Source organism: Nicotiana tabacum, chromosome 2 (assembly GCF_000715075.1).
Source record: "Nicotiana tabacum cultivar K326 chromosome 2, ASM71507v2, whole genome shotgun sequence".
NCBI classification, from domain to species: Eukaryota; Viridiplantae; Streptophyta; class Magnoliopsida; order Solanales; family Solanaceae; genus Nicotiana; species Nicotiana tabacum.
Window position 1 is genome coordinate 93,041,912 of NC_134081.1, and position 144,179 is coordinate 93,186,090.

Sequence of the window (144,179 nt, forward strand, 5' to 3'; positions counted from 1 at the left end):
TGCCCCCGTTGTTTATCCTTATGTATAGGGGTGTTCAAAATCGAACCGAAACCGAAATCGAAAACCAAACCGAAGCTTAATGGCTTATTGGTATCGGGTTAACGGTATAACGGACGGGGAACAGATTGATATTTTTTTATTAACGACTTATCGGTTTGGGGGCGGATTATTCAATTTTCTTAACGGATAAGCCGTTAACCCATTAAGAAAAAAATGATATTATGGGTTTTCATAATTTGTCAAACTTTATTGTGGAACTTGATGCGATCCATTCGGATTGAAATTTTTTTATTAACGGCTTATCAGTTTGGGGGCAGATTATTCAATTTTCTAAACGGATAATCCGTTAACCCACTAAGAATATATATATTTATATATCCTAATGATATAGCTTCTGTCAAGTGTCAAGTATCAATTCCCAATTTCCCATTAACAAGTGTTGGTATTGGTAGACAAAATACATGCCTTTTGTTTTCTATTTTTCCCGGTTAGTGCCTTAGTGGTCATCTCTCACCATTGTATTAAATATAGAGAAAAAGATGTATAGTACAATTTACTCTATTAGAAATTTAGAATTTAGAAACCCTAAAATCTGGACTTCCAATTTCTCTAGTTGTTGCCTCTCACTCTCTCCTCTCATTCTCTTCTCAAGGGTCTTTCCTCCATAGCTCTATAGCTCTAATCTCATAACTAGATCTCAGACTCTCAGTTATGGCCATAGCCAGAGCAACAGATCAAGTGTCAAGTATCAATTCCCAATTTCCCATTAACTAGTGTTGGTATTGATAGCCAAAATACATGCCTTTTGTTTTCTATTTTTTCCGGTTAGTGCCTTAGTGGTCATCACTCACCATTGTATTAAATATAGAGTAAAAGATGTATAGTACAATTTACTCGATTAGAAATTTAGAATTTAAAAACCCTAAAATCTAGACTTTCCAATTTCTCCAGCCGATGCCTCTCGCTCTATCCTCCTATTCTCTTCTCAAGGGTCTTTCCTCCATAACTCTATAGCTCTAATCTCATAACTAGATCTTAGACTCTCAGTTATGGCCATTGTCAGAGCAGCAGACAATAAGTTTCTTTCTTCTCATTTTTGAATTTTTACTTGATGGTCGAATCTTTAGTTCTGCTATTGATAAAATAGACCAAATCTATATAAAAATTTGGAAAAATGTCAAAATTATTCTGGGGATTAAAAGAGGAATTTCGTGGCAGAAGAATGTCATTTTTCTCATCATACTTTGTCAGAAAATTAATTTACTTTCTAATTCGATTTCGATTCAGTTCTAATATATCTGGTAAGAATTCGAACACTAGCAAGCTAGCTTGCTACCTCTTTTCTGTTGCTATTTGTTTTTCGAACACTAGTTTATTTTTATTTGAATTTTCTTAAGCTTAAGTGAGGATCAACCTAAACCAACTTATAAAGTAAAAAACAGAATTTAGTTAGTTCTGTAATTATTTTATACTGTTAATTAAGGTAATAATGCATCTCATTAATTCGGTAGATGAATCAGTAACAATTCCAGTCAAGTTACTAAACATCTAATTGCATAATTATTTTTCTAAAAGTCAAAGAATATCATATGCATCTCCAGGGAAATATGTAAACATACATAAAAGATATGTAAATAGACCGATAAACTGCCCGATAAACCGCCCGATAATAGCTAAACCGATACCAATCTGCCCGATATCTTATCGGGTGGCTAGCAAATTAATACATTTAAAAACCGATAATCGATAAGCCGAACCGTTAGGCGTAAATAACCGCCTGATCCGTCCGATAAGCAGCCCTACTTATGTGTTGTGCTGTTATCCTTTTGGAGTTTCTCCTAGTTAAATTTCCAGTCTCTTATTATATTTGCTATATTTTTTTGCCTTAAATTATTATATACCAGTAGGGCCCTGGCCTGGCCTCGTCACTACTCTACCGATGTTAGGCTTGGCACTTAGTGGGTACCGTTGTGGTGCACTCATGTTACTCTTCTTGTACATATTTTGTGTGCAGATCCAGATACCTCCTACCAGCCCCGCTATTAGTTGCATACTTCTTGTTGCTTCGGAGATTTTAAGGTATATCTGTCAGTGTCCACAGAACTCGGAGTCCCCCACCCTCCACTTCCAACCAAGAGGTTGTGAGTTCGAGTCACCCTAAGAACAAGATGGGAAGTTCTTGGAGAGAGGGAGCCGAGAGTCTATCGGAAATAGTCTCTCTACCCATGGTAAGGATAAGGTTTGTGTGCACACTACCCTCCCCAAACTCTACTATTGAGGTTATACTAAGTTGTCAAACTCTACTATTGAGATTATACTAAGTTGTTGTTCTAGTTACTGATGTATATACATAGACAAATTGTTAGAGCTCGTGACTAACGGGTTTTGAGTTAGACTAACTCTCGGGGAGGAGAATTGGATCGTAACACTTGTTGGCTTCAACACTTTTCAAGAAGAGACGAAATTTATTTATAATATTAAAATAAAAGTATCCTATAGGCTTCGATCTCATGTCCTTTCTAATAAAATAGAAACACTGAACCAACAAGCCAAAGCCTAACTTTCATGCTAAGTGGTGTCATTCTTTTTGAATTTATATGATATTTAATTTTTGCGATAAACTTTACACCACATGCCTCCACCCTTGTAATCAATAGACAATAGGTTGACATAATTGCCAACTTTTATATTTAAAAATTGTTATAAAATAAAGATAGTAAAGTAAAGACACGTATAGAGAGAAGCTGATATATTATACAAACTTCAAACTTATGTCCATAATGAACTGAATTCTCCTCTATTTATAGAAGAAAGGAAGTTGTTGTGTAAGCTGCTACTGCAAGCTGCTTGTAAGTTGTTGTGTAAGCTGCTTGTAAGTTATTGTGTAAGCTGCTACTTTAAGTTGTTATGCCAGATATAGATAATCTTCTACCATGAGTAATATTTATCCATAACGGAGTACCGAAAGGATAAGCTTCTTCAGGAGGTTTATTTCCAATGGAGTACTAAATAGATAAACATATTTACGGCGGAGCCTCATATGGATAAGCTTTTTCAGGAAGCTTATTTACAACGGAGTACTAATTGAACATCCATAATATAATATATTTATAACACTCCTCCTTGGATATTCATTAAAAGATAATGTGCCTCATTAAAACCTTACTAGGAAAAAACTCAGTGGGAAAAAAATCCTAGTGAAGGAAAAAGAGTACACATATTTAGTAATACGTATTATTAGCTGCCTCATTAAAAACCTTATAAGGAAAACCCTATGGGAAAAAACCTTAGTAAGAAAAAAAGAGTACATCGCGTATTTTACTCCCCCTGATGAAAACCTTGTTTCAAATATTTAAGTCTCCGCATTCCAATCTTGTATACCATCTTCTCAAAAGTTGAAGTTGGTAAAGATTTAGTGAATAAATCTACCGGATTGCCACTTGAACGGATTTGTTGCACATCAATGTCGCCATTTTTCTGAAGATCGTGTGTGTAGAATAATTTTGGTGAAATGTGCTTCGTTCTATCTCCTTTTATAAATCCTCCCTTCAATTGGGCTATGCATGCATCATTGTCTTCGTATAAAACTGTGGGTCTTTTCTCACATTCCAAACCACATTTTTCTCGAATAAAATGAATTATTGATCTCAACCATACGCATTCCCTACTTGCTTCATGAATAGCTATTATTTCAGCATGATTTGAAAAAGTAGCAACAACAGATTGCTTTGTGGAGCGCCATGATATGATAGTACCTCCACATGTAAAAATATACCCGGTTTGAGATCTAGCTTTATGGGGATCAGATAAATAACCTGCATCTGCATAACCAACAAGATTTGCACTATCTTTGTTAGCATAAAACAAACCCATATCAAGAGTTCCCTTTAAATATCGCAATATATGCTTAATCTCGTTCCAATGTCTTCGTGTAGGAGAAGAACTATATCTTGCTAGTAAATTAACAGAAAATGCTATGTCAGGCCTTGTAGCATTAGCAAGATACATGAGTTCGCCAATTGCACTAAGATAGGGTACTTTGGTACCAAGGAGTTTCTCATCCTCTTCTGGAGGTCGGAACAAATCTTTATTCACTTCAAGTGATCGAACAACCATTGGTGTAATCCATGGGTGCGCTTTGTCCATGTAAAAGCGTTTAAAGACCCTTTTTATATAGGCAGATTGATGGATAAAGATCCCGTCTACTAAATGTTCAATTTGCAGACTAAGACAAAGTTTTGTCTTTCCAAGATCTTTCATCTCAAATTATTTCTTAAGATATTCAATTGCCTTTTGGATCTCTTCTGAAGTTCCAACAAGATTTATGTCATCAACATAAATAGCAAGTATAACAAATTCTAAAGCCATTTTCTTTATAAAAATACATGGACAAATAACATCATTTATGTAACCCTCTTTCAGCAAATATTCACTGAGGCGACTATACCACATGCGCCCAGATTGCTTTAAACCGTACAAAGATCTTTGTAATCTGATTGAGTACATTTCCCGAGATTTTGAATATGCTTCAGTCATTTTAAATCCTTCAGGGATTTTCATGTAAATCTCATTATCAAGTGACCAGTACAGATAGGTTGTAACCACATCCATTAGATGTATTTCAAGCCTTTCACGTAAGGCTAAACTGATGAGATATCGAAATGTTATGGCATCCATAACGGGTGAATATATTTCTTCATAATCGACTCCAGGTCGTTGTGAGAATACTTGTGCAACAAGGCGAGCCTTATATCTTTCAACTTCATTTTTATCATTCCTTTTTCGCACAAAAATCTATTTATGACCAACTGGCTTTATACCAGCAGGTGTTTAGACTACTGGTCCAAAGACCTCTCTTTTAGCAAGTGACTTCAATTCCGATTGAATTGGCTCTTGCCATTTTGGCCAATCAGATCTTTGTCGACATTCTTCGACAGATCGGGGTTCAAGATTCTCACTATCTTGCATAATGTTAAGTGCAACATTATATGCAAAAATATTATCCACCACTATTTCAGATCGATTTAAATTAATCTCATCACCAGTAGAACTTATTAAAAGTTCCTCACTCACTTGAGTCTCGGGTTCATTGATTTCTTCAGGAATCTCAGAACTAATCAGATCTTGGGTCTCTTCAGGAGATCCCTTCATAATATCATTTTGATCATTTGTCGATTTTCTTTTTCTAGGATTTTGATCCTTAGAACCCAAAGGTCTACCACGCTTCAGGCGTGTTTTAGGTTCACTTGCTCTCATGCTAGTAGATGGTCCTGCTGGGACATCAATTCGGATAGGCACATTCTCTGTAGGGATATGCGACTTAGTTATCCTTTTTAAATCAGTAAATGCATCTAGCATTTGATTTGCTATATTCTGTAAATGGATGATCTTCTGGACTTCCTGATTACATATAGGGGTGCGTGGATCAAAGTGAGATAATGATGAAACTTTTCACACAATTTCTCTTTTGATTTTCTTTTTCTCTCCCCCTAATTGTGGGAAATTTATTTCATCAAATCGACAATCTACAAATCAAGCAGTAAATAAATCTCCCGTCAATGGTTCAAGATAGCGAATAATAGAGGGTGATTCAAACCCAATATATATTCCTAACCTTCTTTGGGGGCCCATCTTACTGCGTTGTGGTGGTGCTACTGGCACATATACAGCACATCCAAAAATTCGTAGATGGGCAATATTTGGTTCATGACCAAAAACTTATTGTGACAGAGAATATTTATTATAATGTGTTGGTCTGAGATGGATAAGTGATGCTGCGTGCAAGATAGCATGGCCCCAAACAGTAGTGGGAAATTTTATTTTCATAAGTAGTGGTCTTGCTCTCAATTGCAGTCGTTTAATAAATGACCCTGCAAGGCCATTTTGAGTATGAATATAAGCTACAAGATGTTCAACTTTTATCCCAACTGATAGATAGTAATCATCAAAAGCTTGAGATGAGAATTCTCCAGCATTATCAAGGCGAATAGCCTTTATAGGATAATCTGGGAATTGTGCCCTTAATCGAATTATTTGGGCTAATAACTTTGCAAACGCCGGGTTGCGAGATGATAGTAGGCACACATGAGACCATCTTGAAGTTGCATCTATTAGGACCATAAAATATCTAAAAAGCCCACTTGGTGGGTGAATAGGTCCACATATATTCCCATGTATACGTTCTAAAAAGGTAGGGGACTCAATGCCAACCTTCATTGGTGATGGTCTAGTGATCATTTTGCCTTGATAACAAGCATCACAAGAAAATTCATTATTTGTAAGAATCTTTAGGTTCTTTAATGGATGCCCACTCGAATTTTTAGTAATTCGTCTCATCATTATTGATCCAGGATGGCCCAAACGGCCATGCCAAAGCACAAAAGTATTTGAATCAGTAAACTTCTGGTTTACGATAGAGTGTGCTTCAACTGTACTAATCTTTGAATAGTATAAGCCAGAAGATAAAGTTGGTAACTTTTCTACAATGCATTTCTGGCCAGAAATATTCTTTGTAATGCAAAGATATTCCACATTCATTTCATCTATTGTCTCAACATGATACCCATTTCGACGGATATCTATAAAACTCAACAAGTTTCTTCAGGACTTGGAGGAGAACAATGCATTGTTGATAATAAGTTTTGTTCCCTTAGACAGAAATACAGTAGCTCTTCCGGAGCCTTCAATCAAACTTATATTACCAGAAATTGTTGAAATATTTGCTTTTTCCCTATGCAAATAAGAAAAGTATTTCTGATCTTTGAATATGGCATAAGTTGTTCCACTATCAATTACACAAATATCTTCGTGATTGGTCTTTGATCCAAACATAATTTGAGGATTATCCATATTCTTCAAAATGACATAAACAAAATACATATGATAGTAAACATCATTTTCAAAGCATAACTTTTATTTATGTACAACAATTACATAACCATACTATCTACTAGAAACAACAAAAATTAAAATATTTACATTTTTATAGATTCACTACCGATCACATGACTTGTTTCTCCTTCCGGGAGTGCAAAATAATCAGCTACATCCAAATGCATGAAGTCTAAATTATCTTCAGAAATAAAATTTGCTTCAGCATTTTTCTCTGTCTTCTTCAGGGAGGCTTGATACAGCTCAACCAGGTGCTTTGGCGTACGACATGTACGTGACCAGTGCCCTTTTCCTCCACATCTATAGCATGTATTTTCTGGCTTTGCTGCTTGCACCGCTTTATGCTTTTGTTCCTTCCTTTTTCACTGCTGGTGGTGAGGAGGTTTCTTTGGTGCATTGTTATTACCACGATTAGAGTTTCCTCCCCTACTACGGCCATGACTATGACTGGGGCCACGTCCTCTTCCATGTTTAGCTTGGTGAAAGATTGTCTCATTCACTTCAGGGAATGGACAAGAACCAGTAGGTTGGCTTTCATGGTTTTTCATTAATAGCTCATTATGTTTCTCGGCTACAAGAAGATGTGAGATAAGTTCAGAATATTTTTTAAATCCCATCTCTCGATATTGCTGCTGCAGGAGCATATTCGAGGCATGAAAAGTGGTGAAAGTTTTCTCCAACATATCATGATCAGTAATATTGTCACCACATAGTTTCAATTGGGAAATAATTCTGAACATAGCAGAATTATAATCACTGATAGATTTAAAATCTTGTAACCTTAGATGAGTCCAATCATAACATGCCTGTGGAAGAATGACCATCTTCATGTGGTCATATCTATCTTTCAAATTATTCCACAGTATGACTGGATCTTTAACAGTAAAATATTCCATTTTCAGTCCCTCATCAAGGTGATGGTGTAGGAATATCATTGCTTTGACACGGTCTTGGTTTGATGCCTGATTTTTATCATTGATGGTGTCTGCCAGACCCATCGCATCAAGATGAATTTAGGCATCAAGCACCCAAGACATGTAATTTTTGCCCGATATATCCAGGGCTACAAACTCAAGTTTAGAAAGATTTGACATTATTTATAAAAAGAAAGTTCGTACCTCTGATACTTTCAAAGTATTTTCTCGAGATGGCAGAGTCTCATGCTAATAACGTGTTATAAAATAAAGACAGTAAAGTAAAGACAAGTATAGAGAAACTGATATATTATTCAAACTTCAAACTTATGTCCATAATGAAATGAATTCTCCTCTATTTATAGAAGAAAGGAAGCTGTTGTGTAAGCTGTTACTGCAAGCTGCTGTGTAAGCTGCTACTACAAGATGATGTGTAAGCTGCTACTGTAAGCTGTTGTGTAAGCTGTTGTATAAGCTGCTTGTAAGTTGTTGTGTAAGCTGCTACTTTAAGTTGTTGTGCCAGATATAGATAATCTTCTACCATGGGTAATATTTATCCATAACGGAGTACCGAAAGGATAAGCTTTTTCAGGAGGCTTATTTCTAATGGAGTACTAAATAGATAAGCTTTTTCAGGAAGCTTATTTACAACGGAGTACTAAATCAACATCCATAATATAATATATTTATAACAAAAATATCATTATAACACAATATTCGTAGCACATCATCCACCTTACATGTCTACCATATGTCATCCATCTTATACCCAATTAACGGCGGAAATAATTTATAAAATGATTTCCTAGAAACATGTTTTTAAGATTATGCTACACCAATCTGAAGTTTAAGTTTTAATTTGACCAAATTTTATATTCAATAATTAAGGAAAAAATCAATGTGTTACAAAAGTCTAGATCGTGAAAGATAAACTGCAGGGAATACGCATTGATTGAGCAAGCTGATGGATTATAATAATGTGAATGAGGACTTTTCTCATTATAGGTTAAGTAAAGAAATGATTGATTGCAATTCAGTCGTGGGGTATGTTTTTCGCCCATTAATATCTAATTTAAAAGTCATATGTGAATGCCGGTGCAATATACTAATATCATTTTCACCTACACATTAATTTAAATCTAAAAGTTCTTTCTCTTCTCTACAATTCAATAATCAGAAGTTTTTCTGGAGATTCTTTTATTTATATTTCTCTTTGTCTTAAAACCTTTACTATAGGAATATGAGGGAAGATCAATAAGTGAAACATTTTAATCTTCTGTTTTTTTTTCATCATTAGTGGCGGATGTATATAGTTGGCAGGAGCACTACTATTCTTTAGTGAAACTATATATGTAGTTGAAATTTTTTGAATGTATATTGTATATTATGTTTATTCTAAGTGGACTTATTACTATGTAATAGTGTAATACTAGTATTTCGCACTTATTAATTTAAAATTCTTGGTTCGTTTTAGTTAACTAGTCTTAAAAGTAACGCGCACCCATCTCGATGAGTATAAACTTCTAAAAATTATATGAGAAATATATTTGGGTTATAAAATAAAAGTTAAAGATAAAATACAAGTTTTCGAAAATAATATTATTGATCCTATTTAACTAACTTAATAAAGGTAAAAACTTTGTCATAGTAGTTTTCATTCATCTCGCTCAGTCCATTCAACTTGAAATTCATTTCAGTTTTATGATACATTAACGTTATAAATAAACTAATTCTTTTGTGTATTATAAAAATTTAATAGCTTTGTTTTATCTATACTATTATTTTTATAAATAAATTATTCGTAGATTAAAATCATCTAATTTTGGATAGTCGGATTTGAACAAATTAATTAATAATGCCATCGCTTAAAATGAATAGCCAATTCACAAAGCTCACTGATGCTGATAGACTTGAGTAAGTACTATATTAACAAATTAACTACTTTCTAATACCATCTAATGCAACTATTGCTAAAATCATCCATTGGATTTATGTCGTATTTTTTATGTAACAATTGTGAATATATTTACACGGAAAAGAACTATATTGATGAAAATTCTATATATACATAAAGATGCTTACACGATAAGTAGAGAAAAGAACCTACTCATCAATAATCACAAAGTGCATATATACTTGGGATTTTAACACATCTAAGACCAATTACCCAAGAGTTCAAATCAAATTCTAAATCTAATTATATTTCAAGATGGTAAAAAAGATTTAAAAAATATTTGAATAAACAATCTCAATTCTTGGAATTAATCTTATATTTTTTTTATATGCTCATGCTATACATAATTTCAATTCATGACAGAGTAAGGACCAAACAATGAGTAGTTTATAGCACAAATACAATAGTTTAATAAATTAATTATAATCACAAGACGAAATAAACGATTAAAATAGTACATGAATCTTCACATAAAAAGCTCTAAAAGAATGAATGAATGAATGAATATCAAAGTTACTTTGGTGTAACTAAGGCTTTCGTATCTCTTGCAGTAGTTTGGTCTAATTGTTCTCTTTTGGTACATCATTAAAGTGATAGACATCTCTTTGACAGAGTAAACTATTTTCAGCAAAGCAACAAATAGTCATATATAAGTTCATATACTCCCACAATTACATGGAAAATTAGAATAAACCAACCCAACACATGCAAAAAAAGAAAAAAAAAATAGAACAAGAACTAAATGAATTTCACTATCTGAAAATAAATCTCGCTTTGCTAGGGTTGGCTTCGTTTGTGCGGTGCTATATTCCAAGTAGGTTTTATGGTAATGGAATTTCATATTTCATAAGAAAATCTAAAGTTACTTCAATTATAAATAATTTTTAGTTGATTGTAAAGTCCTAAATATTAAGAAAAATAACATGGAATGTATTATAATTTTGTTTTATTAATTCAAGTAAGTAAATAATTTATATAAGGTATTATAGTTATGTTATTAATTAATTGATTTAATATCCTAATATTTATACTTTTTTTCTAGTTCAAAAAAGAGAATACTTACTAAGTAAGATTTTAGTTGATTTCGAAATACTAAATGTATTTCACGACTCGAAATTCTCACCTTCGGGACCGAGATAGTGTCACGATCCAAAATTCATTAAAGGTCGTGATGGCGCCGGACACCGCTGTCATGCAAGCCAACAATAAATACTTCTTGTTTTAATATTTTAAAAATCATATTTTTTCCTTCCATTAAATAGTAGAAGATGGAATTTACAGAGTAAATGATAATATTTTTAACAATTTCAATACAGCACAACTCATAATTACCCCAAAATCTGGTGTCACAAGTACATGAGCATCAACTAGGAATGTAAAATAAAATACAGCATCTGTCCAGAATACAAATTTGGACAGGAGAAATATAAATACTTTGAAGGAGACTCTGTCAGCTGCGGGTCGTAATGTAGAATGCAGCTCACGTAAGTCCCTGCATGCATACACGCCTATGCTCTCACAAGGCCACTAGTCACATACGTACCTACACAAAAATGTGCAGCAAGTGTAGCATGAGTACGTAATCAACGTGTACCCAGTAAGTATCTAGCCTAACTCTGGAGGAGTAGTGGCGAGGTGTTGACATAGACACTCACTAGTGGTCCAATAACATCAGGTACAGTAAAGAGATAAGTAAATATGAGGCAGAGTAAATAAATGAGGTAAACAAGTAATAAATCACGTGGTACAAATCCCCTCTCTTTACGAGGAACTCAAGATCTTCATTAGAAATTTCCCCCTTAACCAGAACATATATATACATATATAGTGGATCTCATCAGATAGATTATCATAACCCAAATTATATATAGTGGATCTCATCAGATAGATCGTCATAACTCAAATCGGGAAAACTCACCGATTTACTGGCTTTTTTCCAAATATTACGCACGAATCCATGAGGATATGATATAGGAAATGCCGAGGCGTACTGCCCTATCCAACATAAGAATTTAAATTGTGCACTGTCGAGGGTCGAACGGCCCGAACCATATATATATCTATTAAACTGTCGAGGCGAACTACCCGCTCTCATGAGAGTGTGGTACATAAATTCTGCCGAGGCGGACGGCCCGATCCCATAAGAGTGAAATACAAATTCCTGCTGAGGCGAACGACCCGATCTCATAAGAATGAGAAGCTTTGACGGGTCCTTGACCCCACACGAATAAACGTATGAGTTGTAATTCCTTTAATAAAAACCTTTCAATGAAGTATATATATCACGAAAACATGTTGTAAGAGGAGTAGAATTATTGGGTGACTAATTATGAACTCGTGAAGTTTCTACAATAACAAGTCTAGTCTCAAGAAGTAATGTAAAACAGAGGAATTTAATAGGCGAGAGACTGCTCAAATAATACAGCTATAGCATGATGTGAACCTAAGCCTACTTGGACAATAACATGAATGTAGCTATATACGGGCTCTCGTCACCTCGCGCGTACGTAGCCCCCACAACAAGTAGCACACATCAACATACAACACCTAGGGGTAATTTCCCCCTTACAGAGTTAGGCAGGAGACTTACCTCGCTCTGAAATTCCATAACCGGCTCCAAAGCCCTCTAACACCTCAAACCGATGCCCGTCGCTCCAAAATTAGTCAAATAATATGCAAACCAATAAAAATATACTCTAATACTCACAACAAATCAATTTAGACAAATTTCCAACTCCGCTCGAAAAGCCGATAAAGCAACCCTCGGGCCCACGTGCCCGGATTCGGAAAATTTTCGAAGACAAACACTACCCATAGCACTACGAATTCAAATATATAATTTATTCTCAATTTCATGCCCAAATTCGTGATCAAAATCCAAGAATACCAATTTCTAGGTTTTTCTTCAAAACCCCAAATTTCTACTAATTTTCATGTTTAAATGCATATATAAATCATGTATTTAACTCAAAATATGTGGGAATTACTTACCTCATGAAGGATGACAAAATGACACTTCAAAATCGCACCCAAGACCGGCTCCAACGAGAGAAAAGAGGTGAAATGAGCCAAAACCCAATTTGGCTAACTTATACATTCTGCCCAGGCGACTTTCGCACGTACGAAGCCAAAGGCCGCTTCTGCAGCACCAAGACCGCTTCTGCGGAAAGCACTGGAGGCCGCCCCTTCACACCTGCGGAGAATGTCCCGCTCCTGAGACATCACAGGTGCACAAATGCACCTCGCTCTTGTGCTCCACTCCGCTTCTGCACTCCAAAAGGCCGCATCTGTGCCATCGCAGGTGCGGAAGAAGTCTCGCACCTGCGGGAACTGCCGAGCTCGCCCAAAACCGCCTCTTCGACCCTTCTGGCTGCTTCTGCGGCTCCGCACCTGCGGCCAAAACCTCGCTGGTGCGGTTACACCAGACACCAGTTGCCTTAACATTTTTCTTAGTCCAAAAATCGATCCGTTAAGCATCCGAAACTCACCCGAGGCCCCTGGGGCCCCGACGAATCCCACAAACCAGTCCAATAACATAACACGGACCTGCTCAAGGCCTCAAATCACATCGAAATCATGAATCGCACCTCAATTCAAGCTTAATGAACTTTAGAATTTTAAACTTCTATATTCGATGCCGAAACCTAACAAATCACGTCCGATCGACCTCAAATTTTGCACACAAGTCACATTCGACATTATGGACCTACTCCAACTTTCGAAATCGAAATCCGACCCCACAAAAGGTCCACTCCCGGTCTAACTTCTTAAAATTATCCAAATTTCCAACTTTTGCCCAAATGACCCCAAAATGACCTTTGGACCTCCAAATCCACTTCCGGACGCGCTCCTAAGACCGGAATTATCATACGGAGCTATTCCCACACTCAGAATCCCAAACAAACATCGATAGCATTGAAATGCACTTCAACTCAAATTTATGAAATTCTTCCAAAATGTCAACTTCTAGAATAGGCGCTGAAACGCTCTCGGGTCATCCAAAACTCGCTCCGGACATACGCCCAAGTCCAAAATCATCATACAAACCTGTTGGAACCTTCAAATTCCGATTCCGGGGTCGTCTACTCAAAAATCACACTTTAGTCAATTTCTCGAACTTAAGGCTTCCGAAATTAGAATTTTCTTTCCAAATCAACTCCAAACTTCCCGAAATTAAATTTCGACCACGCGTACAAGTCATAACACCTGAAGTGAAGCTGCTCAGGGTCTCAAACCGTTGAATAACTCTCTAGAGTTCAAAACGACCGGTCGGGTCGTTACAGATGGCGCCTAACATTTCACTTGCTACCCAAGTCAATGTTAGAATAATTTTAACCATTTTTAATAATTCATCTTAATTAAATAGTAAAGAAACCAACAACCGGAATAATATCTGAATTTGAATGAACAAACCAAAATAATAACGGAGTCTAATAAATACCATCCCAGAACTGGAGTCACAAGCGCATGAGCTTCTAGAATAATACAAACACGGGTCTGAATAAAATAAAGTTGTCTGAAAGAAAGCACACAGCTAAGATAAAGTAGGAGGGGACTTCAGAGCTGCGAATGTCGTGCAGCTATGCCTCAAGTCCCCTCTGATAGCTGAATCCGAGCAAATCTATAGTACACCGCAGGGACCAACTCCGGTATATGCACAAGAAGTGCAGAGTGTAGTATGAGTTCAACCGACCCTATGTACTCTATAAGTGCCGAGCCTAACCTCGACGAAGTAGTGACGAGGCTAAGGCGGGTCGCTTATAATAATAATAATAGTAATAATAATAATAATAATAATAATAATAATAATAATAATAATAATAATAATAATAATAATAATAATAATAATAATAACATGAATAGAAGTAAGACAGGTAAATCATATCAATACTTGAAGTCAATTCAGCAGTCATAACCAATTATTTCTTTTATCATTCTGTTGCGGCGTGCAACTCGTTCCTCCAATATAATCCTTCAATTAATTTTCGTTGCGGCGTGCAACCCGCTCCAACAATATAAACTTAAAATATAATCCGTTACAGCGTGCAACTCAATCCAACAATATAATCTTTCAAATGAATTCAGTTGCGGCGTGCAACCCGTTCCCCCAAAAAATATCAATTATCAATTCTTATAATTGAAACTACTCCAATAAATTCAACACTTAATACGTAAATGAGTGGCAACAAAGTATACAAAAATTATGATTTATTTAGGAAACAAGTAATAACAAGTAGCAATTAATTATGGAAATCAAGGAGAAATAGGCAATTTGATATTTAATATGATAAATGTCAAGTAGCAATTAAGACACATAAGTCAAATAAGCATGTAACAATTATAGCATGAATTCAAGACATAATATTGGGTAAGAAATATGAGAGAAATAATTTTTATAATAATTAATTCATGATTAAAAATAATTTATGATTCTCAGATAAATATGCAAATAACCAATTTGACGACGTATAGGCACTCGTCACCTCGTCGTTACACATGAAATTCATGTAACAAATAATTCAAGGGTTCTATTCCTTCAAGTCAAGGTTAACCACGACACTTACCTTGTTTTGCAATTTCAAGTGATCTCTCGACCACAACTTTTCTTTTCGAATTAGTCTCTAAACCAATCAAACCTATCAAATTATTGGCCAACAATTCAGTTGGAGCTTTAAAAATTATTCAAAATTCGAAAGAGACTTAATTTAAGTCATTTTCAGAAAAGTCAACCAAAAGTTAATGTGGGGCCCACTTTTCGAAACCCGACGAAAATATTACGGAATCCGAACACCCGTTCTGATACGAGTTCAACTGTCACACCCCTTTTCTACCCGCAAAATGATAATGTGTGTTATAGATGGTAGGTTAAAGAGTTTCTCCAATTAAAGTGACAAACTTGAGTAGGAATTATTTTATTTACAGAGTCGCCACTTGGAATTGAGTTTTTGGTTGTTCCAAGTCACCTTTTATTTGAATCCCTAGTTAAAGGAATGTTTGACTCTAATATTATTGGTCTTCAAAAAACAAAGTTTGGATAAGGATTTCTGTTGACCGGGGAGAAGGTGTAAGGCATTCCCGAGTCCCGTGGTTCTAGCACGGTCGCTTTATTGACTTAAATTAATTTTAGATAAACTGTGATTTATAGGTTTCCATATTTTATCTATCCGCTTTTAATTATTAAAATATGAAATTATCTTTGAAATGAATCACTTGTGTGAATCCGTTTTGTTTATTGTGCCAAAATCATGTCTCGCGTACGTGTACACAATTAATAACATTTTATTATACTAAGATTGTTTTGCCCAAAGTTGCGCTAACGCATACTTCAATTTTAATATTTGGAAATCATAACTATGTCACGCGAACGTGCACATAATCACGATAATTTGATTAATTAATACGCACCTAAAGCATACTAACGGTGTTCATGAATTAATTCTTTCTAAGTTTGAGATTAATGTGATGCCAAATTTATGGACAAGATATTATTGGGGATTAAATAGGCTAGCTAACATGATCTATTACTTGGCCCAAATTTCTTATGGTTCAAGACCCACATTATAGCCCATGACATTCTTTTACCAATTAAGCAATTAATATTCATAAGATTAAAGTCAACAGAACATTAAATAGTATACCATATAAAGCGATGAAAACTTACTAACACAAACATTCAAGCAACACAAATTGAGAAGGTTTGATGAAAGCTAATAAAGCATGGTAATTCGAGCGAAACAGTAGAAGAGAGAAAAGAATGAAACTTTAAAATCTTTCATTATTAAGAAAATCCAAGTGAGTTAATAGAGCCATGTTCTATCCCAAACGTATTAAATTAAATACTTCCGATTTACTCTAAGCAAATACAACAAGTTAATCACCATTAGAGCAAATTAAAGCATCTTCATGCTAAAATAAATAAATAATAAATCAGAACACCAAAACCATTCATTTAAACATTGGCAAGAGCATAATATGAACATAGAAGAAAGTGAAAACAAAGAAAAGAACCTCTATTGATGAAGTGCAAGAAAACAGAATCTTCCGAGTAACCGAAACTTCCACCGGAAAATTGAACCAACCTAGAAGCTTCGCCGGATCTTCGATGGAGTTTGGCTGCTCGACTGGTTTTGCCAGAAAATATGGCAAAACAGAAGGAAACGAGCGAGAAAGAAGGATCCTATGGAGGAGGCGGCTATGGAGTTGTCAGAATCGTGAGGGTCGCTAGGTCACTTATTTTTTTTTTGGGGGGGGGGGGAGGGGGGTGTATCGGCTGCTGAAGGTGAAGGAGATGGGGTAGGCCGTTCTTTTCCCTTCTCTTTTGGGTGTGTTTTCAATTGAGTTTTGGTATAGTGTTTGAAGCTTCAGTGACAGGTTTTCGTGGTAGAACACAACTAGTTTTTGGGTAGTAAAATGGTTCTATCTTGAAGCCAAGTAAGGGAGTTCAAGTTTTGTCAAAAATCATGAAGAAGAAGAAAGCTTGCTGTCTTTTTTGTCTAATATTTTGCCCGTCCCTCCCTCTTTTTTTTTTTTGGTGTCTCTCTTGCTGGAATTAATAGAGGGAAGAAGATGGTCTTTTTTGGTCATCTTTTTCCCCCTCCACGTGAAGAAAGAAAATGGGGATATGTGGGGGGTTGTGTGTGGGGGACAAGCATGGGGGACAAAGCATGTGGGACAAGTATGGGGGACAAGCATGGGGGACAAGTATGGGGGACAAACATGGGGGACAAAGGAAAGTTGAGTGGGGACACGCCTGGGAAGATGGGAGCGGGAAATATTCAAGCACGGTAAAAAATTAGGTGCTCACAGCATGCCCCTCTTTGCTTGGAAATATTAAAAGTTTTCAGGCAAAGATAAAGTGAGCCGTGTGACTAAGTTTTGACCATATCGTTATTCAAAAGAGGAAAAAAAAAATAAAAGAAAAAGGTGCAACCGAGACCTGGTTTTGGACAGCCTACATATCCCGGGTTATAAGGGAATCAGGTCGCGTGTAGTTCAAAAAGAATGATGGGGTGATGAGTTCGAAAGTCGAGCTAGGTTCCGTCGAGGCTCCGGTCCGTGGCCCTGTTATTACATCAAAATCTAAAGGAAATAAACAAGCCTATCAGCTATAAGTTATAAGATTCCTATTTATAAGTCTTCTGAGCCTTGATCTTAAGTCTTGACTGGTTGTTCATGCAGACTCTGATCTGAACCTTGATGCTTGCTAGCTGTAGGTGCTAGTTCATTCTTCTACGGCTTCTTTTGAGCAAAACGGGAAATGGGAAGCTCGTAACTTCAGTCATGTTTTGAGCAGTCCATATCATTTCCATTTGCTTCTGCATTTGGATTCACTTTTTTTCCTTTTCCTTTCTTTATTTTGGATTCAGACTTCTTCTTTTGTTCATCTCGAACCTTGTGCCTCGAGGTAAAACCTGCTCAAACATCACAACAAACAAACGAACAAAATTTTTCTGCCCCAGTTTTTACTAGAAAATATTTCGTTAGTTATTGTAACAAAATTCTAAACTACTTCTTTATTGAAAGCAAAATATAAAAAAAATAAAAAACAGTAATGGTGTACCCTGAAAAGGTCATGATAATTTTTTTTTATTGTCCCAAAAGAATGTCTCAACTAAGGATTTGTGTACCTTATATTAGAAAAATGTGGTCAGAGAATGGGATATCCTATATTGGCAATGATATCAGGGAGTGGTGTATCCTGCATTTAAAATCAAATCAACTAGGGAGTGGTGTACCCTATGTTGGAGAACACAGCTAGGGATTGGTGTACCCTATACTGATAAGGAGATCAGGGATTAGTGTATCCTCTGCTGGTAAGGAAATATAATCAGGGGATTGGTGTACCCTGTATTACTGAGAAGAAAATGTAAACAGAGGTTGGCACCCTGTATTACTAAAAAGGAAATGTAACTAGGGGTTGACGCCTTGTATTACTGAAAAAGAAATGTAACTAGGGGTTGGCGCCTTGTATTGCTGAAAAGGAAAATGTAACAAGAGGTTGGCGCCTTGTATTACTGAAAAAGAAATGTAACTAAGGTTGGCGCTTTATATTACTGAAAAGGAAATGTAACCAGGGGTTGACGCCCTGTATTACTGAGAAAGAAATGTAACCAGGGGTTTGTGCCCTATATTACTGGAAAAGAAATGTAACCAGGGGCTAGCGCCCTGTATTACTAAAAAGGAAAATGTAACCAGGGGTTGGCGCCCTGTATTACTAAAAAGGAAATGTAACCAAAGGTTTGCGCCCTGTGTTACTGAAAAGGAAATGTAACTAGGGGTTGGTGCCCTATATTACTCAAAAGATAATTTAACCACGGGTTGGCACCCTGTATTACTAAAAAAAAATGCTGAATCCCCGGGGAGAAAAGGGTCTACCTGGGTTAAACTACGAAAAGCAAACCTGGGCAAAGAGTACTTCTACTCGGAATATGAGCTGTATCCCCCTAGGCGAAAAGTTTCTACCCGGGTTAAACTACGTAAAACAACATGAGCGAAGAGTACTTCTACCCGGAACTATGAGTTGGATCCCCCTAGGCAAAAAAGGTTCTACATGGGTTAAGCTACGTAAAACAGCCTGGGCGAAAATTACTTCTACCCGAAACTATGAGCTGGATCCCCCTAGGTGAAAATGTTCTACCTGGGTCAAGCTACGAAAGACAGCCTGGGCAAAATGTACTTCTACCCGGAAATATTAGCTGGATCCCCCCAGGCGAAAAGGTTCTACCTGGGTTAAGCTACGTAAAACAACCTGAGCGAAGAGTACTTCTACCCGGAACTATGAGCTGGATCCCCCTAGGTGAAAATGTTCTACCTGGGTTAAGCTACATAAAATAGCCTGGGCAAAGAGTACTTCTACCCGGAACTATGAGTTGGATCCCCCTTGGCGAAAAGGTTCTACCTGGGTTAAGCTATGATTAAAAACCTGAGTGAAGAGTACTTCTACCCGCAAATATGAGCTGGATCCCCCTAGGCGAAATGGTTCTACCTGGGTTAAGCTATGTAAAACAACCTGAGCGAAGAGTACTTCTACCCGGAACTATGAGCTGGATCCCCCTTGGCAAAAAGATCTACCTGGGTTAAGCTATGATTAAAAACCTGAGCGAAGAGTACTTCTACCCGCAAATATGAGCTGGATCCCCCTAGGCGAAATGGTTCTACCTGGGTTAAGCTATGTATAAAAACCTGAGCGAAGAGTACTTCTACCCGGAACTATGAGCTGCATCCCCTAGGCGAAAAAAGGTTCTACCTGGGTTAAGCTACGAAAAATAGCATGGGCGAAGAGTAATTCTACCCGGAACTTTGAGCTGGATCCCCCAAGGCGAAAAGATCTACCTGGGTTAAGCTACGTAAAACAACCTGAGCGAAAAGTACTTCTACCCGGAACTATGAGCTGGATCCTCCTAGGCAAAAAAGTTCTTCATGGGTTAAGCTACGAAAATAAGAGGTATGGACAGTAGTGATGCATGCTGAAGATTTTAAGGAGCTTACATTTGGTGACATTAGTCCTTTGAGAACCTCCATTCTGCACTGCTTTGTTCCTGCTTCAAACAAAGAAAATTTGTGAATTTTTAAAGTGGTGATCGGTTTGTGGCCTTGATGCACTGATTCTATCAGAGTGGTACCGAGATGCTCAGATACTCTGTATCGTTTTCTAGAGACTTTGTCTTTATGACGTCTCCCCTGGCTGTTTCGTACCCAGATGTCCACGGTACCGTTAACCCTTGTATCTAAGGCAAAGCAATTTTTCTTTACAATCAAACTTAGTTGTCTTGCACTCAGAACCAATTTGTGTCTGTAGTGCTTATCAACTTTTTTCATAAAGTAAGTCTTGCTTAGGCGACCTTTTCAGTTTCTTTGAGACACTTTGTCCGCCTTATCAAAAGAGATCACAGATGGATTCCTGCATTCGTCAATGCCGTATATGCTCCAAATTGTGCTCGGTATTACGGGAAAACTGTAGACAGTTTTGCAGCCATTTTTGCTTTGCTTTTGATGCAAGATTGGACCGAAAGGGAATCTAAGAAAAATTATGGAAAAGAATAGAAGAGCAATTTGGAAGTGAAAAAGGAATTGTGTCTAAATAATAGGTGTCCCTTTCGGGGAGAGAAATAAGGAGACTTATCTGGAGATATGTGTCGATGTCAATGAATCATGACATGCATTTTGGACTGGACGCCTGATCTGTCTGAGCTGTCTAATTCTCAAAATACATCGCAAATGTTCATCTTGAAACAGTCTTGGTTGTGCTCATGCCGGAGCATCGAAGACCCTCATTCGGCTAGTAGTGGCCTTTGCGGGTTTTCGCTAACTGACCTCTCTCATTTCTCTAATCACTGTTGCCTTATGGTGCCCATCTGGTTTTCACCAATAAGACTCTTGCATTTCTCTGCTCACTGTCGCCTTACAGTGCTCATACGTGTTTTTACCGATAAGACTCTCTCATTTCTTCTTTTCCTTTTTTTTCTTTTTTATTTATTTATTTATTTTATTTTTTTGCGGAAGGTTGTCCAATGCCCCTGGCATGGGGAATTCAAGTATTCTCAAAGATCGATAAGAAATTCTTAACAGGAAAAGGCGAAAAGAACCTTGAACTGAATTACAACTTTTGGAACTGTTTCTATGGGAAAACCGTAAGATAAAAACAAACTTCTGCCCAGTTTTGGAGTATTGGGAATATGGATTTTTGTTGCGATGGGACCGAACCCAGGGTAAGGCTGCCTACGTATCCTTTCGGAATTAGGTCGGACGTAGTTCAATGACTCAATTTTTTTTTATTGTTTGACTTCTTCTTTTTTTTTTTGAGTACATAGGTTCCAAAAAATGGAAAACAAGGAAGAAAAATACAGCTTAAAAGGGGTAACAAACAGGTGAAACTTGCTTGGAATAGCGAGCAATGGTAGCCTTCGTCATCTCGATCTAAGAAAATCATGCGTGAAAGTTCCACAGTAGATATATATCAGACATAATATCTTTTGACTGCATCTGCATTAATAGTCATGTCTGGTACCCGTCCTTCTTCATCTACCAAGTGCAAGGCCCCTTTTGGTAACACTTTCTTGATGATGTAGGGTCCTTTCCAGTTTGGGGCGAACTTTCCTTTAGCTTCTACTTGGCGTGGAAGAACGCGTTTCAGAACGATTTGGCCTACCTCGAAATGCCTTGGACGCACTTTCTTGTTGTAAGCGCGTGCCATTCTTTGTTGGTATAACTGGCCAAAGCACACTGCTGCTAGCCGTTTTTCATCAATCAGCATTAGTTGTTCTAATCGGGTCTTTACCCATTCTGTATCTTCAATCTTTGACTCCATAATGATCCGAAGAGAGGTAATTTCGACTTCAGCCGGTATTACAGTGTCCGTCCCATATACCAACAGATAAGGAGTTGCACCAACAGATGTAATGACCCAACCGGTCATTTTAACTTTTAGAACCCCGTTCCCTAAAATAAAACTTTTCGTAGGTGCTTGTAATGATTTATGACTTGCGGGGATGGTTGGTTCGGGATTTGGAAGTGTTTGAGGTGAAACCGGAACACTTGGTTCCTTAAGTTGGCCTTAAAGTGCTAAATTTGACTTCGGTCAACATTTTGAGAAAACGACCCCAGAATAGAATTTTGATGATTCCAATAACTCCGTATGGTGATTTTGGACTTAGGAGCGTGATCAGAATTTTATTTGGAAGTCCGGAGTGAAATTAGGCTTGAAATGGCTAAAATAGTAATTTAAAGTTTAAAAGTTTGACCGGGGAGTTGACTTTTTGATACCGGAGTCGGAATCCAGTTTTGAAAATTTTCAGAGCTCCATTATGTAATTTATGACTTGTGTGTAAATTTTGAGGTCAATCGGAGTTGATTTGATGGGTTCCGACATCGAATGTAGAAGTTGAAAATTCTAAGTTTCATTAAGCTTGAATTGGAGCATGATTCGTGATTTTAGCGTTGTTTGATGTGATTTGAGGTTTCAAATAAGTTTGTATGATGTTTTAGGACTTGTTGGTGTTTTGGATTGAGGTCACGAGGGCCTCGGGTGAGTTTCGGATGGTTAACGGATCAAAAGTATGACTTAGCTGCTGCAAAAGCTGCTGCAATTTTTCTGCTGGAAATGCTGTCAAAATCGGGCTGCCTGTCAAAATCGAGCTGCCCGACAAAAATCGAACCCTTGTCAAAATCGAGCTCCCGAGATCGAGCTCCCAAGAACGAGCTCCCGAGATCGAGCTCCCAAGAACGAGCTCCCGAGATCGAGCTCCCAAGAACGTGCTCCCGATATCGAGCTCCCGAGATCGAGCTCCCGAGATCGAGCTCCCGAGATCGAACTCCCGAGAACGAGCTCTCGAGGTCGAGATCCCGAGATCGAGCTCCCGAGATCGAGTTCCCGAGATCGAGCTCCAGAGATCGAGCTCCCGAGATCGAGCTCCCAAGAACGAGCTCCCGAGATCGAGCTCCCAAGATCGAGCTTCCAAGATCGAACTGGACAGATCGAGCTTCCAAGATCGAACTGGACAGATCGAGCTCCCAAGATCGAACTGGGCAGATTTGTAAGTTATAAAAAAAAATAGAGGCATTCAACCCATTTGCCATTTTTGACAAACTTGAGCTTGAACAGAGGCGACTTTTGACAGATTTTCAAGGAAAGACATTTGGGATAAGTGATTCTAACTCGGATTTGATCAATATACACGAACATATTATTGTTTTCACAATTTAATTAGTGTTTTGATATTGAAATTTGGAAAAAGTTTAGAAATCTCATAGAAACAAAATTTTGAGATTTCGATATCGATTCGGAGTTGGATTTGAGTGAAACTGGTATGGTTAGATTCGTAATTGAATGGGTTGTTAGATTTCATAACTTTTGCTGGATTCCGCGATGTGGGCTCCGCGGGCGAATATTTTTAATTAATTTCGGATCTTTTCTTTTAAATGTAGTATTTTCTTATAGAATTGATTCCTATAATATTTAGTGATTGTATCAAATTATTTTGGCTAGATTCGAGAAAGACGGAGTTGGATAATCGTGGAAAAGGCCTTATAGTGGATTAAATTGGAGCAAGACGAGGTAAGTCTCTTGTCTAATCTTGTGAGGGAAAATTACCTCATAAGTGATTAAGATTAAATAATTGTTGCTAATTGTGGGGGGCTACGTACGCACAAGGTGACGAGAGTCCATGCGTAGCTACTATTAATGCTAAAGTCCGAGTAGTTTAGGACTCAAAGCATGTATAACTTGTGTAAATTATATTCTTTGATTAATTAATATTAATTGATATATATGAATATGTTGTGAATTGTTTGATAAAGATATTAAAGGATGGAAATCTCATAGGCTTGATTTCTATTTAAATCAATTAATTGTCAAAAGAAATTATTCTCCTCCCAAATTTATCTTATAATAAACATACTGTCCTTCCGGAGGCACATAAGAAAATGTCCTCCTTTCTTGTGGAGCGGACCGAATGCCTCGGCAGGATAGATGCATCTATGGATCGCGCCGCACGTCCCTCGGCAGTGTACACGACACTCTGGATCGGGCCGTACGTCCTCGGCAGAAATCGTGTTTAATAGTAATAATAATTACACGATACTTGGACAGTTCATTACAGCTTGTAAAGTTATTTGATAAATTGGAAATTTTCTTGAAATTTAACGAATTATTATACTTGCTTGTTTATGGGATTAATTGTTACTCCTGTAAATGAGATTAAAATTAATAAATGGGAATTTTTTTGAATTGAAGGAATTTAATTAATATATTGAAAATTGTTACATTTGAAGAATTTGATTATCTCTGCTGATTAAACAAATTATTATAAATTCTGTAAATCATGCTGATTTAAATATTCTAGATATATTCCAGTTATTATTATTGACCCATAGTGAGTGTCAAAGTCGGCCATCTCGTCTCTACCACTTCGAGATTAGGCTTGATACTTACTGGGTACACGTTGTTTACGTACTCATACTACACTTGCTGCACTTTTTATGCAGGATCTGAGACAGGTGCTAGTGGAGGACCTATCATCACATACCCACGTCATCCCGAGGCATAGTGGTGATCTGCCTTTCTGAGCCGTTCTGCAGCTACCAGAGTTTCTTCTTATATTTATATTCTGTCTATTTCATTTCAGATAGTATTTGGAGTTTTGTATAATCTACTAGATGCTCATGCACTTGTGACACCGGGTCTTGGCACACACACATTGGTAGAAGTTAGTATTTTATTATTTTCTTGAAATAAAAGTTTAACCAATATACGTATGACTTATTAGTTGGCTTGCCTAGCTGTAGTGTTGGGCGCCATCACGACCTATAGGTGAAATTGGGTCGCGACAACAGATGTGCGAGCAGTCGTGCGGTATCCCAAAAGAGCAAAATGCAACTTTTCATGCCATTGTCTCGAACCTTGGATCATTTTCCTAAGAATCTTCTTGATGTTCTTGTTCGCTGCCTCAACAGCTCCATTGGCTTTTGGCCGGTAAGGGGTAGAATGGCGATGCATAATTTTAAATCGCTCGCATACCTCCTTCATCAAATGACTATTGAGATTGGCTGCATTGTCAGTGATAATGGTATTTGGGATACCAAAGCGGCAGATGATGTTGGAATGAACAAAGTTTACCACTGCTTTCTTGGTGACTGCTTTGAAAGTGACGGCCTCCATCCACTTGGTAAAGTAATCAATTGCAACCAAAATGAATTTATGCCCATTTGAAGCCTTTGGCTCAATTGGCCCAATAACATCCATTCCCCAAGCAATGAAAGGCCAAGGAGAGGACATGGGATGCAACTCCGAAGGTGGCGAGTGAATCAGGTCACCATGAATCTGGCATTAGTGACACTTGCGAACAAAACTGAAGCTATCTCGCTCCATTGTAAGCCAATAATATCCTGCCCGCAGAATCTTCTTCGCCAAAACATATCATTCATGTGCGGTCCGCATACCCCCGAATGCACTTCACTCATGATCCGCTCAGCTTTTGTGGCATTTACGCATCTCAACAAGCGTGCCAGAGCTGTCACACCCCTTTTCTACCCGCAAAATGATAATGTGTGTTATGGATGGTGGGTTAAAGAGTTTCTCCAATTAAAGTGACAAACTTGAGTAGGAATTATTTTATTTACAGAGTCGCCACTTGGAATTGAGTTTTTGGGTGTTCCAAGTCACCTTTTATTTGAATCCCTAGTCAAAAGAATGTTTGACTCTATTATTATTGGTCTGCAAAAAACAAAGTCTGGATAAGGATTTCTGTTGACCGGGGAGAAGGCGTAAGGCATTCCCGAGTCCCGTGGTTCTAGCACGGTCGCTTTATTGACTTAAACTTGGCTTAAATTAATTTTGGATAAACTGTGATTTATAGGTTTCAATATTTTATCTATCCGCTTTTAATTATTAAAATATGAAATTATCTTTGAAACGAATCACTTGTGTAAATCCGTTTTGTTTATTGTGCCAAAATCATGTCTCGCGTACGTGTACACAATTAATAACATTTTATTATACTAAGATTGTTTTGCCCAAAGTTGCGCTAGCGCATACTTCAATTTTAATATTTGGAAATCATAACTATGTCACGCGAACGTGTACATAATCACGATAATTTGATTAATTAATACGCGCCTAAAGCATACTAGCGGTGTTCATGAATTAATTCTTTCTAAGTTTGAGATTAACGTGATGCCAAATTTATGGACAAGATATTATTGGGGATTAAATAGGCTAGCTAACATGATCTATTACTTGGCCCAAATTTCTTATGGTTCAAGTCCCACATTATAGCCCATGACATTCTTTTACCAATTAAGCAATTAATATTCATAAGATTAAAGTTAACAGAACATTAAATAGTATACCATATAAAGCGATGAAAACTTACTAACACAAACATTCAAGCAACACAAATTGAGAAGGTTTGATGAAAGCTAATAAAGCATGGTAATTCGAGCGAAACAGTAGAAGAAAGAAAAGAATGAAACTTTAAAATCTTTTATTATTAAGAAAATCCAAGTGAGTTAATAGAGCCATGTTCTATCCCAAACGTATTAAATTAAATACTTTCGATTTACTCTAAGCAAATACAACAAGTTAATCACCATTAGAGCAAATTAAAGCATCTTCATGCTAAAATAAATAAATAATAAATCAGAAAACCAAAACCATTCATTTAAACATTGGCAAGAGCATAATATGGACATAGAAGAAAGTGAAAACAAAGAAAAGAACCTCTATTGACGAAGTGCAAGAAAACAGAATCTTTCGAGTAACCGAAACTTCTGTCGGAAAATTGAACCAACCTAGAAGCTTCGCCGGATCTTCGACGGAGTTTGGCTGCTCGGCTGGTTTTGCCGAAAAATATGGCAAAACAGAAGAAAATGAGCGAGAAAGAAGGATCCTATGGAGGAGGCATCTATGGAGTTGTCAGAATCGTGAGGGTCGCTGGGTCACTTATTTTTTTTGGGGGGGGGGGGAGGGGGGTATATCGGCTGCTGAAGGTGAAGGAGATGGGGTAGGCCGTTCTTTTCCCTTCTCTTTTGGGTGTGTTTTCAATTGAGTTTTGGTATAGTGTTTGAAGCTTCAGTGACAGGTTTTCGTGGTAGAACACAACTGGTTTTTGGGTAGTAAAATGGTTCTGTCTTGAAGCCAAGTGAGGGAGTTCAAGTTTTGTCAAAAATAAGAAAGAAGAAGAAAGCTCCACGTGAAGAAAGAAAATGGGGATATGTGGGGGGTTATGTGTGGGGGACAAGCATGGGGGACAAAGCATGTGGGACAAGCATGGGGGACATAGCATGGAGGACAAAGCATGGGGGACAAATATGGGGACAAGCATGAGGGACAAAGGAAAGTTGAGTGGGGACACGCCTGGGAAGATGGGAGCAAAACATATTCAAGCACGGTAAAAGATTAGGTGCTCACAGCATGCCCCTCTTTGCTTGAAAATATTAAAAGTTTTCAGGCAAAGATAAAGTGAGCCGTGTGACTAAGTTTTGACCATATCGTTATTCAAAAGAGGAAGAAAAAAAAATAAAAGAAAAAGGTGCAACCGAGTCCTGGTTTTGGACAGCCTACATATCCCGGATTATAAGGGAATCAGGTCGCGTGTAGTTCAAGAAGAATGATGGGGTGATGAGTTCGAAAGTCGAGCTAGGTTCCGTCGAGGCTCCGGTCCGTGGCCCTGTTATTACATCAAAATCTAAAGGAACTAAACAAGCCTATCAGCTATAAGTTATAAGATTCCTATTTATAAGTCTTCTGAACCTTGATCTTGAATCTTGACTGGTTGTTCATGCAGACTCTGATCTAAACCTTGATGCTTGCTATCTGTAGGTGCTAGTTCATTCTTCTACAGCTTCTTCTGAGCAAAACGGGAAATGGGAAGCTCGTAACTTCAGTCATGTTTTGAGCAATCCATATCATTTCCATTTGCTTCTGCATTTGGATTCACTTTTTTTTTCTTTTCTTTTCTTTTCTTTATTTTGGATTCAGACTTCTTCTTTTGTTCATCTAGAACCTTGTGCCTCGAGGTAAAACCTGCTCAGACATCACAACAAACAAACGAACAAAATTTTTCTGCCCTAGTTTTCACAAGGAAAAATTTCGTGAGTTATTGTAACAAAATTCTAAACTACTTCTTTATTGAAAGCAAAATAAAAAAAAAACAGTAATGGTGTACCCTGTAAAGGTCATGATGATTTTTTTTAATTTTTTTTTATTGTCCCAAAAGAATGTCTCAACTAAGGATTTGTGTACCTTATGTTGGGAAAATATGGTCAGAGAATGGGATACCCTATATTGGCAATGATATCAGGGAGTGGTGTATCCTGCATTTAAAATCAAATCAACTAGGGAGTGTTGTACCCTATGTTGGAGAACACAGCTAGGGATTGGTGTACCTTATACTGATAAGGAGATTAGGGATTGGTGTACCTTATGATGGTAAGGAAATATAATCAGGGGATTGGTGTACCCTGTATTACTGAGAAGAAAATGTAAACAGAGGTTGGCAACCTGTATTACTGAAAAGGAAACGTAACTAGGGGTTGGCGCCTTGTATTACTGAAAAAAAATGTAACTAGGGGTTGGCGCCTTGTATTGCTGAAAAGGAAAATGTAACAAAAGGTTGGTGCCTTGTATTACTGAAAAAGAAATGTAACTAGGGGTTGGCGCCTTATATTACTGAAAAGGAAATGTAACTAGGGGTTGGCGCCCTGTATTACTGAGAAAGAAATGTAACCAGGGGTTAGTGCCCTATATTACTGGAAAAGAAATATAACCAGCGGTTGGCGCCCTGTATTACTGAAAAGGAAAATGTAACCAGGGGTTGGCGCCCTGTATTACTGAAAAGGAAATGTAACCAGGGGGTTGCGCCCTGTGTTACTGAAAAGGAAATGTAACCAGGGGTTGGCGCCCTGTATTACTCAAAAGGAAATTTAACCAGGGGTTGGCACCCTGTATTACTAAAAAAATGCTGAATCCCCGGGGCGAAAAGGGTCTACCTGGGTTAAACTACGAAAAGCAAACCTGGGCGAAGAGTACTTCTACTCGGAATATGAGCTGTATCCCCCTAGGCAAAAAGTTTCTACCCGGGTTAAACGACGTAAAACAATATGAGCGAAGAGTACTTCTACCCGAAACTATGATTTGGATCCCCCAAGGCGAAAAAGGTTCTACCTGGGTTAAGCTACGTAAAACAGCCTGGGCGAAGAGTACTTCTACCCAGAACTATGAGCTGGATCCCCCTAGGTGAAAATGTTCTGCCTGGGTCAAGCCACGAAAGACAGCCTGGGCGAAAAGTACTTCTACCCGAAAATATTAGCTGGATCCCCCCAGGCGAAAAGATCTACCTGGGTTAAGCTACGTAAAACAACCTGAGTGAAGAGTACTTCTACCCGCAAATATGAGCTGGATCCCCCTAGGTGAAAATGTTCTACCTAGGTTAAGCTACGAAAAATAACCTGGGCGAAGAGTACTTCTACCCGGAACTATGAGCTGGATCCCCCTTGGCGAAAAGGTTCTACCTGGGTTAAGCTATGATTAAAAACCTGAGCGAAGAGTACTTCTACCCGCAAATATGAGCTGGATCCCCCTAGGCGAAATGGTTCTACCTGGGTTAAGCTATGTAAAACAACCTGAGCGAAGAGTACTTCTACCCGGAACTATGAGCTGGATCCCCCTTGGCGAAAAGATCTACCTGGGTTAAGCTATGATTAAAAACCTGAGCGAAGAGTACTTCTACCCGCAAATATGAGCTGGATCCCCCTAGGCGAAATGGTTCTACCTGGGTTAAGCTATGTATAAAAACCTGAGCGAAGAGTACTTCTACCCGGAACTATGAGCTGCATCCCCCAAGGCGAAAAAGGTTCTACCTGGGTTAAGCTACGAAAAATAGCATGGGCGAAGAGTAATTCTACTCGGAACTTTGAGTTGGATCCCCCAAGGCAAAAAGATCTACCTGGGTTAAGCTACGTAAAACAACCTGAGCGAAAAGTACTTCTACCCGGAACTATGAGTTGGATCCTCCTAGGCGAAAAAGGTTCTACATGGGTTAAGCTACAAAAATAAGAGGTATGGACAGTAGTGATACATGCTGAAGATTTTAAGGAGCTTACATTTGGTGACATTCGTCCTTTGAGAACCGCCATTCTGCACTGCTTTGTTCCTGCTTCAAACAAAGAAAATTTGTGAATTTTTAAAGTGATGGTCGGTTTGTGGCCTTGATGCACTGATTCTATCAGAGTGGTACCGAGATGCTCGGATACTTTGTATCGTTTTCTAGAGACTTTATCTTTATGAGGTCTCCCCTGGCTGTTTCATACCCGGATGTCCACGGTACCGTTAACCCTTGTATCTAAGGCAAAGCAATTTTTCTTTAAAATCAAACTTAGTTGTCTTGCACTCAGAACCAATTTGTGTCTGTACTGCTTATCAACTTTTTCCATGAAGCAAGTCTTGCTTAGGCGACCTTTTCAATTTTTTTGAGACGCTTTGTCCGCCTTATCAAAAGAGATCACAGATGGATTCCTGCCTTCGTCAATGTCGTATATGCTCCAAATTATGCTCGGTATTACGGGAAAATTGTAGACAGTTTTGCAGCCATTTTTGCTTTGCTTTTGATGCAAGATTGGACCGAAAGGGAATCTAAGAAAAATTATGGAAAAGAATAGAAGAGCAATTTGGAAGTGAAAAAGGAATTGTGTCTAAATAAAAGGTGTCCCTTTCGGGGAGAGAAATAAGGAGACTTATCTGGAGATATGTGTCGACTTCAATGAATCATGACATGCATTTTGGACTGGACGCCTGATCTGTCTGAGCTGTCTAATTCTCAAAATACATCGCAAATGTTCATCTTGAAACTGTCTTGGTTGTGCTCATGCCGGAGCATCGAAGACCCTCATTCGGCTAGTAGCGCCCTTTGTGGGTTTTCGCTAATTGACCTCTCTCATTTCTCTAATCACTGTTGCCTTATGGTGCCCATCTGGTTTTCACCAATAAGACTCTTGCATTTCTCTGCTCACTGTCGCCTTATAGTGCTCATACGTGTTTTCACCGATAAGACTCTCTCATTTCTTCTTTTCTTTTCTTTTTCTTATTTATTTATTTATTTATTTTTGCGGAAGGTTGGCCAATGCCCCTGGCATGGGGAATTCAAGTATTCTCAAAGATCGATCAGAAATTATTAACAGGAAAAGGCGAAAAGAACCTTGAACTGAATTACAACTTTTGGAACTGTTTCTATGGGAAAACCGTAAGATAAAAACAAACTTGGGAATATGGATTTTTGTTGCGATGGGACCGAACGCAGGGTAAGGCTGCCTACGTATCCTTTCGGAATCAGGTCGGACGTAGTTTAATGACTCAAAAAAATAAATATTGTTTGACTTCTTCTTCTTTTTTTTTCTTTTTTTTTGAGTACACAGGTTCCAAAAAAAGGAAAACAAGGAAGAAAAATACAGCTTAAAAGGGGTAACAAATGGGTGAAACTTGCATGGAATAGCGAGCAATGGTAGCCTTCGTCATCTCGATCTAAGAAAATCATGCGTCAAAGTTCCACAGTAGATATATATCAGACATAATATCTTTTGACTGCATCTGCATTAATAGTCATGTCTGGTACCCGTCCTTCTTCATCTACCAAGTGCAAGGCCCCTTTTGGTAACACTTTCTTGATGATGTAGGGTCCTTTCCAGTTTGGGGCGAACTTTCCTTTAGCTTCTACTTGGCGTGGAAGAACGCGTTTCAGAACGATTTGGCCTACCTCGAAATGCCTTGGACGCACTTTCTTGTTGTAAGCGCGTGCCATTCTTTGTTGGTATAACTGGCCAAAGCACACTGCTGCTAGCCATTTTTCATCAATCAGCATTAGTTGTTCTAATCGGGCCTTTACCCATTCTGTATCTTCAATCTCCGACTCCAAAATGATCCGAAGAGAGGGAATTTTGACTTCAACCGGTATTACAGCGTCCGTCCCATATACCAACAGATAAGGAGTTGCACCAACAGATGTGCGAGCAGTCGTGCGGTATCCCAAAAGAGCAAAAGGCAACTTTTCATGCCATTGTCTCGAACCTTGGATCATTTTCCTAAGAATCTTCTTGATGTTCTTGTTCGCTGCCTCAACGGATCCATTGGCTTTTGGCCGGTAAGGGATAGAATGGCGATGCATAATTTTAAATCGCTCGCATACCTCCTTCATCAAATGACTATTGAGATTGGCTGCATTGTCAGTGATAATGGTATTTGGGATACCAAAGCGGCAGATGATGTTGGAATGAACAAAGTCTACCACTGCTTTCTTGGTGAGTGCTTTGAAAGTGACGGCCTCCACCCACTTGGTGAAGTAATCAATTGCAACCAAAATGAATCTATGCCCATTTGAAGCCTTTGGCTCAATTGGCCCAATAACATCCATTCCCCAAGCAATGAAAGGCCAAGGAAAGGACATGGGATGCAACTCCGAAGGTGGCGAGTGAATCAGGTCACCATGAATCTGGCATTGGTGACACTTGCGAACAAAACTGAAGCAATTTCGCTCCATTGTAAGCCAATAATACCCCGCCCGCAGAATCTTCTTCGCCAAAACATATCCATTCATGTGCGGTCCGCATACCCCCGAATACACTTCACTCATGATCCGCTCAGCTTCTGTGGCATCTACGCATCTCAACAAGTTCAAATCTGGGGTCCTTTTGTACAAAATTTCCCCATTCAGGAAGAAACCGCTGGCGAGCCTCCTTATAGTTCTTTTTTGATCTCCCTTGGCGTGCTCTAGGTATTCTCTCATTTTCAGGAATTGTTTTATGTCATGATACCATAGTTCACCATCTGGTTCTATCTCAATTGTATTGCAGTAATCGTGTTGATTCCGAACTTGGATTTCTAGTGGATCGATATGGGTGTTTCCCGGATAAGGGAGCATCGAGGCTAAAGTAGCCAAAGTGTCGGCTAGCTCGTTGTGAAACCTGGGAATGTACCTTAACTCGATGGATTTGAATCTTTTGCTCAAATCTTGTACACATTGTCTGTATGGAATAAGCTTGATGTCTCGAGTCTCACATTCACATTGGGCTTGCCGGATAAGCAAGTCAGAATCTCCCATAACCAATAGTTCATGCACATCCATATCGAGGGCCATTTTCAAACCCATGATACAGGCTTCGTATTCTGCCGTATTATTGGTACAGAAGAACCGAAGCCGGGCTATTGCAAGGTAATACTGTCCAATAGGTGAGATGAGGATTGCCCCGATCCCAACTCCTTTGATATTGACAGCTCCATCAAAATACATTTTCCATAGAGGGTTGTCGTCTGGAACTACTTCCTCTATTGAGTTGACCTCTTCATCTGGGAAGTATGTGGTAAGTGGCTTGTACTCATCATCAACTGGATTCTCTGCCAAATGATCGGCCAAAGCCTGTGCTTTCATCGCAGTGCGAGTGACATAGACGATGTCGAACTCTGTGAGCAGGATTTGCCATTTTGCGAGCCTGCCGGTGGGCATTGGCTTTTGGAAAATATACTTCAGAGGATCCATTCTGGATATGAGGTAAGTAGTATAGGTCAAAAGATAAGGTCTCAACTTCTGAGCGACCCAAGTCAAAGCACAACATGTCCTTTCTAAAAGGGTGTACTTAACCTCATAATTGGTTAACTTCTTGCTCAAATAATATATTGCTTGTTCCTTTTTGCCTGTCGCATCATGTTACCCCAGAACGCATGCAAAGGAATTATCCATCACCGATAGATATAAAAACAAAGGCCTACCAGGTTCAGTGGGACCAGTATAGGGGGTTTTGATAGATAATCTTTGGTCCTGTCAAAAGTATTTTAGCAACCGTCTGTCCACTTGATTGCAGCATCCTTTTTCAGTAACTTAAAGATGGGCTCGCACGTGGTTGTGAGCTGAGCAATGAACCTACTGATATAGTTCAACCTTCCGAGCAAACTCATGACCTCCTTTTTGTTCTTCGGGGGTGGCAGATCTCGAATGGACTTTATCTTAGATGGATCCAATTCGATGCCTCTCCGACTGACTATAAAACCGAGGAGTTTCCCAGATGGAACCCCAAATGCACATATGGATGGATTGAGCTTAAGGTCATACCTTCGAAGCCGTTCGAAGAACTTTTTCAAATCATTCACGTGGTCAGCCTGTGTCTTTGATTTTATGATGACATCGTCGACATATACTTCAATCTCTTTGTGCATCATGTCGTGAAAAATGGTGGCCATGGACCTCATGTAAGTTGCCCCTGCATTCTTTAAACCGAATGGCATGACCCTGTAACAATAGGTACCCCACGGAGTGGTGAAAGCGGTCTTTTCTGCATCACCCTCATCCATTAGAATCTGGTGGTACCCATCATAGCAATCCACGAACGACTGTATCTCATGCTTTGCACAATTATCTACAAGAATATGGATGTTCGGCAAAGGAAAATTATCCTTAGGACTTGCTTTGTTCAGGTCTTTGTAGTCAACACAGACTCTAGTTTTTCCATCTTTCTTTGGCACGGGCACAACATTTGCCACCCATGTGGTGTATCGTACGGCTCTGACAACATTGGCGCTCAATTGCTTCATTATTTCCTCTTTGATTTTATCACTCATGTCCGTTTTAAATTTTCGATGCTTCTGTTGGACTGGTGGAAAATCAGGATACGTGGGAAGCTTATGAACCACTAAATTGACGCTTAAACTAGGCATATCATCATAAGACCAGGCAAATACATCTCTATACTCAAATAAAAGTTGAATCAAGACATCTCTGGTTTTTTGTTTGGTGTGAATGCTTATCTTTGTTTCTCTAACTTCTTCATGACCTCCGATATTAATTGGCTCAGTTTCATTGAGGTTGGGCCTAGGCTTGTTTTCAAATTGTTCCAACTCTCTTTTTATTTCATCAAAAACCTTATCTTTATCATATTTGACCTCTTGATGCATTATTTCGAAATTAGATAGTTTTTGAGATCTGGGTGTGAATTCCGCATGTATGTCATGTTATTAAAGTCGGCATTAACAAAACAAGACTCCTTCCTTGTGGGGAGAGGAGTTGCTTCCCAGTTATTGAGCATGGTTTCTAGGCCAATTAGTTGCATATCGGTACGACTAGTGCCTTCACCAGCCTGGAACATATTCACTTCAGAAAATATCTGGCTGAGGCCATGGCAAATTTCATCAATGTTTGCATGCGCCGAGGAATTTTGACCATGTTTGAATCGTGGATCGACAAAAGTGTAGAAAACGTGAGGGATAGGTTGCTGCAAGACCCAACCGTGTTTTTTTGCGGTGCTTGGCTTTGTCTTCATCTGCTTGTGTTGGCCTGAATCCTAAACCAAAAGTACCCCTGTTACTGAACGGAGAAATGGGTTCTGAAATTCCTTGCAATGATGCCCCCAAACCTTTTCCTGGCTCATAACCTTGTCTCATCATAAGTGCAGCCACCATTACAGATGTGGCGGAGAGACGCGAATGTAGAATGGGTTTTCCTTCCTCAACATGGTCCACAACAACCACTTCGAAAGCCTGATAGACAATAGACTCACATCCTTTCTTGGCCTCAATACATGGGATTAACGGGTCTTTATAAATGGATGACTCGTCTTCTCCATGAACAATAATTTCTTGCATGTCGTGCTCGAATTTGAGCATCTGATGCAAGGTGGATGGCACAGCTCGGGCCGTATAGATCCATGGCCTTCCAAGAAGAAAGTTATAAGAAGTTTCCATGTCCACTACCTGGAAGACAATTTCAAAATCAACAGGCCCAATCGTCATGGTAAGGTTGATCTCCCCAATGGTATCTCTCGCTGAGCCGTCAAAATCCTGAATGCGAACATTGCTGGGTCGGATCCTGTCTGTATTGATCTTCATACTTTGCAAGGTAGAGAGGGGGCATACATCTACACTTGAGCCTCCATCAACCATGACTCGCTTCACATAATTCCCCTCACATTTGATAATCAAGTGCAAAGCCCTATTGTGACCGGATCCCTCCTCAGGAAGTTCATCATCAGTAAAGGAAATTTTGTTCACCTCAAAAAATCTATTGGCCATCTTCTCTAACTGATTCACGGTGGTATTCTCTGAGACATGTGCCTCATTCAGGATTTTGATTAGTACACGGGCATGCTCTCCTGAGTGTATGAGCAGAGATAACAGAGAGATTTGGGCAGGAGTCTTTCTCAGCTGGTCAATGATTGAGTAATCCTGAACTTTCATCTTTTTCAAAAACTCCTCTGCCTCTTCTTCAGTGACCGGTTTCTTTATTGGCATTTGACCTTCTCTGATTTGCTTAGCCTTCCTCAACTCTTATGGAGAGTAACACCTCCCTGATCGAGTCAAACCTCCAGTTTCCCCCACTTCTTCTATGATTTCCTTGCCTTTGTAGGTTACTACAGTTTTGTTGTAGTTCCAAGGGATGGTTTTCGTATTTGTTACACGGGGTTGTGTGGCAGGCTTGATTATGATCGGTTCTATTATACCCGTCGTATCGCCCTGATTCTGCTTTGTGATGGGGTGACCTCCAAGGACGTATAACTTTGGGTTTGGAACATTGGAGCGAACTTCCAACCTCGAGATTTTTGGAACATATAAAGTTGCCCTCTCTAAGCTCTGGGAGCCTTTCACAATCAACGGTGCATCTAGGCTTGGACTTACTTCCAGTTTGGTTCCCTCTTGAATCATTACCACTGTCATTTCTGCTCGACCAACCGTCTTGTATTCATGATCTCAGCCAATCATTCCTACAAAATGAACATCTTTGTGTACTGGCAATGGGTTATTGGTCACATTATGAGGGTCCTCGCCATTCTTGACTACAATCAATTTTTCAACAATGAGTCTTTCTATGGCTCTTTTCAGGGTCCAACAGTCATCAGTGCTATACCCCGGAGCACCTGAATGATATTCACATCTAGTATTTGCTTAAAATCAGTGTGAATTGGGATGCATATGGTGGGGAGTGATGGGTCCAATCACGCCTATCTGCTTCAACTTCTGGAATATACTAGAGTATGATTCAGCCAATGGAGTAAATTTTTCCACCGGCCTCTGCTCTCGACCATAATCCTGCCTAGGACGAGCATTGTAGGGTGCCCGAAAATTTTGCTGCTGAGGTCGGGGGAATCTTGGAGCTGGTGCCCGTACCTGTTGATTGGGAGGACGAGCATATGATTGAGCATTAAACACTGTATATTGTGGCGGTCCCACAGAGTACTGAGGAATTGGCATGGGATAGTAATGTTGAGGGTAGCTGGATTGCCCCTGCAGAACTTGCACATAAGGGTGCGATGCCCCTCTTTGAACTTCCCTGGATCCCGAAGTCATCTTGGACCCTTCATCTCTCTTCTTTCTATTTGCCAAACTTCCCGACCCATTTTGGATAGCTTGGGTGGTGGCTTTGAGAGCAGCTTGACTTACAATTCTGCCAGTCTTGAGGACATTTTCGACCATTTCTCCTATTTTGATCGCTTTCGCAAAAGGCCTACCCATTGCTGACATCATGTTCTGAAAGTAATCAGGCTCTTGGGCCTCCAGAAAAATAGTGATCAACTCGTGGTTATCCATGGGTGGCTTAACTCTAGTTGCTTGCTCCCTCCACTTGATTGCATACTCCCTAAAGCTTTTAGCCGGCTTTTTCTTCATATTGGACAGGGAATTGCGATCCGGCGCAATATCTATGTTGTATTGAAATTGTTTGACGAAGGCTTGGGCCATGTCATCCCAGACATGCCAGTGAGAGATATCCTGGTCAATGAACCATTCGGAGGCTACCCCTACAAGACTTTCCCCAAAATAGGCCATCAGTAATTCTTCTTTTCCACCTGGACCCCTCAGCTAGTTGCAGTACCTTTTCAAATGGGCGATAGGGTCGCCGTGTCCATCATACTTCTCGAATTTTGGGGTCTTGAACCCTGGTGGCAAATGGATGTGAGGGAACATGCATAGATCACTGAACGAAACACTTTTGTGACCCCTAGTCCCTGTATGTTCTTTATGTTCTGTTCAAGACTTTTCATTTTCCTGGCCATCTCATCCGGCTCAACCGTCTTGGCAAGCTTTTCATTTTCCACTGGTGACTCGTACTGAGGAGTCTGATTATATGGAGCCGAGACCCCGAAATCCATATTTGGAGAGTAGTATTGGCCATAATAAGCATGAGATGGTGGCTCGTTGATTGGCCTCGTCACAGGAGGTGGAGGCGGGATTGTGTATGCCGGTGCGCCAGACACGACTAGAGGAGTGTTCCTGACCGGTGCGACTGGAGGTCGCACATTAGAGGTACCCTGAGCAACGTGGAGGCTGTAGTTTGGCACATACCCATGTGGTAGGATGTGGTCGCTCGTTGTATGGAGCAATGGTTGAGTAGCCAGGGGTACGGTGGAAGTTCCCTCTGAGGGACCACAGGGTGGAGGCTGACCAGACACCCAAGCTTGATATACATCAGACAATTGCTGTCTCAATTTTCTTATTTCCTCCGACTCTTGTTCAACTGATTGACCCTGGGGGTCGTTAGTGATCAGCTCGATCTCATCATCGTTGGCCATTACTACTGCTCCCTTAGATCTAGTGAAGTAATGGTGGGTTGCCAGTTTCACCACAAACCAACCACCTTAAGCTTACTACGTAAGAGACAGCAAACATGTCAGGGTTAAGCATTTTATAGATATGAATCACACATAATGAGCCATGCTCCTATCATTGTCACTATTTCTAGCATGCTTTTGGAGGCTTCATGTTTCATTCCGGCTTATGAGGTTGCTTCTTATTGACGCTCTTATTTTCTTCTCATTTTTTTTTATTTTTTATTTTTTTACTCACGCCTCATTTTGATTCTCATCTTAGAACCATTGAAAAATATTTTGATCGAACCTTTTGTGGGTTGCTTACGTATCATGTCACCGCATGAATCAGATCATTACGTAGTTCAGGGGGAAATAATAACAATTTTGATTTTTTTTTTTCAAATTGACTCTAAAGACATAAATATGACTGAAAATGCGACAAATCTAAAATTAAAAATACGACAAATGCAAAATGAAACTAAAAACTAATTGACTGCACTAAAACTTTAATCTTCAATGGCATTCTTTCTTAAACTGATATCATCAATGGTCTGCATCCCTTGGCCTCCACTCTCCTCCCAACATCTCGTACAAATTCTGAAACACTCCCGGCAATTGTGGAACGAGGGCACGTGCCTGTTGACCAACTTTCTCATTGTTTAGATGACGATGATCGTCATGAATATATGTTGCTTTCTCTGCCAATTGAAGTACTTGCTCTCTAGCTTGCCCCATATTCACGTGACAATTCTGCAACCATATCTGGGTAGTGTTGAGGGCGTTACCCATCTCAGTCTCGCGTCCCTCATATTCTTTAATACGGCGGTTTAGCACAGCTCTCTCAATCATCCACTGACGCCGCTCTACCTCAAAATCTGCATGTTGATGACCTCCCTTATGCCTTTTTATTTCTTCCAATTGTGCAAGAAACTGACCCTTTGAGTATATCCAATGGGCCCTTTCTCTTTCAAAATGCTCTCTCTGCTGATCAAACTCCAATTGTTGTTGGTGCGTATCCTCTTCAATGATACTCAAGTCTTCTTGCAGCTTATGCATTTCAACATTGTTATTTGCCTCAACTCTTCTAACTAAACCAATAGTGCTTGCCAATTCTTCTTCTAAGCGGGCCGCCTCATTTTTAGCATGCTTTAGATCTTTATCCATGCCCCGTAAGGCTGATTGATAATCTTTCTCAATATTTAAATGAATCTGAGCGACTCCGGCTTGCAGTTGGGTTTGTTGTTTAGATATGGTCATCCGAGAATGCTCTAATTCCTCTTTTAACCTTTCTATAGCTCTTTGATCATTTCTCCTCTTGTTGGATCCTTCAGGCCTATCTCTAAGCGACGAAGGGTCATGAAACCAGGTAATATATTCAGGGATCACCTCTCCATGATCTCGGTCTTCTACCATATCATTCAACTCCGAGACTTTACTTGCATACCAAATTTTCATAATTTCTTCTTCGTCATGAGGTTGATCTTTACCAAAATCATAACAGAACTTGCTCATATCTCGTGATGGTGGCACCTCCTGTAGTCGTGCAAATTGGCGCATTACCCGAAGTGGAGCATAAGACTGAACGCCATCCAATCCTATGAGTACCAAATAAGAATGGTATGCAAACTCACAAATGACCTCTTTAGAGGAGAACCAATCGTAGTTCCAAGTAATCCGTTTGGCAGACAGAGTAAGAAGTAGTTCTTTCCAGGTGCCAATCCCCTCTGATAAGTCACATTCGTCAATTCTTTTCTGGTGATCATAAGTATGATTGGGCCATAGCTCACTAAAATTAGTGATCGTAGGATGACGATAGGATTGCTCCAAAAACCATATCTGTAACAAAATGTTGCAACCATCAAAGTTTCGCGCGCCCATTTTGCATCTAGTTAAAGCACGAAAAATGCAAGAAAGAATCATAGGGACTAAAGTATAATCACCCCCTTCTGAGGTCAGAGCCTCAACTATACCTGCCAAGCGGATGTCAATGCGTCCCTCTCTTTCCGGGAGAACTACATTCCCCAAAAAAGTGACCATAAATTCAAACCTTCTATGTACCTTCCATGTTTCCTTATCTTCCTTTGATTTCAATTTTCTCACATTCCTTTCGAAATTGCATTCTAGGCCATACAACTGAAACAAAAAGCCCAACTTAACCCATTTGCCTCCTAGGCCTTCATATTGCCCCCTAGACCTTCAAAAGCTTCAGAAACCTACCCTCGTTCACATTTTTTGGTACTATGGGCCTTTGGCGGTGAAGATTGAGGCTCCACCCCTGGAAATGGGCGATTTCCTCCAAGGTCGGAGTCATTTCACAGTCGGTAAAACGGAACACATTCTTTTCAGGATCCCAGTGCGGAATCAAAGCTTCAATCACATCCCTCCTGGGTTTTATCGTAATCATGTGAACCAAATGTCCCAAGTATTTCTTTATCTCGTTTCGCTCATATTCCTTAAAGTCTCTCCACCAATCCCACAACAACTGTGGTATCTGATCGACAATGAGAAAATCTGGTATCCCTTCTGATCTGGGACTCTTTTCAGACTTACCTCTTTCCCCACTTATGGTATACCTGTCTACCCAGACACGGGGTTAGGCTTTGATCAAATATATTATTGACACACAAAAATTTTGATTTCTCGGGTTTTGACTCTATAAAAGAATATAAATAAATAAATAAAAGCTAAACTGTGGAACTATAAAAAAAAAATTGGATTTAGTATTTTTTTTTATTTTCTAAGGAAAGAATTGTAAATAGGGAATTAAGGAAAAGGAAAATATTTTTGAATTTTTTTTTTTTTTGAAAATTGGGGCCGGAACCGACGAGGTTTGCCTACATATCTCACATCCGATGAGAATCAGACCCGCGTAGTTCGGTAAAATCGACTATGTTCTTTTTTTTTAATGAAAATTAATCTTTAAAAACCATACGCACTAAACCACATCATTTTTTTTTCTCTTCGTTCAACTGATATATGCTAAAGCCAGTCGACATGCAAGCCTCCCAAATAATGCAACAAGTAGCACGTAACACGACATAATGCTCTCAACAAAGTCTGTCCTAAAACAGAACTCGACCTCTGTGTCGAGCGCTGCTAAGTCAAATGCACATGATGCAAATAAAGCGTAGCCTACTAGGGATATTCATTGCTTGTGGCTTGTTCTTCTAAGTTTGTAAATCCTAAAGGAGATGGTATCTAGACCTGGCTTACCCGGGCGGACAACCCGAGCCGAGGAGCGTCAAGCGTCACCAGTAGTAGAATAGCACTGGCTAGCTAACGGCTCTCCCGCCTAAACACGTGTGATTAAATCCTTCACCAGAAGTTGGTAGGCTAACTGGCTTTATCTCAAGACAGAAATTTTGTGATGCTGGTAGGCAAACACAACATAACTAATTATCAGAAGACTTAGAGGGATGCGAGAGAAGATACAATTTATATGTACAGTTCAACAATATCAAAACGGTAAAACTCGACAAGTAACACATTAGGCCCAAATAAATCACAATATATACAAAAATTAATAAAGCCAAATAAAGTCAATGTACAAGCTCGAAATCTTGAAGTCCCCAGCAGAGTCGCCAGAGCTGTCACACCCCTTTTCTACCCGCAAAATGATAATGTGTGTTATGGATAGTGGGTTAAAGAGTTTCTCCAATTAAACTGACAAACTTGAGTAGGGATTATTTTATTTATAGAGTCGCCACTTGGAATTGAGTTTTTGGGTGTTCCAAGTTACCTTTTATTTGAATCCCTAATCAAAGGAATGTTTGACTCTATTATTATTGGTCTGCAAAAAACAAAGTCTGGATAAGGATTTCTGTTGACTGGGGAGAAGGTGTAAGGCATTTTCGAGTCCCGTGGTTCTAGCACGGTCGCTTTATTGAATTAAACTTGGCTTAAATTAATTTTGGATAAACTGTGATTTATAGGGTTCCATGTTTTATCTTTCCGCTTTTAATTATTAAAATATGGAATTATATTTGAAACGAATCACTTGTGTGAATCCGTTTTGTTTATTGTGCCAAAATCATGTCTCGCGTACGTGTACACAATTAATAACATTTTATTATACTAAGATTGTTTTGCCCAAAGTTGCGCTAACGCATACTTCAATTTTAATATTTGAAAATCATAACTATGTCACGCGAATGTGTACATAATCACGATAATTTGATTAATTAATACGCGCCTAAAGCATACTAGCGGTGTTCATGAATTAATTCTTTCTAAGTTTGAGATTAACGTGATGCCAAATTTATGGACAAGATATTATTGGGGATTAAATAGGCTAGCTAACATGATCTATTACTTGGCCCAAATTTCTTATGGTTCAAGACCCACATTATAGCCCATGACATTCTTTTACCAATTAAGCAATTAATATTCATAAGATTAAAGTCAACAGAACATTAAATAGTATACCATATAAAGCGATGAAAACTTACTAACACAAACATTCAAGCAACACAAATTGAGAAGGTTTGATGAAAGCTAATAAAGCATGGTAATTCGAGCGAAACAGTAGAAGAGAGAAAAGAATGAAACTTTAAAATCTTTCATTATTAAGAAAATCCAAGTGAATTAATATAGCCATGTTCTATCCCAAACGTATTAAATTAAATACTTCCGATTTACTCTAAACAAATACAACAAGTTAATCACCATTAGAGCAAATTAAAGCATCTTCATGCTAAAATAAATAAATAATAAATCAGAAAACCAAAACCATTCATTTAAACATTGGCAAGAGCATAATATGAACATAGAAGAGAGTGAAAAAAAAGAAAAGAACCTCTATTGACGAAGTGCAAGAAAACAGAATCTTCCGAGTAACCGAAACTTTCGCCGAAAAATTGAACCAACCTAGAAGCTTCGCCGGATCTTCGACAGAGTTTGGCTGCTCGACTAGTTTTGCCGGAAAATATGGCAAAACAGAAGGAAACGAGCGAGAAAGAAGGATCCTATGGAGGAGGAGGCTATGGAGTTGTCAGAATCGTAAGGGTCGCTGGGTCACTTATTTTTTTTGGGGGGGGGGTGTATCGGCTGCTGAAGGTGAAGGAGATGGGGTAGGCCGTTCTTTTCCCTTCTCTTTTGGGTGTGTTTTCAATTGAGTTTTGGTATAGTGTTTGAAGCTTCAGTGACGGGTTTTCATGGTAGAACACAACTGGTTTTTGGGTAGTAAAATGGTTCTGTCTTGAAGCCAAGTGAGGGAGTTCAAGTTTTGTCAAAAAATCAGGAAGAAGAAGAAAGCTTGCTGTCTTTTTTGTCTAATATTTTGCCTGTCCCTCCCTCTTGTTTTTTTTTTTTTGGTGTCTCTCTTGCTGGAATTAATAGAGGGAAGAAGATGGTCTTTTTTGGTCATCTTTTTCCCCTCCACATGAAGAAAGAAAATAGGGATGTGTGGGGGGTTGTGTGTGGGGGACAAGCATGGGGGACAAAGCATGTGGGACAAGCATGGGGGACATAGCATGGGGGACAAAGCATGGGGGACAAGCATGGAGGACAAAGAAAAGTTGAGTGGGGACATGCCTGGGAAGATGGGAGCGGTAAATATTCAAGCACGGTAAAAAATTAGGTGCTCACATCAACCATACTAAAATTATCGAATTCCAGCATCGGATTGTCTCTCAAATCCTATATTTTTGTTTTTGGAAAGTTTTACAAATTTTTTAATTTCTTCCATCTAAATCCAAAATAAATGATGAATATAAACATGAATTTATTAAATATAATCACTTTTGGATATAGAACACTTACCCGGGTCGAAGTCGTGAAAAACCCCTTTGAAATCGCCCAAATCCAAGACTCAAAACTCAAAAGTGAGCAAACATGGCTAACACCCGATTTTATGTATTCTGTCCAGCATTTTCGCATCTGCGGACATAAGTTCAGCATCTGCGAACTCGCATTTGCAAGACAAAGCTCGCATTTGCGGAACAGGGAAGCAAAGCAGAGGACCTCATCTGCGGACCTTCACGTCGCAGAAGCGACTGCGCAGATGCGCGAAGGGAACCACAGAAACGTGAAAGATCGCATATGCGATCATGGCACAATAGAAGCGGGCATCACACCTGCGTCCCAAGCTTCGCAAAAGCAAAGCTTCTTCCCTGCCCTCAAAGTCGTAGAAGCGACACTGCCTCCGCAGAAGCGATCACGCACCTGCGGCCAAAATTGCGCAGGTGCGACACACCAGAACCAGACCTGTGTTCTTGCACAAAAATGGTCTGAAACTCGTCAAAAACTCACCCGAGCCTCTCGGGACCTCGTACGAATATTCCAACAAGTCCCGTAATAAAATACGGACTTACTCGAGGCCTCAAATCACGTCAAATAACGTCGAACTTACAATTCACACCTCGATTCAGACTTATGAGTTCCAAACTTTTCACTATACAAAACCCGTGCCGAAACATATTAAGCGAATCCGGAATGATTTCAAATTTGGCGTACAAGTCATAAATGACATAATGGAGCTATTCCAACTCTCGAAATCTCAATCGGAGTCCGATATCGATAAAGTCAAATTCACAGTCAACCTTTGGAATCTTTAAGCTTTCAAACTTGTAATTTTCAATAAATGGCGATAACTCAAGTTAGGGACTTCCAAATTAAATTTCGGGCATACGTCCAAGTCCCGAATTATAATACGAACCTAGTGAAACTATCAAAATACTGATCCGGATCCGTTTTCTAAAAATATTGACCAAAGTCAACTTAAGTGAGTTTAAAAGCACTATTTCCCATTTTTATTCATTTTTCACATAAAAACTTTTTGAAAAAATTTATGGATTGTGCACGCAAGTCGAGAAATACTGAAAGGTGCTATTCGAGATCTCAGAACACATAAATAAATGTTTAAAATTACAGATGACATATTGGGTCATAACAATGTAGGAAATTAGTTTAAATTAGAATTTATCTAATATAAAATATATTTTTAAGGTAAAAAAGGCGAACGGCATATCGTTAAGGAACTTCGTGCTTTTAATATAACATAGATATACATCCATGCGTAGTTTGTTCTTTGGCCAATATCTTCTTGTGACTAGCACATAATGTTTACATTAGATCAATGAATGCAAAATAATATTTTCACAAATTTTGGGTGTGAAAATAGACCTACAAAAAAGGGGCAAAGAATATCATAGCCACTTTTAAATCTTCTATTTAAAATATAGTCATAATTTATAATGTATTTAAAGATTAGCTAAGTCACCCAAACTTCAGGACTAAGTAACCTGAATTTTTGAGCTGTTAATTTGAAATTCAGGACTAAGTGTCCTAAATTTCTGAACAACTAATTTAAAATTCAGGACATAAGATTCGAATTTTTGGATACAATTTTTGAACTTTAGGACACGATGTTCTGAAGTTTGAGCGAATTGGCTAATCTTTAAATGTATTGTAAACTTGGATATATTTTAAACAACATACTTAAAAGTGACTACCTAGTGTCATTTCCACACAAAAAAAGTGACGTGTTTGTTTTTCTTAAGATTACGACGTCTGAATCTAAATAACAATTTGTGTATTAAGATTAAAACATCTCAATCTGAATACACATTTGAATACTAAGATATTGTATGATAAGTTATGCGTCTTTTATTTTGATGATTTGACAAACTTCATGAGAGAACCATATAAGGAACCTAACACAATTAGTTCCCTTGTATTCAAAGTAACTAGTCAGATGTCTGGTTCAATTCTCAATAAAATCAGATAAGGGAACAGCAGAGGGAACAGATATGGATCAGTTCCCCTGGTCGTCGTACAGTCAACTCTATAGCTGTAAAAGTTGTTGCACTGTATTGTCTGGCAGCAGTACAGCAGCACAACTGTAACTTGATAAGGCCAAACTAAAGGACACTTTATTGCATCATCCTTGATGACATCACACACATATATTATCAACATGAGGCAAGGGATTTCATCTCTCCAACACTTGAAAATCAAAAGATAATATTTTCTCAAGTGCTAGCCACCACATCTCTCAAGAACAAAGCTACTGCAACCTCAAGGACCAGATCCAAAGATTGAAAATATCTTAAGTCCTTAGGTTTGTTGAGTCTTTGTTATTTTGTTCTTTATTTATAATTCCTATTTAACTTAGTTAGAAACACTATATAGGAAACCTTTGTAAATCATTAAACTTTGTGTTTGTGTCTTGGCTAGAGTTAGTCGAGTTGTAAAACCTTTGTGATAGAGTTATTACAAAGTGGCTTGTAATAGAGTTGTTACAAGTTAGTAAGGGATTAGGAGGTTAATTCCTAGGTTACAATAGATTGTAATATGAAGATTACTCAGTAGTGAAGTTGAAATCCTACAAGGGTAGGTCGTGGCTTTTAATCCTGTGAGCTGGGAGTTTTCCACATAAAACTGCATTGTGTTCTTTATTTACTGTCGATTTACTGTGGGAACAGATAGAGAACCTGGTTCCCTATACTGTTTGGTTTTATAGTCTGTTGCTTATCGTGGGAACTAATAGAGAACCTGGTTCTCTATACAGTTTGGTGGACTCTTAGTTTATATCAATTAGTATCAGAGTAGGTTCTTTCTAAAAGGTTAACACCTATAAAGGATCTACATGGATGCTCCACCAAACTTCAAGGAAGGACAATCAACGTATAGATCACCAAGATTCAACGGCTAATACTATGGTTGGTGAAAAACAACAATGCATGACTTCATCATGGTTGAGGAATCAGAGTTGTGAGATGTAATCTGTGATGGACCTTTTGTTCCCATGAAAACTGTAGGCGAGGGAACAGTTACAGTCCCAAAAATAAGAAATGGGTACAACGATGCTGATAGAAAGGCTATTGAAAAGAATTTTAGGGCAAAGAAGATTCTTATTTGTGGCATATGAATACAACCGCATCTCAGCTTGTCAGTCTACTAAGGAGATCTGGGAAGCTATTCAAACTGCCCATGAGGGAACTACTCAGTTTAAGCAGTCCAAAATTGATATGCTTACCACTGAGTATGAGATTTTCAAGATGAAGGAGGATGAGAGTATTCAAGATATGCACACACGTTTTGCCTCCATTATCAATGAGCTTCATTCCCTTAGAGAAGTCATCCCAAGAAACAAGCTGGTCCAAAAATACTCAGTGTTTTACCATGTTCCTGGGAAAGTAAAGTGAATGCTATTACTGAAGCCAAGGATCTGCAGAAGCTGACCATTGATGAACTCATTGGAAATCTCAAAACCTATGAGATGAAGAGAAAGAAAGATCTTGAAAGAAGAGAGCTCAAGAAGGAGAAGAACCTGGTTCTCAAAGATGCCCACACTGACTCAAGTAGTGATGAATTTGACATGACATATCTCACTCGAAGATTTCAAAAGATGATTGGTAAAAATGGCGGGATCCCAAAGAAAGGAAGTTCCAGCAGGAACTCTAAAGGAAATGATTGTTGTCATAAGTATGGAAAGCCTGGACACTTTATTAAAGACTGTCCTCTTCATAAGAAGGATCATTATATAACTAACACTGAAAAGGCGGCTAAGAGGAACCAGGTCCCTGACAGAAAGATCAATAGAAGAGATGCTGATGACAACATGGTAAAGCAAGCCCTGGCTTACTGGGGAGATTCCTCTAGTGAATCTGAAGGTGAAGATGACCAAGGAGATTCGTCTATGATGGTTGTTGACAATGGATCTTCAGAATATGAGCCAATCTTTGCACTCATGGCCAAATCTGATGATGATGAGGAAAAGGAGGAAGATGAAGTAAGTTTTCTGGATGTTCAAAGAAATTTGAAAACTTACTCTAAGAAAAAATTGATGTCCTTAGCAAATGTATTAATTGATGCCTATCATAGCCTCATTAATGAGAAAAATACTTTAATTGAAGAAATTGGTGACATAAAACAAGAGAGAGATGATATGGTAGTTTTTATTGTAGACTTAAAGGAACAAGTGGAAGAAGTAACTAAAGAAAATACCTTGATGAAAAACCAAATGAAAGAATGGATGGACACCCCTAAGGGTAAAGAAGTGGCTAGTGAGGCTCAACTTGAGCTTGAGAGTGAGCTTAAGAAAGTTAAAGCAAGTCTTGTTGTTGAGCTTGAAAAGAATAGACAACTACATAAGGATCTAAAAAGGGTTAAAAATGATCTTGATAAGTCACTTAAATGGACCCGGTCCTCTGATGTAATAACGTCTATGTACAAGAGTAATGGTGGAAACAGAAAAGGAATCGGGTTCCAAAAGGCTAAAACCTCCTATAATCCCTACAACAAGTATGTAATTGTAGTTGATAATAGGTTGTGCACTCACTGTGGTCAAATTGGTCATTACAAGGACTCTTGTAAAGTTAAAATTCAGTCTCTACACAAAAACAAAGTTTTTGTTGAAAAGAAGCATATTGTTGAGGAACCTGGTCCTCTGAGAGGAAAATATATGTTGCCTGCATGGGCGAAAAGAAGTTTGATCCGCCCATTCTACCATTATAAGGGACCCAAGCTGGCTTGGGTTCTTAAGTCTAATAAGTGATTTCGTGTACAGGCTGGAGTGAGAGGTAGCAGTCAAATAATGGTACATGGATAGCGGCTGCTCTAAGCATACGACTGGAAGAATGAATGATTTCCTCTCATTCTAGGCCTTCCAAGGTGGGAGTGTGTTCTTTGGAAACGGCAAGAAGGGCTATATTCTTGGTGTTGGCAAAATTGGCAAAACACTCTCCCATACAATTGAAAATGTGTACCATGTGAATGGCTTGAACTATATCTTGTTGAGTGTGTCTCAAATCTATGATAAGGAAAATGAAGTGAAGTTCTTGTCCAAATCTTGCATTGTCACCAATCTCAAAACTGGTGAAGTGGTGTTGATAGCCAAAAAGTTCAAGAACATCTATGTTGAAGACCTTGATTCACTAAATGGTGGTGATCTAACATGCCAAAGTGTCATAGATGATGATGCTGAGTTATAGCGCAGACGACTGGGCATGCGAGTTTTTATTTACTGAACAAGTTGGTTATGGAGGACCTGGTTCATGGGCTGGAGCAGTCAACACTGGCTGCTACTTGATTAACAAGTGCATGATCAAGTCCATTCTCGAAAAGTCTCTCTATGAACTACTAAATGGGAGAAAATGACTTACCCGAGAGCCTTTGGATGCAAAATATTTTGTTCTCAATAATAGTGGTAAAAGGTCACATAACAAAGAAGATGAAGATGGAGAATTTACGAATGCTCCTGGTGAAGCTATAGATATTGCAAATGGAAAGACTGATTTGATAAGTCAAGTCAAGCGGAACAATAAAAGAGATGCAGCAGAATATCCAAAAGGCACAAAGGAACCTGGTCTCTCTATCACCTCGATTGAAGTTGAACATAGGGTTGTTGATGCTTCATTAGGTACTCCTAATGCAGAACAAAGGAGTAGAAGTCATAATTTTGTTGATGTCGATGATGTTTAAAATATGGAGGAACCTAGTCCTTCAAATTCTGAAGTTCAAGTATCCAACTGGAAGAAAAAGAGTTCATATCCCTTCAAAATGTAATCACACCCTTAGACTCTGGTATTCAACCTAGATCTAAGGCAAGGAACATATTTTCCCTCTCAATCTTCTTGTCTCAAATCGAGCCTAAGAATATCAAAGAAGCATTGAAAAATGCTAACTGAATAGCTGATATGCAAGAAGAACTCCATCGGTTGGAGAGGAACACAGTATGGCACCTGGTCTCTAGGCCTTCAGACAGAACATTGATTGGAACCTGGCCCAAAAGAATCTTACTTGAAGGCTACCAGAGGAATTTTGAGTATCCTAAGGGAACGCAGGACCTGGTCCTCATCTATTTTTTAGGAGATAATTTTGACTCGGTTGGATATGCTGATGCTGATTATGCTGGATATCTGATGGATAGAAAGAGCACATCTGGAATGGCACATTTTCTAGGGTCATGCTTGATCTCATGGAGTACAAAGAAACAAACTTTGTGGCTCTTTCTACTGCTAAAGCTGACTTGAACCTAGTATATCACAGGAAGACAAAGCACATTGATGTGTGACATCACTTTTTGAGGGATAAAGTTGAAAAAAGTTATGATCTGTACGAAGTTCTGGAAGACGAAGGATCGGGTAGCAGACATCTTCACCAAGGCACTGAGCAGGGAACATTTTGAAAGAAATCGTCTGGAGTTGGGGTTGATCAAGCTCAACTAAGGACCTGGTCCCTCGATGATTGGCTATGTTAAGAACGAAAGGTACAATGCTAAAAAGTGTTTTTCGGTGACATCTAACTCAAATCTATACTGTTACAGGTATACACATATGGCAGTTTCAGGACAAAACAAGCAAGAGTGACATTGCACTTCTAGAAGTCTTTGCTCAGATTTTCAAAAACCATCAAGGAACTCGGTTCCTGCGACTCAGGTTAGTAGTCTCTCCAATACATATATGCCTTTTTAAACTGTTGAAGTGTCATGTCATTACTATATTCCCGCCTCTCTCCTAATTTTTGAAGTCCAAAATGTTAAACCTTTTTTGAACAGACCCGTTGCCCCAAAAATCCACTTCTTTCTCTTACACCTAACCAAAACCGATTATTTTCTTCAAAACCAAAATCAACATTGTCTCAAAAAGAATCCTTCTCTCCAAATATGCCAAAAGTGAACCCAACTCTTTCACCTTCCAAAATCCTACCTCCATCTGAATCAAAATCCCAAGAAGTCTTTGGTAGATTTTGATGGGAGTTTAACTGAAATGGAACATGGTAGATCTAATATTCTAGAGCGTGAGGCTGAAATTGTTGTTGGGTTTATAGAAGTCTTGAAGGATGGAAGAATTGGTGAATGTGCTGAAAAGGGAGGAATTGAATGAGGACTTGATCCCTCAAGTCCTTCTCAGGATGTTAATTCTAATGATGATCTTTTCCTTTTTGAGTTATGTGTTTAAACGAACTTCTGATCTAGTAAAAAGGATTGATGAAAAGTAGGCTGACTGATAATGAAGTGGCGTGACCTGCTGATATGGTGACTTTAGATGAGAGAATAAAGCCGAAAAATCTTCACGTGTGAGAAAGGATTCAAAAAGGATCAAAATGGAGAAAAGAAAGTCAGCTGAGAAAGATGCAACAGATGATGAGGGTGAACAGATTGAGAAGAAGAAGAAGAAGAGGGAGATATGGCCACTCAGGAAAAAGAAAGGGTAGTGTGAATGAGGAACCTGGTTCCTTACAGAAGCAAAATGTTGAGTTATCGGGTTTGGAGAGGTAGAAGACTCTGAAGTCTCAAATAGTGCTGTTAGGCAGAGTGTTGACTCTGATATTGCTGAAAAATGGAGGAACTTATTGACGTTGTTGAGTTCCAAAAATAAAATCACCTTTTGTTCCTCCAAGTCCCAACGTTTATGAAGAATAAGTGAAAACTCGAACTGAGTTTGTTCTTGATAAGGAGAAGCTTGGGGAGATTCTTGGTGATCAGATTGATGGTTCAGCCTGCTCAGATAGGTAGAGAACCAGGTCCCCGTGAACCCTTGACAGAATAGAATGCTCAATTGAAGGGTGGGAATGAAAGATTGAGGAAACGGGTGGAGGACTTGAGAGAGCAGATGATCATTGATCAAAGGATTGTGAATGAACGAATGGACAGGCTCATCAAGGCCTTAGCCCCTTACTTTTCTTCCTGCCCAGTTATCCATGTCTTTCACTCCTTCCAAATTCCCTCGAATTACTATCTTCTTTTGATCCCTATATTTGATGACATTGGTACTTAGTTGTTTAAATTGTTATATTCTGTATTGTTGAAACTACTATGCTTTTGTTATAATTACTCTACTATGGGCAATCACTCTATTTTGTGCAATGACATTCCCTTGTTGTTCTTGTTATTGTTTATGCTGTGTTGCCCAAGTGGCATGAGTTAATGTTGTTGAACTTCTTTTTGGTTGTGCTTCTTCTGTTATTCTTTTCAATGATGCCAAAAGTAGGAAGTTACATAAGTATCAACAGGTGGAGGAACATAATCGAATTGATATGTTGTGTTGTGCATGAAAGATAGCTTTGCTTCATAATAGGAATATTGCTGATAACATGTTGATTATAGGTCTGATCTGTAAGGGAACATGTGAGGAATCTAGTTCTCAAGGGGAACATCAATTTTGGGTTTGTCATCATCAAAAAGGGGGAAATTCCTCTAAGTTACGATGTTTCATGTTCTGATGATTTGCCAAATGTTCTCAAAGAACCAGGTACGGACCATATGTGATCAGTACATGTAAAGAATCTGATTTTCAGGGAGAATATCAATTATGTGTTTGTCATCATCAAAAAGGGGAAAATTGATAAGTTATGCTATTTTATATTTTGATGATTTGCCAAACAGTCTCGAGGAACCGGTTGTGATCAGTTCCTTTGGTTTAGTTCTCAAGGGTTATATGGCTGATTCGTAGGGGGAACAATATGGAGATCTGGTTCTCATGGAGAATATCAATTTTAAGTTTGTCATCATCAAAAAGGGGAAAATTGATAAGTTATACGTCTTTTGTTTTGATGATTTGACAAACTTCATGAGAGAACCAGATAAGGAACCTAATACAATTAGTTCTCTTGCGTTCAGAGTAACCAGTCAGATGTCTGGTTCAATTCTCAATGAAATCAGATAAGGGAACAGTAGAGGGAACAACTATGGATCAGTTCTCCTGGTCGTCATACAGTCAACTCTACAGATATAAAAGCTGTTGCACTGTATTGTCTGGCAGCAACACAGCTATAGCTTGCTAAGGCCAAACTAAAGGACACTTTATTGCATCATCCTTGATGACATCACACACATATATTATCAACATGAGGTAAGGAATTTCATCTCTCCAACACTTGAAAATCAAAAGATAATATTCTCTCAAGTGCTAGCCACCACATCTCTCAAGAACAAAGCTACTGCAACCTCAAGGACCAGATCCAAAGATTGAAGATATCTTAAGTCCTTAGGTTTATTGAGTCTTTGTTATTTTGTTCTTCATTTGTAATTCCTACTTAGCTTAGTTAGAAGCACTGTGTAGAAAACCTTTATAAATCATAAACCTTTGTGTTTGTGTCTTGGCTAGAGTTAGTCGAGTTGTAAAACCTTTGTGATAGAGTTATTACAAAGTGGCTTGTAATAGAGTTATTACAAGTTAGTGAGGTATTAAGAGGTTAATTCCTAGGTTACAATAGGTTGTAATCTGAAGATTACTCAGTAGTGAAATTGAAATCCTACAAGGGTAAGTTATGATTTTTAATCCCGTGAGCTGATAGTTTTCCACGTAAAACTGCATTGTATTCTTTATTTACTGTCGATTTACTGTGGGAACGGATAGATAACCCGGTTCCCTATACTGATTGGTTTTACAGTATGTTCCTTATCGTGGGAACTGATAGCGAACCTGGTTCTCTATACAGTTTGGTGGACTCTTAGTTTCTATCATTGTATTAAGATCTGAATACTAAATAGTTAAGAGTTTCGTTTTCTCTACATCTGAATGTGTAAAACTTGTCTTTATTTTTTTTTAAAACAAGTATAAATTCAAATCAAATAGTACTAATTAATCTAATACTATATTAATAAAATATCTTTTTAAAATTATATAGTAGTTAGTGGTGATGATTGCTAGCAGTGGTAGTTATGGGTATTGACTGGGCAGTGGCTGGTGGTGGTGTTGATTGATAGTGGTGATTATGGGTAGTAGATGGTGGATGACAATAGTAGTTAACAGTGATGGTTGCTGGTGGTGGTGACTGATAATATGTGTGTGATATATAGTGGTGGTTGATAGCGGTGATTGATAATTGTTGCGGTAATGGTGATTGGTGGTGATTGTTGCAAATGATGGCTAGTTGTAGTGACATCTGATATTCGAGCTTGGCAGCGGTGGTGGTTGTCGCCGAGGATGGTGATAATGGGTGGTGGGTAGTGGGTCGCGGTAGGCTATAATGGTAAGGGACAACGATAGCGGTGGTAATGGTGATTAGTGGTGAAAGTGTAGGAGTACTAGTAAAATATCATTTTTACATAAGTTTTTGAATGTACAACATCTTAATGATATTAAGACTATGTTATAGATCTTAATCATTAAGAACAATTCAGACACATTAAGTGATTGTAAAACTAAAAAACAAACTTAATGATTAAGATCTGAATGATTAAGATTCAAATCCAAAAAACAAACGCACCTAATAACTGAGATATGAATGATTAATAGAGACTGTTTGGACATAAGAAAAATTTTACTTTTTTCGAATTTTTTTTTACTTTTTTCCGAAATCAGTGTTTGGTCATAAATTTTCAAATTTTCACTTGAAGATGAATTTTGAAAATTTACGAAAATTTGAAAAATTCCAAAAAGCTGTTTTTCAAAATTTTCATTCAGGTCATTCAAACTTCAAAAACAACCCAAAATTATATTCATGTCCAAACACAACTCTAATTTTCAAATATTATTTTCACTTGAATTTTTTTTTCACTTTTTTCCGGAATTTTACAATTCTTATGTCCAAACGCCCACTAAAATTTAGACCTCCATTAAGTGCAAACAAATGAAACCTTACTCAACCTAGAAGATTTTTTCAACTAGGATGACTTTTTAATTGTTCGGTGAAAAGTTGAGCGACTATTATACGACAAAAACAGTAATAGTGACTTTATAGTAATAGACAAGTACTTGGATAATCACCTATGAAATTTAGCCTACAAATAAACTTGGTTAATCTTTTCCTATTTCAATTTGATATTCTTGTTGACGCTGAGGTACGAATCGTGAGCGAGCTTTAAACACCGTGACTCGAATTACACAAAAATAGAAGAAAAGGAATTTTTGAATTTTGCCAAATATTTTGGTTGAAAGCAATATATTTTGGTGAGTAGGGAGCTAGTGAATTAAACTTAGATCTAGAACAGTAATTAAAGAATAAATAAAGTGATGATGGGATCAGAGGCAAAGCCCACCAAGTTTGAATAAATTAGAGATTGAACTTATCTGATTAGTCTAAGATTAAAGTAATACTAATACCAAAATAAGGTTAAGCATCTTCTGAAGTGTTAGTACTCCATATATGTAAATCTGGTACTACTCTAAAGTGGATAGTACACTTAGTAGTACTCAATGCTCCAGGATATCAAGTTTGCAATAGTTTATTATGAAATGAGACGTGAATAATATTAGCAGTACAAGAACTGTACTACTAGTACAATGATGTACCAAAAAAAACTTGGGACTTTGATAAAATGGACAAGATTTTACTACTTGCAGTACAATCAATGTACTTGCTACTATTGTTGTAATAAAATGTACGTTTGTGACATGGTTGAACTAATCTATAAAAGTAGTCAAATTTGTTACACTGGATATACCAAGAGAAAATCGAAGAAGAAGCAGAAGATGACACTTTGTTGGTGACTTTGGTCTCGAAAGAGTATTGGTTAGTATTATTGGTCTCGTATACACCCACTTACGCCCAAAATATAGCTTTTTCACTGTGTGTGTGTATTTTTATTTTTTTTATTTTTATATTTACATAAACAAAACTGTTTTTTGCAAAAATGTGGTTCGACTCTTTTCTTTAACTCTTGTATATACAACAACAACCACTTAGTATACAGTGAAAACATAATGCACCGGGTCGTCTTGTTGTTTATTGTGTGATCTATGGCATCAACCACTAATTTTCTCATGGCCACCATTTTTACATATCTTTTTCTATGTACCATAACCCACAATTTTTATATTTTTTTCAATATACCTTAAACCAAAATTTAATAAATTATCCTTATGTAAAGTGTCTATAAGACTGTCCTTTTTTCTTTACCGCAGCTCCGTTTCTTATTCGAAAATGTTAAGATCAGTCAACTTCATGATTTCATGTGTTTTCTCCTTTCCGCTGATTACATTTTGTATTACATTCCCTCTGTGCTAAATTGATCAAATAGGTTATTTTGACGGACAACATTATAAAATTAGATTAACAAATTATGCGCAATGTATTTATGAAAACCCAAGTTTTTCAAAACGGCAAACTTGCAGTCTTGTATACGATGAAACTGTAGGACTTAAAAACTTTTATTTACTGATAGTGCAATCAAATATTTACACCCCATTGCAATTTAACCTAGTGCATAAGGTTGCAGCTTGTGTTATTGTTTAGGTTAGTATAGTTACCTGCAACTAATGTAAAAAAATTTACACTATCAATGTATTAATGTTGAATATTACGAAAGAAGAAGGTAGCATCATTGTATGGACACGTACAGCAATAGACTTTTGGGACCAAAGTCACCAACAGAGTCTCAAATTTCTCATCTCCAAGTCAGTCTCCTTGCTGCATATATGAAGGTGTTTTGGAACAGCCAACAACTTTGTTTCTCAAAGATTTCTATTGTTATGTTTTAATTTGTTCCACTTGTGAGAATGTAACCATATAGATGCAGAGTTAGCCCCTGCGTTTTGATTTTTCTTTGGCGTCTCATGTTATTGTGTTCCAATCGGTACGGGATTTAAGATAACGTAATCTTCTATTGCAAAGTTACTTGTTCGCCTGTAGATGATTGCTCTCAACAGGTTTTGCTTAACCTTGGAAGAAAAGGTATACGAAAGACTATTTTTCCTACTTACTCAAACATTGCCCAATCAAATAGTGCGTATCGGACGGATATTTACGCTTAACGGTTCAATTTATCGATTATCGATTCATAAACATAGTAATTCGCTAGCCAACCAACGAGACATCGGGCGGATTGATATCGGATTACCGATTATCGGGTGATATAAAAAGAAATAGAGAACTATAGATAAGGGAAATAGAGAACTATAGATAAGGAAAAATTTAAGCCCAAATTTATTTATATAATATTTTCTCGAATCGATTTGATCTAATGCCAACTATTATATTCCTGATATGTCAGCTATTATGTAACTGTATGTTACAGATAACCATAACAGAAGGAAAAGTTAAAAATCACACATGCTCCAACTTGGGAGTCTATCTTACTTCAGCCTTGGTACAAAATACTCTAAGTTCTCAATTATATCTAAAAAGAAAATTCATCGTAGATCCTAAATAAAAAGAAAGTAGTAGTAAAATATTTATATTTGTTATCTCAAAGAAAAAAGAACGAAGAAAAAGAAATAGCAAAAGTCAGAGCGGTAGACAGAAGCGAGAAGAAAATGATGATGGGTTATGAAGAGGAAGAAAGCGGTACAGTGTAAATATAATTAACGGTTTATTCGATAAAGAAATTGAATAACCCTCGCCCAAATTGTTAATTATAAAATTTCAGTCTGTTCATCGACCATATCCCGACAACCCGATATCAATAAGCGAATAAGCTAATTTTAAACGGTTACGATTTGGTTTTGAACATCCCTAATCGATGACATGTTTTAGCAAACAGGGAAATTCGATCTGAAAATACACCTGTTGGATTTATTTATTTTTTCTTTAGAAAAACTAAGAAATAAAACTATGCAACAACCCCTCCCCCTCCCCTCCCATTTTTTTTCCTTTTGACGCATACTTGGTACTTCTTACAATTCCTTGAGCTACAAAAAGGTTGTCTACACGAAAATCTGCTTCGCCTGGGACATCCAATTTCATGAACCCAAAGCCAGTGCCCTTACAATTCTAGTGCCACAAGGAGCTATCTGCTTCTACCTTTTTTCACAATAGAACCACTTGTTCAAATCCATCTTGAAGTAACTCGACAACTATTTACAATTTGTAAAGGTAAAATATATAGTTTACGCTCTGAACTATAGACCAAATCCCATGACACACTTTTTGTGAACGAAAATTACTTTATACATTTAACCTTTCTAAAGTGTGTCTACCACACATCACTTTTGGCATATGGCCCGCACGTACTTAACAAAAAAGATTGAGCGCGTAAAACCTACATATATTCTGTCTAAATTCTTATTTAAGGCCACGAGTCAAGATTTTATTCTATTTTCTCTATTTTTCTTATTTTAATAGATAAAAAGAAAAGAGAAAAAAGGCACCAGGCCCTTCACCCCCAATTGAACCCCTGCCATCCCCCGCTGTCTCCCGTCGGCCTCCGCCACACCCCCTTCTTTTATTCTTCCTTACTTACTTTTCCCTTATTCTGACCTCCCTTAGTTTTCTACCCAAATCTCCTTTCTTTTCGTTTATTCCCAAAGCTACTGCATAGCCACATTCTACACCAGTGATTCCATTGTCACCATCTACTCTTTGCTAAGTTCTTAATAAATTAGAAATTAAAAGTGATTTTGTTTGATTTTGGTTGTGGTTTTGGTAATTAACTTAAATCCTTTAATTTTGAATTTTAATTTTGGCATATTTGGTAAAGTTTCTGTTTTTACCAAAAATGGGGTTGGGTGTTTGTATATTGCTCTATCGGAGATCGGTCCTGTTGTTCCCCTATGAGTCGTGTGATTTCTGGGTTATTTTCTCCATGATTTTATGAGTTTTTGTTCTTAGCTTTTTGTGGTGGTTCAATGGGTCTTAATTGCATTTTGACTAGTGAAGTTTGAACTTTGTATTTGGAACAGAGGTGGATTGCTGGTACAAAGTAGTTTTGATTTTTGAAGGTATTGATGGTGGTGGTGGCGCCCCCCGTGGTTCAGATGAGGAAGATGAAGAAATTGAAATTATTTTGATAACGAGGGGTAGAAAAAGTGTTTTTCTTTTAAAAAATTAAAAATAATGACACATGTTACAATCTTATTGGTCTGTGATATGCACCTCCTTAGAAAAAGTGGCCAAAATAAAAGTGGTGTCTTAGCTACACTTTGGAAAGGTTGAGTGTGTAAAGTAATTTCCGTCCGCAAAAAGTGTGTCACGGGGATTTGGTCCATAGTTCCGGGAGTAACTTATGTATTTTGCCATTTGTAAATGAGCTGAACTTATAAACCTGTTATGTGCAGGCTCAAACAACATTCATTCACTAAAATCAATTTCTCTGTTTTCGTACAGCAGTATACCAGACTACAAAAGGGAGGAAAAGTAAGAAAACAGAAAGGGCGAAAGGTAGAGGACAAGAGATTAAAAAACTGATTGCATTTTCTTTTTCTCGTCTTTTTTTTTCATTTCCTTTCTGATGAGTGGCGAAGCAATATGAGGGGAATCCACACAACCCCACATCACAAGCACTACTAGTGCCATGACACTCCAGGTGGATTAGACCGCGAGCTTGCCTCAGCCAGTGAAACAGCCATGGCTAACATCATCTGCTCTTCAAAATTCTCAGGAACTATTGAACCGGTGGTGGGTTGAAGATCACTTACCATTTCACCTTGCAAAGGGAATGAAGCATCATCTTCCATTTCGTCAGAGACTGCATAACTAGTTCCAACTTCAGCAACCATGGACCCATGATCAGCCCACTCACCATCGTCCCTCGGTATTTCCAGCTGCCTTTCAGGTGACACATGCATGGTGCTCTCAGCATGAGAGTAATCATCATTCTCTATCTCCTCCCTATTGGAAAACCTATCACAAGCAAGATGCTCATTGTACGATGACATGTTCCGACTATAGTTACTGGGCTCTCCACCCATTTGCTGGCGCTCAGCAAGGGCTGCAATTGCACAAGCAAGACCGCCAGAAGGAGAGGAAGATGATCCTGAAGCTGCAGGGGCATTGACTTCTGGGACACATTGATGATCCGCTGTATATTGTTCTGATGGACCAACATCACTGTAGTCCATAGTTCGATTTCTGCCATTCTCCTATCATGTCATCAGTTTCGTGTGGAAAATTAAGTGCTAAGCCATTAAATATGAGTTCAGTAGGGCAAAAAGCACGACCAAAATTATCATCCCAAAGATGATCAGCAGGTTAAAAGTGGCAATAGGTGACGCAGCGAAAGAAAAGAAATGATATCCCATGTCAAACTGTCAAATATTTTTTGCCATAAGACCTTCAAAATGTGAAAAGATGAAAATCCAGAATTCAAAATTAGCAAGATAAAACCCAATAGAAAACAAGAAAATGCCTGTTTCCATCATATACGCGAGCTGAGAGAAAGATGACACTTTTGACTCCTTTATCTCACTATTATTCACAGTGGAGCATTTCGCTCAGAAAACAGAAATCAGACACTTCAATTAAAGAAAAGGGGTACATCGGACAAACGATAGGAAACTCTAACTTTTCTCCTAATGCTGCCTCCCCGCAACAACAAGAAAAGAAAATGACCAAGCAAGAAGAAAAAGGATAGTGAATGGATAATTTACCTGTATGGATAACCATATGGCTTCCATAACCATTATATCCTCAAGATCCAGGTCAAAGTCATCCTCCCTGAGTCACATACAAGAAACCAGGTAAGACCATATATGTAGATAAGCTAAGTGTTTTTAGCAACATCAAGCACTAAAATTCAATCAGAAATGATTGCAAACAGAATATGAATTTCTTTCTTCTTTCTATTGCTTCAATAGACCCAATGTGGCTCGCCCCTTCCAGCTTAGTGCACTGGGCCGCCCTTTTTATAGTTTTTCATTTTTCTTTGACAAACATGGATAACATTACTCACAAAAAGTTTGACATAAAAACAACAAAAACAAGCTATACATAGCTCCCTGATATCGACGAGACAATCATGGACTGTTTCACTAAACGACTAGTTAAAAAACTTTGGGATGCTATAGCTGGGAGATTCAACTAATGGGCTGTCCTTTTTATTGTTTTTCACTTTTCTTTGACAAACATGGATAATATTACTCACAAAAAGTTTGACATAAAAGCAACAAAACCAAGCTATAACTTAAGCTCCCTGACATCGACGAGATAATCATGGACCAGTTCACTAATGACTAGTTTAAAAAATGTGGGACGCTATAGCTGGGAGCTTCAACTAATGGGACTAAATCCCATCCTTCATCTCCATTAACTACTTAAAAATTGTTTAATACAATCCAGATTTGCAATTGCTTGAGGGAACGGGCGATTGTCTACTTATGTGGTCTTGGCAATTTCATCACATAAGCTAGCTTTTGGGGTTGAGGCCGCTGAGCTAGGCCCAAATTCCATGTCCATTTTCTTAACATGGTATCAGAGCTAGCGTGTGAAAGTGAGTGTTCGCGGTACAATTACCGGCGACATTCAGGAGATGATAGTCATCGCGCATTCTCGGGGAAGCATAAGGGTTATCCGCTTTATCTTGAGTTTTCATCAGTATTAGAAGCAGAAAAAATAATCATTGCACATTTTGGGGGAACCATAAAGGTTGTCCGTGCTATCTTCAGTTTTCAACTTTTTATCAGTGTTGTGCAAAAACCAACACCACTACCATAAGACGCATGACCTTCTACAAGCCGAAACAACAAGCCTCATCAAAAATTGAGGCCACACGCTCTTGCGAGATTCCTAATTCCCAACACGGGGACAAATGCACAGACTGTGAGAGCCACTTTCCCGCCATCTCCGAGACTCTGACTCTGATCTTTGCTTCTTTGGAGCAACGTACTAATTCTGACCGGCCCATTAACTTTCGGCTAATCTCAGACCGTCGAATTAGGGTTCAACAAGCCCAATCAATTTTTCCAGCAACTTCATCCTCAGAAACACATCGCATTTGATTTCAAAATAACAATCACTCCCCACTCCACCCCCCCCCACCCAACCCCGCCAAAAAATTTGACATTTGTGTTTGCTACATGTTGACTGTTTACAATGTACTATCAACTGCTCCACAAGGTTGCCAATCATTCACATTTCTTACAATCACTTAACCTATTAACTATTAGCATTATCGAACAAATAAATTGGATGATAATCTTTAATCCTCTCTTTGCCTTGTACTAAAATTCAACTTCATGCTTGAACGTTGTAGGAAACTTGATTTAAAAACAAAAAAAATAAACTAGCTGGAACTAACAAATAGAACACTTCAAAAGCCTAAAGTCCTCAAAAAGCTACTACACGAACTAGATTAAGGATCTTGGAGGAGTTTTTTGTTTCAATTTGACCTGTATTATATAGTTTCTTGCCATAAAATATTTTTTTATAGAACTACGTATGTCATATTTCTTTTAATAAGGCTACATATGCTATATTTTCTAAAAGTATTTCATTAAAAGACAAATACTAGCGCACTTTACCTATCACTAATTTTTCAAACATTTTCCTCCAACGTCCTGCATTTCCAGAATCTTTCATTTATACTTCAAATTAAGATACCTAGTTTGTGCTGTCATTTGTCTTACATCACTGTGATACAGCAAATTTGCATTACACATAGCATTTTCCACTTCTAAATCCATCTATTTTATTTGTAAGGAATATTAATTAATTTCTAGTCTCTCTCTGAAAATTAGCTAACTTCAACCCTCATATAATTTGAGAAAGATATTACACAAATAAATAATAGAAGTTCAACAATACATTTTTTACCATAAAAGATATATTCCTTCATCAACCCTTTTCATGATAACCCCATAAACCGCCACAAACTCCAAACTCCTAGTGAGTTTAAGGAAAACCTGCAAGTCAAAATATCAAATTGTGCATCAAACCAAATATGAGTGTGACGACTATTACTTATATCGATCCTTGATTTCCATTAAGTTACATTCTTAGCTAAGCCCGCAGGAATGCGAGGAGATAGTAAATATTTCAGGAAGATTTTTAACTGTATGATTTAGGTCTACCTCCCTCTCTAACATCTTTATCGCACCTCCGGGCCCGTTCATTTACAAGTAAACAAGGAAATAGAATCCTAGTGACTCATTTTATTCTCAGTTGGTTAAAAATTCGAACGGGCTTCCAAATAGATTGCTTAGACAAATCTTTCGTGTAAGGCCGCTACTTCTACATCTTCTAGTCGACCTGAACAACATATACGGCTTCCCTCCACCCTTTTTTCCATTACTAATGGAATACCCTTCACTATTTTACTAAAAAAGGAACGGAATGATGTAGTTTTGTTCCTTGGTCGAAGAGAGATGTCTTAAACAATCAGAGAAGCACTTTGATAATCAGATTTAATCTTGACTAATTCCATTAAGGTATTAGTGTTTGTTTTTATACATTAAAGATTGCATTCTTTCACTTCTTAGGACATGACCAAACAATTTTAGACGATCCTCTCATTTCATCCTTTCTGTGCTACTTGGACCCTCTGTTAGATATAAAAATTTCTAATCTTGCGTGTATAGACTCAACATCCATCCTAATGTCAATATTTCTGTAAGTCCCCAAGGCCCAAGGGAATGGCCTCGCGGGTGAGGCATCAAAGTTACAACCTGGAGACCCTAGATTCGAATTCCAACTACAACACTTGGTTGCGCCCACTTACACCATCCATAATGGAAAAGATTAACTTGGTAACATGTCCTTGGAGGCTGGACAGACGGATCGGTGAATTGGTCAAATTGGCCGAGGTGTGTGCTAGCTAGTCCCAACAATTGCACTTATCTTTCCAATAAGCTGGTCCTTAGCAACCTAACATTCATTCCCATATAATATTGCTGATCTCATGAGCATTGTATAAGACTTTCCCTTCACTTGGATATTTACTTTCCTATCGCATAAACACTACTGTCGTAGTCCTTCATTTCATCCATCCTATTTTTATAGATCCCCTTACACAAAAACCTTATGATTATTCCACAAAGTCATAACTAATAAGCTTAAATCTTAGGCACTATCTGGTAAATCTAAGGACCCGCTTGAAAAATATATTGGATTAGGTAACATTCAATATAACTTGATCAATCTAAAGAAGTAAGCAGTAATATTTCGTTCAAAACAGCATGCAGATCCAGATCCCTAACTAATTTATTTATTCACTCTACTTCCACGATTCGGGTTAGCTTTTTCAATACATTTAAGATGATTTAGTGGCTAGTATCAAACTATCTGGTCCATCAACATGACCTAAATGAGTAAATTCTTCAGTAAATTTATCGCAAATTAGGAAAAATGATTTGAACCAATTAGCACCAAAAAACAGTTCGTACCTATTCTGCCTCATGCGCTGAGGCTGTCTAATTGTTGAAGCTGCACATGTCTCTTGAGAAGTAACGGCTTCTCCGCCTTCCACAGCAGAAGCAAAAGATGGTGCTGCAGACAAGAAGGAAATATAAGACTGGATTATAATCAGATGTAAATACCTGCTGTAGAGCAATACTCTATCTCACTTGGTCCAGCGATACTACTGGAAGAACTAAGCTCTTTTCGTTTCTGCGTTTTCTCTTCTTCATCCTGCAGCTCCTGCTGTCTCATCCTTATTTTGGCTTCTATAACTCGTTGTTCCTCCTAAAATAACGACAAGAGAGGGATAGAAAAGGATAAAAATAGCCTAAGTTAAGTATGAGACACCATTAGCAATATGTAATTATATCCATGCAATCACCCAAAGAAATAAAACAGTAGATAGGATCTTACAATCTGCTCTATCCCCTTTTCTTCCTTCGTCTTAACCCCGCGATATTCCACCGCGTAATTTGATGTTTTACAAAATGGGCATCTTATAACGTTAAGGAGCTCAGTGTAGAATGAGAATCTGGATGGAGGAAGAGGAGATAGGCGAAATGCATTTAGCAATAAGTAACCAGTAATCAAAGAAATCAAGGATACTGTGTTGGACGGGTTGAATTGGGGGTCTTCATCTGCAAAAAACACTCTGTTGCAAGGAAACAAGTCACAAATCCACTTCCAAAAATGGTGCATATTATTACATCAAAAGTAGAGCCATAATAAGCACAGGCAATTACAAACACAAGGACAATAAATACCTGTACAAATGCCTTTCATGCAACATCTTGAACGGTTTAAACTAGGATAATACTGCAAAGTTCAAAATGAACAAAGGTATTAATCATAACGAACATATCGCTAAACATAAATTCCATGCTAATCCAACATAACTCAGGAGTCAGAACAAACAACAACAAAAACTACTACACATTTTATTTATCTTTTTTACTTGCACTTCATTTTATTTTGGTAATTATGATGGTATGAGTTGAGCTAAATGAAAGGAATGAGGATTCATATCGCCGACCCCAACTTGTTTGGGATTGAGGCGTAGTTATTGTTGTTGAGTGATGTCGGGGCCAGCTTGCGCACCTCGACTATTCTACCAAGTACCTACTCCTTCTACCAACACTGGTACCAGACTACCAGGTAACTTTGTACAGGAAGAAATTACCTAGTGTTTTGAACCCGAGACCTCATGGTTCTTCATTTACCACTAGGCCACAGCCTTGAGTGCAACAACAAGAACTACAACTACATCCAAATCCCAAACAAGTTGAGGTCCACTATATAAATCACATTCTAGACAAAACATATGCCAACAAATTTTCAAGGTGAATAATGGAAGGGAAAAAAAAAAAGAACAAACCAAGAAGCAAATGGGGCATTCCTCGAGGTCAGAGTTGGGACAATCATCATCACCAGGATAGCAAGGCGCGAGCTTGGAATCAAGAATGAGTTTACGAAGCTTCTTAATATCCACATCCTTGTGTTGGTACAACCCCTGAGGCCTAGTGTACTTGTCATCCACCACTTGCTTCCTCCTTCCCAACTTATTACCCATTCCAAAATATTCACAATAAAGAAACCACAAAAACAACACAAACCAATAATTCCTAGCCCTAATTTTCACATCTCAAAATACAAAACTTCCAATACATAAATACCGAAATATGAACAAAAGAAATTCATCCATCCTGCAAATTACCCACAAAAAAAAAAAATTAAGACTCAAATACCTAATTCAATTTTTCACAAAAAAAAAAAAAAACAAGATGTACCACACACCTGAAAATGAAGGCAATAGGAGAGAGAGAGAAAGGGAGGGGGAACAAGATCAGAAGTTTCTTCTCTGATACAAAATTTGTAGTGTGTGTTTCGATATGTGATTTACACGTATTTTTACAGTTTTTTATAAAAAAAAATAAAAGTAGTACTTTCTCTAAGAAATGTCTGGTTTTTTTTGTTGTTATATAAATGGGGGGAATTTGTTTTGTATATTAGGGGATAGCTTGCGAATAGAAGAGAATGAGATAAGCAAACCGCAAAGCAAAGCACCGTATGAGAAAGAGTAGTCGAGCCGGAAAGAATCCCAACCCCACCCCCTGTTATGGGTTAAAGCAAAGGTGTAGGGTAATGTGATGATAATTTTGTTAATTTATTAATTTTTTATGTTGCACAAGTTCAATTATTAATAATTGGTACTCCAAAGAATGAAGCAATCCATTATTAATTTCTCTGATTGGTTGGTCCGCCATTAATTAATCTTATATGCGACACGAACCTTCAATTTTTTTTTCTTTTTTAATAAGAAATACTATACAAATTAAATCAAGCTTTTTGGAAAGAGATACTGGTTATTAATCTCTTTTTGTCAAGATCGTATCCAATATTTTTTAATTATACTCACTTATATAGAATGAAAAAATCTTTAAATTATATTAAGTTCAAACACAATAAAATTCATACAGTGGTATTTGATTTTTACTAATTTAAAATTTAGATCCACCCTTAATCTTTATAACTCAATTGTGGAAGCTTCAACAGTTGCAAATTAACTAAAATATTTGTGTTTGGCACCACATTTGTGGAAGCTTCAAAATGTTCATTACAATTACTTATCTTGATTTTCTAATTTAAGAAGTATCGCTCATTTTTTAATGGAAAATTAACTTATTTCTTAAAGAAAACAACCATCAATTACACCTCAAAACACAATTATAAATAACAGGGATCATACTGTTTTCCTAAGTAATTAAGTTGACATTTCGGATAAAAACTGTCATCTTCCATTGAATATTAACATATTGTTAATGGTCCTTGTCAGAGGAAGATTTTAAACGTGAAAGCAAACGAAAAATGAAGAAACACACATTTGATACAATTCGTAACAAGCAATATGCCCCATTTTAATATTCCTTATTACAAAAGCACCTTAATTTAGAGGTCAGAAATTTTGGAATTACTACCAAATCATGTCGTATTAGCTGGAATAAAGTGGCCCAATTAAAAAAGAACATATTTTCAAGCAAGGAATTAAAATCCAGAGTTCTTGCGCATATGGGGTTGGGGGCCATAAAACGGTTGTTATTTTGTTTTTTTGTGGTAAACATTTGTAGCATTAAGAATTTGGACCACACTATCATAAATTTAGACGCAAATTGGTTGACCAAGAATCTTGATTTTGTGACTCCATTATGCCTCTGATTTATTAAAACGAGATGGTTTATACAACATCACTAATTAACTCCAAAAAGAAAAGAGAAAAGGGGATGCTTCTTTTGTCCGAATATATATATAGGATTTTAGTTTTATGTATTGTCAGTGTAAACATGTTATTTACTCTAATTTTAAGTTATTGCATAAAGTTTACTTAAGCAGTTACCTCAATTTGTAGATTAATATAAACTGATGGTTTAATAAAATGATACATTATTAGGTGCAAATACTTTGCTAATTGTCAACGCTTAATATTTAGCCTTTGTTTGTCATGTTGTTGATTGGTTCACCGAAGGATTAAGATTAGCTTAGTTTGTGATTTGTATGTACAAAACAAAAGAGGTGATTCTGACTTCTGAGGACGTATCTTTACCTAATGGTAATATCTAAACCATAAAAACCTTCTAATGCACTTTGCTTTAGTTTTTGATTCAGTGAGCTCATTAATTAGGGACTACACACAAAGTGCAAAGTAATGACTTATTTGTTCCAACACATCCAAAGTTGTTGAACTACGTGGTTTGATTATATTGATTAAGGATCTACCTAGGGTATGGTACTAGGATGTTGAGAACCAGATACTGTAGAGTAGTTGCTAAAGGTTCACCAAATGTGTCTAGTCTGTATTATTTTGGTACTACTTTAAATTAGTCATAACAGCTATACCAGATATATTGCAACTGTATTATTGTACAAATAATATATTTATGGGGAGACAAGTTTAGCCATTTAAATAATTGTTCAAGAGTCACATGATGGATTTATTAGAATCCAGCTTCCCCTACTTAGTCCATGGTGCAATGAATTGTTGCACGTGAGGCCAGGGGCGGAGGCACAAGTTGACTACGTGTTCGGTCGAATCCAGTAACTTTTGCTTAAATAATGTATTTGGTAATTTGAATTTACGAAATATGCATAACTATTAAATATATAACTCAATCATTAACATTTGAAGTTATGGTCCTAAAATCCAGAATCCATAAGTTAACATCTTGACTCCGCCTCTGTGCGAGGCACAAAAATTTGGTACACCATATGAAGCGGCATGTTGAGAATCCAGCACGATGTAACTTATTCCAAGTTATTTATTCAAAACAAAAGTTTTTAAAAAAACAGGAACAAGCGGGGATTGGAGGTAAGCTAGTAAGATAATTAAGTTATAGCAAAAGAAAATATGTTAGTTGATGGCTCAAGTCACTTGATTTCTCGGTGCGAATTTAGATTCGTCGAATTTAAAAGTAGTCACTAAACGATGAGATTAGCGGAGAAATAAAGGTTATATGTTTCATTGACTTATACACAAACTAATCTTTTTTTTTTTTTTGGTCATACACAAACTAATCAATTTCTCTCTTGAATGTATCTCCATTTTTGTCCGTTCTAATCAATTTGTGATGTAGTTTTATCCATTTATTCTCCAAATTTACAACTACATGAATCTCATTTTCAAAGTATATAATAGAAATATCAATATTCTTAACATGGTTACAACTTACAACAAATTCCGGTAGTTTAGAGGCAAAATGACATTTTATTTTCACTCAATAATTTGATCTCATCAAGCTACTTATAAGCGTATATGACCAAGACAAGATCTTTGCATAAATTCATAAATAGCCATATATATATATATATATATATATATATATATATTATGTATGTTATATGCAAATTTCATACACTTTTTCGATAACCAAATATAAATAGTTTTTGGCGTGGACTAAAAGTGATAATACCCACGGTGCCTCGTTGCTAAGAATATGAGCAGGCTGCTTTATAGTTATTTGATCTTGGACTCTTACCTTTATTGACTAAACCGTTTCCTATTTTCTGTACAATTGCAAAAAAGGGCTATTTGCAGAGCTCAGTCTCGAGCGAAAGGCCCATTGTTATGTGCCGGTCAGTCTGTGAAGTAACTATTTGTAAAAATGGCGTGTGGTAGCCACTAAATAAGGTGGTATTTATTTTTTATCCACCAATTCTAATATTGAGCAAAAATAGCTATTACTCTATTAAAATTAATATGAAAAGATATTTTTACCCTTTCTTCTATTTCTTTTATTCCCAAACCCTTCCTTTATACATTTCTCTCATTTAAGTTTAGAGCCAAAATTTTAATAGGCAAAATTTCGCTCCCTCAATATCATTCCTGCATGCAATTCTCTTCTCTCGATTGAAGTTCAGAGCCAAAATTTTATAAGCAAAATTTCGCTCCCTCAATATCGTTCCTGCCCAGCCCACAACAATTCTCTGCGTATACTTTGTCCAACTTAATCTCTTCTCCTTTGTCATCTTCTCTGCAGCGAACCAGCGTACTGGTATGTTTTCGATTTTGCTTTTATGCATTTTTCTTTTTATATATCTCTAATCGTGATCAATGCTGTGTTTGTCATCAAGTATGTATGAAATGTCCAAAATAATGATTATAACTTGATTCACTGAGGAATAAGGTGCGGATTTTTGTGAGAAAGTTATTGAGAACCTTTTGGTATTGAAATGTGTTTGTGGTTCAATCAATATATTGACTATGTAAGGACATTTCAGAAAAATAGTCCTAAGAATTTGTAAGCTAACTGTGTTTAGGAATTTTAGTTAACTGTGCTTTTATTAAAGATGCATCGAATTAGGTCCTGAATTTTAGTTTTTTAGTTTAAATATTAAGGACATTTCAGAAAAATAGTCCTACGAATTTGTAAACTAATTTTAGTTAATTGTGCTTCTATTAAAGATGCATCTAATTAGGTCCTGAATTTTAGTTTTTAAGTTTAAATATTAAGGATATTTTAGAAAAATAGTCCTAAGAATTTGTAAGCTAATTTTAGTTAATTGTGCTTCTATTAAAGATGCATCTAATTGGGTCCTGGATTTTAGTTTTTTAGTTTAAATATTAAGGACATTTCAGAAAAATAGTCCTAAGAATTTGTAAGCTAATTTTAGTTTATTGTTCTTCTATTAAAGATGCATCTACTTAGGTCCTGGATTTTAGTTTTGTAGTTTAATTATTAAGGACATTTCAGAAAAATAGTCCTAAGAATTTGTAAGCTAATTTTAGTTTATTGTTCTTCTATTAAAGATGCATCTACTTAGGTCCTGGATTTTAGTTTTGTAGTTTAAATTTTAAGAACATTTCAGAAAAATAGTCCTAATGTTTACGTTCTATTTCCTTCTTTGTAGTGTGCTAATGGAAGGAGATCGTGTTTTCGAGTTTGATGATTGGCGTAATTCGATGAGCTATTGGAAAGGAGATTTTCAGTATAAGGAAACAATAAAAAGTTTCTTGTCGAACACGTAATGGAAGAAGTTGAGGGATGGTGTTTTCGAAAACTTTTTCCGATTACAAGGTGTAAAGTTCTGTGGTAGACTTATTCATTGTGTGTTGCTTTCAGAAATTATAAGCAATGACTCGCATTCAATGACATTCAAGGTTTTTGATCATGAAGTGAAGTTTATACGTGAAGCGTTCCAGATAATTACTGGATTGAAATGTTCTTCTTCAGTGGACTTCAAAGTTTTACGTGAAAGAGAGAATAGGCTTTCGAAAGTCTACTTTCCTGGAAAGGATAGAATCAAGTTAGGCGATTTGTGGCATTTTATTAGTAGTCACCCATATGGTACAATGCATCATTTGTAGGCAGCCACGACGATGCTATGAAGTTGGCAACAATTTATTTTGTTGAATCTGTGTTGATAGGGAAGCACAAGAATCGGAATATGTCTGAGCGGGTAATGAAAATCGTAGATGTCGATGAACGCTGCTCTTCTTTCAATTGGGGCTCTCTTTGTTATGAAAAGTTACTAAAATCATTGAAGAGTTGCTTGAAGCCCAAACAAAATACTTCAAACAACGAAAATGAGAACGAAAAAGAGAAAGATAAAGAGAAGGACAATTATACTATACTTGGCTTCCCTTTCGCCTTCTGTGTTTGGATTATGGAAGTATTCCCAATTTTTCAGAAAAAATAATTTGTGAACTTCAGAGAATGTGGGTTCCCTAGGATGCTATGTTATTCAGATATGAAATTTTCACATTATGACACCCTATGTAAAAAGTACTTCCATAATGAAAAAGTAAGTTAACAGGATTACTAGCTATTTTTTTGTTTATGTGTTTTAGTTCTGAATACTTACGTTTTTTTTTCTTATATAATAGTTGTATCAGTTACTCGAGATGGTACTATTTCTTTCTTCCGGAGTAGATGCGGAGCCCGCTAGTGTGCATGTGCCATTGTCTCAAGATCAAAGTTCAATGCCTTCAATACAATTTGATGAAGTCTTGCTTAAGGAAATTGTTAATGTAGGTTTTCTGTCTTTGAATACAATTAGTTTTTTATTTGCTTATTTTTGCTTAAGAGACTTTTTTGTTTTTATGATTTTTGATTCAGAGATTATAAGAGAAGTTCAAAAAGGATATGGAGGTAGAATGTAGTAGAATACATCAAAAAATAGCTTTATCAGAAAAAAGGATTCAAAATGATATCAAGGTAATATCCTTAATTTATGTGCTTGTAACTCTAAGTTAAGGACACCATGTCCTTAATTTTTGAGCTTGTAACTCTCAGTTTAGGACTTCCTATCCTTAACTTTTGAACTTGTAACTCTAAGTTCAGGACTACATGTCCTTAACTTTTTAACTTGTAACTCTAAGTTCAGGACTATATGTCCTTATTTTTTGAACTTGGAACTCTAAATTAAGGACTACGTGTCCTTAATTTCTATGCTTGTAACTCTAAGTTAATGACCAAGTGTCCTTATTTTTTTAACTTGGAACTCTAAGTTTAGGACTACATGTCCTTAACTTTTTAACTTGTAACTCTAAGTTCAAGACTACATGTCCTTAACTTTTTAACTTGTAACTCTAAGTTCAAGACTACATGTCCTTATTTTTTGAACTTGGAACTCTAAGTTCAGGACTACCTGTCATTAATTTCTGTGCTTGTAACTCTAAGTTAAAGACCAAGTGTCCTTAATTTGTGATCTTGTAACTTGAAGTTTAGGACTACCTGTCCTTAACTTTTTAACTTGTAACTCTAAGTTCAGGACTACATGTCCTTAACTTTTTAACTTGTAACTCTAAGTACAAGACTACATGTCCTTAATTTCTGTGCTTGTAACTCTAAGTTAAGGACCAAGTGTCCTTAATTTGTTAGCTTGTAACTTGAAGTTTAGGACTACATGTCCTTAACTTTTTAAAGTTCAGAACTACATGTCCTTAATTTCTTTGATTGTAACTCTAAGTTAAGGACCAAGTGTCCTTAATTTGTGAGCTTGTAACTTAAAGTTTAGGACTACATGTCCTTAACTTTTTAACTTGTAACTCTAAGTTCAGGACTACATGTCCTTAACTTTTTAACTTGTAACTCTAAGTTCAAGACTACATGTCCTTATTTTTTGAACTTGGAACTCTAAGTTAAGGATCAAGTGTCCTTAATTTGTGAGCTTGTAACTTAAAGTTTAGGACTACATGTCCTTAACTTTTTAACTTGTAACTCTAAGTTCAGGACTACATGTCCTTAACTTTTTAACTTGCAACTCTAAGTTCAGGACTACATGTCCTTATTTTTTGAACTTGGAACTCTAAGTTCAGGACTACCTGTCCTTAATTTCTGTGCTTGTAACTCTAAGTTAAAGACCAAGTGTCCTTAATTTGTGAGCTTGTAACTTGAAGTTTAGGACTACTCTGTCCTTAACTTTTTAACTTGTAACTCTAAGTTCAGGACTACATGTCCTTAACTTTTTAACTTGTAGCTCTAAGTTCAGGACTACATGTCCTTAACTTTTTAACTTGTAACTCTAAGTTGAGGACTACATGTCCTTATTTTTTTAACTTGGAACTCTAAGTTCAAGACTACCTGTCCATAATTTTTGTGCTTGTAACTTGAAGTTTTGGACTACTTGTCCTTAACTTTTTAACTTGTAACTCTAAGTTCAGGACAACATATCCTTAACTTTTTAACTTGTAACTCTAAGTTCAGGACTACCTGTCCTTAATTTCTGTGCTTGTAACTCTAAGTTAAAGACCAAGTGTCCTTAATTTGTGATCTTGTAACTTGAAGTTTAGGACTACCTGTCCTTAAATTTTTAACATGTAACTCTAAGTTCAGGACTACATGTCCTTAATTTCTGTTCTTGTAACTCTAAGTTAAGGAACACTTGTCCTTATTTTGTAAGCTTGTAACTCTATGTTAAGGACCAAATGTCCGTAACTTATAAGCAGCTAGTTAAGGGCATTTTAGAAATTTATGTCCTATATATTAGATTCATACTTCAAATGTTTAGGACGTTTCAAAAAATTATATCCTGAAGTCTACTTGTACCAATCTCATTTTAAAAATAAGATGTAGCAAGTTGTGTTTAGCAAGCTGCAGATGTTAAGTTTTATAACTACTGATTTATCCATTTTAAATTGCCAGTTTTTTATTAAATCTATAGAGATATAGCAAAAGATGCATTGATTGTTGTAGAACTTCATGACATTATGCTCATAAATGTCCTGATTTATTGAAGGATGAAAATAATATTCAGGACATATTTTTCTGAAATGTCCTGAACTTCTGAAAATTTAGATAATAACCTGAGATTTCCAGAAGTTAAGGACATTTTAGAAATTTATGTCCTTAATATTAGATTCATACTTGAAATTTTTAGGACTTTTAAAAGATTATGTCCTTAAATTTTACTTGTACCGATCTGATTTTAAAAATAAAGATGTAGCAAGCTGCAGGCGTCAAATTATATAAAGAAAAGGACTTTCTTGTTTACTTATGGAAAGAATAAAATCCCATAAATAATAATTGGTCCGACAAAGGTAAATTGAACTCCCAGAAAAAGAAAAAGAAACAAAGAGCACGTAAGCGCAAAGAAACTTTGAAAATTCAGGACATCTTTTATATAACCATCTCCTAATGTTACTTGCTCAAATAAAAACAATCTAAATGAATCCAATTTATAGCAAAAACTTAAAAGAGTAGATAAACATAAGTGGATATATCTATTATTCTCTATGCTTCCTTGAAAATGGATGGACTGCCGGAGAATATATACAAAATATTCTATTATGATCAATTCTTCTGCAACGACCACATTTGAATGTTATTTTTGATGATTCGGTAGCTGGAATATGCCTTTTCTTCTGCCTTCTACCTGGCGGGACTTTGAAATCTGGAGGTTTAATAATTTGTGACTTAACACTCTCTGGTACAATCCAAGAATTCGTATGTCCTACAGGATATATTTGTCTTTCATATATTTTCAGCCAAGATTCCTTTAAGTACCAGTCCGAGCAGAAATTTGACTTCTTGATGTTTCTCTTCTCCATAGCTGCAATTGCATGTATACATGATAATTCATCAAATTGAAACTGAAAACAATCACATGTTCTTTTGTTTAAGTCCACCAAGAAAGTAATTCCTTCTTCCTCAACTCTAAAACGCCATGAATCAACAGAGAAGACCTTCAAAGTTGAAAAACTATAAGTTAGTACATTATGTTAAATTTACATTAAAATAATAAGCTAAAGTAAGAAGATAATACTTACATTTAAAGTAAAAGCTAAATCTATCTTTTTCTTCAATTCCTCTTCTACCCAACAAGAAACGTCATAAAAAGTTTCTTCTGCTTCATTTCTTCTTTCATAAAACCAACGTTGTAGCTTCACTTGGATGAAATCCATCATTCTTAATATAGGCAACTCCCTTACTTCTAATAGCATAGAATTCATTGACTCAACTATGTTTGTTGTGAGCATGTCATATCTTCGTCGTGGACTACAAGAACGTGCCCACCTTTCCGGTGGTTCTTCCATCAAGTAGTCAAAAGTCTTCTTATCAACTTTTGCTATATCTGACATGTATAGATCAAATTCTTTGCGCCTGTATACTCTTGCAGCACTTTGAAAAAGTTTTATGACCTCACTTTTCACTTTCCTTCGCTTTAGGTTCTGCTCCAAATGATAGATACAAATCCCATGGTGGCTTTCAGGATATACCTTTGCAATGCCATGTGCAATAGATTGATGCCTGTCCGATAAAAAAATTAAATTGTCACGGCTCCCAATTGCATTGCAAAGCTCACTAAAGTACCACTCATAGGAATTGTTATTTTCAGATTCTGCAATTTTAAAGGCTAGTGGGAATATTTGGTTATTTGCATCATTTGAAACTGAAATCATTAAAACACCATAATATTTTGACTTCAAAAAAGTTGCATCAACAACAATCACTGGTCTACAATGATTCCAACCAGCTATTGATGATCCATATGCATAAAACATATAAAGAAACCTGAAAATACAGTTTAACAGAAGGTTAAAAATACAAGACACCAAATCCTTAATATTTACACTGCACACATCAAAGTTAAGGACATCTTGTCCTTAATATTTTCACTGCACACATCAAAGTTAAGGACAACTTGTCCTTAACTTTTACAATGCACACATCAAAGTTAAGGACACCATGCCCTTAATATTTTCACTGCATATATCAAAGTTAAGGACACAATGTCCTTCACATTTTCAGTGCACACATCAAAGTTAAGGACAACTTGTCCTTAACTTTTAGAATGCACACATCAAAGGTAAGGACACCATGTCCTTATCATTTTCACTGCACACATGAAAGTTAAGGACATCATATCCTTAATATTTTCACTGCACACATCAAAGTTAAGGATACCATGTCCTTAACATTTTCACTGCACACATCAAAGTAAAGGATACTATGTCATTAACTTTTTCACTGCACACATCAAAGTTAAGGATACCATATCCTTAACATTTTCACTGCACACATCAAAGTTAAGGGCACAATGTCCTTAACTTTTTCACTGCACACATCAAAGTTAAGGACACCATGTCCTTAACTTTTATAATGCACACATCAAAGTTAAGGACACCATGTCCTTAACTTTTTCACTGCACACATCCAAGTTAAGGACACCATGTCGTTAACTTTTTCACTGCACACATCAAAGTTAAGGACACAATGTCCTTAACTTTTTCACTGCACACATCAAAGTTAAGGGCACCATGTCCTTAACTTTTATAATGCACACATCAAAGTTAAGGACACCGTGTCCTTAAGTTTTTCAATACACACATCCAAGTTTAGGACACCATGTCCTTTATATTTTCACTGCACACATCAAAGTTAAGGACAACTTGTCCTTAACCTTTACAATGCACACATCAAAGTTAAGGACACCATGTCCTTAACTTTTACAATGCACACATCCAAGTTAAGGACAACTTGTCCTTAACTTTTACAATGCACACATCAAAGTTAAGGACACCATGTCCTTAACTTTTACAATGCACACATCCAAGTTAAGGACACCATGTCCTTAACATTTTCACTGCACACATCAAAGTTAAGGACAGCGTGTCCTTAACATTTTCACTGCACACATCCAAGTTAAGGACATCATGTCCTCAATATTTTCACTGCACACATCAAAGTTAAGGACACCATGTCCTTAACATTTTCACTGCACACATCCAAGTTAAGGACACCATGTCCTTAGCTTTTTCACTGCACACATCAAAGTTAAGGACACCATATCCTTAACATTTTCATTGCACACATCCAAGTTAAGGACACCATGTCCTAAAGTTTATAAAACAGACTCATAAACTCTTTTTGATTGTTTACCTGTTGTTGTCCTCTATCTTTATGTTAGTGTATGTTCCCGGATTTTTACTTTTCATCATATATGAGTATGAAGACAATAATTCATAATTCTCTTCAGAAGTTCCTCTTATTAAAGCTGAAGCACATTAAATAGCACGCCATGCCTTGTGATAACCAATGTCTAGTCCATGCAATTTTTGCATTTCTGCCATGACAAAGGCTGGTGTAACTTCAAATCTTGAGTCTCGAAGATTGTCGATAATGTAACCACTAATCAACTTTGAAGTTGCATGCCTTTGATCAGCTTTCATAGTGTTAACTGAGCAGTCATGATTTTTCTCAATCTTTACTATCTTGAATAGTGTTGAATCTTTAATTCTGAAAGCACGCACACACCACCCACACCTATCATCATTACATTTCAACGAATATCTTGTTGAGCTTGATCTAACAACCTTGAATTCAAAATGTCCTTTAATTGATATATTGGAAAAACAGTTAATTATACTTTTCTTTTTGTCAAATATTGATCCCACTTTTATTTCATCCAACGAAGCATTTTCTCTTAATATCGTAGTTGGGGATTCTTTTTGTTTCGAATTTGAGCTTCGTCTAGTTAGTTGAGTAAAGATTTTTTTAGCAACTTCTTCTATTATCGGTACACTCTCTAAGACTTGAATACCCAAAGCTTGTTCGTTGTCAATCTCTATAAGGCTTTGTCCTTCCACTTGAATAGAATCAAATGTTTGAAGCACCTCTTCAGTTATTGGTTGAGCTTTAACCACATCTATTTCCATTATCCGTTGGCATTTGTCTTGATTGTCTTGTTGAGTTTTTGTATTGACATGTTCAAAGGTGCTTGAAGAACCAAAAACTCTTTCCGAAACATCAACAATGAAACGATAGCCCTTGAAGAGTGAATGACTTTTTAGTAACTCTATACATGTGTGAAGATCTAAATCTTTGGATACAAGCATTTCCTTGCTTGTTCCCAGATTGATATCAAACCATATAATTGCTTCAAACTTGTCTCTATCCAATTCAATAACTTCAAAGATCTTGTTAATGAAATCTTCAAATCGAATTGCCTCAGGTACTAGAACAAGCTTTGTTTGATGATCAAGATACTTATAGTCTACAGTCCATCTACCATTAAAAGTAACTATAATACATATTGTATCCATCCTGCAAGTCAAGAAAATGAGAAATTCAGGACATATTTATACAGCGATCGTGAAGTTAAGGACAAGATGTCCTAAACTTTATCAATACAAGTTGCAAAACGCAGGACACTATGTCCTTAATATTTAGAACAACAGTTATGAAGTTAAGGATATCATGTCCTAAACTTTATCAATACAAGTTGCAAATATATGACACTATGTCCTTAATATTTACACGGTAGTCATAAAGTTAAGGACATCATGTCCTAAACTTTATTAGTACAAGTTGCAAAAATAGGACACTATGTCCTTAATTTTTACACAGTAGTCATGAAATTAAGGACATCATGTCCTAAACTTTATCAGTGCAAGTTATAAAAATAGGACATTATGTCCTTAACTTTGATGTGTGCAGTCAAAATATTAAGGACATGGTATCCTTAACTTGGATGCGTGCATTGTAAAAGTTAAGGACATCGTGTCCTTAACTTTGATGTGTGTATTGTAAAAGTTGTTGTCCTTAACTTTGATGTGTGCAGTAAAAATTTTAAGGACAAGTTGTCCTTAACTTTGATGTGTACAGTGTAAATGTTAAGGACAAGTTATCCTTAACTTTGATGTGTGCAGTGAAAATGTTAAGGACATGGTGTCCTTAATATTTAGAACAACAGTCATGAAGTTAAGGACATTGTGTCCTTAACTTTATTAATATAATTTGCAAATACATGATACTATGTCCTTAATATTTAGAACAACAGTCATGAAGTTAAGGACATCGTGTCCTTAACTTTATTAATACAAGTTGCAAAACACAGAACACTTTGTCCTTAATATTTTTTAGAATAACAGTCATGTTAAGGACACCAAATCTTTAACATTATGTTCTCAATATTTACAGAACAATCACAGAGTTAAGGACGCGATGTCCTTAACGTTATCAATACAGAAAATAAAAAAAAACAAATTCCTAGCATCTTATTCTTCAATAACGAAATAAAAATTCACACAAACACACAAAAGCATATAGAGATATCTGAAACTTTAGAACTTACTGTAATTTTATGGTGAATTTTGGACGAGAAAGTTGAATTCTGAACTTAGACTGGAAGTTTGAAATGGGAAGAGAAGCTTCTGCAATTTTAGACGATCACAACAATTCTCTGTACGTAAGTTTGCACGTAAGTTTGAGCTGCTGCTGATCGTAAATAAGGAGCATATGTATCAGCGAAATCCTATATAGCAAAAGGGTATTTTCGTCTGGACGGGTAAAAGTTTATTAAAGTAGTGGCTAAAGACTAAATATATTTAAAACAGTGGCTTAAAAGTAAATACATGTGTTATTACTGGCTATCTGTGCATATCGTCCATAACTATTTATCTTGAAAAACCTTTATTTCTCTGTTAAAAATGTAGTTTCATGTGTATTCTCTTTTATTATCGTACCAGACAACGCTAATCAAATTTGAAAGACAGTGGAGCAGGAGTGAGGTTTGGTTTTGTAATCCGTTACAAGTGTTATTTTAGTTATTCAACTTTTTTAAGAAAAAAATGGCAAAGGAGGTTTGTAAATAAAATATAAGAAATCTTTATAAGGCCATTTACTTATATTTAAATTATAAGTGATCATAGGAGATCATTTATAAAAATAAAAAACACGATACAAAAATTATTTATAAAAATAATACTTGGGTAGGACTTTTAAAACCTATACAAGTAATTTGCGTGAAATGTCTTAGAATAAGTTGAATCCTTACTCTTCAAAATGAGTATGTGGAGCGTAATGAGGGATAAAAAGATTAATTATTGCTGCCATATATAAATGGCTACTACATCTTTTACCGTCTACTAGCTAGATTTAGACCTTATTAGTGTGCACGTAATATCTTTCGAACATTATTGTCCTAAATCATAAAAATATCGGTTTGCTTGTTAGAGAAAAAATAGATGCGTCTAATTGGTCTAAGTCATTGCACAAAAGTATTACTTGTATGTATATTATTACAAGAAGCTTATATTTGGTCAAAGCCAACATATGGAAACTCGGCTTATTATCACCCTTAAAAACTCATCAAAACATACAAGTATCTAGCCAAATATATTACTTCACAAAAAGATTAATATTAACACCTACAAATACCAGTGCGAGTCAAATCTTTCATAATGGTCCCATAAAACTACTAATTAATAACTCTCTCCTTCCTCATGCTCTCGGCGCACGTTAATTAACGTACACCGCTTGTGTCAGCCATGGCGAAAGGGAGAGGTAGAGGACGTGATCGACCTAAGCTGCAACCATTAGCTACCTTTGTAAGCTCGGTGGTAACTCGTAATCAACCACCGATTGAGAAATCAACACAAGAAATAACTACACCACTGTCAGTCCTAATTGCAGATCCAGCAAAAAACGGAGGCATTGCATGTAAAATTGGATCTTCATCGACAAACACTCTAAGAGGTTAGATCTGAACACCCTAGTGACAATTGGTCAATTAGCAACTTCTCCACCAGTACCAAGCAATGGAACAGTATATCTAATAAATCAAGCTCAAAATCAAGTGTACGAGGTACCTCGGAGAAATCAACAGTGGAAGAGGTGACGATGGCAAATGAGACTACTAAACCTAAAGCTCTATGGACAACTCTATTTCAGAAGAATAGATTTGCCACCAATGGTACGTCACTATCCTATATTCCGCCACAAATTATTGATGGCCAACCTATGGTTCAGTTAGATAAATTAGAAGTAGAAGAGGATGAGAATAAATGGAGATGCGCATTGATAGCATATATCATAGGTGATGGACCAGGGTATAATGCAATGAAGCGATGCATCAAGTCGCATTGGTCACATGTCACTGAACCTGAATTGTTCTATCATGATGAAGGCTATTATATCATTAAATTTCAAACTGCAGCAGATGCTCGAGAGATATTATGTGCTGGCCCTTGCTCAATTGCTAATAAGCCCATCATTCTAAAATCATGGACTCCAAATTTTAATTTCACAGAGGAATTCCCTACTGTTATGCCACTGTGGGTAAAATTTCCTAAGTTACCTATGTCGTGTTGGGGAGTTGGCTCTTTAAGCAGAATTGCTAGTGTAATTGGGACTCTTGTCTTTGCTGATGAGTGTACTGTTGCGACCAAACACACTCACGCAAGTATACGTGGTCGTCAAGTAATAGAGTAGTGAGTAAAGTATCGTTCCCACGAAGACTTATGATTCACTTTTGACTAATTCAAACTTAAATAGCTTATCGATTCAAGCGATTTCTTACAAAATAGATAATTTTCTAATTTACTACCTAAAAACTATCAAGTAATGAAATACTAAAAATCAACCACAATACTTAAATAGTTTTGAATAACAATCAATAGGAGATAATATTCCAGGGTCACGGGTTATCTAACAATCATGTTACATTCTTAGCTTAAAATAACTAATTGATTTATCTGGATTGTTGATTGACAGGGTTGATATTGCTCATAAGAATCTGTCAAGTCCTTACTCGCCTATTCAAGCTAATTTAATACCTATATGTCTATGGAATTAAGATTAAAAAGAATGCATTTACAATTCATGTATTGCAACCGAGCAAGGCAATTAGATATATGTCTATCCTAATTGCGAATTCGTTCCCCGATGTCCGAGTTTAAGAACTTGCTCTATTTTATTCTATATGCAATCTAGAGTTCCCACTTTCGAGTTCAACTCTAAGATTCGTAGATAATATTTCACTGTTAGCTACTCAGCAAAATAATTAAAAACAAAATTAAATAAACAACCCAATATGAAAAAATCAACTTCGTCAAATTAAACTTCAAACGTCAACATTCATGTATACCCATGACCCTAGAACAATAGGATTTTTAGCCACTCATGTTCATACAATCATCAAAAATAATGTTTTCAAACATAAACTCAATGAATACTATGAAAGGGATGGAAGAATTGATCAAATCCTTGCTTCCGAGTGTTTTGCGCCTCCCTCTTCTCTCTAAATCACGTCCCTCCCCCTCAAAAATAGGTTTAGGTTGGCTTTTATATGAGTTGGGGGCGTCTAGGGGTCGAAATAACTAAGTCCTAGTCGAAAAGGGACAATTGCCCATCTTGAGCATCCAGGGCAGCGTGGGGCGCTGGCCCTGGCGCTCAAATATTTTGGCTGCTATAAATTGCGCCACAGCCAGCGCCCCACGCTGGCTGTGGCCCTCAAATCTCACTTTTTGCGTTTTTGTCCCGATTTCGCTCCAATTCGTGCCCTTTCGTCCCAAATTGCATCCGAATGATCCCTACACATAGAAATACCAAAATTTAGCATAAATAATCATATTAAACATCTCAAATCGTCGAGACATGAGCAAAATGTGAGGCGATATATATCAAAATATGCATACATTAAGCCGATTATCAACACCACACACTTAGACTCTTGCTCGTCCTCGAGCAATGGAACTATATTAACACCCCCAAAATGTACTTAGCACTATGAAAGAGGATTTCACAATTAATTCAATCAAACACCCTACCTTTTGATTATGATCGATGTCGGCAATTAAGCATGAACACATAAATTTCACATTCTTCCCGTTTTTAAATAGCCCAAGTATACTCAATGTTTTTCAACCAACTCAAGCAACCTCTCCACAACCATCTTACCTCAAGAGACGACTCGTTACCACTAAGCATCCTCAACTCACGCACTCACCCAACACAAGAAAGTGTACAATTTCACCAATCCGTCATGAGATCAAGTGCCATCACCACAAGCAAAAGAGTGAATATCAAAGTAGTCCCCAAATTTAAATATGTCATTGAACATAAATTAAGGACATCACACAATTGAAAAACATTCACTCACTCTTACAAAGAATTCATGTGCATCCCGTGGTTGTACCATAAGCTTTCCCGTAGTGTATATCTCTACTAATCTAAGCTAGCTAAATCTAGGATCAATTAGGACTTTAAGGTTGTAATGTAGGCTAAGAGACGGGTAGGATACATTTAGGAGTAGTGACTAACCCTCTTAAGCACTTTAATACACTACACTCATAATTCAAGCGCAATATCTTCTCAACCCATTCACTTGTCATACACCATAACTAACATAACACTCTTTTCCATCAAGCACCTCTATGGTTTCACTAGCACGAGTGAGAAGGATAAGGAGGTGTGTCTTTCTACATTAGTTGAACTTTTGTTTGCTCTTTCTTGCAAAATTTTTCCTTTTTTTTTTTTTTTTTTTACACACTCCATACATTGAAGTTCATAAGCTAGTGACCTTTATTCACAATTTTAGTGCACCTTAAGGGCTCTTCCATGGTTCCACTCGAAAGTCACTTACTAATCTCTCACCTTACTTCTTTTAGCGACTAAGTGCCTTAGGAGGTAAAGGTTCAACAATCTCAAATTAAGAACAACTAGGAGTACGGCTTGTAATGTGGTTGCCAAGGAAACGGTCTATAGGCTCAAAGGGGGCTAGCAATGGGAAAATTTTATTTGTCAGTGACAAGCACCTTTATGGTCAAGCAAGAAACGCCTATGTCATCTCCTAGACTAGCACAACTTAATGATTTCGCGTTGATTAACATACGGGGCAAGTTCTAGACTACACAGGATAGCACAGAATATCAACAATCCTTACACACACATGGCACTTGACTCACTCAAGACGATTCTGTGTGACTCTCAAGTCAAGCAAGCATATCAAGTTGAGGATTTTTAAGCAACAATGCACTAGTGGCATACAAGTCAATCAACTGAGAAAAAAGCATCAAAGAGTAGGCTACTTAATCTACTTAGGCATTACAATTCAAATCATATATGCAGGAAGACATAGCGCATGCTCTAACTTAACTTGCCAACACCAAACATGTCAACAGGTATCTCAGAGCAATCTCAGTTTTCCCCCTTATCCTACTCCTAAAAAAAAATAAAACAAAACACCCGGTTCGAGATACACCCTTGGAAAAGATCCGGTGTCCAAAGAAAAACCAAGGGATACTACCTAACTATCAAAAATAAAACAAAAGAAAATCTTTTTGGTATTTTTAATCGGACTTTCCCTCAAGAAAATTGTCCAACAGATCCATCGTCAGGAAAAGTCCAAGTTTTTGTTAATTTTTTTTATGTACTCTAGCTAATTAGACTGTGTTAGTCTTAAACTAAGCTAAAAGGTGATAAAAGAAAACAAAAAAAGAAAAATATAACACTAAAAATTGTATACAATTCACCCTCCACCCCACACTTAAACAATGCATAGTCCCCGATGCTTAATAAATTCGAAAATAAAGGAAGGTGGAAAGAAAGAACTCTCTGTTAGTCGGAGTCTGCCTTATCAGGATGCCAACCAGCTGCGGCAATGGGCTCATCATCATCTCCTACGGGTATCAAAGCCATTGTTCCCATAACTTCATCATCATTCGCATCCTCATTATCAGATTCCTTGTCAATGTTTTCATCCTCAGATGGATTAACGGGACTGCCTAGTGCTATGCCCAACATCTCCTTGGAAGAACTGGAGAGATCACTTCGCAATTGCGTGCGCTCCTCATCTGACACCCCAAGCCTGCTCATAATAACATTGAGGGATTTGTAAAGATACCTGTTGAAATTTCCGTCCCTCTCATTCCTAGCAGCTTGGGTGAGCTTGGATGTGGACTCTAGCATGGATGTGATATCTAACAATGTTGTGGGTGCCTCCACTATCTCATCATAGCCACGGTACTCTGGTACCCCTCGAGAGAGCATGTATTATGTCAGGATATTGCCAAAAAAACCTTTTTATCCTTCCTCCAAAATGGGTGCGGGTCATCTCCCCAAGCATGAGCTCACCCACATAGCCTGGTCATCAAAAAGTAGATCACGCACACTCCAGCTCGAGTGCACTCACTATTATGTTCAACGGGCATTGATCTAGCTTGTACAAAGTTTTGCCAAACCTTGGCTGTTTTGTTGAAGTCGAACCGGAGCATTTCAAGGTGAATATTTCCCTTAGTTCGCGTCCATTTTGCATTAGAATCAATGCCACAAAGTGTGTGACATATTGCTTGGTAGTTTGGACTTTTGACGAACTTTCAAAGCCTTCGTGGGTTAGGACTATCAACTCCCAAAAAATGACACAAGGCTTCCCTATCCATTGGAATTTCCTTGCCTCTAACCCACGACTCGTCATTTTTCTCGTTCCAGTTGGCATATAACTCTCTTACCATGCTGAGATTTGTTGGGCCCGGACATTCGCGGAGCTTATCCATCTTCTTTTCAATCAATGTAGCAAGTACATCTGGGAAGTTCCGTTCTAAAGCCTTCACATTTATCCCCATTTTAGACACATATCTCCCATATGGAACAAAAGTATCATGCCATTTGATGGCGTCATCCCGAACAAGTTCCACTTGAGGCCGTGGTGGCTTCGTAGACCCGCTAGCCTGTTGCTTTCCCTTGGCTTGTCGGGAAGAGATCTCGCCTTGCTTGCGTTTCTTTGGAGGGGGAGCAATAGTGGAGGACTTCCCCACCCCTTTTCCTTTAGCGGTATCGTCATGAGCCATATCAACCTACAAATGATAAACACAAAGATGAGAATGAATCAAGAGATGTTGCCTAAGGTCATCGTGAGAGGCAAGATAACCCCACACTTAAAACCTAAGGCTATGTATAATCGAGTCATAATATTGATTCAATGTGCACCAATGTGTCATTACAAGGCTATAGGTACTTAGACTTCCCTATGCCATAAAATTCAATTAGTCTAACATGGCCGTAACTTAACTATGGTGCAAGCATAACAAAGCTAAAGTCTACATTACTACACTATTTTAGTACACTAACTACAACTTACAAAAGTTTACAACAAGATACAATACCCCACAACACCCCACACTTCGCCCAAACTCATATACAACTACACTCGGCTACTTAGACTTTACCGGTGTTCAAATTTACTCTCTTAAGTATTTTAACAAACACCTTGTGGGCATCATTTTTTGCTCTTCTATTTCAACAATGGTGGGAGAAGGTGGGCCTCCCAAATTTATATGAAGTAGAGGGAATTATAGTTTACTACTTCAAACACAACTGCACAACCAAATTCTGTGCCAATTTTGTGTATAATCATTCCACCCACAATAACATCAAAATATATTTAAGAGACCTAGGGAGTTTGAGGATTGGGGGAGAAAGAAGACTACAAATACTCTAAGAACTTCCAAAATACAAGAAAAGAGATAACAAGAAGAACATACCTTAGAGTCTTGAGATGGAATTGAGCAAGGAATATTGAAGAATATGAGAACTTGAGAGAAAGGGGAAAAAGAAGAGCAAACCGTGTGTTTTTGGAGAAAATGGGTTTTTTTTAGGTTTTAGCTATCTTAATTTAGGTGGGGGAATGGGTTTGGGTAATTGGGTATGGGTTGGGTTGTAAGTGTATATAGGTAATTGGGTAGGGTATTTTTAATTAAATAAAGAAAACGAAAATAAAAAAAAAATTACTCACCTGGACCGCCAGCCCAGCGCCCCATGCTGGGGCTGGCGTTGGAGCTTCAGAGCTACTGCAAAGTGCGCCCCAGGTAGCGTGGGGCGTTGGCCTGGGCGCTCAATTCGCTGTTTCCCCCCTCCTCCCCCCCCCCCTTTTTTTTAAACAATCTTGTCTACCCGAGCACTCAATATATACATTACACATATTCCACACTATTTCACCCTACAAAGAAAAAATTATGGCCTATAAAAGAAAAAAAAACTATGCTTCGAAAGCGGTAAAAATTGGGTTGCCTCCCAACAAGCGCCTGATTTAACATTGCGTCACGACTCAACACATGTTTAAGCATCTGCCAAGTCCACTGAGGTCTTGTGACGTGCAATGTCACCACCCCAATAATGTTTTATTCTCTGGCCATTTACCAAGAAGGTACCACTTGAGCTCGTATCACGCAGTTCCATCGCTCCGTGAGGCCTAACACTTACCACAACAAAAGGACCTGCCCAACGAGACTTAAGCTTTTCAGGGAATAACTTCAACCTTGAATTGAACAAGAGAACTTCTTGACCCGGCTCAAACTCTCAATGTTGAATGTGCTTGTCATGCCACCTCTTCGTCTTTTCTTTATATAATTTGGCATTTTCATATACGTGCAATCGAAACTTATCAAGCTCGTTGAGTTGCAGTAACCTATTCTCACCAGCTGAGTCCATATCCATATTTAGCTTTTTGATCGCCCAATAAGCTTTATGTTCAAGCTCAACGAGCAAGTGGCATGCCTTCCCATAAACCAACCTGTACGGAGAAGTACCTATGGGAGTCTTGTATGCAGTTCGATATGCCCATAATGCATCATCCAGCTTCCTTGCCCAGTCTTTTCTATTTCCACTTACTGTTTTTTCCAGAATCTGCTTTACCTCTCTGTTTGAAACTTCTACTTGACCACTCGTTTGGGGATGATAGGCAGTGGAAACTTTGTGCTTAACTCCATACTTTGCAAGAACATTATTCAGCAATTTGTTACAAAAGTGAGTTCCTCCGTCGCTTATTAACACTCTTGGAGTCCCAAAGCGCGTGAAGATGTGCTTCTTTACAAAGCTTACCACTACCTTTGCGTCATTAGTAGGAAGAGCAATGGCCTCTACCCACTTAGAAACATAGTCGACCGCCACTAAGATGTATCTGTGACCATTAGAATATGGGAACGGTCCCATGAAATCAATCCCCCAAACATCAAAAAGCTCTACTGCCATAATATTTTGCAAAGGCATTTCGTGCTTCCTCGTGATAGTTCCGGTTCTCTGGTATCTGTCACACTTTTTAACAAAGGCATGTGCATCCTTAAATAATTTTGGCCAATAGAAACCTAATTGTAGCACTTTTGGGGCGGTTCTATCCCCACCGTGATGACCTTCATATGGCGAAGCATCACAGCCATACAATATAGCATTCATCTCTTTCTCAGGAACACACCTTCGCACCAACTGATCTGCGCATTGCCTATATAAGAATGGCTCATCCCACATGTAGAGCCTCACATCATGTAAGAATCTTCTTCTATTATCAGGTGTTAATTCTAGTGGTGTCACCCCACTTGCAATAAAATTCACATAATCCGCATACCATGGGGCTTCACCTGAGGTGACTGCTAATAACTGCTCATCAGGAAATGTTTCTTTGATTGACCCTCCTTCAGCTACATGGTTCCGACTTTCTAATCTGGACAAGTGATCAGCCACTTGATTTTCTGTCCCTTTTCGATCTCGGATCTCTAATTCAAATTCTTGCAAGAGGAGGACCCAATGAATCAGCCTCGGCTTGGCATCTTTCTTTTCAAACAAGTATCTGATAGCTGAATGATCTGTGTAGACGATAACTTTGGTTCCCTCTAGATAAGATCTAAACTTGTCAAATGCCCACACCACTGCAAGCAACTCTTTTTCAGTAACTGTATAATTCATCTGAGCTGGATTCATAGTTTTGCTCGCATAATAAATGGAGTGAAATATTTTATCTCTTCTTTGCCCCAAAACAGCTCTGATTGCTATGTCACTTGCATCGCACATCAAACTCATATGGCAGTCCCCAATCTGGGGCGATGATAATTGGTGCAGTCACCAACCTTCCCTTCAGCTCCTCAAATGCTTTCAGACATGCATCATCAAACTTGAAGGTGACATCTTTCTCTAGAAGCCTGCATAACGGAGAAGAAATTTTCGAAAAATCTTTAATGAATCGATGATAAAAACCTGCATGGCCCAAGAAACTGCGAATGCCTTTGATGGATGTTGGTGGGGAAAATTTTTCAATCGCCTCCACCTTTGCTTTATCCACCTGCAGACCATTTTTTGATACCTTGTGCCCCAAGACTATACCTTCACGTACCATGAAATGGCACTTTTCCCAGTTTAGTACCAAGTTTGTCTCTTCACACCTAGCAAGCACTTTATCAAGATTCATTAAATAATTATCAAAAGAACACCCAAACACAGAAAAATCATCCATGAACACTTCCACAAATCTTTCAACCATGTCAATAAAAATAGCCATCATATACCTTTGAAAAGTCACAGGTGCATTACAGAGACCAAAGGGCATTCTCTTAAATGCATACGTGCCATAGGAACACGTAAATGTGGTTTTCTCTTGGTCCTCTGGGGCTACAGCCATCTGATTATACTCCGAATAACCATCTAGGAAATAGTAGTATTCCTGGCCAGCTAACCTATCAAGCATTTGGTCAATGAAAGGGAGGGGAAAATGGTCCTTTCGGGTGGCATTGTTCAATTTTCTATAATCTATGCAAATTCTCCACCCAGTGACAGTTCTTGTAGGAATTAAGTCATTATTTTTATTAACCACTACAGTCATCCCCCCTTTCTTAGGCACACATTGAACGGGACTTACCCATTTGCTATCAGAGATTGGGAATACAATACCTGCATCAAGCCACTTAATCACTTATTTTCTTACCACCTCTTTCATGATTGGATTTAGGCGGCGTTGTTGCTCTACACTTTGCTTGTGTCCATCCTCCATGAGGATTTTATGCATGCAGAAAGCTAGACTAATGACTTTGATGTCAGACATCGTCCACCCAATTGCTCGCTTGTGCTCACGTAGCACTCTCAACAACTTTTCTTCCTGCAATTTAGACAAGTCAGAAGAAACAATAACAGATAAAGTGTCAGAACTACCCAAATAAGCATATTGAAGGTGAGGGGGTAGGGGTTTAAGCTCCAATTTTGGAGCTTCTTCAATTGACGGCTTTGGAAGAGATCCACTTAGCCTATTCAGGGGCTCAAACGGGTGTATTCCTTGCATGTAAGCACAAGATATATCTAGGATATGCATCATCTCCTCAACCTTATCATCAATCTCCAAGCTATCGAACAACATGAGTGCTTTTTATAGAGAATCGTCTAGATATACACTCGTGTCAAGAAGTTTCTCATCTACCTCCATAACAGATATCATAGAGAGCTCCTCATAGTGGCGGAAAAGTTGGATCGCTTTGTAGACATTAAAAACTGCTCCCTCGTTGTCCACCCTCATAATCATTTTCCCCTCTCTCACTTTAATTATTGCATCACCAGTAGCCAAGAGAGGTCATCCCAATATGATTGGAACTTGTTTATCAGCCTCAAAATCTAGAATAATGAAGTCAGCTGGGAGGATAAATTTCCCAATTTGCAGCAATACATCTTCAATCACTCCTTCAGGGTAGGCTATGGACCTATCAGCTAATTGCAACATCACAGTGGTTGGTGTTGGAGCTCCCAGACCCAATTGCTTAAATAAGGACAATGGCATTAGATTTATGCTCACCCCTAAATCACAAAGAGCACGACCCACGTCAATATTACCAATTCGCACAGGAATGGTAAAGCTGCCAGGACCCTTAAGCTTTTGAAGAAGCTTGTTTTGGACCCTTGAAGTACATTTCTCAGTAAGTGCAACTGTCTCGAACTCAGTCAATTTCCTCTTGTGAGCCACTATATCTTTTATGTACTTAGCATATTTTGGAATTTCACGAAGTACATCCACCAATGGAATATTCAATTGAACCTGGCTCAACATAGAGAGAAATTTGTTGAACATGCGACCATCATTCTTTTTCTGCAATCTCTGGGGGAAAGGTGGTGGTGGCCTTGCAGCCTCCACTGGGTCTGAACCTGCATCAATTTTCTTTGACTCGTGTATTGCCTTAGGGATCAGCTCCCTCTCATGTATAGGTTTGTCTTTTCTCTTCTTTGGCACTTCTTCTAGTTCCCTCCCATTTCTGAGTGTAACTGCATTAACTTGAGGGTTCTTCTCTGTATCACTGGGAAGAGCGCCTGCAGGTCTAGTGTTTTGATTTGTTGCTAACTGTCCTATTTGCCTCTCAAGATTTCTGAAATCGGTCCTGAGCTATTGATTATCAAGCAACAACTTCTTCAGCAAGTCATTTGTACTCTCTTCTGTTTGTAGGGGTGGTTTCTGAGGTTGATTGAAATTTCCTTGGGGGCCTATACTGGTTCTGATTCTATTGATTTCCTCCCCATGAGAAGTTAGGATGATTCCTCCAATTTGGATTGTAAGTATTCCCATATTGTGCATGTTGATTCATTGGACCTCTGCTTTGTTGCCCCACATAGTATATAGATTCAGATTCGTGGGGCACATATCACTCATATGACTGTCACCACATAGTTCGCAACAAATAGACATCTGTTGTACATGTTGCATCTGTTGTGTTTGTTGCATTGCCATTCTATTCATCTGATTTGCCAATTTTGCTATATCGGCTTTCATGGCTGAGAAGTCATCAAGCTCAATCAACCCGGCTGCCTTCTATTTAATTGCCCTTCGTGAGTCCCCATCTCCTTGCCAATTATGGTCATTAGTAGTGAAGTTATTTAGCAAGAGTTGTATTTCACTATACGGCCTCGCCATGCAACTACCCCCACAAGCTGATTCAAGATTCATCTTTGATGCCTCATCTAGCCCATCAACAAAAGTGTGACCCAATACTTCATCAGTCTGACAATGATGCGGGCAGTCTCTGAGTAGATTCTTGTATCTTTCCCAAGCTTGCCTAAGTGTCTCGCCATCTCGTTGTTGGAACCCAAGAATTTGGCTCCTCAGCGACTTTGTCTTCTTAGTGGGGAAAAACTTGATTAAGAATTTCCTTGCTAGATCATCCCAAGTGTGGATTTAGTTCGCGGGCTCCCCTAGATCATCCCAAGTGTGGATTGAGTTCGCGGGCTCCTTTTGCAACCATTCCTTAGCTTCTCCCAACAGTGAAAAGGGAAATAGTGTCAACCTGACATAGTCCTTGGAAACGTTCGGATAATTGTAAGTGTCCGTAATTTTCAAGAAGTTCTGAATATGCCTCTGCGGGTCTTCATGAGATAGACCCACATATTGCCCCGTGGACTGAATCAGTTGTACCATGTACTGTTTGAGTTCAAAATGCCCCGTGATATCAGGCTTCACAATAGCCCGAGTCATATTCGCAAGATTGGGCCTTGCGGCTTCTATCACCGCACGCTCTTCATTACCTGCCATCTCTATTGGCTGTGGTTGAACTACAATGTCCAACTCTCCCTCTATTCTAGTTCTTGTTTCGACTCCTTCTTCACTCTATGAAGTGTTCGTTCAATTTCAGTATCAAAATGAAGGAGGTTGTTTGCACTTCTACTCCTCCGCATTCAAGAGAAGATCCTGCGTTAACACAAACAAGGCAAACTAAAAATTATACACTTGAACAAATAACTAATAAAAGCTTAACTCAGTCAAGTAGCTAATTTCCAAATCCCCCGGCAACGACGCCAAAAACTTGTTGCGACCAAACACACTCACGCAAGTATACGTGGTCGTCAAGTAATAGAGTGGTGAGTAAAGTATCATTCCCACGAAGACTTATGATTCACTTTTGACTAATTCAAACTTAAATAGCTTATCGATTCAAGCAATTTCTTACAAAATAGATAATTTTCTAATTTACTACCTAAAAACTATCAAGTAATGAAATACTAGAAATCAACCACAACACTTAAATAGTTTTGAATAACAATCAATAGGAGATAATATTCCAGGGTTATGGGTTATCTAACAATCATGTTGCATTCTTAGCTTAAAATAACTAATTGATTTATCTGGATTGTTGATTGACAGGGTTGTTATTACTCATAAGAATCTGTCGAGTCCTTACTCGCCTATTCAAGCTAACTTAATACTTATATGTCTATGGAATTAAGATTAACAAGAATGCATTTATAATTCCTGTATTGCAACCGAGCAAGGCAATTAGGTATATGTCTATCCTAATTGCAAATCCGTTCCCCGATGCCCGAGTTTAAGAACTTGCTCTATTTAATTCTATATGCAATCTAGAGTTCCCACTTTCGAGTTCAACTCTAGATTCGTAGATAGTATTTCACTGTTAGCTACTCAGCAAAATAATTAAAAATAGAATTAAATAAACAACCCAATATCGTAAAATCAACTTCGTCAAATTAAACTTCAAACGTCAACATTCATGTATACCCATGACCCTAGAACAATAGGGTTTTTAGCCACTCATGTTCATACAATCATCAAAAATAATGTTTTCAAACATAAACTCAATGAATACTAGGAAAGGGATGGAAGAATTGATCAAATCCATGCTTCCGAGTGTTTTGCGCCTCCCTCTTCTCTCTAAATCACGTCCCTCCCCCTCAAAAATAGGTTTAGGTTGGCTTTTATATGAGTTGGGTGCGTTTAGGAGTCGAAATAACCGAGTCCTAGTCAAAAAAGGACATTTTCCCGTCTTGAGCGTCCAGGGCAACATGGGGCGCTGGCCCTGGCGCTCAAATATTTTGGCTGCTATAAATTGCGCCACGCTGGTTGTGGCCCTCAAATCTCACTTTTTGTGTTTTTATCTCGATTTCGCTCCAATTCACGCCCCTTCGTCCCAAATTGCATCCGAATGATCCCTACACATAGAAATACCAAAAATTAGCATAAATAATCATAATAAACATCTCAAATCATCGAAACATGAGCAAAATGTGAGGCGATATATATCAAAATATGTATACATTAAGCCGATTATATGTACTACTAAACAGACTCGAGTATCCTATACTCGAATGCTTATTGAAGTTAATGTTACAAAAGAATTGCCCACTGAAATTGTGGTTATGGATCCTTATGGAAAGAAGTTTCTGCAAACTATAACCTATGACTGGAAACTTGCTTATTGTGACAAATGTTTGGTTGTGGGACACAAATGCACTATCCAGGCACAACCTATAATGCAACAGCCTAATCAGACAAGGAGAACAAGGGGTAACAAGGTTATCACACAAGAACGAAGAACCAAGGGGCCTATACATGTTGCAACTGGACCTCAGGATGCAAAGCAAACTCCATCTGATGAACAACAACTAGAAGGTTAATAAAGTGGAAGTTGCAGATCAAAGAGGAACAACAAAGCTACCTGATCCTAAGGGAACTAGGCTCAACACAACATGATTCCTGGAGCTGCAAGGGAGAAGCAGGATGACAGAGGCAAAGCAGTGCAAAGTCCTGAACTTAACTTCATCAACTTCCCAGTTTTGACTCCCATCCCAGTGAAGAATAGATTTGAAGTTGTGTCAACAAGTAGGCATGAGGAACAAATACCACCTGGAGATAGAGGTGGAAATACCATGCAACTATGATGAATTGGTTGTTCTGGAACATAAGGGGTGTAAATAAAAGGTATAAACAAAAGGAGGTTAGAGAGTATATTAGAGGAAATAAAAATAAACTAGTAGGACTTATAGAAACCAAAGTGAAGGAAGGGAATGCTCAAAGGATTGCAAAAGTTATTGCACCTGAATGGAATATGCTGACTAACTACAAGGATGCAAGGAATGGAATGATTTGGATACTGTGGGATACCAATCACTTGATTATTAATGGTATTAAAGATGATGCTCAAATGATACATTGTCAAGTAAAAAGTAGAAGAAGTGATATTGATTGCTTACTCACAGTAGTGTATGGCCACAGTGGGTTGGAACAAAAAGAGCCCTCTAGGATAACTTCCAACAACTCTCAATAAGTATAGCAGTACCATGGATGATAGCTGGGGATTTTAATACAGTATTATACCCTAATGATAGACTATCTTGTAACCCAGAAAGCTACTCAGAAATACAAGACTTTGATGCCTGCCTTCAACACACTACATTGACCGAACTACCTTGGAAATGTGACTACTATACATGGTCTAATAAGTAGCCTGGAGCAAATATGGTCAGCAGTAGATTGGATTGAGTATTTGGCAATTATGAATGGATGATGTCCTGGGGTCATGTGGAAACAAGCTATAGATTGCCTCAAATCTCAGATCATGCTCCTATACTATTAACCCTGACATCCTCCACATGGAAAGGTAGAGTGCCTTTCAGATTCTTTAACATATGGGCAGAACATGAGGACTTTTCTCAAATAGTTGCTAGTATGTGGAGTTCACATAGTCCACAGGGTACTTTGAAATTAGTTTGGGTAAGATTCAAAGACCTGAAACCTGCTTTGAAAGCCTTAAACTCTAAGGAATTCAGGGGCATCACTCAGAGAATTGAGAAGGCTAGAATAGAATTGAGGGACATCCAAGGGAAAATCTCACAAGGGTGCACTGATGCTTTACTGGATAAGGAGAAAAAAATACCACTGAACCTTGAGAAGTGGTCTTTAATTGAAAAGAGTGTCATGCAACAGAAAGCTAGAGCAAAATGAATACAACTTGGAGACTCAAACTCTAAGTACTTCACATCAGTGATGAAGGATCGAACTCAAAAGAAGCAAATCACAGAAATTACAACTTTGCTTGGAGACAAGTTGACTGACCCTGATGCTATCGAAAGAGAGATTGTTGATTTTTATAAAAGCCTAATGGGATCAGCTGCCACTTCCTTACCTGCCATCAATAGAATGTACATGAAGAATGGCCCTACACTATCTCATCAACAAAGAGTTGATCTCTGTGCAGAAGTAACTACTCAAGAGATTGTTGAGAGCCTTAAAGCAATTGGTGATGATAAAGCTCCAGATGCTATAAAAAGCATGGGACATTATCAACACAAAAATCATAGATGCTATAAAAAAGTTTTTCTCAACTGGAAAGATCTATAAGGCCATAAAATGCACCAATGTTACATTAGTTCCTAAAGTGACTAAATCTACTACAGTCAAAGAATATAGACCAATAGCCTGCTGTTCAATCTTATACAAGATGATCTCTAAAATCTTGGCTTCCAGATTACAGAAAGTCATGCCTTACATCATTTGTGAAGCTCAAGCAGGCTTCATCCCTTGTAAAAAAATTGCTGACAATGTCATCCTAGCTCATGAGCTAGTAAAATCTTACACTAGAGCCCAGATATCTCCTAGATGTATGATAAATATTTATCTCCAAAAAGCTTATGACTCAGTAGAATGGATCTTCTTACAATAAGTGATGGAGGAGCTTAGATTTCCTGACAGGTTTATCAGATGGATAATGGAATGCATTAAGACTGTCAACTATACTATCCTTATGAATGGAGAAACCACAAAACCTTTCAATGATGACAAGGGTATTCGACAAGGAGATACTATCTCTCCTTTCCTTTTTGCGATAGTAATGGAGTACTTGAGTAGATCACTACATGAGCTTAAGAAGGAGTCTAGCTTCCAATATCACCCCCAGATGTAGGAAGCTGGACATTACTCATATGAGTTTTGCTGATGATCTCATGTTATTTGCTAAGGGTAACCTATATTCAGTGGCCACACTATATAAATGCTTCTCTCAGTTCTCTCAAGCATCATGCTTACATGCTAATATAGGAAAAAGTTCAGATTATTTTGGTGGGGTGAAGAAGGATGTGAAGGAACAAATATTGACTCATCTGGGATTTGAAAATGGATCCTTACCCTTCAAGTACCTAGGCATTCCTTTGTCTACAAAGAAAATAACTCTCATACAGTGGCAACCTTTGATTGAAAAGATCACTGCTAAGATTTCTTCCCGGACTGCTAAAAAGCTCTCTTATGATGGTCGTGTGCAGTTGGTCCAATCTGTAATCTTTGGCATTCAAGCATACTTGGCTCAATTGTTTATCTTACCTGCTAAGGTATTGAAAATGATAGAGGTACTCTGTAGAAGTTACATCTGGTCTGGAACTAACACAATAACCAAGAAGTCCTTAGTAGCATGGGAAAAGATATGTACTCCCAAGTCAACTAGTGGACTTAACCTCATCAACCTGTCTTTGTGGAACAAAGCAGCAATTGCCAAAACTTGCTGGGACTTAGCACACAAACAGGAGAAACTATGGATAAGATGGATTAATATATACTATATCAAACAACATCTACAATAGATGCCAATACCACAGCAAGCCGGTTAGATGGTGAGAAGAATAATTAGTTCTAGAGCAACTATACTGCAGACACAAATTATAAATGATAGCAACAAGAGCATTATTAGACAAGTATACCTACAGCTTCTAGGAGACTTACCAAGAGTTAGTTGGAAATGTCTAATCTTCCAAAATACTGCTAGACCAAAGGCAGTCTTCACTATGTGGTTGTTGCTTCATGGACGATTTCCAACTAAAGATAGACTAGCCAGGTGGGGTTTAACTGTTACCCCTCAATGTATTATGTGTCAAGATCAAGATGAATCAAAGGAAAACCTATTTGTTAAATGCCCATACACTAAAGAACTGTGGGATAAAGTCATGAATTGGGTTCAAAGATCACATATGTCTACCACTTGCTGGGATCAACACCTTCAATGGATCATCAAGCAAGGAAAAGAGAAGTCCAAGAAAGCTAGCATCTTCAAAATGATATATGCTGAGATTTCACATGTAATATGGATCGAAATAAACACATGTATATTTGAGAAAAGGTATCGAGGCAGTGATGTTCTTGTACGGGAGATAGCATATATTTGTAATGTTAGAGTAGCTACTCGAGCTAAGAGTTACATACAACAATTTTACCTAGGAACATAGTGGATTCATTAGTTTTATCTGTAAATAGGCATGCTTTGTTTGTCTCTTTTAAGCCTTGAGATAGTTAGTTGAGTTAGCTTGACTATGGATTTGTACAACTCTTCTTTAGTGATTAATACAAAAGAAAGTTAATTACCCAAAAAAAAAAAAATACTAGTGCGAGTCTGAGACGAACCAGAAAATTTTAGATATAATTTCGTGATTCCAACATGGTTAGCTTTGTGTATCAAATAGTTATAAGGTAGTAATAATTAATGAGGCCAGGTCAGGGCTACAGTACGCAAATATCACTTAACCGGCATGGGCACATGTAGAGAGTTCTATGGGACACGTGAACTCATGATCCCATGTCTCTTCCCTAATCATGTATCGTAATGTTATAGGAGTGATTTTTTCAAAAATACTTAAGTAAATGTATGTGCACCCAGCTCTAATTAAGTATCATATGATGCGATCTTTATTGGATGCAACTCCCTATGCGATGTTGTAAGTTCAGATCTTATATCAATCTTGTTATTTTTTTTCTTTTTTTTTCTAGAACTAGGCGCCCACGTGAGATGGCATGCTGTATTAATTAAGTAGTTTTTCCTTCTTTCTTTTGTTTATTCTTTCAAAAATTTAACACATTGAAATTTCTATTTTTTTTTTTTGCAGCGTAAAATCTTACTATGATTAAACGAAATGTGTATAATAAAATTAGTAAAAAATGATAATGTAACATATATTCAAGGGGTTCAACCGATCCCAATATTTTCAATATGAAATATAATATAAATGTAAGAAAGTTACTAGTATTTTAAAAAAACAAAATTAATTTTGAGCTTATTATAATTTTAAAATAATTACTACTATTATTATAATAGTAAAAACTAAAGTAAGGGTGGCAAGCCGGGCCCGGGACTAAACGGGCTGGGACCGTTAGACCAGCTAGAGGTGGGCTCATGCCGGCCTCGTGGGCTGATTCTTAGCTATGAACTATTAGGACCGGGCCCGTTTGGCCCGCCAAGAGACCGGGACCGTACCGGTCCCTTGGCGGGCCCAACGGATATTTTTTTTAAAAAAACGAGTTGTTTAGCTTTTGGAAAAAAAGAGCGGTTGGGGGTTTAAAAAATAGCCATTTAAACCTCCAACTTAGTTTTAACCTCAAACTTTTTATTATTACACATTTTCCCTATTTTCTACTATAAATACCCCCTCATTCTTTAATTTGCTTATAAAAATCAATATCAATCTATCAAAATCTCTCTCTAATTTTCTTCTATACTTGCTATAATTATTTACTTTATCAAAAAAATAGTGAAAAAATTGTGAGGTTGCTACTATTACTTACTTTATTCTAAAAAAATATTGAGGTTGTTATAATTTGTGAAAGAATTATGAAGTTAGTGAATTGAAATCTTCAAGTCTTCAACGATAATCAATTTTCAACAAGTTGTTCGTCAATTCTGTAAATTCGTTCTAACTCTTAAGTCTTAATATTATAGTTTTATTTGTTTTATTTATTTGCTATTACTTGATTAATTAAGATGTCTTACTTAAGAAATATTTTTGGTAAAAATAAGAATAAGGGAAAATTCAAGACTGGCGAATCAAGTGGTACTGATGTTCCTCCTCCCCTGCCCCTGGCTCCCCGAACCAAATCCCATACCCGTCCTACACCTGCTATTCTTGATACTGATGATTGTTTATTATAATTTAGTGACACTGAATTTTACCATAATATTGCACCCGATGAACATTTAGACCATAAATTAATGAATGCTCTCTATTCTAATAATTTTAATAATAATTATAATACTAATGATGATGAGGAAATTGATCTTGATAAAACTCAACCAGACGATGATACGCCCGCTAGTCCTGCTCCTGATGCTGACCCAACTAGTGATAAAACTGCTAATCCAAATGATGACCCATCAGATACTCCTGATACTGCCCCTACTTTTTCTAGAGAACATACCAAACGGCAGGAAATATCTCTTGTTTGGCTATTTTTTACTCAACTAATTCCAAAAAATAAGGCTAAGTGTAAAACTTGTGGTATGGAGTTAGCTTTTAAATATACTGAATCACGGTCGGGGACGAGATCTTTGGCTAGACACATAAAAAACACACCCTAAACATAACGTCAGATATCAACGTCTGAAAGTTCTGGCCGAAAGGAAAAGTGTACCTAGTCCTAGTTAGGCTGAATAAAATTACCAGACATTGCTTTGAATATCTTTTTACAATATTTTTGTCTTTAAATTTGAATTAAAAAATTAATTCTATAATAAATTTACAAGGCATTGCCTTAGATATTTTTTTTAACATCTTTTTGTCTCTAATTTCTATTTAATTTAAAAAAATAATTGCTGCTTAGCCGTTGGGCCCGTTGGGAATACGGTCCCGACCCGTTTAATCCGGGACCATGAGTTTGTGGGCCCAGCTCCGAGTTGGTTCCTACAAAAAGTATGTTTAGCCCGAGACCGTTTATTTAAGGACTGGGACCGGCCTGTTAGGCCCATTTATGTTCTGGCCCGACCCACTTGCCACCCCTAAACTAGAGGTTTAAACCGCAAATTTTATATCCTGAATTCATCTCTCTTTGTAATAACACACCTATCTTCCCAAAATCGTTAACCAGAGCGTAAAAATTTGGGGGGGCTCAGCAGAACTAGAGAAGGATAATAAAGAATGAATGAATTAAATAATGGTAGTAGAAATGATTTAGTACAACGTAACAAATTAGAATAAAGACGCAGTAGCATGTAGGAATAAGTCACGCGTGGGCTAAAAATTAGAACGAAATTCATCTGCACAAAGGCGAAGAAGGTCGTCCACAGGAGGCAACTCTTTAAATAACTTGTCAAAATCGTTGAACCCTAAAATCGGACTTGGTTTACACGCAATAGACTCAGTCTCTGCCATTAATAATGTTTCACCATTTTGATAATTCCAACTAGTGTGGCCGCCGTAGGAAGCGGCTGCCGGTGGCGGTGGAGCGGCTGTTGCCTCCAGCTCTACAGTGGAATTCTTGCCGGTTAGCCTCTGAACTACTGATTTGAAGCTGCTGGCATCCGTTTCTATATATTGTGTATTGATTACAATTATCTTCACTGGAACTCTCATATTCTTTGCTGCTTTTGACATTTTTAATTAATTTCTAAGCCTTCTTCTTCTTCTTCTTATTGCTAGCAACGAACACAGCCAATAGCTTCTGCTTTTTTTACGTTAAATGGAAAATGTTGATAAATGGCTTTAAGGAAGGATCGGAGGGGCAGTTTATTTGATTACTGAAGATAATATGTGGGTACGTATTTATAGAGGGTGTAGGATTTGGAAGTATATACGGCAAATAATTGAAGTTTCATTTTTTTAGTTTTTGTTAACGTTGACACTTTGATAGTTTAGAAATGGCGTCGTTAAGAAAGAGTTGACCGTTGTGTGCTGTCTAGAAGGACTGGAGGTGTTAAGTCAATTTCCAAAGCAGATGATATTTAAAAACAAAAAAACTGTCAAAGCACGCATTTGAAGAAAATGTACTATTCTTGCACGACCCACGAAATTGCATCGATTGATATTTGGCTACCAGTTATAGACAAAAATAGGGGGAAAAAATTCACGCGTTCTCATGCATACAGTAGCTAGGTGGGATTTGTCATAAATATATATCCTAATATTTACCCGAAAAACGGATAGAGTTAAATTTAAATATGGTTCTAAAGATATGTGATATAATTTGATACAAACCGTATTTGGAAATGAGAATACCTATGTTCTTGACAATGAGAATGAGAATAGTTGAGCAAGAAGAACGAATAAGATAAAGTTAAAACAAGCACAAGGGGATATCTTTCGATATGAGAAATAATCTTTTTTGTTACAATATGTGAGAGCCTGCCCTGCTTACAAGAATTCCCCCTTTTATAGCAGAGGGATCCTACTTTATTTAAAATAAAGCAAAGCATAAAGTGGAGAACCCATGATGAATTGTCTCTTCCTTGATTCCTGCCAAGATTCTCTCCCTTAGTGCGGTTGCAACGGCTCTTGTCTGCGAGCTCGATACTGGCTCGAACTCGTTATTGGGCCGAGCCCTCGGCTTTGGTTTGAACTCGACCTGGTGGGTGTAGTGCGTTTCCGACCACCCTCATGTTGCCTTGAGGGTCGATTTGGTCATGGCTCGATAATGGTATCGAGCCAACTCCTCGATCAGCCTTGGAACTCGAAGCTTGTTTTTACTGTTCTTCGGAACTCATCCCAAAATCTCACTCCGGTCGCTTATCATTCGAACTCGATTGAGCGTAGGAGAGCCGAAATCTATTTCGACCGTATACACCTAATTATCCTTGAACCTAATTAAGAGATGAGAAATCCTAATTGAGCATAATTGTAATCTATGAAGTAGCTTAAAGTTGAAAAATGTATGTTTAATTTCGTCAGTACTAGAGTGTAGAAGAAGGTCTCAGTATTTGCATGTTCATACAACAGAGTAAGTTTGTTTAGGTTACACTAAAGAGTTTATGTTCCTTAAAATTGATTCAACATAAGCATACCATGTAGTATGAAACTTATTTCCAGCAACATTACAACAAATGAATAGCATTAACTATTACAACACTTATAATTCAGTGTCGGAATCTGATTAAATAAATCTGTTAGTACTACACTTTATATTAAAGAGCTTTGTTGCTTGACCGTGCAGTAAAACAAACAACGTAAACGTGCAGGATTTCTAGTGCTACACATTTCGTACTAGGAACCTTTTCAAATGCAACCCCGATTTTAAAGGATTTATGTCAAATGATAGAAGGCAAATAGTCATTAGCATATCATTCAAATTAAAACGTTCAAATTCAAAATTAGAGATCTAAACATCACTCGCCCTAAAATTTACCCACTTACCCTGAAAAAGTCTTCCTTTTCAAATCTCACCAGTTACCATAATATTGGTCAAAACTAGCCTAGAAGTTAGAATTAATAGCTATAAACATAAACAGCGAGGATAGTGGGGTTCTTAAATTGTTATAGTACCAAGTTGTGCTGCCAATGGCAACTTGTTTTTTGTCTTTAACATAATATATATGTTGTCTAATCATAAGTCTTTGACAGAAGGAGTCAACGCTAGTCAACTATATATCCTACAATGCCTCCTGGCTCTCGTCATGTCTTTTTATGGTGCTTCACGATAAGAAAATGGATTTTAGGATTACTCAATCCCAAATGCTAGTTTACGAGATAAAGATGACTCAAGATTATATTAAGGGATCAATTACTACATTCACAATACATATGTGATTCAACACTCCCTCACACGCATAAGACTAGACATCTAGAACTTGAATAATATAAAATGAAGGCCCAACATCGGATAAATCATAATGAGAAAGTCTCTCTGACCATAATTAAAATAAAAAAAAAAGACTTTGTGCCTAACTCAACTTCGAAATCTAGCTTTTGAGATTGTCCAAGACTATATTATGAGACCAACTAGAAAATCCACAACTGATATGAGACTCAACACTTCATGATCTTTAGCTTGTCTAATTTTACCTCACTACTCTAGATAGTTTTCAAGACCAAACAAGGAACGAGAGAAATCATAGTTCTTATTGTTATTTAAAGATGTGTTCCAGTGATACTCTGTTGTGGGGTACATTTCATAAATAGTCATATCACTATGATATTTTTTCACAAAAATCATATAATTATATTTTCTCACACAAAAAATATAAAACTTTCACTAACTCACACAAAAATTATAGTGAGCGAAAAATACTATCTTCTGGTAATATGTTTTTAGTTTTTATTTTCAGTCTAATAAATAATAACCCAATAAAAATAAAAATGACCAACCTAACCCGACCCAATGCCCATATATAAAAATTAAAATAATATTAAAAGTGAATCCCCCAAAACACGCTTTTATTTTTTTTAGATTTTCATTCAAATTGATAGCATTATTGTTTAAAGAGCTCTCTAATTATCCATACTTTTTATTTCTTTCTCTTTTGTTTTTTGGTCAGAATCACACGCATTCCAAACTAATTTTTTTGGTGAAGGATTCACTTACGGTATTATATTACTTTATGTATATGGGTACTGCGTTTGGTCGGGTTGGATAATTCCTATTTTAAGGGCAAAAATCGATCGGTCGGTTGAAACTAATTGCATTCGCTAACTAAAAAATATATAAAATATGTATATTATATGTATATAATACATACATATACAAAATATATATCTTATCCGCTATTATTTTTTGGAGCTGCTAAAAAAATATATTTTTCTTATTTTAATTGTGTTATTATTTATTAGACTGAAAATAAATAATAATAAAATGTGAAATAAGAAAATACTACTGAAAATATATGTTTTTGTGTCACTATAATTTTTGTGCGAGTTAGTGAAAGTTTTATGATTTTTGTGAGAGAAAACATAGTTATATGATTTTGGTGAAAAAAAAGTTATAGTTATATGATCATCTATTTACCCCTCCATTACGCAATCTTCACAATTCTATCTCTTGATTTTGCACATTTAACTTTCAACTTGTCTAATTTAAAATTGGTTTAATCTTAGCTAGATGTACAATAATAAGTTCATGACTTTCACCAAAGGGTGTTTAACGGGTCGGGCCGATCCAGATCAGTATTAATCCGGACCGGTGGTAGGAGCCCGAGTAGGGCTGAGTTAGGGGGATTAGGGGGTTGGGACGTTTACATTTTCATTACCGGTTAACCGGACCAGTCAAACCCGATCAAGAAAAATCACTGTTGAATCGGCCCGGCCCGATTCAACAGTGATTTTCTGATTTTTTAAAAAAAAATTCATTTGACTGTTGGTAACGGTCAGCTTCCAATTTGACTGTTGCCCAACAGATATTTTGCAAGAATAGCTCTTTTTGGGCAATTATTTTAAAAAATAATACTTTTAGTAATTACTAATTTAGCCCTTTGAAAAACTATAAATATACCCCCCTCTTCTTCATTTCTTCACTCATCTCTCATTTCTCAAACTCAAATTCTCAATTCAAGTTAAATCATGCCCCGTGATTCTAGAGTGCGCTATTATGTTCGGGAACACTTTGAGGTGGTAGAAGAAAATGAAGAAGTTCGCAAAGTAAAGTGCAAGAACTGTACTCGAGTCTTAAATCTTCGTCGAAAGTGGGAGGACACGAGCTATTTAAGGAGGCATATGAAGAGTTGTCTTGAGCGTCCTCGAAAAATTCGTATTTAATATTTTAAGTTGATTTGAGACAATTTGTGTTATTTTAAAATTATTAAACGTATTGTGCTTAATGTTTTAGTTTGTTAGATTAATTTGAAGTATTATTATGCAATAAAAATTTGAAATAAAACTATGAAAACCTTTGAATTTAACACTCCAGAAGATGGCCAAGAAGGTCATATTGATTATGAAGAACTTACTAAGGTAATGCAAAATCTTTGAAGTTCTAGATTTATATTTAATAATTAAACTTTAAATTTACTCTTTTTTTATTAATTTAATTGTTGTTAAATGTAAACTTTAATTTGCAAGTTTGAACTTGCAAATTATAAGTGCATTTTTTTCCATCTTCATTTTATTCTATTATCTTAAATTCTCAATTAAATATTCAAATATAAAAATTTTAAAGTTTTTGGATCTTTTATTCAAACAATCTTTTTATAAGATTATTTTTTTGTTTTATATTTTTACTTTAGTTATACAAAATACAAAAAAAAAAAAAAAAAGAGGGCCCGGCCCATTAGGCCCGGAACCGTTCCGGTTCAATTTTTGACCGGATGGGACCGGACCCGTTAAGCCTGATTTGTAAAACTCGAAACCCGGCCCAGATTGGTGACCGATCGATTACTATTTTTTTGACTCGGCCCGGCCCGACTCATCCATTTGTCACCTTTACTTTCACCCCGACCATTTGTCTCCCCTTTTTACGAGGCACGACATGATAAGGTTGACATCCACATAGACTAACTGACACGTCAGATCAGTTAATTTAGTGTATAATGAAATTAATTTCTCAAGTTAAGAAAAAGAAAAGTTAAACGTGCTAGAATAACTAATGTATGTAGTTGCAAACAACATGTAGATGAACTAAAATTGTACTTAGTGGAGTATATATTTTTTCTTAGCATAATAATGCTACTTTATGTTTGCTTAGAGAGGAAAATTGGTTAGTGATATCTGGACGAATGACGGATGACACGTGGAATTAAAGACATGTGGGACGTGAGTCAACAAACAACTGTCACCGGATGTAAGTATGCAATCGGTGTTGAATGAATCCCCAAGACAGTGTAGCCGGTAACAAAGATTCAAAGGATTGTCATCGGATAACATTCAATGGGCAACCATTATAGAGAATATCTGTATTTATAGCCAACTGTTATGCATCTATCAATATCGGTTTTATTCTCATTCAAAGGGAGCTTGATTTGGGGATCTTGTCTCCCTGAATAGAGCTATAAATAGGAGGATTAGCATCCATTATAAACACGAAATACTCTGCACAAAAAAAACTATAATCTACTTTCATATTACGCTCAATCTTAGTTCTCAAAACATTGCTCTCGCTCTTGCCATCGGAAAGACTAAATTCTTAGTTAGGTTTGTAATATTCTTTAATTATATTTGATAATTTTATTTATTTATTATTTTTGGATTAGATGGATTCGCTTGTTTATAAACTACGCTATAAATTCAACAGTATCATTTTACGAGTAAACAGTTTGGCACCCGCCGTGGGGCATTGACAATTATGTAATTGCTTTGATCTATTTGTTTGCTACTAACAAGTTTTGATTCTTTCCTAAGAAAAAGAATAATCAGATAAAGCAGCTAATGATGTCTACAATATTGGAGCACATTGTAGACATCATGTCTATAATGAGCGTGAAATGAGTTCCAGCATGATGATTCAACTAGCGAAACCCGCAACAAAGGAGATGAGGTATCACGACCCGAAATTTCAATCTCGCGTTGTGATGGCGCCTATCATTCACTTGATAGGCAAGCCAACATAAAATAATTAATTAACAAATTTTTAACGGTTAAAACACAATAATAATATTCAATGAAAAATAAAAAACCAAGCCTAACACAATACTGATATAAACCACGTGATAATATCTACTTAAAAAATTTAGAGTCACGAGTACAGGAGCAACTATAAGTCTACAAATAAGGTCTGAAATAAAAATAACTATTTCAAAAAAAAATAAACAGTAAAAGTGGGAAATGAAAGGGGAAGGTCTACGGACGCCAGCAGATCTACCTCGAGTCTCCGTATGAAATGATCTGTGTTGTCGCACCTCACACACCACTGGGACCAACAACAGTATATATATAAGAAGTGTAAAAGTGTAGTATGAGTACAACCGATCCAATGTACTCCGTAAGTGTCGAGCGTAACCTCGACGAGGTAGTGATGGGGCTATGACAAGCCACCTACGTAAATAAACTTGTACAAGTATATATAAAGCAACAATAATAACAAAGAATGATAACGTACTAACTGGGAGGGGACATGTGAAGAAGGGAAGATAGAATAAATACTGCAAGCATGAAATCACAAAATAACCAAGTAAATCACCAAAATCGAAAATCAGTCAAATAAATTATATGAAAATGGCACGACATCACCCTTCGTACTTTTACGCTCATTCTCACCATGCAATAATATGAATATAGTGACATGACATCACCCTTCGTGCTTTTACTCTCGTCCACATCATGTAATAATAATATGAATGAAATTGAACGAGATCACCTTTCATGCTTTTACACTCTTCCTCACCATGTAATAATGATAATATGAATGAAATGGGACGACACCACCCTTCATGCTTTTACTATCTTCCTCACCGGTAATAATGATAATATGAATGAAATAACACGACATCACCTTTCGTGCTTTTACTCTCTTCCTCACCATATAATAATAATAATATGAATTCAAAAAATAAACTACACGGAGAATAATTTAACTTCAAATATGGTGCCATGATGTCAAACTTCAACTTCCAAAAATATTCAACAACTTTGAAATAAGCAATAAATACGAAATGAATAATCAAAGAAGTAATAATCTAACCTAAGCATGAATATCATATTTAACGGAACAATATAATACAAAAAAATAATTTCCACACGCATGATTTAATCTAATGACACCGCATAGGTGCTCGTCACCTCACATATATATTGTCCCCACACATAAAATACATAGCAAATAGACCAACAAGTTCTAATCCCCCAAGTCAAGGTTAACCACGACACTTACCTCACTCTGCAGCCAATTCAATACTCATCCGCGGATTTTCCTATAGAATTAGCCTCCAAACCAATCAAATCTAACCAAATATAGTTCAAATATTTCAAAATAAGCTTTTGAAAACTACCCACGGATGAAAAAAGTTCAATCTTTAATATTTTTGGAAAAAGTCAACAAAAGTCAACCCCGTACCCGCTCGGTCAAAACTCAAGATTCGTACCAAAAACCAATTACCCATTCATCATCGAGCCCGGTCATGTTACTAGATTCGAAATCCGACCTCAAATTGAGGCCTAAATCTCAATTTCTCAAAATCCTTAATTTTTAGCTAAATCCCTAATTTCTACCATGAAAAAGCGTAGATTAAAGGTTGTAATCAATGTGTATTTATGGAAATGTAAGGAAACGAGTTAAAATCTACTAACCTATGAAGTTGGGATTAAAAATATCTTCACAATCACCTCTAGACCGAGCTCAAACTTGAAAATGGTGAAAAATAGATGATTCCCGATTTTTAGAAGTTTTAAAGATTGGGTGTTAGGTGGTCATCGCGTTCGCGAGACACCTGACGCGATCACGAAGCATTACGGCCTACTAGCCTTCCCATTCGTGATCTGTTGTACGCGTTCATGAGAGGAGGGTCGCGTTCGCAAAGGGTAAACCCCTCACTACTTCGCGTTCGTGACCAGCTTCTCGCGTTCACGATGAACGAATCCCTCATATGTACCAATTTCCCCTTCACGACCACGAGAGTACCTTCGCGATCACGAAGCACAAATCCTCAGACACCAACAACATCAGAACTAGCATGTCCCCTAAGTCCAAAATTGACCCGTAGCCTATCCGAAACTCACCTGAGCCCCTTGAGCTCCAAACCAAACATGCACACAAGTGTAATAACATCACAAGAACTCACTAGCATGATTAAAATATCAAAATAACCCCTAAAACTACGAATCAAACATCAAAATGCATGAATGCTTTAAAAAAACTCAAGAACTTTCAAATTCACAATCGAGAGTCCGAATCCTATCAAATCAACTCCGTTTTGCGCCAAATTTTGCAGAAAAGTCTTAAATAGTAAAATGAATCTATACCAAGTTTCGAAACTAAAATCTGAACCCAGTAGCCATAAAGTCAACATACGGTCGAACGTCGGAATTCTTTAAACCTTCAAATTACTAGTTTTCAACAAATCACGTCAAAACAAGTTAGAGACTTCCGAATTCAATTCTGGGCATTCTTCAAAGACCAAAATCATGATATAGACGGCTAAAATTCATATTTTCTTTAACTTTTCAAATGAAAACTTTTCAGAAAAATATATGGACTGCGCACACAAATCAAGAATTACTAAACGGAACTAATCAAGGTCTTGGAACAGTTAAATAAATGCTAGATCTTAGAATGACCTATCGGGTCATCACATGATGCAACCCCAATACGCGAAGGCCATTATCCTCAACATATGAGGGGCCCAACTCCTGATGATGCAAAGGATAAGTATGTTGTTGAAACAATGAAAATCTTGAGATCACAACAAAAAGCGACTATGGATCACCTCTCAAGGCAAGATCGTGTGATGACGGAATTGAAGCAGGCATGATTGGGTACCTCCAATAATGCTAATGGAAGGGAACCAGTTCCTCTTAGCATTCCCGCAAATCAAATGGCTCAAAAAAATGATAACAACATTCCACGGGATGAGGTCAGTTTCGACGAGGCCGGAGGGACCGGTAGTGGATTTGGGAACAACAACTTAAATGACCCTTTCAAAATCAAGCTCATGAGATTCATGACATAAATGAATGTACAAATGGATTAGAATGCAAAGAAGTTTCATGCTTGGATGGATCAGATCCCAGGCGCACTGTAAGTGTTAAAGGGTCTAGATTCAAAGAAGTATATGCAGTTGCTGTAATAACTAAGTGTGGCACCGGAGTTCATCCCAAAGAGGTTTAAGATGCTGGATATTCCAAAGTATGATGGGCCTTTGGATCCACATGAGCACATCATGACATACACTAAGGCAGTAAAAGAAAATGACCTGGCCCAGCATGAGATCGAATTAGTTTTGTTGAATAAGTTTGGAGAAAGCCTTACGAAGGGTGCCTTGTGAATGTATTCCCTCTTACTTGAGCATTCTATTGATTCTTATGAAATTCTTGCAGATTCGTACATCAAAGCTCATGTTGGAGCAAGAAAGGTCCAAGCCAGAAAAACATATATATTCAGAACTTTACAAGAAGAATCCTAGTTGTTGCGAGAATTCGTGATTCGGTTCAAGAAATAAAGGATGATATTACCAACAGTCCCTGACAAGTGGGCAGCAAAGGCATTTACAAAAGGTCTCAATCCGCTAAGTTCTGATGCCTCCTAGAAATTAAAAGAGAGCCTGCTCAAGTTTCAGGTAACCATATGGGCAGATGAACACAATCGTTATGAGTCAAAAATAAGAATAGACGAAGATCAATTGGGTTCCTCGGTGTCCTCCAAAGGAGAAAATCGTGATTGAAATCAGGATAAATTCAAAAGTGATGTTGATGTAGATCGAAGACCCTCTAGAAGTTGTTTTCAAAATTATAAGAGAGCCGACGGGCGAGGTAATAAAGGATTTCAGTCGTTGGATAGGTTCACTTTCGATAGAAGGACAGATCGTGATCGGAGTAGCAGATCGTTGCAGGAGAAAGAGGCGTCGGGGTCCTATGATTTAGCGTCTCCTGGGTTATCCGATTACAACTTTAATATCAACCTAGTAGAATTGGTATCGGCAATGAGAAATATTAAAGAGGCTCGGTTCCCGAAATCAATCCGATCGGATCCTAGCCAAAGGGATATTAATCCATGGTATGGATTCCATGGAACTGACGATCATAGGACTAGGGACTGTCGATATCTTTGTGAAGAGGTGGTGACGTTGTTGAAGAATGGTCACCTCAGAGAGTTTTTAAGTGACTGAGCCAAGAATAACTATGGTATAAATCGGGACAAGGTGAAGCCATCAAAGCCGGCAGCAGGGTCAACCCGGATGACAATCAACATGATCTTCTTGGGGGACAAGGTCAATGGGGTGACTTTTTGGCAGCAAAAAAGATGAATATATCGGTGTGTGTTGGCAAGAGAATCCGAGAAGTCTTAGAAGATGACATTATATTCACAGAGGAGGATCCTGATGGACTTATTCTACCACACAATGATGCTTTGGTAATTTCTCTCAATGTTTTAGATTTTAAAATTTAGCGTGTTTTGGTTGATCCAGGAAGTTCAGCCAACATCATTCAATGGAGAGTTTTGAAGCAAGCGAAGTTAACCAAGAACATCATTCTGGAAACAAAACTTCTAGTTGGCTTCAACATAACAAGTATGACAACCCGAGAAGAAATTTTGCTACCCACACATGCCGGAGTTGTAACAAAGACCACCCTCTTCGAATTGATAAATGGCGAAATAGGCTATAATGAAATTCTCAGAAAGCTATGGATACATGAAATGAAGGTCGTACCTTCAATCTACCATTAACTGTTAAGTTCCCAACACCAGAATGGATCATGCAGATCAGAAGAGATCAACTTCCTGTAAGGGAGATGAACCCAATAAGCGTTTCCAATAGTAAGGGCAAAGAAACAAGCAAATATCAATTACAAGAACCACTGCCTTCTCTTATCCCAATTGAAGATGACAAAAACGAGGAGTCATAAGAATTATATCAGAGAAGACGGATGTAACCAAGTCAATCGCAGAAGATCTCGAACAAGTGGCTTTGTTTGAAGAATTTTTGGAAAGAAAGTTCCATTTAGGAACGAGATTGAGTCCCGAACTCAGGTCAAAACTCATAGATTTTCTTAAATTTAATGTTGATTATTTTGAATGGACGCATTCATATATGACAAGTATTCCATTGAAGGTGGTTGTCCACAAACTGAGTTTGGATCCAAACTTCCCTCCGATAAGGCAGAAGAAACGACCGTCAGCAGAGGTCAGAAACATGTTTATTAAAGAAGAGGTAACTCGATTACTAAATATTGATTCGATTCAAGAGATAAAGTACCTAAAGTGGCTAGCTAACATAGTTGTAGTGCCTAAAAAGAATAACAAATATAGGATGTGTGTAGATTATAAGGATTTAAATAAGGCTTGCCCTAAAGACTCTTTCCCATTGCCAAATATTGATCAAATGATGGATGCTACGTCCGAGTACAATTTAATAAGTTTTCTCGATGTTTATTCCGGATATAATCAAATTAGGATAAACCCGAAATACCAAGAGAAGACTCATTTTATCACAAACTTTGGCACATATTGCTACAATGTGATGTCTTTTGGGCTTAAAAATGTCGGAGCCACTTATCAGAGGCTCGTTAATAAGATATTTAAAAAATAGATAGGTAAGACGACAAAAGTTTATATTGATGATATGTTAGTTAAGACTCTTAATGCAGGAGATCATCTAGAACATCTCCAAAAGACATTTGACATTTTGAGAACTTATAACATGAAGCTCAATCCGGAGAAGTGTACGTTCAGAGTGGGTTTCGGTAAGTTCCTGAGGGTTTTGGTCTCTTAAAGAGGAAACCCCAATAAAATCAAAACCATCGAGGATATACCAGACCAACTGACAAGCGTGAAGGAAGTACAGAGATTGACCAGTGGGTTGGCGGTTGGCTCTAAGCAGGTTCATTTCCAGGTCTTCGGAGAAGTGCTATCACTTCTTTTTGCTTTTGAAAGAATAATGAATTCTTATGGACTCCAGAATGCCAACATGCATTGAAAGCCATAAAGAGGTACTTGTCTAACCCTCAATTATTGTCAAAATTGGGAGAAGGGGAGCAACTGTTGACTTATTTGGCGATCTCGGAAGTAGCGGTAAGTGTCGTCTAGGCCCAGGAAGAAAAAGGTACGCAAATTCCCATTTATTATGTTAGTAAAATATTATCAGAACTGGAGATATGCTATACACACCTTAAAAAGGTGGCCTTAGCTCTCGTAGTTGCCTCTCGAAAGCTTAGGCCTTATTTTCAATATCATCTAATAGCCGATGTGATAACTTTTCCCTTAAGGAATATCCTTCATAAGCCTGAGTTGTCAGGTCGTTCGGCTAAATAGGCAGTCGAAGTCAGCGAATTCGACATTGAATACAAGCTCGGGACTGCACTTAAATCATAAGTTTTTGCCGACTTCGTGGCTGATTTCATTCCAGAATCAATGCCTTTAGATGCTAAAGAAGCAACGTTGGTATCAGGAATAGTATCGGGAGTATGGACCTTGTTCACGGATGGAGCCTTTAACGTAAAGGGGTCCTGTCTCGGGGTAGTTTTAATCACTCATTCGGGGGAAACCCTAAGGCGGGCCAGTAGAACTGTACCATTAACTAACAATGAAGTCGAGTAAGAGACTTTGGTTGTAGGACTTGAACTATCTCGGGGACTAGGTTCCGAGGTCATCGAGATAAAATGTTACTCCCAACTGGTTCAAGCATTACTCGCACGGTTTAGAGAGTGGTCAATCATCCACATTCCAAGGGAGGAAAACGTAGAGGCAGACCCACTGGCTAATATGGGTTCATCCACGGAGATGAAAGGGTCTGATTCAGGTGCGATCGTTCAACTACTGCATTTGGTGTTGGACGTGGATGGCTAATGTGAAGTCAATTCAACCCACTTAATTTGGGACTGGAGGAACGAGTTCGTTGAATATCTAAGATATGGCAAATTGTACGAAGACCCAAAAACATACCAGGCACTACGGACTAAGGCAGCTCGTTATTGTCTTGTTGATGGACAACTATAATGAGGTCATTCGAGGGACCATTGGCTCGGTGTCTAGGGGCCTCAGAGTCTGACTACGTGATGAGGGAAGTTCATGAAGGAGTATGTAGAAACCACTCCAATGCATACTCGTTGGTTCTCAAGTTAGTCAGGTCCGGCTACTATTTGCCTCGGATGAAGCAAGACGCGAAGACATTTGTATAAAAGTGCGATAAACGTCAATGCCATACATAATTAGTGCATCAACCGGCGGAACTCTTGCATTAGGTAGTGTCACTATGGCCATTCATGAAATGGAGGATGGACATAGTCAGTCCTTTGCCATAAGGACCTAGTAAGGTAAAATTTCTTTTGGTTTAAGCTGATTATTTTACTAAATAAGTTGAAGCAGGTTCTTACCAGAAGATTGGGGAACGAGAGGTGATCGATTTTATTTGGGACCACATCATCTGTCAATTTGGAATACCAAAAGAGATTGCTTGTGACAACGAGCTACAGTTCATAGGTTCCAAAGTCAGAACGTTTTTGGAAGGTCTGAAGATAAAATAAATTACATCTTCACCATACCACCCGAGTGCTAATGGACATGCGGAGTCGACCAACAAGGTAATTATTTAAAACCTTAAAAAGAAGTTAGAGGATGCTAAATGCAAGTGGCCAGATGAGCCATCGGGTGTGTTATGGGCGTACCGGACTATGATAAAGTTAAGAACTAGAGAAATACACCTTTTCACTTGCATACAATTCAGAGGATTTGATACCGGTAGAAGTGGAGGAACCGACCTTAAGGTTTTCCGAGCAAACGAAGAAGCAAATGATGAAGCATTGCTAGTTAAATTAGATTTGCTTGAAGAGCATCGGGATCTGGCATATGTGAGAATAGTGGCTCAAAAGCGAATGATGGAAAGATATTATAACCGCAGAGAAAATATCTGATATTTTAGAGTTGGAGATTTGGTTCTAAGGAAAGTCACTCAAAGCACTCGGGAAGTTAACACCGAAAATCCAGGATCAATATGGGAAGGACCTTACCGGGTTTTATCTATAACCGGTAAAGGTTCGTGCAAATTGGAAAATAAAGATGAAGTTAAATTGCCAAGTAGTTGGAATGTGACTCACCTCAAAAGGTATTACTGTTGAAGATCCTTGCTGGTACTAAAAATATGTGTTGCACCCCTTTTTCCTTCGATCAGTTTTTGTCCCAATTGAGTTTTTCTGACAAGGTTTTTAACGAGGTAGCAATGTAAAACATATTATAAAGGAAGGATCAGCGGCAAGCTATTGAATCAACAACTGAAAGCTCTGTTGCCTTCAATTTAGCATTAGTATAGAGAACTATGTGTGGATCAACTCGTATGGTAATCAGCCTAGTGATGGTTAAATAATCTTTGGCCTGATAACAAATTTCATCTCCTCAATATCATCGGCCTCCGGAATAGATTATTTACCCATCCGCAAGTTGTTTCCATTAATGAGGAAAGAATACAAAGGCTTATTATGAAGGAAGGGTCATCGGTGAATGCAAAACTTCTAGTGTTCGAATTTTCATACTCAGCATTCGAACACTGGGAGGAAATAATACATGACAAGGTGCTAAAAGTGTTACGAAGACCGGCGACTATAAGAATCGGGGTCAATGCTTTATCAGGATAGGGGACTATATGATCAACTCCGTATAAATAAGTTGTACAAGTTAGCCATATGTATTGGCACCTTTATTTACTTAAGCAAATGAATATTTATGCAAATATACTTTTAAAAATAGAATGAATAAATAAAAGTCCTTTTGTTTTTATCTTATTTCTTGTCTGGGTGATAAGTTAATTTATTGTATCATTTAAGAGTTAACAAAAAACTTCAAATGCTTGTGCTGGATTGAACAAGAGTCGTTATATTCAAGAGTACTGTAAACATAAGGGCCCTCCCTTATGAAACCCTCATAGTAAAGGGTAGATTCTGGTAGTGTTTATGCCCGGAATCAAAAGCTATCGAATGTAAAAAGAATATTTTTTTGCACAATACATAAGCTAAAAATTTCATTTATTAATTAAAATTCCTAACTTAGTAGAAAGTTTTGGCATAATTACAAAAAGTAAAGAAAAGTACACCAGTTCTTGCTGCCAAAAAACGAAGGGAGAGACGGGTCTTCATTTTCTCCAGTAGGAGAAAGCTATTCTATTTCCAATTCAAGGCCCTCATCTTCTTCGGTTTGTCCTTCGGTTCCCGAATACTCGGAGTTAGTATTCAAAGAATCAGATGCAGCGGGCCGAGGAGGAAGGTTCTTACGAGTGGTTGTCTCCAGTTCCCAGGCCTTCGCAATGCAGTCATCAATGTTAGTAATGCCTTCTTTGGCCTCCTGCAAAGTCTTCCTCTTCGTATGATATATGGAGTAGGTTTTCTCGAAGATGAGGGAATCTTCTTGGTCTTGGAGTTTTGCTAGGAGCTTATCAATCTTGGATTGGAGCTTTTCATTTTCAGCTTTCATTGTGTTGATTTTGGAATCGAGCTCACCGTTGGTGGTTGAGTGAAGTTGATTCTATTTCGTGACTCTTTTGAGTCTTTCTTCCATTTTTTCTCTCCTCTCCTAGGAAGCTTTGGCCTCCTCAATAGCCTCAATGTCGGGACAAATGATTAATCCCTTTGAAAGTCATGTTTGGCACCAAAAAACAATTAAATCGTTTGCAAAATATGTTGAAAGGTTGATAGAAGGGAAGAAGAATGACGAGCTCTGGGCGTATATGATTTTCTGCTTGTACTCTGTCAAATTATAGTAAAGTTTAAGATATCGTCCCATAGAGATTGGAACCACCTAGGCTACAGATTTGTATTTTCTTTGTCACTATTTGAGAGAATCAAATTGGTAAAGAGAGAGTTGTTTAAAAAATTAGAAAAATAAAAGCAATAAATATTTATAGTTTTATAACAAAAGATAGAGGTTGGGATATTGTGAATCAGCAAGATAAACCATTATAATAAAATCAAACTTTTATTATTTATTTCTTTGTTTAATGAAATGATCGCTTATTTCTAATTCAACCAAATCACATAAAAGTAACCAATTAATAACACCTCTTTCGATTAGTGTAGTCAATCGATTAACAGTGAAACAAAGACCTTGTTTGAAGAATTACCACTTATTTCTAAGACATCACTCCACATAACAACAATATATAAATAGCACCGCTCACGCTTAATATTATTAATTTATTGACAGTTAGTGACATTAAACAATAATTGACTAATAGCACCTCTTTCGATTAATGTAGTTAACCAATTAATGTAATGGCTTCAATCAAGAATTTTCTTAGTTGAGTGCACCAAGTGAGAAAAAACCTCTTTCGGTTAGCCCTTTCTAAATCAATAAACTTGTTTAAATCTTTCTCTTCTCCAGAATAAGAAACAAAATAACAAGATAAAGATTTTAGTAAGTGATATAATTATATCAAATAATAGAAATAATCAATATCAAATACTTTGGTGTATAATGATGATAAAGAGAAAATCTCAACATAAGAAAATAATAAAATTAAGATAATTATTATAACACTTTTATAGCTTCATCTAGTATCCCAACCAAAGAAAATTACTCCATTATGGAGAAAAGATAAAATTAAAAAAATACTATTCCTACAATAAGAGAAATAACTTTTAAAACTAAAACAAAGCTAATTAAAGTTGGTGTTCTCTCTACAAGAATGGTTCTCCTTTCAATTGAAGTTTACGCCCTTTTTATAGGGACAAACACAAGCATAAATTCCCAAGGATGTCATTCTTGGCCTGGGATGTTGTCTGGGATGTCATCCTTGGTCTGAGTTGCTCAATTTTCTCTAGCTATTTCTTCCACGGATGTCATCCTTAGAATTGAGGATAACATCCTTGGATTGGGGATGCCATCCTTGGCCTTTTTGCTATCTCTGCTTGAACACTCTTCTTTTTTCTCCTTTTCTTTTCTTTTCTTTTCATGCAACTTATATTAATAATTTGTACAAATATTAAACAAAAAGTCATATCTATAAATAAAGTATTTGTTTATTTAATATAATATATACTTATCAAATACCCCCATACTTGAACGTTTGTTCGTCCTCGAGCAAAGTACACAAAATAAAATAGCGACTAAATTTTTTAAAATAAAATTATGAGAACTTTCTGCAAACAAGAATATAACCAAGATCAAACCACAAGTTCAAATAATCTTTAATCGTACACATGTTCACTTATTGAGAACCAAAATTATAATACTTTTAAATCCCAAGTGTGTCTCACCAAATGAAGAGAGATGCCCATAAATTACAATATATCAATACAAAACAAAGAAGGACATTGAAAAATTCGCTCACTCTCAACAAAGAAGTATCTCAAGCCAATGAAAATTTCCATAACCTTGACTATCATGTGGTTCTCCACTAATATAGGAATATTTGAGTTGAGATCATGTAGGGCTTTAATAAGGTTGTAATATTGGTATAAGGACAGGTAAGATTGTGATGACCCAAAAGGTCATCTTATATTTTAGAACTTGAATATGCGCTCTTAAGCCTTAAAAATCTCATTTGTACCCTTCTCGATTTGCGTGCGCAGTCCGGGCAGGTTTCCGGAAAGCTTTTATGTTGAAAACTAATGAAAATAAGAATTTTGCCTTAAAAGTTGATTTTAGTTGATTTCGGTCAATATTTTTGGTAAACGAGCCCGGATTCATACTTTGATGATCCTGGTAGGTCCGTATCGAATTATGGGACCTGGGCGTATGCCCGGAATCGAATTCGGAGGTCCCTAGCTTGAGTTATGAATTTTTGATAAAAATTAAAAGTTTGGAATTTTTTTTATTTTTAAGAATTGATTGATATTTGACATTGTTAGTATCGAGTCCATATTTTGGTTCTGGAGCCCAGTACAAGTTCATTATGATATTTAAGACCTGTCTGTGAAATTTGGTGAGAAACAACGTTGATTTGACGTGATTCGGACGTCCAGTTGAGAAAATAGAAATTGTAAAATGTTCTTGAGAATTTCATTTGATTTGGTACTAAATTCATAGTTCTAGGTGTTATTTTGGCGAATTGATCGCGCGAGCAAGTTCGTATGATATTTTTAGACTTGTGTACATGTTTGTTTTGGTGCCCCGAGGGATCGGGTGAGTTTCAGATAGACTACGGAGTGAGATTTGGATTGAAAAACACTGTTGGGCATCTGATATTATTGCAGGCCTCTGATCTCGCATTTGCGAGATCAGGCATCGCAATTGCGACCTCTGAAAGGTTTGCATTTGCGAGCTTCTCATCGCAAATGCGAAGAGAAGCTGGGCCAATAGTTTTCGCATTTGTGAGTTTTCTTTCGCATTTGCGAAGGGAGTAGGGGAAGGGCAGTGATTGCAAATGCGATCATATAGTCGCATTTGCGAAGATTCAAGGTCGCATTTGCGAACTTATCTTCGCATTTGCGAAGGCAGAAAAAGTGTGAAGGGCTTCGCATTTGCAATAACTCCTTCGCATTTGCGAAGCTCAGGTCGCAAATGCGACATCTGCAGCTGATCAAAATGACTTTTGGACGGGAATTTTCATTCATTTCCCAAATTTTCAAGACCTAAAACACAAGAGGCGATTTTTCAAAGACCATTTCTTCCCCAAATCATAGGTAAGTGATTCTAAACTGGTTTCTTTCAATCGTTCACTACATTTTACAAGATTTCAACCTAAAATCTAACGTTTTCATGGTAGAATTAGGGATTTTGGGAAGAAACTAGGAATTTCGGAAAATTGGGGATTTAGACCTCAATTTGAGGTCGGATTCCAAAACCAATTATATATTCGGGCTCGGGGTGAATGAGTAAATGGATTTTGGTCCGAACCTCGGGTTTTGACCAAGTGGGCCCGGGGTCGATTTTTGACTTTTTGGAGAAAAAATTGGGAAATCTAAATTTATGCAATGTAATTGATTTCTTTAGAAATATTTGATATTATTGAGTCATTTTTGAATAGATACGAGTGCTTTGGAGGTGAATTCTAGAGGAAAAGATGTGATTGAGAATTAAGTGGCCTTCGGAGCGAGGTAAGTGTCGTGTCTAACTTTGGCTTGAGGGAATAGGTATTATGTGTTCATTTTCTACGTGTTTGGTTGTTAAATACGATGTATAGGTGAGGTGAGGTGACGAGCATCTATGCGTCATTGTCAAGTCATAACATACGAGTGAAATTCTATTCTTGTCTATTTTGTAGCCTTAAATTCTACTATCCATGCTTAGCGGGTTGTTTGAAATATTGGGTGACTCACATCTGGTTTCACTAAGATTTGGTAACTTTCGAATATTGATTCAAGATTGAGATTACATTGTGCTATTGATTATGAGTACAATACTGATTTCTCTGTGATACTCTTATCTATCTATTGTTATTGATTTTGTGATTGGTGAGGAGGAGTGTAAAGTACAAAGGGTGATGTCGTGCATGCATTATTTATATTGTGAGGAAGAGTGTAAAGCACGAAGGGTGATGTCGTGCATGCATTATTTATATTGTGAGAAAGAGTGTAAAGCACGAAGGGTGATGCCGTGTATATTATGAGAGGTTTAAAGCACGAAGGGTGATGCCGTGTATATTATGAGAGGTTTAATGTACGAAGGGTGATGTCGTGCCGTTCTATTTATTTATTTGGTGAGGTTGAGAGTAAATGTACGAAGGGTGATGCCGTGTCGTTCTATTTCTTTATTTGGTGAGGTTGAGAGTAAAAGCACGAAGAGTGATGCCGTGCAGTTTTCCTTGCTGTTTTAATTGCTCAATTCGTTTAAGAATTTTTGGTTTAATTCTGTCTTTTCATTATTCTCACTCTTTATGTTGTATTCACCCACTGTATGCTCTCTTCCCATTATTTCTGCGTTATTTTTTTATTTACTGTTGTTGCCACTAGCATGATTATACTGTTCAGGTTATATGTGGGTGTCTTGTCCTAGACTCGTCACTACTTCGCCGAGGTTAGGCTCGACACTTACCAGTACATAGGGTCGGTTGTACTGATACTACACTCTGCCCTTTCTATGCAGACTTTGATACCGGCTCCGGTTGATCGAGATTTTGCTAGTTTACCAATCCCTGATAATGACGCCAAAATTTTGACGAGCTCTGGACGTATATAATTTTTCTGCTCGTACTCTGTCAAATTATAGTAAAGTTTAAGATATCATCCCATAGAGATTGGAACCACCTAGGCTACAGATTTGTATTGTCTTTGTCACTATTTGAGAGAATCAAATTGGTAAAGAGAGAGTTGTTGAAAAAATTAGAAAAATAAAAGTAATAAATATTTATAGTTTTATAATAAAAGATAGAGGCAGGGATATTGTGAACCAGCAAGATAAACCATTATAATAAAATCAAACTTTTATTATTTATTTCTCTGTTTAATGAAATGATCGCTTATTTCTAATTCAACCAAATCACATAAAAGTAACCAATTAATAACACCTCTTTCGATTAGTGTTGTCAATCGATTAACAGTGAAACAAAGACCTTGTTTGAAGAATTATCACTTATTTCTAAGACATCACTCCACATAACAACAATATATAAATAGCACCGCTCGTGCTTAATGTTATTAATTTATTGACAGTTAGTGACATTAAACAATAATTGACTAATAACACCTCTTTCGATTAGTGTAGTTAACCAATTAAAGTAATGGCTTCAAACAAGAATTATCTTAGTTGAGTGCACCAAGTGAGAAAAAGCCTCTTTCGGTTAGCCTTTTTTAAATCAATAAACTTGTTTAAATCTTTTTCTTCTCCAGAATAAGAAACAAAATAACAAGATAAAGATTTCAGTAAGTGGTATAATTATATCAAATAATAGAAATAATCAATATCAAATACCTTGGTGTATAATGATGATAAAGAGAAAATCTCAACATAAGAAAATAATAAAATTAAGATAATTATTATAACACTTTTATAGCTTCATCTAGTATCCAAACCAAAGAAAATTACTCCATTATGGAGAAAAGATAAAATAGAAAAATACTATTTCTACAATAAGAGAAATAACTTTTAAAACTAAAACAAAGCTAATTAAAGTTGGTGTTCTCTGCACAAGAATGGTTCTCCTTTCAATTGAAGTTTACGCCCTTTTTATAGGGACAAACACAAGTATAAATTCCCAAGGATGTCATCCTTGGTTTGAGTTGCTCAATTTTCTCTAGCTATTTCTTCCACGGATGTCATCCTTAGAATTAAGGATAACATCCTTGGATTGGGGAGGCCATCCTTGGCCTTTTTGCTATCTTTTCTTGAACACTCTTCTTTTTTTTCCTTTTCTTTTCTTTTCTTTTCTTTTCATGCAACTTATATTAATAATTTGTAGAAATATTGAACAAAAAGTCATATCTATAAATAAAGTATTTGTTTATTTAATATAATATATGCCTAAAAACCTATATAATATATACTTATCAAAGAACTTTTGTTTACCATGATTTTTGGCTTTTCATCCGTATTTGGGAGCCATTTCCTTCCACTTTCGGGTTTCTGGTGTAGTAATATCCAAAAAGATTTGTACATATCGATCCAGATCTTGAACTCGTGGAGGCTCCCAGTGAGTGGCTGGAATGAAAAATATCAAAGTAAGCAAAGAAAGAAGTTTTATTTTTACATGGAAAGGAAACAGATACTCGAAGAACAACGAATTGTTTCATCCAGCCATGATCATTGTCATCGTCAACGCTGGTAGGAAGAGCAAAATGACCGTATTTTCTAAGATTTAGCACACCCCCACATAAAATCTTTGGGGAGTAGAGGTTCATCATATAATAACTTGCCTCAGAGCACAATTGGCGGAGGCAAGCCACTGTACGTCACACAAATAGGCCTATTTGTGCCAAACAGACTTGGTACCGGTGGCAAAACTCTAAGATTATTGGGTCAGTTCCTTCACCCTCTCTCAAAGTAAAAGGACCCAAAGTGAAAGGGTATGTGTAAACATACAGGAATCCTGGCCCGGAGTAGGTAACTCTCTCTACCTAAATGGGGGTAAAGATTTCAATGTTGTTCTAATTACATTACTCTTTCATGACAGGGACGTTAGAAGGACGAATGGAAGAAGGGTATCTATGAACAAGCCAGATCTGTCACTTTTAGAATTTGGAGGTGGTCTCTATTCTTGAAGGTCAGATTTTGTACTGAGTTTAAGAGGTATGATTGATGATTGAGTTCACAGTAGGAGGCTCAGACTCATACTTAATTTCCTTTGTTTAGGTTTTCTTTGGGGGCCCACCGGAGAGAAGGCTAGAGTTTCAGGAGATAGTAGCATAAGAAGATATGGTGGTAAAAAATCTGTGAAGAAAATTTTTACTAACAAAGCTTAAGTTCTCGAGTAGTATTCTAAGGTAAGTTGGAGAAGAAGAGGAAGTTGTAAAAGTAAAGAATTAGAATGAGGAGTAGTAGAGAAGTTATAGATGGCAAAATCGTGGTCGTGATTACCTCGAAAACTGACGGCAAAAGACGTGCGTCCTTTCAAGTGTCAGAGGCCGTTTAAGAACTTTTCCGCCAAGAAAGGAACTCTTATTTACTTCCCGGTACCACTAAGTTGCGTCACCAGAAAGTAGGGTGACTATCTACATGGAGGAAATTTAGTTAGTGACAGCTAGGTGAATGACAGAATAGAAGGTGAAACTAAAGACAGGTGGAACGTGAGTCAGTAAACAGCTGGAACTAGATGTAAGTATGTAATAAGTGCTGAACGAATCCCGAAGACAGAGTAGTCGGTAACAAAGATGCAAAGCATTGTCATAGGATAGCATCATTGGACAGTCGTTACCGAGAATATGTACATTTATACCTAACCGTTATCCATCCATCAATGTCGGTATTATTCTCATTCAAGAGGAGCTTGATTTCAGGATCTTGTCTCCCTGAATAGAGCTATAAATAAGAGAATTAACATCCATTGTAGACACGAAATGCTCTGCACAAAACAAAACTATAATCTACTTTCATATTACGCTAGTCATAGTTTTCAAAACACTGCTCTCACTCTTGCCATCGGAAAGGCTAAGTTCTTAGTCAGGCTTGTAATCTTCTTTAATTTGATTTGATAATAATATTATTTTTCTTCTTTATTTACCATTTTGGGTCATATTTATTCACTTGTCTATAAACCACGGTGTAAATTCAATTGTACCGTTTTACGGATATATAATTTGGCACCACTGTGGGGCATAGACAATTGTGTAATTGTTTTGATCTATTCGTTAGCTACTAACAAGTTTTGATTTTTTCCTTAGTAAAGAAAGTTCGGATATGGTAGCTAATGATGTCAACAATGTCTACAATGTTGGAGTACACAATGAGCATGAAGATAAGTTCCAGCGTAATGATTCAACTAGCAAAACTCGTAATGAAGGAGAAAAGGTAACCCCAATACGCGAAGACCAGTATCCTTGACATGTGAGGGTCCCAACTCCTTATGATGTAGAGGATAAGCATGTTGTTGAAACAGTCAAAACCTTGAGAGAACAACAAAAGGCGATTATAGATAACCTCTCAAGGCAAGATCGTGTGATGACAAAATTGAAGCAGGCATTATCGGGTGCCTCCAATAATTTTAATCGAACGAAACCAGTTCCTCCTAGCATTCCCGCAAATCAAACGGCTCAAAAAACCGATAACAACACTCCAATGGATGAGGTCGGTTTTGACGAGGCTGGAGGGACCGATATTGGATCTGGGAACAACAACTTAAATGACCCATTCAAAATCGAGCTCATGAAATTCATAAAAGAAATGAATGAAAGAATGGATCAGAACGCGAAGGAGTTTTATGCTCGGATGGATTAGATCCCAGGCGCATCGCCGGTGATAAAGGGTCCAGATTCAAAGAAGTATACACAGTTGCCGTTTAAACCAAGTGTGGCACCAGAGTTGATTCCAAAGAGGTTTAAGATATAAGATATTCGAAAGTATGATGAGACTTCGGATCCATAGGAGCACATCATGACCTACACTACAGCAGTAAAGGGAAGCGACCTAGCCCAACATAAGATCGAATCGGTTTTGTTGAAGAAGTTTGGAGAAAGCCTTACGATGGGTACCTTAACTTGGTATTCCCTCTTACCTGAGCATTCTATTGATTCTTTTGAAATGCTTGCAAATTTGTTCATCAAAGCTCATGCTGGAGAAATAAAGGTCCAGGCCAGAAAGGCGGATATATTTAGAATTTCACAAGGAGAATACGAGCTATTGCGAGAATTCGTGATCCGATTTCATAAAGAAAGGATGATGTTACCAGCAGCTCCGGACGAGTGGGCAGCAGAGGCATTTACAAAGGGTCTTAATCCGCTGAGTTCCGATGCCTCCCGGAAATTGAAAAAGAGCCTGCTCGAGTTTTAGGCAACCACATGGGCAGATGTCCACAATCGCTACGAGTCAAAATAAAAATAGAAGATTATCCACTTGGTTCATCGGCGTCCTCCAAAGGACGAAATCGTGATCGGAATTAGGATAAATTCAAAGTGATTTTGGTGCAGATTGAAGACCCTCTAGAAGTCATTTTTAACCTTACGAGAGAGCCGATGGGCATGGTAATAAAGGATTTCAGTCACTAGATATTTTCACTTTCGATAGAAAGACGGATCATGGTCAGAATAGTAGATCATTGCAGGAGAAAGAGGTGTTGGGGTCCCAAGATTCAGTGTCTCCCACGTTATCCGATTACAACTTTAATATCAACCTAATAGAATTAGTGTCGGCAATGAGCAATATTAAAGAGGCTCGGTTCCCAAAACCAATCCAATCGGATCCTAGCCAAAAGGATCCTAATCTATGGTGTGAATTCTATGGGAGTCACGACCATAGGATCGAGGGATACCGATATCTTCATGAAGAGGTGGTAACGTTGTTGAAGAATGGTCACCTAAGAGAGTTTTTAAGTGACCGTGCCAAGAACAACTGTGGTAGAAATTGGGACAATGCGGAGCCTTCAAAGCCGGCACCAAGGTCACCCCGGATGACAATCATATGATCTGCGGAGGGGATGAGGTCAATGGGGTGACATTTTCAACAATATAGAAGACGAAGATATTAGTGACTAATGGCAAGAGAATCCGAGAAGTTTCGGAGGACGACATCACCTTCACAGAGGGGGATGATTGTCACGATCCAAAATCTCACCTGACGTGATGGTGCCTATCGCAATACTAGGCAAGCCGACAATCTCAATAAATCACCATATATTTTAAGTTTGAAACATAATAATTAAATTCAGTGGAAGAAATCTTACAAATACAGATATAAACGCTCCCAAAACCCGGTGTCACTGAGTACATGAGCATGACATAATTTAAAGTCTGACTAATAATACACTGTCTGAAAGTATAGAACAATACAATAACTAAAAGAAAGAGAGTCAAGGTCAGCGGACTCCAGGCAGCTACCATGATAGTCTCCAACTGATAGCACTCTGATATCTAACAGTCAAAGTGTCCGTAAGCACCTAGATCTACACATGAGGTGCAGAGTGTAATATGTGTACAACCAACTCAATAAGTAACAAGACTAATCTCTGGGCTGAAAGTAGTGACGAGCTCTGCAGGTACTGTCACGACCCAAAATCCCACCACAGGCGTCGTGATGGCACTTAGTCTCTAAGACTAAGTAAGCCGATTATAATCATAATTAAAGTTATTTTTTTAAAACATATAATTTAATACAACCTCCCAAGACTGGTAATACTGAGTCACGAACTCTAACTGAATATATGGAATTATCTCGAGGGTCTAATATACAATACTGTTCGAATAAGAAATTAACAGTACAATAAAATAGAAAGACTCCAAGGGACTGCGACGACCAAGCAATCTTACCTTGAATCCTTGCTATCATACTCCAATCTCTGTCCGAATCTAATATCTTCAATACCTGGCTCTGCACAAAAATGTGCAGAAGTGAAGTATGAGTACACCAAAGTCGGTACCCAGTAAGTATCAAGACTAACCTCAGTGGAGTAGTGACGAGGTACAGTCAAGACACTCACTAGTCAAATAACTTGTGCAATATAGCATATAAAAATAATAGAAAACAAATAGCAATGATAGCAACACCAATCAACTAGTGATTTAAACAGCAAGGCAACAGGAACACCATAAATATTGCTCAAACGAATAATAAACACAGGTACAGCCAATTAATCAAGTTCTTCAAAATATACATCTTTTATCTATAAGTTTTTTAATAAAAGTCTCTAGAATATAATCCTTTCCATTAAATATATTTCGAATATACTTCCTCCAAATAAATATCTTTACATTATAATTCTTTCAAATAAATATCTTTCGAATATAATTCTTTCAAGTAAATATCTTTCAATTAGAACTCTTTCAAGTAGATATCTTTCAAATATAATTCTTTCAAGTAAATATCTTGCAAATATAATTCTTTCAAATAAAAGTCACCATGTGAGACCTCATTTAACTTCCCTGGTATGAGAAATATATTCAACATATCATATCAAATGGCACGGCAATACCTTCATGCACTTGTATATATATATATATATATATATATATATATATATATATATATATATATATATATATATATAGAGAGAGAGAGAGAGAGAGAGAGAGAGAGAGAGAGAGAGAGAGAGAGAGAGAGAGAGAGAGAGAGAGACATATAACGATACCAACTAGGTGGGAGAAAAGTCAATAACAATAAAAGAAATAGAGTGGGAGGCACACAGTAAGCAACAACGACTACAAGTCACATAGAAAACATAAGTTCACAATAACATCCCAAGATAAAGGCATGAATGTATACACAACAAAACGATATCACAATATAATGTATGTCTCTCGTCCTTGCTGCACGGAAATACCCTTCGTGCCATGAATATATGATAATATAAAAGTAATGGCACGGCATCACCCTTCGTGCTTTTACTCTCATCCTCACATGATAATATAAATGAAATGGCATGGCATCACCCTTCGTGCTTTACACTCTCAATGGAACGACATCACCATTCGTGCTTTACACTCTCAAATGGCATGGCATCACCCTTCGTGCTTTACACTCTCAATGGAACGACATCACCATTCGTGCTTTACACTCTCAAATGGAACGACATCACCCTTCGTGCTTTACACTCTCAAATGGAACGACATCACCCTTCGTGCTTTACACTCTCCCTCACATGATAATATAATTCAAATGGCACGGCATCACCCTTCGTGCTTTACACTCTTCCTTATCAAGTATGTCACGACCCAAAATCCATAAAGGCCGTGATGGCGCCGGACACCACTGTCAGGCAAGCCAATAATAAATACTTAATTAGGTTCTCATTTTTGTTACTTTTAAAATCAGGTTTTTCCTTCAATTTAAATCGTAAAAGATGAAGTTTACAAAAATAAATAATAATATCTTTGAAATTTCTAATACAGCACAACCCATAATCCTCCCAAAATCCGGTGTCACAAGTGCATGAGCATTAGGAGTGTAAAACAAAATACAACAGATGTCTGGAATACAAATTGGACATGAAAAGCAAATACAATACTCTCAGAGAGACTCTGTTGGCTGTGAATCGTCGTAAAGCATGTAGCTCACCTAAGTCCCTGCCATAATCGCATCTCTGTGCCCGCAAGGCCACTAGTCATATATGTACCTGCACAAAAATGTACAGAAGGTGTAGTATGAGTACGTAAATCAACACATACCTAGTAAGTATCCCGCCTAACCTCGAAGAAGTAGTGACGGGGGGTCGACACGGACACTTACTATGGGCTATAATTAATATACCAATGATATGATTAAGCATGGATCACGTAGAACGGCTGTAACCCCAATATCATGAAGTAAGTAAACAATTCTTTTGTTAACAAGAAATTTTACAAATTCATTTTCATCATTTTAACAATTTATATCTCAGGCCAATAAGGCAATATCAATTATTATAATTTTCGAAGCAATTAATACAATCATGCGCAAGTCATGCCGAGGTCGTACGGCCCGATCCAACAATAAAAATAAATTGTGCACTGCCAAGGGTCGAACGGCGCGAACCATAGATGCATCTATAAATTTTCCCGCTAGTGAATCATACATGCGACGCGGTCCCCGCTCGTGAATCATACATGCGGCGCGGTCAAATATAAATTTAAGGAGATACCCCGCTCGCGAATCATACCTGCGACGCAGCCAAATATAAGTTTAACATTTAAATCATATCTCTTTCTTGATTCTTTTTAAAATAAGGGAAATTCAACTTGAAGCTTTTTAAGGAAATTACCACCGCTCACGAATCATACATGCGACACGGTTATACATAGATTCCTTAAGCTATTATAATATTCCTCAATTCTTTTCGAAATTACGAAGTTCAAATGAAACCTTTTAAATCTTAAGTTCTTCAATTTTAACTCCTTTCAAAATATTTAATAAGCAGACTAAATCTCGCTCCCTCTCAAGGCAAACAATAAACATAAATCAATAACAATATCAACAAGGCATGATGTGAGCCTAAAACTACCCGGACATAGGCATATCTAGTAGCTACGTACGGACTCTCGTCACCTCGTACATACGTGGCCCCCACAAATATAAGCACAAAATAATTTAGTGCACCTATGGGGTTAATTCCCCCTTACAAGGTTAGAAAGGAGACTTACCTCGCTCCGTAGTTCCATAACTGGCTTTCGAGCCCTTCAAACAACTTGAATCGATGCACAACGCTCCAAAACTAGCCAATGATTATGCAAACCCATTAATATATACTCAAATACTCAATATAATCCAATTTATAATAATTTCTAACCCCGATCGAAAAGTCGATAAAAATCACCCTCGTGCCCACGTGCCCGGATTCCAAAAACTTTCGAAGATAACTTTATCCATAACCTCACGAACTCAAATATATAGTTTTTTCTCAATTCCATGCCCAATTTCGTGGTAAAAATCCAAAAATACTAAATTCTAGATTTTCTACCAAAACCCCACAATTTCTACTAATTTCCATATCTAAATTCATATATAAACCATGTATTTAACTTACAATAGGTGGGAATTAACTTATCTCCAAGTTTCTAGATGAATGCTCCTCTCAAGAAGCTCCAAAGATCGTCTAAGAATGAAGAAATGAGCAAAAATTCTCAAATCCCCGCTTTAAACACTCACTGCCCAGCGATCATCGCGCCCGCGGCAAAATCCTTCGCAGCCGCAGCAAAATCCTTCGCGCCTGCGGTGTCCGCGCCTGCGATGGATTTCTCGCACCTGCGGCTTCGCACCCGCGGCAAAATTCTTCACGCCTGCGATTGATATTTCGCACCTGCGGCTTCGCACCCGCGACCCTTTTTGCGCAGATGCGATCACACCAGATATCAGCTGCCTCAACTCTTCTTCAAATTCCAAATTCAATCTGTTAACCACCCGGAATCCATACGAGGCCCTCAGGACCTTAATCAATTATACCAACACGTTCCAAAACACATTACGAACTTAGTCGAGCCTTCAAATCACATCAAACAACGTTCGAATTCATGAATCGCACCCCATTCCAAGCCTAATGAACTTTAGAATTTCAAACTTCTATATTCGATGCCGAAACCTATCAAACCACATCCGATTGGCCTCAAATTTTGCACACAAGTCATCTTTGATATTACGAACCTACTCCAACTTCCGGAATCAAATTCTGACCCAAATATCAAAAAGTCCACTCCCGGTCAAACTTCTCAAAATTATCCAAATTTTCCACTTTCGCCAAATGACACCAAAATGACCTACAGACCTCCAAATTCACATCCCGTCGCGCTCCCAATACCAGAATCACCATACGGAGTTATTCCCAGACTCGGAATTCCAAACGGACATTGATAACATTGAAATGCAATTCAACCCAAATTTGCAGAATTCTTCCAAAATGCTAACTTCCACAATAGGTGCTGAAATGCTCCCGGGGTATCCAGAACCCGATCCGAATATACGCCCAAGTCAGAAATCATCATACGAACCTTCTAGAACCTTCAAATCCCGATTCCGAGACCGTTTACTCTAAAATACAATCTTAGTCAATTCTTCCAACTTAAAGATTTCGAAATGAGAATTTTCTTTCCAATTCAACTCTGAACTTCCCGAAATTCAATCCCGACCACGCGTACAAGTCACAATACCTGAAGTGAAGATGTTCATGGCCTCAAACCACCGAACAAAGCGTCGGACCTCAAAACGATCGGTCGGGTCGTTACAAAGCACGTGTATATCATTAATCAAGAAAGGTAGGAACCATAAATAACATCAAGGAGAGTGTAAACCACAATACAATACAACAATTCATATCACAATTTGCCACTGACCACAACCAAATTTCAAATATGTAACATAATCAATAAATTTCTCAACAAATAGCCCCAAGGCTCCACACAACGTATATAAAACCTCAAAACAATCAACAGAGGTGAAAAATACTCAGTATAGGGAAACACCTTAATTAATCCAAATTCTTGATAATTATATTAACTCCTCAATTTAAACTTATTTAATAAATATTTGCATATAAGGATTTCATCATGAATTTAATTTCAAGAAAAATATCAAATCAACAAACACACGGAATTCACATAAAATGCAAGTGACAATAACACAAAATTATTATATAAAATACAAACTCGACAAATAATGATTGAGACGCGATAATTCAAGGATTTACTAAATGCCAATAATTATCCAATTTAAAACATAAAAATGCCTAAAACTTTAAACCAATAAAATTTGCACATATAATTCCGAGTACCTACTTGTCACCTCACGTACACGGATTCCAACCACATAATTTTTACATAAGACTCAATGTCTAAGGGGTAATTCCCCCACTCAAGGTTAGGCAAGATACTTACCTTTTTGAAGTTATGCCGATATTCCAAAATCGCCTTCTTGCTTGAATTGACCTCCGGACAGCTCAAATCTATCCAAATTAATTGCATAACTTCATTAAAATTCATCGAAAATAATTTCGGATAATAAAACGTCGACTTAAAATTTTATTCTAAAAAGTCAACCAAAGTCAACGCGGGGCCCGCCTCTCGGAACCCAACATAATTTTCATAAAATTCGAACACTCATTCCGATACGAGTTCAACCATACCAATTTTATCAAATTCCGATAATAACTCGACCTCCAAATCTTAAATTTTTGTTTTTAGAAGATTTTACAAAAATCTTGATTTCTTCCATTTAAATCCGAATTAAAAAATAAATATAACCATAGATTCATGAAATATAATCACTTTAGGATATAGAACACTTACTTAAGTTGAAATCGTGAAGAAAACCTCAAAATCGCCCAAGAACCAAGCTCCAAAAATTCCAAAACGAAATGACAAAATGACCATTTTTGGGTCTATAAGTTCTGCCCAGATTTCGCATCCGCGAAGTCGCTTCTGCGACACCATCGTCGCTTCTGCAAAGTGCACTGCCCAGGTGAAGGCTCGCACCTGCGGACACTGGCCTTGCTTCTGCGCAATCGCATGTGCGTCCAGTGTTGCGCTTCTACGATGGAGCTCGCTTCTGCACTGTCGCTCCACTACTCCGCTTCTGCGATGGACGCCCAGCACTGCCTAGCTCCCTTTCTAGTCGCTTATGCGATGTCGCACCTGCGCCCAAAATTCCACAGGTGCGATTCCAACAGCTGCTGCCATTTTCCACCAGCTTCCTTCAAGTCCAAATTGCTCTGTTAACCTTCCGTAATCCACCTGAGGCCCTCGGGACCTCAACCAAATATACCAACACGTCCCAACATATAATACGAACTTAGTCGAGGTTTCAAACCACGTCAAACAACACCAAAATTATGAATCACACATCGAATCGATCTATGAGTTTTCAAATCTTCTAACTTCTATATTTTGTGCCGAAACGTATCAAATCAATCCGGAATGACTTCAAATTTTTCACACAATAAATGACGTAATAGGGTTGTTCCAATTTCCGGAATCGAAATACGACCTCGTTATCAAAAATTCAACCTTCGGTCGCACTTTTTAAAAATCTTATATTTTCCAACTTTCGCCAAAATGCGGCGAATTGTCTTACAGACTTCCAAATCCAAATTCGGACGTATGCCTAAGTACGAAATCACCATACGAAACTATTGACATCATCAAATTTTCATTCCAGAGCCGTTTGCTCAAAAGTCAACTCTCCAGTCAACTCTTTCCATTTAAGCTTCAAAAATGAGAATTGTTCTTTTAATTTAATTCTGAATCTTCCGAAAATCAAACTCGACCACACATGCGGGTCATAATATATATTACGAAACTGCTTGAGACCTTAAGTCGTTGAACGAGGCGTAAATTCTTAAAACGACAAGTCGGGTCGTTACAGGTGCAGTCCAACATAAATAATGGTACAGAAATATAGGCATGCTTTCAAGTTCAACAATTTAACTTAGTACAAGTAAAATAGATCAATACTGCATGATATGAGGAATATGACATCTCAGTGGAAAATCTTATATAAAACTGGTCACAAATCATTCGGTCACTTGGTACTATTTATGGCAAATTCGGCCCAGGAATATTCCATCCCGTATATAAATTCACATCGACTGACAGTCAGTCTTTCAGTACCGTATAAGGCCAATCCAGCCATAGGGTAATTTACCCCCACATGTAAATGATACGGACAAGATCCATATCTAGGGAAAATTCATCATAATATAAATAAATAACGCAAGTACATTCCCTGGGAAGTCCATCCTATATATATATATATATATATATATATATATATATATATATATATATATATATATATACGTTCACTGGGGGTGTGTACAGACTCCGGAGGGGTTCATTCAGCCCAAGCGTTATAAAAGCCTTTATGGCCTACTACAGGCGGGCAGTCTCGATCCGTATAATAATAAAGCCTATAAGGCCTACTGCAAGCGGATAGCCCCGATCCATATAATAATAATATATATAAAGCCAATATGGCCTGCTGCGGCACGCAACTCGATCCCATAAAAATCCTCACAATGGATGAATATGACTAGTGTGAAATGTACATTTTTAAAATAATTAATTTAACAGCAACACGACCCCATGGGTCCCAAAATATCGGCACGCAGCCTAAACACGATCTTTAATAAGAGTCTCATCTAAATTTCTCTAACACGGGGAAAATGTTCAGATAATAACATGATTCTTTAATTTTTACGACTTTCACATAATTTATTCAAGTTACAATTCCAATGGTGTACGTCTGCACGCTCGTCAGCTATCGTGTGCGTCAGCTCAAAATAATTTATATAATACAAATTCGAGGATTCATACCCTCAGAACCAAGTTTAGAAGTGTTACTTACCTCAAATAGTGTAATTTCTCACTCTGCTATGCCTTTGTCTCGATAATTGGTCTCCGAAAGCCTCGTATCTAGTCACAATTAATTCATTTCAGTCAATACAAATTATTGAAATTAATTCCATAAGAAAAATACTTATTTTCCAATAAAATCCGAAATTTAATTCAAAAATCGCTCATGGGGCCCACGTCTCGGAACCCAACAAAAGTTACAAAATTCGAAAACCCATTCAACCACGAGTTTAACCATACCAATTTTACCAAAATCCGACCTCAACTCGACTCTCAAATCTTCAAATTAAACCAAGAGGGTTTTCTAAATTTTCCAACTTAATTCACCCATTAAATATTAAAAACAACCAAGGGTTCGGGTAATTTAACCAATATTGAATTAAGAATACTTACTCCGTTATTTTCTCTGAAAATCTCCCAAAAGTCACCTCTATCCGAGCTCCAAATCGGTAAAAATAGAAAATGAGACGATGTCCCATTTTCAGAACTTAAACTCTTTGCCTAATCATTTGCTCTACGCTATCACGGACAACCACACGCGATCGCGAAGCATAATTTTTCACTGCCCAATTTTAACCTTACGCGATCACGGATCCATTCACGCGATCGCGAACAACCACACGCGATTGCATAGAGCAAACGCGTGGCCGAGCTTCCTCTCCAATTCCCTTATGCGAACACGGTATTTCCCACGCGTTCGCGTAGCACAACCTGACCAAACCTACGCGATCGCATAGCACAAAATCTCACTGCTCCAACTTAGCCTACGCAATCGCGGACATTCTCATACGATCACGTAGAAGGAAACCAGTGACAGGAAATCAACATTCTTCAACTGGAATGCCAAGTCCAAAATTGATCTGTTAGTCATCCGAAATTCACCCGAGGCCCTCGGGACCTCAACCAAATACACCAACATGTCCTAAAACATCATACGAACTTAGTCGAAACCTCAAATCACATCAAAACAATATCAAAAACATAAATTGCACCTCGATTCAAGCCTAATGAACTTTGACATTTCCAAATTCTACAAACAACGTCGAACCCTATCAAATCACGTCCGATTGACCTCAAAATTTGCACACAAGTCATAAATGACATAACGGACCTATTCAAATTTCTAGAATTGGATTCTGACTCCGATATCAAAAAGTCAACCCCCCGTTCAAACTTTCCAAAAATTTGACTTTCGCCATTTCAAGCCTAATTCCACTACGGACCTTCAAATAATTTTTCGGACACGCTCCTAAGTTCAAAATCACTATACTGAGCTATTGGAATCATCAGAATTCGAATCCGAGGCCGTTTACACATAAGTCAATATGCTGTCAACTTTTCCAACTTAAGTTTTTAATTTTTAGACTAAGTATCTCAATACACTCTGAAATTCTCCCGGGCCTAAACCAACTAACCCGATAAGTCATAAAATAATTGTAAAGCATAACTTGAGCAGTAAATGGGGGAACTGGGTTATAATACTCAAAACGATCGGTCGGGTCGTTACAATGATGGTGGACTTTTCTACCGCACAATGATGCTTTGGTAATTTCTCTCAATGTTTTGGATTTCAAAATTAAGCGTATTTTGGTTGATCCAGAAAATCTGGCCAACATCATTCAATAGAGAGTTTGGAGCAAGCGAAGTTAACCGGGAACATCATTTTGGCAAAAAACTTCTAGTTGCCTTCAACCTAACAAGTATGACAACCCGAGGAGAAATTTTGCTACCCACACATATCGAAGGTGTAACAAAGACCACTCTGTTCGAAGTGGTAGATGGCGACATGGGCTATAATGTAATCTTCTGAAGGTCGTCGATGTGGTGCAGCATATAGGAACTGCTCTTCCTTTAATCAGGGGTTTTTGGCTCGAGCCATATGTATGAAAAAATCTTTGGTAGGGAGCGCTTCCCCCTAAATGGGGTATTACGCGACGCAAATACTAATATAGTCGAACTCTAATGCGGGTATCGAACATCTAACACCAAATGAAAACCAAAAAACATACTAGGCAAAGCTTTGTGGAACGACGGAGTGTTTCCCATTATCATTGGATTCAACAAGAGAAATGGTCAAAGTTTTGGATTGTCATTCTTTAGTCAAACATCTATAAAGAGATGTTCCTTTACTCCATTAATTAACAACAAAAAGTATAGGGCCTACAAAACCCTACACTTCCAGTTTCTCTGTAATTTCTAATCCGTAGAGCCCAAGGGAGAGAGAGAGAAAATACAATAGCCAAATACCTAGAAATTGTCATCAATCATTTCTTGTCCGGCAAATTTTGAGTTTTCCCCAAGACTCCTGGGATCGTGTCATAGCATCCCGCGCTGACTTGTACAATTTTCTAACTTGGGGGCGAAAACAGATTATTTAAAATACTGTACAAATAGTATTGGATTATTAGCACATTTGGTCCGTCAGTTATTGATAATTCTGGTTTTAGTCCTTGTGATATTAATAGTACTTTTTCTAAATATATTTATCCTTCAATTAATTGAAATGTGCACCTTTGATCTCTTTTCTTGTAAATATTCAGAAGTTTAACATAATTACTACCCATTTTAATATTTAATTGTCCATGTTTTATGTTAAATTGATAATCAGTATACCATATATGACGGTAACATAACTTTACAAATAGTCCAAATATAACATATTTTTTATGTAAAGGGACAAAAGCACACATATAAATATGTTAAGTCAAATTTCAAGGATAAACATTAAAATTTAACAATAAGTAGGGACCAAAAATGCCATTAACGGAATAGCATTCTTTATTTATTTTTATATATTCCTTGTGTTTCATTTTGTGTTACTCTTTTCCCTTTGTAGCTTTGTTAAAAATGGGGAATCTTTGCCAAATACCTAGGCTTAGGGTGTACCTGGATGGGGTTGGCTCAGTTTTTATTAAAATCAAACCAAACCAACTATATCGGTTTGAATTGATTCGGTTTTGTCGGGTTTTTCGAATTTTTTTGTTACATGAATATTATTTCAATCTTACTTTGTTAAATTTTTTATAAGTAAATATATGTTTAGTAAAAATCAAAAAAATTGACAAACATATGATCTATTAAAAAATATTTATGGGAGAATTTTGTTAATAACACATGATAGTTACTTTTTTAGTCGTGTGACAATAAATTTTCGTTGTTGTATACTTTCAAGGTTAAACGAATTTACTAATTAAATATAAAAATCAATATGATACCTAATTAATGATATGTTCTATTTAATTTTAGACTGTCAAAATACCACTTTAAATTCGAAAAAGATATAAGAATTTAATAGATTTTGACATATGAACATGGAAGAATAAAGAGGCTTTTCAGTAACACTTGATAAGAAATTGATCATATAACTCATTACTTAAGGTTAATAAGAACAGAGTACTTCATATTCTATTAAATATTATATCTCATAAGAGAATCCCAAATATTTTTAGAATTTTTGTAAAGAAAATTCTATATAAAGTCTTAAAAGTATATATAAAAATTATATATCGGTTTGGTTCGAATTGTTTTACTCAATATCAAACGAAATCAAACCAAACCTAGTCGGGTTTTTTAATCGACTTGGTTTGACTTTTCGGTTTGATGCAGTTTTCCGGTTCGGTTTGTACGTCATGCGGCTGACAAAAATTACCCGCCCTACCACAAATGTTTTAAATACCCATAAAGCCAAGCCAAATCAAGTTAAGCTAAGCCAAACCAAGTCAAGTTAAGTTAAGCCAAGCGGGTAGGTCGGGTAATTAATTTTAATTGGGTAAATATATATTATAACTAGTTTTTAAATGGGCAGAAAATGGTAATTAATTTAAGCTCAATGGGTATTTTGCATAAATTGCTCGTTAAAAAATGGCATCTTCCTGTGCTAAAAAACAATTTAATTTTAATTTTTAGCTTTAATGACATAATCTTATGGCCACATAAATGTTATGTAATATTTAAGACCATAAGTTCCAATCATTTTTGTTTCTTTTTTAACTTCATTACAGTCAAACAAGTTTACATAAAATGAGACGAATGAAGTAGTTAACGGGAGAATGGGAAATCTATGAACAACGGTAGTTAGGAAGTACTAAAAATTCGAACGTGTTCATTGTGATTTCAAATTGTAATATTTTAACCAGAGAACTTTTTTTTTGCATGATTTACAATTAGTTCATTGATTAACACATTTTGTACCGATGAAGTAACGTTTTAGTGTGATGTACAAAATGAATCATTTTTCAATCACATGCTACAATGTTTTGTCTTGAAATTGTAGGATTTAAAGGAGCTTGTCTTGGAATGTAGTCAGAGAGCACACTATCTATACTAATAAATAAATAAATTCATTGATGTATTAATAACACTGGCTTTCTAGATCAATTTGAATCCAGGTAAAGAGGGCTTGTATGTAACTAATTCCGTGATTCGTTATGAGTAATTGGGTAAATATATATTATAACTATTTTTTACTTTCGAAAAAGGCCAAATATATCCCTCTACTTTCGAAAGTAGTCTAAGAATATCCATCGTTATACTATTGGGTTATCTATATCCCTGCAGTTATACTTTGGGTTCAAATATACCCTTTATTTAAACGGAGGGACATGTGTCATCGTCCTGTTGGTCAATTCTAAATATCTTCTAATTAATTAAAAAGACTCATTACTCATACCCGAAAAGTAATTTTTTAAAGCAGTCTTTTTTTGTAAAAACTAGAAAAAACTGAAATTATTTTTACTGAAAACTGAAAAAAAATTAAAATATTTTTTTTTTCAGTTTTTACGAAAAAACTGCTTTAGAAAAAACTGAAAAATATTTTCTAAAACAATGTTTTTGAAAAAACTGAAAAAAAAGAGCTGAAAATCAATTTTCTAAAGCATTTTTTTTTTGTAAAAACTGATTTTTTTTTTACTAAAAACTAAAAAAAATGAAAATATTTTTTTTCCAGTTTTTACAAAAAAACTGCTTTAAAAAAGGCTGAAAAATATTTTCTAAAACAATATTTTTGTAAAAACTGAAAAAAAAATAAAAAAAATAATTTTCTAAAGCAATGTTTTTGTATAAATTGAAAAAACAAATATATTTTTTTCAGTTTTTAATTAAAAATATTTCAGTTTTTTTCAGTTTTTAATTGCTTTAGAAAATTGCTTTTCAGTTTTTTTTTTTTTTTCAGTTTTTACAAAAATATTGTTTTAGAAAATATTTTTCAGTTTTTCTAAAGAAGTTTTTTTTGTAAAAACTGGAAAAAAAATATTTTCATTTTTTTCAGTTTTTAGTAAAAAAAAAAAACAATTTAGTTTTTTTCAGTTTTTATAAAAAAAAAAAAAAATCGGGTATGGATAATGAGTCTTTTTAATTAATTAGAAAATATTTAGAATTGACCAACATGACGATGATACGTGTCCCTCCGTTTAAATGAGGGGTATATTTGAACCCAAAGTATGACTGAAGGGGTATAGATAACCTAATAGTATAACGAGGAGTATTCTTAGACCATTTTCGAAAGTAGAGGGGTATATTTGGTCATTTGCCGTATTATATTTTGTCATGTAATACCGTTAATTATGCAAAGATTGAGGAAAAACCCAATTAACTTTCAACTACTCGTGTGCAAGAATTAAAATAAATAGGAGTAAACAAAAGTCAGACCATTCATAAACTAAATTCAGAAAATAATATGGGGTGTTTTCTCCAAACAAATAAGAGTAAACTAAAATCGGATGACTCATAAATTTACACTTGAAAATATTGTAGGGTCTTTGGTCCAACTGTAGAAAGCCCCAATAAAAATACATCAAATATAGCGCTTGAAATTAAATATATTCGGGAGACTATCTTAATTGAGTTTCCTTTTAGACCAACCAAATCTAGCGGTCCAACCATCTTGCTGAAACCTCATTTTCTAGAATATGAGAAGTTGACAAACTCCAAGTTTATTGATTGCCAAACACAGCAGTCCCTTTTCCTATTGTGTCTTAGTTCAAATGTAATTACGTATTAAAGAAACTTGCCACCTAAATCAATATTTACTTGAATTAAATAAATACTTAACCATGGATTTATTTTTTATGAGGACGACAACTTAACTTATTATAAGCAAGTTTAAACTAATTAAATAAATATCTCGGTTTTACTGATATTGTGCCTCAGAAATTATGCATATGTAACTTGATATTTAGGCCTCAAAACTGCAGACTGCCATCTAATCTCATGATCATCCAAAAAATGGACTTTTTGAAGGGGCACCAAAGATTGCCTTCATTCTTTAATTGCACAAATGGCCATTTATTAGGAAAAAAAATGCATCATGCATATGCATTGCTACGCCTTAAACCAAATATTCAGTAACCACCAACCAAAAAGTGATTAAATAACATGAAAACTGGAAGTAGATAAAGGTTGGGACGTTTCTGAAACTAAAGCAGGATCAACAATATCTTCGATAAAGAGTCACTGCAGGATAAAATGAAGAGGGGAAAAAGAAAAATGAAAATTACTGAAACAAAAGCTTGTTTCGCCTTTCCCATCGCGAAATCTCAAGTCTTCCAAGAGGGCTTGCGCTGACCACTTTCCAGACCTTGAGCTACAAAGGATTGACTAATGCATGGCGGGACGAGGAACTCGTGGCCTCACCGGTGTCTTTGAAGGACTCACCCTTGACATTAACAAAGTTGTAAAATTAGAACAGACATTAGATAGGATGTCATACCCTCTTGTAGAAGAAAAACTATTTAAAGAGCAGAGCACCTGGGGAAGGGGGAAAGTTTGAAGACAAAGCCCTATGGTATGCATAGCTGAATGAGAAAAGTATAGCGCGATGGCAATAAATTCTATCATATGCAAAGTATAAAAAATAAAATTTGGCAAAGAGGGTGGAAAGGTTATTATGGCTAGAGTATGAACGGTACATGAGTGAAGGCTCTTTCTTATTAGTGCAAAGGCAAGGGTTGCTCAATAAAATAAGAGCCCTTAAACTTTTTTAATAGAATTTTATATATATATATATACACATACACAAACACATATATGGAAAAAAAAAATGGTGTCGAGCTTCTTTTTTTGTCCCAACATAATATTGTTACAAGACCCTTTAAGTTCACAACAATATCTCATAGTAATGTTATTATTCATATTGGTAAGCGCTAATTCCAGTTAATAAGATGTTAGCTATGTGTTTGCAATATATTACGTTGGATCTTGTTGCAAAAGTTTTTATTTAACGACAGTAAGATTTGAGTAGTTTAATTCAAGGTTCTAAAGTATTTCTGCTGTTAAATAATGGGCAACTTTTCTTTCATTCCTTTTTATAAAGATTTTATATTTTTTCTTTTTCCTACAAACTTCAATACTTTATAAGCAAAAATAAAATCCTTAGTCCCAAACAAGTTGGGAAAAAATAAAATCATAATACAATTAAACATTTGGGGCCCCCAAAAATTTAGGGGGCTTGAAGCAAAGGCTTTACTAGCCTCCCCCTGAGCCGCCCTTGTGCAAAGGGAGTACTAATTCAGTTGAAATGCTTGTATGTACAAGCAGGCACCTGGGACTGCCATATTTCTCAAGACTACAGTGCATAAACTCACACTTAGAACAAGGGACAAACACAAAAATATTCCCTTGCCTCAGCAAGTCCCAGAAAACTAAATAACCGATGGATATCAAGTCTAGCATCTCACATGCACTGCCCGTATCTCTAGCATTACTTTTGAGGTTCATTTTCAGATGACAGAAAGGCAGAAAGCACGTAATGGCATAGTATACATTCAGAGAAAGAGAGAAAAGAAAGCTTTTGCAGTTTAAGGGGAACCTTAGAATGCATGAGTATGGTGCCTACTTGAAAAGAAAACAACCCAACATACCAAGCTTACAAAGATGCAATATTAGCTGCAATCAAAGTTACTTCTAACTAAGGTACCTGATGCGTTGGGATCCCAAAATCTGTCCACAACAGTCCAATGCCAATATAGCACTCTCAGCCTGCACATTTATTAAGTATCTCTTTACATGCAAAATTTACTAGATACACATTGTTGTTTTTAAGAAGATTCAGCGGTCAGAATTATTTCCACTTCCTTTTTCTCCTGTTTTTTCCATTATATTCCAACACCTGTTTAGATCTTCAAAAGGAAAATATTAAATATTATGCTAGGTTGCCACAGAATAACAGAGTAAAGAAGAGAAGTACATTCAGAGGAATTACAAAAAAGATGGTGTTGACAATCCCATGGCACAAAACTAAATAAGGGGGACATTAAAATCTATAGGTGCATGCAATGCACCTATTTCTCTTTGATGCAGGTGGGACATGAATGCATAAATATCGAAATATAAGGGTGAAGGTACCGAGGGTCTATCGGAAACAGCTTCTCTACCCCTTGAGGTAGGGGTAAGGTCTGCGTACACTCTACCCTCCCCAGACCCCACTTGTGGGATTTTACTGGGTTGTTATTGTTGTAAGGGTGAAGGTAACAATGGGTTATTGATTCTATATCCCAACTAAAATTCAAAGAAAAAGGAAAAGAAAATCAACTCACCATAACAAATTCAACAAAAGCAATACGGGTAGAATGCACTTGATCCCCCAAAAGCCTCAGGCGAGACACCTGTAAAGAGAAGAGCAGCTTCAGCATCACTTCTTAAGCAAACATTCTTAAACTTGATAAGAAGTTTCAGACATCAGACTAACCTCACCACATCTTGTTTCAAAGAAATTCTTGACATCAGCTTGAGAAACCTGTTCAGGATAGAGTACAATACATTTGAACTTTCTGAAGATTATGACAATAATAGAAACTACCGGAAAAATAAAATATACAACCAGCAATAAAGTAACTGAGCCAGATTGTCATAAACTGGGCATCACATACTGGTATCCCACAAAAAGATGTGCTAAAAATAGCATGATAACTTCAGAAGATTTCAAAGGTAAGAATTTATACCTTCTTATCTATATTTGTGCAGTAGACTGTCCTGGCACACATCTCGCGCTCATCCTCAGACTGCATATAGAATGTACACATAATGGAAAACTAAGCATTTAATTCCATGACCTTACTTGTATAACATGAGATAGAACGACAGATTTATTTGCCACATCATCCATATACAAGTTAACAGAACAACACAGATCTGTGCATACCCTAGGAAGGAATGTTGGATTCACGGGTAGAATAGCAGTTTTTGAAGGTAGAACCTTCAGAGGAGAGAATCCTAATATCGTCCCACAAAGGCTAAGTGCTGCTCTTGCTGAGTCTGTTGGAATGATTCCATATGACAAGTTAGTTCTGAATGTTCAGCAGTCCTAAGAAAAACTTCAAGCCACTCCAACTTACATTCATCGGCGAATTCCACAAAAGCAAAGCGAAGGCGGGAATGTGGATCACCACACACTCTGCAGTCAACAACCTGTAGAGCAAATGCAGCCAAAACAAAAACAGTCAATATTACACTCCTTAAAAGAAACCTCATAATACCAAGACAAAGCCAAATTAAGTACAAAAATAAATAGATCTGCTGCACACTGGGGATGTGCCTTAAATAATCTCAGAACAGTCCAATTAATAT

General features: G+C 37.1%; 5 protein-coding genes across 7 annotated transcripts in view; 1 reads left to right on the forward strand and 4 right to left on the reverse strand.

The window, feature by feature from the left end:
• Window positions 1-44,282: 44,282 nt before the first annotated feature.
• LOC142167341 (uncharacterized) lies at window positions 44,283-50,235 on the forward strand. The gene is made up of 6 exons (XM_075227505.1): window positions 44,283-44,360; window positions 46,534-46,651; window positions 47,698-47,826; window positions 47,955-49,288; window positions 49,416-49,738; window positions 49,959-50,235. Exons 1-6 carry the CDS (start codon window positions 44,283-44,285, stop codon window positions 50,233-50,235), a joined length of 2,259 nt encoding a protein of 752 aa, XP_075083606.1.
• Window positions 50,236-59,688: 9,453 nt separating this feature from the next.
• Window positions 59,689-66,834, reverse strand: LOC107820265 (E3 ubiquitin-protein ligase DA2L). Its single transcript, XM_016646525.2, has 9 exons — window positions 66,541-66,834; window positions 66,122-66,449; window positions 65,511-65,562; window positions 65,353-65,398; window positions 65,161-65,242; window positions 64,914-65,031; window positions 64,734-64,836; window positions 61,005-61,071; window positions 59,689-60,497 (listed from the first exon to the last, which is right to left on the reverse strand). Exons 2-9 carry the CDS (start codon window positions 66,314-66,316, stop codon window positions 59,922-59,924), a joined length of 1,239 nt encoding a protein of 412 aa, XP_016502011.1. The 5' UTR covers window positions 66,317-66,449; window positions 66,541-66,834; the 3' UTR covers window positions 59,689-59,921.
• An 8,128-nt stretch (window positions 66,835-74,962) lies between these two features.
• Window positions 74,963-78,781, reverse strand: LOC107820263 (uncharacterized). The gene is made up of 4 exons (XM_016646524.2): window positions 78,280-78,781; window positions 77,773-78,069; window positions 75,506-76,128; window positions 74,963-75,421 (listed from the first exon to the last, which is right to left on the reverse strand). The coding sequence occupies exons 1-4, from the start codon at window positions 78,779-78,781 to the stop codon at window positions 74,963-74,965; spliced, it is 1,881 nt and encodes a 626-aa protein (XP_016502010.2).
• Window positions 78,782-101,024: 22,243 nt separating this feature from the next.
• On the reverse strand, window positions 101,025-101,384 carry LOC107820266 (VQ motif-containing protein 1). Its single transcript, XM_016646526.2, has one exon. It carries the CDS (start codon window positions 101,382-101,384, stop codon window positions 101,025-101,027), a length of 360 nt encoding a protein of 119 aa, XP_016502012.1.
• A 39,520-nt stretch (window positions 101,385-140,904) lies between these two features.
• Window positions 140,905-144,179, reverse strand: part of LOC107785205 (polyadenylate-binding protein-interacting protein 9) — a 6,921-nt gene continuing 3,646 nt past the window's right edge. For 2 of the 3 annotated variants that reach the window (XM_016606545.2, XM_016606480.2), the window contains exons 4-10: window positions 143,948-144,020; window positions 143,755-143,867; window positions 143,555-143,614; window positions 143,302-143,349; window positions 143,150-143,218; window positions 142,531-142,592; window positions 140,905-141,270 (exon numbers count right to left, since the gene is read on the reverse strand). In XM_016606545.2, the coding sequence (XP_016462031.1) occupies window positions 141,213-141,270; window positions 142,531-142,592; window positions 143,150-143,218; window positions 143,302-143,349; window positions 143,555-143,614; window positions 143,755-143,867; window positions 143,948-144,020 (483 nt within the window). In that variant the 3' untranslated portion in view covers window positions 140,905-141,212. The other variant, XM_016606606.2, reaches the window with a different exon arrangement.

Bases quoted from the DNA above. Each gene is read 5' to 3' on its own strand.
- LOC107820266 (XM_016646526.2), bottom strand. From the start codon at position 101,384: ATGTCAAAAGCAGCAAAGAATATGAGAGTTCCAGTGAAGATAATTGTA.
- LOC107820263 (XM_016646524.2), bottom strand. From the start codon at position 78,781: ATGGATACAATATGTATTATAGTTACTTTTAATGGTAGATGGACTGTA. The intron at 78,070-78,279 runs GTATTCAAGTCT...TATCAATTAAAG, and splicing joins TGACAACGAACAAGCTTTGG to GACATTTTGAATTCAAGGTT. The intron at 75,422-75,505 runs GTAAGTATTATC...TCAACTTTGAAG, and splicing joins ATTTAGCTTTTACTTTAAAT to GTCTTCTCTGTTGATTCATG.
- LOC142167341 (XM_075227505.1), top strand. From the start codon at position 44,283: ATGGGGGACAAAGCATGGGGGACAAGCATGGAGGACAAAGAAAAGTTG. The intron at 44,361-46,533 runs GTAAATATTCAA...CAATAAAATCAG, and splicing joins TGCCTGGGAAGATGGGAGCG to ATAAGGGAACAGCAGAGGGA. The intron at 49,739-49,958 runs GTTATAGCGCAG...TCTCAATAATAG, and splicing joins GTCATAGATGATGATGCTGA to TGGTAAAAGGTCACATAACA.
- LOC107820265 (XM_016646525.2), bottom strand. From the start codon at position 66,316: ATGGGTAATAAGTTGGGAAGGAGGAAGCAAGTGGTGGATGACAAGTAC. The intron at 65,243-65,352 runs GTATCCTTGATT...TAACGTTATAAG, and splicing joins AATTCAACCCGTCCAACACA to ATGCCCATTTTGTAAAACAT. The intron at 65,032-65,160 runs GTAAGATCCTAT...TCGTTATTTTAG, and splicing joins AAAAGGGGATAGAGCAGATT to GAGGAACAACGAGTTATAGA.